We start from the raw sequence: 144,179 nt of genomic DNA, 5'->3' as shown, positions 1-144,179 counted from the left end.
CTAGAGTTCGCTGTTCTCCCAGGAGGAGAGGAAGGCCAGAAACCAACAAGAAAGGACGTTCTCCCATCCTTCATTCGTGCCAGCTCTGCAAACTCTCTCTATCACCATGAAAAGGCAGAATTTGAGGCAGACAAAGATCACAGAGACAACACCTGAGAAGGAGACAGACCTAACCAGTCTTCCTGAAAAACAATTCAAAATAAAAATCATAAACATGCTGATGGAGATGCAGAGAAATATACAAGAGCTAAGGGATGACGTCTGGAGGGAGATTACAGAAGTGAAACAATATTTGGAAGCATTTATAAGCAGAATGGATAAGATGCAAGAGGCCATTGAGGAACACATAGAAGCTGACACAGAGAGAGATAAAAGGATCTCCAGGAATGAAACAATATTAAGAGAACTGTGTGACCAATCCAAAAGGAACAATATCTGCATTATAGAGGTACCAGAAGAAGAAGAGAGAGAGAAAGGGATAGAAAGTGTCTTTGAAGAAATAATTGCTGAAAACTTCCCCAAATTGGGAGAGGAAATAATCGAACAGACCATGGAAACACACAGAACTTCCAACAGAAAGGAACCAAGGAGAACAACACCAAGACACATAATAATTAAAATGACAACAATCAAGGACAAGGACAGAGTTTTAAAGGCAGTGAGAGAGAAGAAAAATGTCACCTACAAAGAAAAACCCATCAGTCTATCATCAGACTTCTCAACAGAAACGTAACAGGCCAGAAGAGAATGGCAGGATATAGTTAATGCAATGAAACAGAAGGGTCTTGAAACAAGAATACTGTATCCAGCACGATTATCATTTAAATATGAAGAAGGGATTAAACAATTCCCAGAAAAGCAAAAGTTGAGGGAATTTGCCTCCCAAAAACCACCTCTGCAGGGTATTTTAGAGGGACTATTCTAGATGGGAGGACTCCTAAGACTAAACAGATGTCACCAGAGAAAATAAAATCACAGCAAAGAAAGCAGACGAACCAAATACTAACTAAAGGCAAAAAATAAAATCAACTACCCACTAAAAGCATTTACAGGAAACATGAAAGAGCACAGAATAAAACAACCAACATATAAAGAATGGAGGAGGAGGAATAAGAAGGGAGAGAAGAAAAGAATCTCCAGACAGTGTACATAACAGCTCAATAAGTGAGCAAAGGTAGGCAGTAAGACACTACAGAAGCTAACCTTGAACCTTTGGTAACCACGAATCAAAGCCTGCAATGGCAATAAGTACATATCTTTCAATAGTCACCCTAAATGTAAATGGACTGAATGCACCAATCAAAAGATACAGAGTAACAGAATGGAAAAAAAAGCAAGGCCCATCTATATGCTGCTTACAAGAAACTCACCTCAAACCCAAAGACATTCAAAGACTAAAAGTCAAGGGATGGAAACACATATTTCAGGCAAACAACAGAGAGAAGAAAGAAGAAAGCAGGGGTTGCAGTACTAGTATCAGACAAAATAGACTTCAAAACAAAGAAAGTAACAAGAGATAAAGAAGGACATCACATAATGATAAAGGGCTCAGTCCAACAAGAGGATATAACCATTATAAATATATATGCACCCAACACCGGAGCACCGTCATATGTGAAACAAATACTAACAGAACTAAAGGGGGAAATAGAACGCAGTGCATTCATTTTAGGAGACTTTAACACACCATTCACTCCAAAGGACAGATCCACCAGACAGAAAATAAGAACACAGAGGCACTGAACAACACACTAGAACAGATGGACCTGATAGACATCTAGAGAACTCTACACCCAAAAGCAATAGGATACACATTCTTCTCAAGTGCACATGGAACATTGTCCAAAATAGACCACATACTAGGTCACAAAAAGAGCCTCAGTAAATTCTAAAAGATTGAAATTCTACCAACGAACTTTTCAGACCACATAGGTATAAAACCAGAAATAAATTCTACAAAGAAAACAAATAGGATCAAAAACATATGGATGCTTAACAATATTCTCCTAAATGATCAATGGATCAATGAACAAATTAAAATAGAGATCAAGGAATATATGGAAACAAATGACTACAACAACACAAAGCCCCAACTTCTGTGGGTCACAGCGAAAGCAGTCTTAAGAGGAAAGTATATACTAATCCAGGCACACTTAAAGAAGGAAGAACAATCCCAAATGAATAGTCTAACATCACAATTATCGAAACTGGAAAAAGAAAAACAAATGAGGCCTAAAGTCAGCAGAAGAAGGGACATAGTAAAGATCAGAGAAGAAATAAATAAAATAGAGAAGAATAGTGCAATAGAAAAAAAATCAATGAAACCGAGAGCTGGTTCTTTGAGAAAATAAACAAAATAGATAAGCCTGTAGCCAAACTTATTAAGAGAAAAAGAGAATCAACACACATTAACAAAATCAGAAATGCGAATGGAAAAATCACAACAGACTCCACAGAAATACAAAGAATTATTAAAGACTACTATGAAAACCTATATGCTAACAAGCTTGAAAACCTAGAAGAAATGGACACCTTCCTAGAAAAATACAACCTTCCAAGACTGACCAAGGAAGAAACACAAAGTTAAACAAACCAATTACGAGCAAAGAAATTGAAACAGTAATCAAAAACTACCCAAGAACAAAACCCCCGGGCCAGATGGATTTACCTCAGAATTTTATCAGACATACAGAAAACACCAAATACCCATTCCCATCAAAGTTTTCCAAAAAATAGAAGAGGAGGGAATACCCCCAAACTCATTCTATGAAGCCAACATCAACCTAATATCAAAACCAGGCAAAGACCCTACCAAAAAGAAAATTACAGACCAATATCCCTGATGAATGTAGATACAAAACTGAATTCAGAATGTATTAGCAAACTGAATTCAAAAATATATCAAAAGGATCATACACCATGACCAAGTGGGATTCATCCCAGGGATGCAAGGATGGTACAACATTCAAAAATCCATCAACATCATTCACCACATCAACAAAAAGAAAGACAAAAACCACATGATCATCTCCATAGATGCTGAAAAAGCATTTGACAAAATTCAACATCCATTCATGATAAAAACTCTCAGCAAAATGGGTATAGAGGGCAAGTACCTCAACATAATAAAGGCCATGTATGATAAACCCACAGCTAACATCATACTGAATAGCGAGAAGCAGAAAGCTTTTCCTCTGAGATTGGGAACAAGGCAGGGATGCCCACTCTCCCCACTGTTATTTAACATAGTACTGGAGGTCCTAGCCATGGTAATTAGACAAAACAAAGAAATAGAAGGAATCCAGATTGGTAAAGAAGAAGTTAACTGTCACTATTTGCAGATGACATGATATTGTACATAAAAAAGCCCTAAAGACTCCACTCCAAAACTACTAGAACTGATATTGGAATACAGCATAGTTGCAGGATACAAAATTAACACACAGAAATCTGTGGCTTTCCTATACACTAACAATGAACCAATAGAAAGAGAAATCAGGAAAACAATTCCATTCACAGTTGCATCAGAAAGAATGAAATACTTAGGAATAAACCTAACCAAAGAGGAGAAAGAGCAATACACTGAAAACTATAAGACACTCTTATGAGAAATTAAAGGGGACACTAAGAAATGGAAACTCATTCCATGCTCTTGGCTAGGAAGAATTAATATAGTCAAAATGGCCATCCTGCCCAAAGCAATATACAGATTTGATGCAATCCCTATCAAATTACTAGCAACATTCTTCAACGAACTGGAACAAATAGTTCAAAAATTCATATGGAAACACCAAAGACGACAAATAGCCAAAGCAATCCTGAGAAGGAAGAATAAAGTAGAGAGGATCTTGCTCCCCAACTTCAAGCTCTACTACAAAGCCATAGTAATCAAGACAATTTGGTACTGGCACAAGAACAGAGCCATAGACCAGCGGAACAGAATAGAGACTCCCGACATTAACCCAAACAAACATGGAAAATTAATATTTGATAAAGAGCCATGGACATACAATGGAGAAATGACCGTTTCTTCAACAGACAGTGCTGGCAAAAGTGGACAGCCACATGTAAGATAATGAAACTGGACCAATGTCTAACCCCATACACAAAAGTAAATTCGAAATGGATCAAAGACCTGAATGTAAGTCATGAAGCCATAAAACTCTTAGAAAAAAAACATAGGCAAATGTTTCTTGGACATAAATGTTAGTGACTTCTTCATGAACATATCTCCCCAGGCAAGCAAAATAAAAGCAAAAATGAACAAGTGGGACTACATCAAGCTGAAAAGCTTCTGTACAATGAAGGACACCATCAATAGAACAAAAATATACCCTACAGTATGGGAGAATATATTCGTAAATGACAGATCTGATAAAGGCTTGACATCCAAAATATAGAAAGAACTCACGCACCTCAACAAACAGAAAGCAAAAAATCCAATTAAAAAATGGGAAGAGGAACTGAACAGACAGTTCTCCAAAGAAGAATTTCAGATGGCCAACAGACACATGAAAAGATGCTCCACATCACTAGCTATCAGAGAAATGCAAATTAAAACCACAATGAGATATCACCTCACACCAGTAAGGATGGCTACCATCCAAAAGATAAACAACAACAAATATTGGCGAGGTTGTGGAGAAAGGGGAACCCTCCTACACTGCTGGTGGGAATGTAAATTAGTTCAGCCATTGTGGAAAGCAGTATGGGGGTTCCTCAAAATGCTCAAAATAGACTTACCATTTGACCCAGGAATTCCACTTCTAGGAATTTACCTGAAGAATGCAGCACTCCAGTTTGAAAAAGACAGATGCACCTCTATGTTTATCACAGCACTATTTACAATAGCCAAGTAATGGAAGCAACCTAAGTGTCCACCATCAGTAGATGAATGGATAAAGAAGACATGGTACATATACACAATGGAATATTATTCAGCCATAAGAAGAAAACAAATCCTACAATTTGCAACAACATGGATGGAGCTGGAGGGTATTATCCTCAGTGAAATATGCCAAGCGGAGAAAGACAAATACCTAATGATTTCAACTCATCTGTGGAGTATAAGAACAAAGGAAAAACTGAAGGAACAAAACAGCAGCAGAATCACAGCATCCAAGAAGGGACTAACAGCTACCAAAGGGAAAGAGACTGGGGAGTATGGGAGGGTAGGGAGGGATAAGGGTGGGGAAGAAGAAAGTGGGTATTATGATTAGCATGTATAATGTGGGGGTCGGGGAAAGGGGAGGGCTGTGCAACACAGAAAAGACAAGTAGTGATTCTACAACATTTTGCTATGCTGATGGACAGTGACTGTAATGGGGTTTGTGGGGGGGACTTGGTGTAGGGGAGAGCCTAGTAAACATAATGTTCTTCATGTAATTGCAGATTAATGATAACAAGAAAAAAAGGAGGGATTACTCCCTGATAAGATAAAATTAACTGCAAATCAATGATTAATGCATGCTTTAAATATCCTTAATTTTAATCTTTTAAAGGGTATCAGATGATCAGCTTTGGAAGTACATTTTTCTGATAATATTTCTTTCTCTTAAATAAAAAAAAAGCAGTTCCTGTGGTGGTCTCCAATAGGTTCTTCACAATGGTATAAAGTCATATCAAAGTGTTAGCAAAGGGTTTGTTTGCGTTTATACAAGGGATCAAAGCCTAATTTGGCTACCCAGAAAACGAATTAAGATATGATAGGAAAAAGAACTTCCAACATCAACATCCTCTGGAAGAGTCATTCCAGAAGATGATCATCAAAAAACTTCAACAAAGATCCTGGTGCTGTTGCAGTTGTAGCTGCATTCATCCCGCCGGTTCCTGGACTTGCCATTGGAATGAAGAAGGAGATATCTAAGCTGGCCTGTGCATACAGTAAAACAACAAATTTGACTGGATCTATACTGTCGGAACTCAACCAAGAATTAGGAGAAGTGCAAGTTGCAACACTCCAAAATCTTACGACTACAGACTATCCACTGTTAAAAGAACATATGGGATGTGAAGAGTTCCCAGGAATGTGTTGTTTTAATTTGTCTGATTTTTCTCAAACTATTCAAATTCAGTTAGACAATATCCATCATATTATTGGTAAGTTTTCACAAATGCGTAGGGTACCTAACTGGTTTTCTTGGTTTCACTGGATATGGCTGGTAATTGTAGGTCTGCTTGTTTTAGGTATCTGTATTCCTATTCTGTTAATGTATGTATGCAATTTAATTAGTAGTTTGTTAAAACCTATACATGCTTAAGTTACTCTACAAGAGGTTATGTCAAAGAAATAATCAATCTTCCAATGTTTTCTTCCATCTGCTGCTTCTATAGCTTTTCTTCTTCCTTCCTAATTACAGTCCTTTAGTAGAATTCGTGCCTCATATCAAAAATTACCAAGTATCATAATTTTTCCAAGTTGCAAAGATACCTCAAGACAAATGCTGGGCATTGAAGCCACAGGGCATAAATCTGCAAAGAAGTCAAAAGCTAACCTTTTCAAAGAATATTACTTCTCTCTCACTTACCAACTTTACATTTCCCTGTATGGCCCCAGAAGACGGCTGGTTAGCTAGAGATGGGTACGATTCCTCAAGGGAGGAACAACCTAAGACAGGCACAGTCGCAGGGGGGCCATCAGGTGAGAAATTGGGGATCAACAGAGGTGAGTCTTAGAACATCACCCCCCCTGTTTTGAGAGAAATCTTCTGCATCCGTGGATGTTTTGTTGCCCTTGTCTAGCTTGGATTAATACTTAGTCTATAGGCAGAGACCTGATCATCTACGTTTGCCCTCTTACAGCACTAAATTGTGTTTTCGACCTTTATCTTGCATCTACCTACCACTTCAGCATTTTATTAAAAAAAAAATAAGGGAGAAATTTGGGATTCACATATAAATCAAGTATAAAAATCAAATGAGCAATCATATATGACCTGATTGTTTATAGTTCATGATGCATGATCAAAACCGAAAGTTTCTGTGATGACTGTCCTTGCACTCACTCTTCACAATGTAAGAACTTATTCACTATGTAAGAACTTCACCATGTAGGAATTTGTTCGTTATGCTTCAGAAGATTGGAGACTGTTGATAATTAGGCTTGGTGTTGATTAATGATTGTGCATTGAGTCCCCTATACAGAATTTTATTGTTGTTAACAACCGTTTGATCAATAAATATGAGAGATGCCCTCTCAAAAAAAAATATGGCATATATTATTCTTCAGAATGATACTAAAATATTGTTTATAAAATAAGGAAACAAGAGAGTGGCTTTTTCACACTTACATATCAGTAACAAAGAAAAAAGGAAAATAGACTTTATATTATTGACAACAGAACTAGTCCTTTTAAAAATGTCAGTCTGAACGTGGTTGTGACAATCTCCAAAGTAGAACATGAGGAATAGCAGATTATAATTTTCTGGCTGCAAGGTGAATTATAATTGACATTTGAGACTATAATTTTTAAATCTATTCAAATATTAGTCTCTTTTTTAGAAGATGTTTAGATCTTGTTATGTGGGGAGCGAATGTACACCTGTTGTCTAGATGCACATACCTTTAATTATGCCACCAAGAATGCAATGCTAGACTGTGTTACTTTGTGTTTATTTAGCAAAAAAACATGGGATAAATCGGTACTAAGTCATGTGATAGCTTTAGTGAAGGAGTTGGAGCCAGGAGATATGGAATAGAAAATTAATATGAGAAAAACAATGATCAATAGGGTGAAATTGCATAGTAAAAAATAAATTGGTCATGGATAATAATCCTTTAGAATAAGTATTTCTTTACGAAACCAAGGCATGTGAAAGTTTTAAAAGTGGATTTTTATCATGATAAAATATTATTTTTAAGGAAAAAACATTGTATAATTTCAAAAGTAGGCTAAAATACTGTATCCATATTTGCTAAATATTCTATACGTGGAGCACAGGATTCTTAAATCATAAATATATGTAAGAGTATCATTGGTTTTTAAAGCATATGCTTAATTTATTTGATTTCTAAACAACTATCTATGGTAGTTATAAGCAGCTCAATGAGGCAGAAATATAAGTATAAAAAAAAGGTTCCCACCTCCAACTTCCTTCTCATTTATCAGATAACAGTCTTATAAGTAAATTATATGCATGCATGAACAGATAGAAATACGCATATACTATCCTACATTCAAACATATAGACTTTTGTTTGCTTTTATGTAAATAATATCATGCCATTTACATTAATCTGCAAGTCATTATGGTTAATACCATGTATTACACTTCTAATAATGTAAATATAACATTTTTTTTTATATTTTTATTTTTTATTTATTTTATTTTGATTATTTTTTGTTAAGGTATCATTAATCTACAATGAAGGTATAACATATTTTCAATGAATACACACATATATTTTAATAGGTTTTAAAAATATGGAGAACTTTTTAAAGTAATTAGATAAGGTAACCAGCTTATGCTATCTTCACCCAATCATATAAACCATTAATTTTTACCAATGTTTATCTTCCAGTATTTTTATTATGTTCTTATAACCACATATATAATATGTCATACTTTGCAAATTAATCTACATTTTAAGTAAAATGAATTGTTCAAAAGGCACATTTTGGGGTCAGGAGCATAGTGAATAAAATGAAATGAAATTTTATTTATGTATATACTTTTTCATAGTTAATGATATTTGATAATTCCTCTATGTCAAGATGTAGATATATTACTAGTAGAACTGAATGTAAGAAAATAATATGCATTCCATTTCAAAACAATATAGATTTGATACAAAATGATTATCATGAAAAGTGGTAAATAATAGTGCTATGATATAAAAAGGTTTAGACCCTACAGTGTTTTTTGGCAGTAAAATTAAGAAAGTGCTCATCTAATAATTATTGAAGCCAAAACTGCTCTAAGGATTCTTTAATGGACCATCCAAGGTTTGTATCAGTTTTATCCTGCCAACATTTTCTTCCTGGAATTTATTATTATTTTTGCTGTGCTGCAGATAAAGTAATTGCATTGTAGGAGGAGGGGCTAGAAGCCCCATCTGACATGTCCTCATACCTCTCAATGTGACTTCTGTTGGGCTTTGTGTTTCCATGCCAGCTTTGTATCTTCCAAAGTGAGGTAAACTGGAAGTAAGAATATATTGTATTCCATGTCTTTAAATCAATTTCCTAGATCCAGATGACACTGAGTCAGTTTCATATACCCTATACTATTTTACACTACCTAATATGATCCCAGACTCTATAATTGTGTGTGTGTGTGTGTGTATGTGTATACACACACACGTACCACACCGTGAAGACAACATGCAACCAAAAATAACCTGAAGGATATTGGAGAACTTAAACATGAATTTGGGTGAAGAGTACACCTGTCATAAAGGACAAGTAAGAGGCTCTGAAGTGGTATCATGTTTTGGATGGATTAGAATGATAAGGGAGGGGCAGGAGGTATGATTTTATGTTATTATAGGAACTTTCACTTTTATTTTAAATGAGATGGGAAGCCATTGGAAAATTTTAAGCAGAGGACTGGAATGATATATTTTTTTGTTTAACAGGATCATTCTGCATACTATGTAAGAATAAAAGAGAAATAAGGTGATAGAAGAAGGAAAAGCTGATTGGACACAATTGGGAAAAATTAGGGTTAAGAGATGGACATGGGCAGTTTGGTCTGGCAATAATGACAATGGTAAGAGGTAGAAATGGTAAGACATGCCCAAACAGAGATCAGAGAATTTGTTACAAATTGAGTGTGTTGATAGAAAGAGAGTAATCAAAATTCACCATAGCCCCATTTTTACAAATGAACTTCAACAGTCTACAAGGGTGCCATTTGATGGAAATGTAAAATGGTGCAGCAGCTATGAAAAACATGTAGATTCCTCAAAAAATTAAAAACAGAACTCCCAAATGATTCAGCACTCTCACTTGTATACATATATCCAAAAGAATTGAAGTCAGGCAGTAGTACAGCATGGAGAATATTGTCAATGATTCTGTGACATCTTTCTATATTGATGGATAGTAATCACATTAGAGGGGGTGAGGATTTAATAATATGGGTAACTGTTGAACCATGTGTTGTACATTTGAAACCAATATAAGATTGTTTATCAACTACTGATACTTCAATAAAAAAACCTGAAGAAACCAACTGAGGTCAGAATCCTAACTGAAATAAACACTCCTATGTTCATTGCAGCATTATTCACAATTGCCAAGATACATAAACAACTCAAATATCCATCAAAAAATGAATGGATGAAGAAACTGTGGCATGCATACAATGGAATATTATTTAATCTAATAAAAAAGAAAATCCTATCATTTGCAATAACATGGAAGAACCTGGAGGACATTATGCTAAATGAAATAAGCTAGTCATAGAGGGACAAATACTACATTATTTCACTTAAATGAGGTATCTAAAGTAGTCAAACTCATAGAAGCAGAGGATACAACAGTAGTTGCCAAGGATTTGGGTGGGTAGGGGTGGACTGCAGTCCTGTGATTCCCATAGTCTAAAGTTTTAGTTATGCTAGATGCATAAGTTCTAGACATCTGCTGTACAACATGGTAACTATAGTTAAAAAAACAGTACTGTGCATTTCAAAATTTGTTCTTACCAAAACACAAAGAAAATAAAACAACAAAGGAACAAAAGGAAACTCTGTGAGCTGTTGGACTGGTCTATTACCTTAAGCGTGGTGATGGTATCATGAGTGTCTACATATGACCAAAGTTACCAATTTGAAACCATTAAATATATAAAGTTCTTTGTATATAATTTATACCTCAATAAATCTGTTTAAAAAACAGAGAACCAATGAAGCAGGACTTGATCCCAATTTTCTAGGAAAAATAAAAAGTGCCTTACTGTATTAATTGCCAACTGACTGCTCATTTGCATGAGGAGTTCCTAAAGTATTTCCAAGGGTAATTTTACATTATTTGATATTTGTCTTTTCTGCTAGCTTTGGTATCCAGGTTTGAATAAGGTGCAATTCTACAGTGTGCTTAGATGGTGTAGACTACAGAAAGCTGCACAGCAGTGAAAGAAAACAGTGTTCAACTAGGCTAAAAGCCTTTCTGCATAAGCAAAATGACACTTGAAAGCAAGCACGAGTGAGGTCTTTCATGGAATCACAAATCATTTCTCTCTGACTAATGGAAAGTATGCTGTTCGAAACATAGTTCCTAAAATGTTAGCAGGCTGTTGACAGCATAATTCAGCACTTGCTTGAGACAGAAGCTGCGCACATGAGCAAGGGGAAATGGAAAAGTGGGCATTATCTATATCACAGATCACCTATGTAGGTGACTCCTGTTTGTTGGAAAGGGCCAGAAGTTTTTATGCTATCTAATGGAAATTTATGTATTTGAAAAGCCATCAGAATAAACATTTGATATTCCTTCTAACATTTCATGCTTGCTGCTCACTAACCCTTCTCAGTGTTCACTTTGGTTCAGTGTTCAGGGTTTAGGGACTGACTTCATGTTGGTCTCTTAGATTCTGATCAGTATAAGGATATCTCTGTCTTCATGACAAATCCTTTACATTTTTTCTCTCACTATTGTGCCTTATCTTTCTTCTTTTTGAAGGCTTTAGCCCTTGTTTCCTGTGTCTGCTTCCCAAACAGACATGTATTCTTTAATTTAATGTGTTCAGAGAGCTGCTTTCTCTCTGTCGGAGAGGAAGCTATTCAGTTATAAGCATATGAGCTCTTCTAGTTTTATATCTAAAAGCTTTAGGTGGAATTTGTTAAATGTTTTATTTAAATCACTATTTCACATGGCTTAGTGAAGAAAGTTATATGTTGTATCATCGTCTACCTAGGGAACTGTTCCTTCTTTGACTCTCTTAACCTTATATTCAGATGTTTTCCAAACTTCTAATTTTTGTGTGTATTTTTTCTTTTATGAAATTTTCATCTTCTCTGAAGGCCTTCAAATCTAGATTAGGACTCTCATATATGCTAATATATCTACCTTGATTTTTAAGCAATTACCACAATATATTTTAATTACTTATGTATCTATATCGTCTATTTTCCAGTAAAATTGCTGAGAGCTGATGAGATCTCTATTTCAATTCTATACCTGCTACACCCAACCCAGTGCTCAGAGGACAGTAGCTGATACAACATTTCTGAATGATTTAATCAGTGGATATCAATTCTAATGCAGATGACACCTAAATATGGTACATTTACCACTAGGATCCCTCTCCTGTGCTCTGTTTTCATATTATGTTTAAGACAATCACACTTTTTTTTTCTTTTTACCCAAACCTACTCTTGTTTTCTATTGATAACAATCTTTAAAACACTCAGTTTCATAATTTGGAATTGAATGTTAGATTGTTTTCTCTCTCCCTTGCCCTCTTATCTCAGAGTAGATGATTCATTTCTGGAATTCATTCCCCCTGTAGTATGCATGTGATAATACATGGGATAAGATCTTATGCCTTTATTTTATAGCCTATGGCGATAGTCTGCATTCTGGCCATTTCACTGTGAGTATCTCTTTCACATGTGCATACCTTTCTCAGGTATCATTGTCACTCTGTAAACCATAGCCACACTCATGGCACTTATCAGGTTCAAAATTTCCCATATCTACTTTACAAGCTCTGTTTCAAGCCATTGTAGGCCATACATAATATGCTTCAGCTGGGTCTCTGGGTTTTTCTCTTTCCAAACCCAAAGCAGAAAGATTTCTGCATAATGGAAAGCGTTCCCATTTTGGTAATAAGAATATACTGTTTGGACTTTTGTTCTTCAACTAGGTATCTTTGTAATCTTTGGTAAATCCCTTACTAGTCTATAGCCTGGTTTCTTTCTATAAAAATAAGAGAACAGTGTTTTCATGCTAGTTTTTTGGGGGATAATTACATGATAACGTACATAAAGCACTTAGAAGAGTGCTTATAGCATACAGACCACTCACTTAGAAGTAACTATTAAACAATGCCCACCCATGATCTCACCAAGCTGAACTACCCCTTAGTTCGCATATTATACTACACTTTAGACACAGTGTACAGGGACACAGATAATTACTAAAACCATATTGATTTGTACAACTATCTAAAAATAAACACAAATGTTTACTTAATTCACCGTTGCTCCACATTAGAGTAAAGCCCCTCTAAAAAGTCGTCTACGCTCTCTCTACCTGTGTTTCCTGCTCATTTCTTCCCATTCCCACTTGGATGGCTCTAACCTGGCCTTTGCCTCCAGTACTCACCAACTACTCTTCTCTCAGTCATCAGTGATAAGAAATATTTCACATAAAATATTTCAAACATGGCCCAGTATGACTCTGTATTCAAGTCCTCTTGGCTTCCTAAGAAAATAAATAGTTTTCTCAATAAAGTAAAGGTAATGATGGGTACAGGAAGGTCTCCTGGCCTTGAAGTACGTGAAGTAAGTATTATGAGGGATATAAAAGAATGGCTTCCCTCAAAGGTGAGGGAACCTGTCTGGCCAAAGAACAACTCAGACAAGTACAGCTTAGCCAGTTAATGAGTTTCTTTAAGGGGTTATTTATGAAGTGGTGGACGACATTCAGGAGGTCCTCTACTCAGGTTGCCACCCTGCTTCTGCTAGCCTAGTTTTTATCAGCAAACAGGAAAAGGGCACACCCTTCAGTAACACACACCATTCTGTGTAGAAGAGAACACAGTTGTGGAATTCCTCATATTCCAGAGCTCCTCCCTGTTCCTGGAACTGCTGGCCAGGAGTGCAGCCCAGCAACTTGTTCTAAAATGGCAATTTTAAACAAAGTGGTTTCACTTCAGTCAGGTTTCAGAGGGTTACCTTGGCTACAGTATGTCAACCAGATTCTAAATTGTTCATACTCTGTATTATTGAGGAATTGCCATATTTTTGATGAAGATTGTCACAAACTTCTAAATTACTTAATAGCTTCAAAATTTTGTACGGTCTTACTTTCACAGCAGACATTAACAATGATAAAATTGGAATCTTTTTCATGTATCATATGTTAACAATGATAAAATTGGAATCTTTTTCATGTATCATATGATAGCAAAACATTTCTTTTTCACATTGATCTCCATCAGCAATTGAAATAGTAGTGTTTACCCAAATTGAAGAAAAATTGAGCAATTGTGTAGAGAACTTGTGATAGTTGATAGTTAGGAAGGATCCAGGCTTCACTTCTCAGTGTCTTCAAACTGGCAGAATTATTTCCAGTATTTGTACAAATAAGTAAATATATTCTTCTATCAATGAGAGTACAGAGTTCTCTGTAAGAAATAGTGTTCTCTGGCCAAATTGAAGTTCCATTATTTTTAATACAAGGAGATTATATCATTAATTTAACTTAAGGAAATATAGTGTCAAAAAATTGGTTTTCCCTAAACTCTTTTTTCTGAAACATTCTGTTTTATGTCTTGGTCTTAATTTACAATGGTGACAGAGTGATGACATGCACTGAAAGAAAATTTTGATGTTACTCATAGTTCCTCTAGAAATAGAGAGGCACGGCTTGCTGTGTAGAGTCATAGGAGGAACACCAGGTTTTGGTCATGAAGCAGAAAAAGGGATAGAGCAATAGGTTTAGGCCAGACCCTTTATTAGGGTTTATCCAGGAAAAGTAAGACAGAGCAGGGTAACTAATTGAGGACTGGCTTGTGAGTAACTTGGGCAGGCTCTGTGTCACAGAGGTGGTCCCTAACTGCCCAGTCCTGGTCCTAGCTGATTAAGGCAGAACAGTGCCTCATCGGTTGCCTGGCTGCCCGGGAGGGACAGTTGTTCACTAGACTGAGAGTTGTTTTTTGTTGTTGCTGTTAAGATGTCAAAACATCACAACACGCAGAAAATTACAAAAAAACCCCCACATGATTAATACACATGCTTATAACCATTCACAGCTGTTGTAACAAATGTTTTTACATGCCTGAACAGGAATGTTTTGGCAATGCAGGGCTGCGTGCTTACGGAGTAAGGATTCTTTTATCAGATTCTGGAAAACTGAGGTATATAAAAGCTATTAAAGGTCCTTCAGAAGAAATAGATTCCACCTCGGGTGAGAGTTTCTAGAATGGGACAGTGTCCTGAGTGGGTTCAGACTCGGAGTGTTGAGAGTATCCGCAGACACAGAGACCTGACTGTCGCCATTCTCTGTGGCTTCCAGTGTCCCAATGTACCCGTAATAAAGCGTTATCTGCTGTAATTCAGGGCATTACTTGGAAAATCCAGTAATTTTTCAGGTTAAATTTCTAGGTAGATTACTGAAAAAAATTAATGAATCAATTAGCCATTTCTGCCATGAAGGAATAGAAGAGAGTTACTTTGCTTTAGAATATTGCTAATAGAAGAAATGTCATCTTTTTGTAGGTAACCCTATCCTGACACTACTTTTGTGCAATTATTTTCCTTCACACATTATTTTTCTTAATTAATTGTCATACCAAGTAATTATACATTTCTGTGATCATCTATTCAACACACACCTTTATCACTGGATTATAGAGTTTCCAGGACCATAATCTCATTTTTATTCTCTGTTATGTAGCTCAGTGTTTAGCTCAGTGTTTAGTATGTCTATATGGTATATGTATGTATCTATCTATCTATGTATCTATCATCTATAACAGACTCATATTTCATTGTTAAACTTTAGTATGCTATCTCTGATGCTTGGAACACAGTTACAAATGTATAATTATAAGATAAATACTGAATTTATTTTTTCTTCTCATTTTTTATGTCCCACGGGGAAAAAAAATGTTCTTGGCTAATATCACTTCAGTGCATTATTTTTAGTGTTGGCTTTAATTCTGATGATTTAAGCCATGTCTTCTCAGCATCCAGACATGGTGTGCTCGACAAAAATAAGACTTTGGAAAAACTCCAGGTAATTTCATGTCATATATACCATATGCCAATAGATTATACCACACCATTGCACTGTGACAACCATCTCTGTTGTGGTAACAAAGTACAACTGTCATTTTCCACCTCATTCTCTTATTAAAGAATACCTAAGTATAAAATAATTAAATATAGGTTGGGAAATATATACCACACGTGGTTTTTTTTTTTTTTTGAGAGGGCATCTCTCATATTTATTGATCAAATGGTTGTTAACAACAATAAAATTCTGTATAGGGGACTTAATGCACAATCATTAATCAACCCCAAGCATAATTATCAACAGTCTCCAATCTTCTGAAGCATAACAAAGAAGTTCTTACATGGTGAACAAGTTCTTACATAGTGAATAAGTTCTTACATGGTGAACAGTGCAAGGGCAGTCATATCACAGAAACTTTTGGTTTGGATCACGCATCATGAACTATAAACAATCAAGTCAGATATGATTATTCGTTTGATTTTTATACTTGATTTATATGTGAATCCCACATTTCTCCCTTATTATTATTATTTTTTTAATAAAATGCTGAAGTGGTAGGTAGATGCACGATAAAGGTAGAAAACATAATTTAGTGCTGTAAGAGGGCAAACGTAGATGATCAGGTCTGTGCCTGTAGACTGAGTATTAATCCAAGCTAGACAAGAGCAACAAAACATCCACGGATGCAGAAGAATTCTCTCAAGACAGTGGGGGTGAGGTTCTAAGCCTCACTCTGTTGATCCCCAATTTCTCACCTGATGGCCCCCCTGCGACTGTGCCTGTCTTAGGTTGTTCCTCCCTTGAGGAATCTTACCCATCTCTGGCTAACCAGTCATCTTCCGGGGCCATACAGGGAAATGTAAAGTTGGTAAGTGAGAGAGAAGCAATATTCTTCAAAAAGGTTAGCTTTTTACTTCTTTGCAGATTTATGCCCTGTGGCTTCTATGCCCAGCATTTGTCTTGAGGTATCTTTACCACTTAGAAGAATTATGATACTCGGTAATTTTCGATATGAGGCATGAATTCTATTAAAGGGTTGTAATTAGGAAGGAAGAAGAAAAGCTATAGAAGTAGGAGACGGAAGAAAACATGGGAAGATTGATTATTTCTTTGACATATATTCTTGTAGAGTAACATAAGCATGTATAAGTTTTAACAAACTACTAATTAAATTGCGTACACAGATTAACAGAATAGGATTACAGATACGTAACAAAAGCAGACCTACAATTACCAGCCATATCCAGTGAAACCAAGAAAACCAGTTAGGTACCCTAGGCATTTGACCACACATGGTTTTTCTCTGCCCTTGCAATAATGATGGAAAGTTAAATTTCCATGGAAGAATATTTCTTGTTGATGTTTAATGTATTGTTGCTCCTGTTACAGTTGAAGTGCTATTAGATTAACAACATTTCTCACAATTATTCTAAAGCTCTCATGGACCAAATTTTGTCCACTATTGAAAAAACAGAAGAAAATTGAAAAAAAAAAGAGCCCATATCAGATTTATGTCTCAGCTAGTTATTTACATATTTTCTTACCCTTAAAGTATCTCAAAATTTATCTGTGGTTTAATGCTATCACAGAAATATAGGAATACTGTATAAAGTAACTCAACAATGCTGTATGAAGTACTTATAAGCAAAATCCCACCAGGTCATGAAACATGGAACTCAAACATTCAATACAGAGGAAGAATATGCAATCATTACGAATAATTTTCTCTTTTGTCTTAGTGAATACATCTGATTTATGTGCCATTGTACTGAAAGGTAATGCTCCTATTTCCTTCATTCTCTTTTGTTAAAATTCCTGATAAGATTAATTTGTGATTTACAGTTCTCTTCTTAACAATTGGCTTCTGATTAGTAGTTTGTGTTAGCATTAGTGAAATTCATCACTGTTTCTAGTTTTTACTGATATTGAAATAGGGATTTTTCAGAATTGCACTTACCTGTATCTACTTGAGTGGAACATTCTAGGTTATTTTTCCTGTTGCTACATTTAACTTCAGAACACTTGTGAGAGATTTATTTTAATAGAGTGAATACAAATAATATTGTATAGTCTTTTCCTGCTTCACTTTTTACAGAACCTAACTCAAGGTTTCTCAAATTAGTATACTTATGTTCTATTTTATAATCCTTATCTATAAAAGAAGGTGAGGATAATTTTCTCTGAATACAATTTTAAGAATGACAATAAAAATTTAGAATACCATCAAGTATAACAGTGCTGTCTTTATCATACTTGAGTACATATGATAGCTCAATAAAATTTTGATAATCTTGGAAAATATAAGAAATATGTTTGGTTTATTAAGAATTACAGAGGGGCAGAGTTTTCTATAAATTGTAGAAATCTTAGTGGATTTTTCATCTTTCCTGATCAGAATTTTATTCTACTATAACATACAATGGTTGTATATCATCATTCTAACACTAAGCCTTCTAATTCTTGTATCACTGATTAGTTTACTTCCTATTTTGTTGCCTTTTTAAAATCTTAATCATCTGAAATTTATTCATGGTCAACATTCTGAGATTTATGAAAATATAACCAACTTTTTTCCCTATTTCTCTAAGGGACATGCTTAAAGACACCACTTCATTTAAAAACTTCATGAACAATTACTGGAAAGAAAACATTATTTGCATTACTTTCAAATGGAATTTATTGATAGTTCCTGACTCTTGTAAAATTTTTGAGAGAATTTTATTTAAAGGACACCGCAATTTTAGCCTACATGAATTCAATTCCAAATGCAATATTCAGATCCCCAAATTTATCCCATCAGAGAGCTGCCTCTGAAAGCTCTGCAGTTTCAGGCTGTGAATGATAACAGCAAGAGGGAAAAGGACCCCAAATTAAATCTAGGGTCTGTGAAAAACAATGCAGAAAAGAGTCATTCTTAGTAGAGTTGAATATTGGGATAAGATACAGGCTAGAAAAGGACTTTATTCCATTACGAGGGCAAGCAGACTTTGTAAGCCTTTCACTGTGGCAGACAGAGGCAACTGATAAGGGTTTCATTCTTTCTATTCTGAATAGAAGACTTAAATGTAATTTTCTTTTTTCAATTCCACATTATGTAATAGGTCTGTAGTGGAGGATGAAGATGGGAGGATAGCTTTCCTTTCAGTTAGTAAGACATCAGACCACATAGAATCATGACTAGACATGATGGAGAGGACTTTACATCAACCCAGAGTTCCTTCACTGTCAGCCAGATGCCATAATCGATGGCACTGCTGATTTTCTCCCTTAGAAAAGAATGACATATTATTCTTGTAGGAAGAGGGTATAATGAGTACACCCAAATGGGTGGTGGCAGGAGTCACCAGAGTGATGACTCTTACCTATATCATGGAGCCCATTTCCCCCACCCCATCTCCTACCCAAGGAATCATGGTTCCTTGGCTAAAGACTGGATTTCATAATTTCCCCTACAGCTCATTTTAGCCTTGTGGCCTAGAAAATCAGTAAAAGTGATGTGAGCAAAATTCTGCATCATTTCCTGAATGGTGCTTATTCTAAATTTTCTTTCCTCTCATGATTAGAACATCCTTGAAATACACAAGTTAAGGATGGCAGAATCATCCCATCAGCTGGATGTTTGACTACAAGATAATAGATAAATAAATATCTGTCATTGCTAAACCACTCTTTTTAGAATGTATTTCTTCTAACACTACAGCCTCTAGATCATCAGTAATACAATTATAGTGCAATTACTTCTAATACACTATTACTTTCAAATATTTAATATTTAGGACTTGTAATAAACTTTTACAAGTAAAATTAGTTATTTTTTCTGTTTTCATAATTATCATTTTGTTAGTTTAATAATGCATGGTAGTTTAACCAATGATTATTTAATCATTTCATTAGTTTAATAATAAAGTAAAACATGAAGATATTTTACTCAGAAATAGAAAGCAAAGTTGGTCATTTCCTATAGCAACAGAATGAATGAATTATGCACTAAAGTTTACATTGCTTTTATTTTCTTCTGAAGAGGAGGCACTGTATTTTGAAACCAGATATATGTTCAATTGACAAATCTTATAAATGTTTATTACTAATGAACTCAACTTAAGCATCAGAATATACATACTTTCTGAAATAGTTTGAAGGCTTTGATACTTACCAGCAGTTTTACTTGAAATCCCAAAGAGAATTATTTTGCTCACTCAGTGAATCTGGATACATTAAAATTATATCATTTTAAAATAAGTAACCCAAATTATATGCAATTATTCAGAGAATTCCAGGTTTGCATATATGATTTTGCTTATATTGAGAATGTTCTTGGGTCCCATCCTTTAAGAGCAATTTACTTATTCCTAACCACAAAGAACACACTAAGGCAACTATCAGATCAAATAATGTCATGTTTAAGATATAGTCAATGACTTGATGAATCCATGTGTTACTGATACCTGACAGCCGCTATTTCTCTTTTTCACATATGTTACTAGGTTGGGGAAAATAAAGAACAAAAAATTACAAATGACCTCTATTATATTAAATAATGTTATTGCTTCCATTCCAGAGATATAATTTCAATCTGCATCCTTTGATTTTCAAAAAGAAGTTGGAAACTTGCTTGTTACATCTAAACTCTATTAGGAAATTATATTAAACCTAGTTATTATTTGTTTCAGGAAGTAAAATTTGTTCATCATATTGTGGAATAAGAAGAATGTTGAAAATAAATTGCTAATAATTCATATATAATTTTACTCAGTGTGAGGCCAGCCCAGAAAAAGTCTAGCCTACATCATATCACATTCAAGTAAAAAACAACATGGAAAAATAAAAAGCTATGGTTTGCCTCTAGAGCATCAACTATATCCATCCACAGTATATATAATAACTTTATAGGTAAAAATGAATTATCTAAATAATTTTTTTCTAAAGGTAAAGTGATTTGTTGCTTAAGATGTGTTACATATACTATTTCTCTTGAGAATTGTCCCCAAAAGAGACATTTCTATTAAAGCTTCATAATTGAATATTCATGCAGGTTAACTTAGGTTACAAGAATATTCAGTTAACTTCTATTTAGAAATTCCTACCCATATAATCTGTTTCAAACACAAATGAATACAACAATTAAAAACAGGAGGAGCCAAGATGGCAGTATGAGTAGGGCAGTGGAAATCTCCTCCCAAAAACATATATATTTTTGAAAATACAACAAATACAACTATTCCTAAAGGAGAGACCAGAAGATACAGTACAATAGCCAGGCTACATCTACATCTGCGAGAACTCAGCACCTCACGAAGGGGGTAAGATACAAGCCATGGCCTGGCAGGACCTGAGGACTGCCCCCAACGCAGCCCACCAGCAGAGAGAGAAGGGAGTGGAAGCCCAGGACTGCTAAATACCCAGCCCTAGTCATCTGCACTGGGAGTGCAGACACACATTGTGTGGTGTGCTGGATATTAGGGAAATGGAACAGTAAAACTGGCGAGCGGGTCCCTGCAGCTGGCACCCCAGGGACAAAAGAAAACCAAGTGCTTTTTGAAAGTCGTAAAGGGACAGGGGCCTCACAGCTGGAAAGAAGCATCCTGGCACACTCAGCCCAGCAGCTGGGAATCTCGGGGAAATTCAGGTGCTCCAGCCCCCTGGGAGTCAGCATAGCTCTGAAGCCCCTCATGGTGATAAACAGCCTCCCATCCATTCTCCCTCTGGTGCAGCCCCACCATAGCAGGGGGGCAGCCTGAGAATGCCATGCACACAGCAACCACCCAGAGCCTCCTTGGCAGCCACCTGGGCCAGACTCAAAGGCTCTGCCGGTGCACACAGAAAGAGGAAGCTGGGACAGGGCACCAAGTGTCACCATCCTCACAGGAGAGCACACTCAGTGTGCCTGTCACTCCACGCAGGCCTTTGGGCCGCCCTGACGGTTGCCATGCCCATGGCGGCTCAGGAAATAAAACAGGAAGCTGCTCTCAGGACCTGCAAGGTGACCAGCAAGCAGGAAGGGACTTTGTTCTCCCAGCTAAAACACGTGCCAACTGCCCAGGACAACCTCTATCACCAAGAAAAGGCAGAAGAATTTGATTCAGATCAAAATCACACAGACAACCCATGAGAGAGAACCTAGGGAGATAGATTTAACCAATCTTATTGAAAAAGAATTCAAAATAAAGGTCATAACCATGCTGATGGACTTGCAGAGAAAAATGCAATAGCTAAAGGATCAAGTTAGGAGGTAGAATACAGAAATAAAACAATCTCTGGAAGGACTTAAGAGCAGATTGCATGAGGTGCAAGAGGCCATTAATGGAATAAAAATCAGAGAACAGAAATACAGAGAAGCTGAGGCAGAGAGAGATAAAAGGATCTCCAGGAATGAAAGAATACTAAGAGAACTGTGTAACCAATCCAAACAGAACAATATTCACATTATAGGGGTACCAGAAGAAGAAGAGAGAGAAAAAGGGATAAAAAGTGTATTGGAAGAAATAACTGCTGAAAATTTCCCCAAACTGGGGGAGGAAATAGTCTCTCAGGCCATGGAAGTCCACAGAACTCTCAACACAAGGGACCCAAGGAAGACAACACCAAGACACATAATAATTAAAATTGCAAAGATTAAGGACAAGTACAGACTATTAAAGGCAGCCATAGAGAGGAAAAAGATCACCTACAAAGGAAAACCCACAGGCTATCATCAGACTTCTCAAAAGAAACCTTAGAGGCAAGAAGAGAATGGCATGATATATTTAATGCAGTGAAATAGAAGGGCCTTGAACCAAGAATACTGTATCCAGCACAATTACCATTTAAATATGAAGGAGAGATTAAACAATTCCCAGACAAGCAAAAGTTGAGGGAATTTGCCTCCCACAAAACACCTCTACAGGATATTTTAAAGGGACTGCTCTAGATGGAAGCACTCTTAAGGCAAAATAGATGTCACTAGCGAAAATAAAATCACAATAAAGAAAGCAGACCAACCAATACTAACTCAAGGCAAAAAACAAAATCAACTACTCACAAAAGCAGTCAAAGGAAACATAAAACAACACAGAATAAAACACCTAACATATAAAGAATGGAGGAGAAAGAAAAAGAAGGGAGAGAAATAAAGAATCATCACACTGTGTTTATAATAGCTAAATAAGTGAGTTAAGTTAGATGGTTAGATAGTAAAAAAGCTACCCTTGAACCTTTGGTAACCATGAATTTAAAGCGTGCAATGGCAATAAGTACATATCTTTCAATAATCACCCTAAATGTTAATAGTCTGAATGCACAAATCAAAAGACACAGAGTAATAGAATGGATAAAAAAGCAAGACCCATCTATATGCTGCTTACAAGAGACTCATCCAAAACCCAAAGACATACACAGACTAAAAGTCAACGGATGGAAAAAGATATTCCATGCAAACAATAGGGAGAAAAGAGCAGGTGTTGCAGTACTAGTATCAGACAAAATAGACTTCAAAACAAAGAGATAAAGAAGGACATTATATAATGATAAAGGGGTCAGTCCAACAAGAGGTATAATCATTAAAAATATATATGTACCCAATACAGGAGCACCAACATATGTGAAACAAATACTAACAGAATTAAAGGAGGAAATAGAATGCAATGCACTTATTTTTAGGAGAGTTCAACACAACACTCACTCCAAAGGACAGATCCACCTGACAGAAAATAAGTAAGGACACAGAGGCACTGAACAACACACTAGAACAGATGGACCTAATAGACATCTACAGAACTCTAAACCCAAAAGCAACAGGATACATATTGTTCCCAAGTGCACATGGAACACTTTCCAGAATAGACCACATACTAGATCACAAAAACAGCCTCAGTAAATTAAAAAAGATTGAAATTCTATCAAACAACCTCTCATATCACAAAGGTATAAAACTAGAAATAAATTATACAAACAAAGCAAAAAGGCCCACAAACACATGGAGGCTTAACAACATGACCCTAAATAATCAATGGATCAATGACCAAATTAAAATAGAGATCAAGCAGTATATGGAAACAAATGAAAACAACAGTACAAAGCCCCAACTTCTGTGGGATGCAGTGAAAGCAGTTTTAAGAGGAAGGTATATAGCAATTCAGGCCTACTTAAAGAAGGAAGAACAATCCCAAATGAATAGTCTAAAGTCACAATTATTGAAATTGGAAAAAGAAGAACAAATGAGGTGCAAAGTCAGCAGAAGGAAGGACATAATAAAGACCAGTGAAGAAATAAATAAAATTGAGGAGAATAAAACAATAGAAAAAAATCAATGAAACCTAGAGCTGGTTCTTTGAAAAAATAAACAAAATAGATGAGCCCCTAGCCAGACTTATTAAGAAAAAAAGAGAATCTACAAACATCAACAGAATCAGAAATGAGAAAAGAAAAATCATGACAGACCCCACAGAAATACAAAGAATCAGTAGAGAATACTATGAAAACCTATATGCTAACAAGCTGGAAAACCTAGAAGAAATGGACAACTTCCCAGAAAAATACAACCTTCCAAGACTGACCAAGGAAAAAACAGAAAATCTAAACAGACCTATTACCAGCAACGAAATTGAAGTGATAATCAAAAAACTATCCAAGAGCAAAATCCCCGGGCCAGATGGATTTACCTCAGAATTTTATCAGACATACAGAGAAGACATAATACCTACTCTCCTTAAAGTTTTTCAAAAAATAAAAGAGGAGGGAATACTTCCAGATGCATTCTATGAAGCCAGCATCACGCTAATACCAAAACCAAGCAAAGAACCCACCAAAAAAGAAAATTACAGACCAATATCCCTGATGAACGTAGATGCACAAATACTCAACAAAATATTAGCAAACCGAATTCAAAAATACATCAAAAGGATCATACACCATGACCAAGTGGGATTCATCCCAGGTTGCAAGGATGGTACAACATTTGAAAATTCATCAACATCATCCACCACATCAACAAAAAGAAGGACAAAAACCACATGATCATCTCCATAGATGCTGAAAAAGCATTCGACAAAATTCAACATCCATTCATGATAAAAACTATCAACAAAATGGGTATAGTGGGCAAGTACCTAAACATAATAAAGGCCATGTATGATAAACCCACAACCAACATCATACTGAACCACGAGATGCTGAAAGCTTTTCCTTTAAGATCGGAAACAATACAAGGATGTGCACTCTCCCCACTTTTATTCAACATAGTTCTGGAAGTCCTCACCACAGCAATCAGACAACACAAAGAAATAAAAGGCATCCAGATTGATAAGCAAGAAGTCAAACTGCCCCTGTGTGAAGATGACATGATATTGTGCATAAAAAACCATGAAGCGTCCACACCAAAACTACTAGAACTATCAGAATTCAGCAAAGTTGCAGGATACAAAATTAATACACAGAAATCTGTTGCTTTCCTATACACTAACAATGAACTAGCAGAAAGAGAAACCAGGAAAACAATTCCATTCACAAGTGCATCAAAAAGAATAAAATACCTAGGAATAAACCTAACCAAGGAAGTGAAAGACCTATACCCTAAAAACTACAAGACACTCTTAAGAAAAATTAAAGAGGTCACTAACAAATGGAAACTCATCCCATGCTCCTGGCTAGGAAGAATTAATATTGTCAAAATGGCTATCCTGCCTAAGGCAATCTACAGATTCAATGCAATCCCTATCAAAATACACACAGCATTCTTCATCGAACTGGAACAAATAGTTCTAAAATTCATATGGAAACACCAAAGACCCCGAATAGCCAAAGCAATCCTAAGAAGTAAGAATAAAGTAGAGGGGAACTTCACGCTCTACTACAAAGCCACAGTAATCAAGACAATTTGGTAGTGGCACAAGAACAATGCCACAGACGACTGGAACAGAATAGAGTCTCCAGACATTAGCCTAAATATATATGGTCAATTAATATATGATAAAGGAGCCATGGACATACAATGCGGAAATGACAGCCTCTTCAACAGCTGTTGTTGGCAAAACTTGACAGCTACATGTAAGAGAATGAAACTGGATCATTGTCTAGCCCCCCACACACAAGTAAATTCGAAATGGTTCAAAGACCTGAATGTAAGTCATAAAACCATAAAACTCTTAGAAAAAAACAGGCAAAAATCTCTAGGACATAAACATGAGTGACTTCTTAATGAACATATCTCCCTGGGTAAGGGAAACAAAAGCAAAAATGAACAAGTGGGACTATATCAAGCTGAAAAGCTTCTGTACAGCAAAGGACACCATCAATAGAACAAAAAGGTACCCTACAGTATGGGATAATATATTCTTAAATGACAAATCCGATAAAGGGTTGACATCCAAAATATATAAAGAGCTCACACACCTCAACAAACAAAAAGCAAATAATCCAATTTAAAAAAGGGGAAAGGGAGCTGAACAGACATTTCTCCAAAGAAGAAATTCAGATGGCCAACAGACATATGAAAAGATGCTCCACATCTCTTGTCATCAGAGAAATGCAAATTAAAACCACACTGAGATATCACCTCACACCAGTAAGGAACACCACCATCCAAAAGACAAACAACAACAAACGTTGGCGAGGTTGTGGAGAAAGGGGAACACTCCTACACTGCTGGTGGGAATATAAATTAGTTCAACTGTTGTGAAAAGCAGTATGGAGGTTCGTCAAAATGCTCAAAATAGAAATGCCATTTGACCCAGGAATTCCACTCCTAGGAATTTACCCTAAGAATGCATAAAGAAGATGTGGTACATATACTCAATGGAATATTCAGCCATAAGAAGAAAACAAATCCTACCATTTGCAACAACATGGATGGAGCTAGAGGGTATTATGCTCAGTGAAATAAGCCAGGCGGAGAAAGACGAGTACCAAATGATTTCACTCATATGTGGAGTATAAGAACAAAGAAAAAACTGAAGGAACAAAACAACAGCAGAAACACAGTACCCAAGAATGGACTAACAGTTACCAAAGGGAAAGAGACTGGGGAGGGTGGCTCGGAAGGGAGGGATAAGGGTGGGATAAAGAAAAGGAGCATAACTATTAGCATGTATAATGTGGAGGGTGCATGGGGCAGGCTGTTCAACACAGAGAAGACAAGTAGTGATTCTACAGCATCTTACTACACTGATGGACAGTGACTAATGGGGTATGCGGAGGGGACTTGGTGATGGGGGGAGTCAACATAATGTTCTTCATGTAATTGTAGATTAATGATACTAAAATAAAAATTAAAAAGGACAGGATAATGGCATTAAAAGCCCTACATCCAATAGCATATAATGGAACCCATTTAGTAATGCCACCTTTCTTTAGAGTTATAATGTGCTAATATTTATTGATTTAAGAACACAGAGCCTAGCTGCCATGAGCAAGATCATAAGAATTTTCTGAATTAAAAAAGACCATAAAATATTGTTTTCAAATTATAATCCTTTCAGTAAAGCTAAAAAGTGTGTGTATATTAAGTACTACATTATTTCTACAGTTTGAGATACATAAAGCCGTGCTCTAATACATATAACAGAAGTTAGTCATTACCAGAGTGCCTATCATGCCCTAGGTATCAAGACCAGTACTGGAGTTAAGGGAAAAATAAAAGCTGCTTCCTAGGAAGCTGATTCTTGAAAAACAACTCTGCCATTAATGTATGCTTGTGTAAAGCTCCTTCATTAGACAAAATTCTCACACTTAATTCTATTTGAGTTTAAAAACAAAAATCTCCCTAGGGGGCACAATAATCATCCTAATTTTCAAAGTCACAGAGACTCAGAAAAAGACAGTCTAAGTTTGTAACTATTTATAAGAAATGTGTAAAGATGCATATTAAGTTCATAGTATTTCTAAATTCTAAAGTCATTATTACTTCATCACACTGCTGTCATTTTAGAAAAGAGAAAATTGGGATCCATATTCATCAAAACACTTGCTAATGTCAAATACTGTAAAGCAAGCAAGAAACATAGGTTGTGTTCTTCAAACCACCAATTTAGGATCATGTCAGTCTTCACTTACTTACACTTCAAAAGTGACTGCTTTGCTTGATATTGTATCTTTTAACTAGGTCTGCCACAGAAATCGGTATGGACATTGTATGTTTTCATAACAACTTAAAATCATAATTAGATCAAAAATTAGATTATTACTTTTTTCCACCCCTTTTCTTCATTCAGTTATATTATTCATTTGTAATAGGTTCTATTTGTTTTCCAACTTGGTTTGCCATCTCTTCCTTCTGGATTAATTTTTATATTAATTTCTTGAATATAAAAAATAACTCCTCTATTTTCTCTATTCAAAATGCCCCATAAATCATCCCTCATTTTTGAAAGCTTTCCGTAATGGGGTTTCTATATATTTATTTCTCTCTTTTGTACAGAAAGCAGATACAATATGACTCAGCATATATTATGTTTTATTTTAGGTCTAATTTTTTTAAACTTTTTATTTTGAAAGAATTTTCAGATGAATTATAAATGTTGCAAAATCAATTCAAATAATTCTGGTGTACTTTTCTACTGCATTCCTCAAAAGTCCATTAACAAAACCACATATAAATATAAAAACTAGAAAATTAATATTGACATAATAGTATTATCAAATCTACAGAATGTATTCAAATTTTAACTCCTTCCCTACTAAGCTACTTGTCTCAAATCTGATTGTGATATTCTTTCAGATTCCTTTAGTCTGAAACAGTTTCTCAGTCTTTGTCTTTTGTGACTTGGACATATTTTTAAAAAGTATCAGTCAGTTATTTTGTTGAATTTAGATTTGTCTGATATTTCCTCATGATAAAATCCAGGCTATGTAAACTTGGCCAGAATGCTACAGTAGTGATTTTGTATTCTCACTGCATTAGATCGAGATACATGGTGTCAAGATGTACCATTGTTAGCTAGGTTAACTTTCTAACTTGGTTAGGGTATTAATTGCTTGGTTTCTCAACACTAAACTTCATATTTTACTTAATTTAATTAAAAAAATATTTTTCAGAGAGGCTTTCAGATTGTTTCTCATCATATTTTTCCACTATTTTTATCATCGTTTGATGAATTTTGCATGTAGTACCTATGACTATATTTGCCATAGTGATATTTTATTTCCATCATTCCTTTTGTATTTATAGGTGTAATACTGCTGTAATAAATAATTTTTCCTTTCTTCTTTTTTATTAATTTATGTATTGAATTGTTCATGTACATCAGTAGAGATTCATGTATTCTGCTCTTATGGTTTGTGTAACAATCATTATAAGATTTGTTTCTCAAATTGTCTCTTATTTGGTCATTGGGAACTTTTCTCAATTGGCTTTTTAAAATCTATTACATGTCTCCATTAATGTTTTGAGTACTTCCATACTTTCTAGCAACAGTCTCATTCTGTTTCTAGTTTCATTTTCAGCAACTGTGCCCTAGCCTGGGAATTATCCATTTCTCCAAGAAGCCTGGTTTTCTTACTTGGAGAACAGAATTCATAAACGAAGATCCAGATCTGAGTCATACTCATTGTTACTGGAGTGTCACTGATAATTGGTGTTCTCAGAGAACAGAGGTGAGATATTTTTATATTTTTACACTGATAGATATACAATACATACATATACATACACACATTTGCCTATCTGTCTACTTAAATATATTTATGTATTGGCTTAGTTCACACTGATACTTTCAATACCAGTCCAACACCACAGATTTAATGGTATCTTTTTTTTCCCCTATTTTTATTTCCTTCATCTGGCAGTGGGAAACCTGACTCTCATTACCCACAAAATATTTATTTGCTCAGTCATAGAATATGCATGAAAAATGTGGAATTTCTAACCTATACTCTTGTGCAAAGCAAACTACTGAAAAGCACAACACATTCGCTTGTAGTTCTTACTTTTAGTGTTATTGTACATAGACGAAATTCATTTTTGCAAAGTTATGTGGGTTTGCTGTTAACTCTTGCTTCTCTTTTTAAGATGCAATTATAATATTCATTTATATTACAATTAGATTCATTTGGGTATTTATTTATTTATTTATTTATTTTGCTGTTCTGTTTGGAACCCCTTCCCAGTCTTAATGAATTTAATTACTCATCCTTTGAGTCTGTTGAAAAATTAACTGTTTTATTTTTGTAAAGATGGGTCTTATCATTTTTTACAGAAATAGAAAAAATAGTCTTAAAATTCATATGAATTCACAGAAGATCCTGAATAGCAATTTTGAGCAAGATCAAAACTAGAAGCACCACACTTCCTGGTTTCAAAATATATTACAAAGTTATAATATTCAAAACAGTGTAGTCCTGACACAAAAACAGACATAGACCAATGGAACAAATTCAAGAGGTCAGAAATAAACCTACAAATATATGGTTAACTAATATGTGACAAGGTAGCCAAGTATACTTAATGGGAAAAAGATGGCCTCCAATAAATGTTGTTAGGAAAACTGGTTATCTGCATGTATGAGAATGAAATAGGAACCCCATCTTAAAACCACTCACAAAAATAACTCAAAATGTATTAAGGACTTAAATGTAAGACCTGAAACCATAAATCTGCTAGAAGATAACACAGAGAAAATACTCCTAGATATGAGTTTTTGGATTTGACACCAAAAGCAGAAACAACAAAAGCAAAAATAAACAGGTAGGACTACATGAAACTTATAGGATAGGAGAAAATATTTGCAAGCATATATCTGATAAGGGGTAAATATCCAAACTATATAAGGAACTCACACAACTCAATGGCAAATAAATAAGTAAGTAAGTGAACAAACAAATAAATAAATAAATAACCCATTTAAAAAATGGGCAAAGGACCTGAACAGACATAACTCCAAAGAAGACATACAAATGGTCAACAGGTATATGGATGTCAGTAAATATTAGGGAAATGCAAGTAAAACCCACAATGAGATAGCACCTCACACCTGTTAGGAAGGCTAGTATCAGAAAAAAACAAAATAAAACAAAAAAACCCATCAACATAAAAATGAGAAAGGTTAGCCATGATATGGATAAAAGTGATCCCTTCTACACTGTCAATGGGAATGTAAATTTGTGCAGCCACTATGGAAAACAATATGGAGGTTCCTCAAGAAATGAAAAATAGAACTACCATAAGATCCTGAAAGCCATATCCCAGGTATACATCCAAAGGGACTCAAATCAGGATTTTAAAGAGATGTCTGAATTCCCACATTCATAGCAGCATTATTCACAGTAGCCAAGACATAGACATAACCTAATGTCCATCAACAAATGAATACATAAAGAAAATTTAATATGTATATACAATCGAGTACTATTCAGCCTTAAAAAAGAAATTCTGCCATTTGTAACAATATGGATGGATCTAGAGGACAATATGGATGTGTCTAGCAAAATAAGCCAGACACACAAATATATATACAACATGATATCACTAATATGAGGACTCTAAAATAAACTCATAGAAACAGAGAGCAGCAGAATTGTGTTTGCCAGGGGCTGGGATAAGGGAAAGCAAGGATGTATTAGCCAAAGAGTACAAAGTTAATTTGCACAAGATGAACAAGTTCTAGAAATTTACTCTACAGAATGGAACTTATACTTAATAATATTGTACTGTATATTTAAAATTTTGCTGAGATGGTAAATCTTATGTTAAGTATTTTCATCACAGAAACAAATCAATTAGCCTTACATATGTTTTTTATCTTTATTTCTCTAGTTGTACTATGAACTTCTTAAAGACAGAATTCAGAGGTTTATTTCATGCAATTCACCAATTGCTTTGAAAACATATGGAATTAAAAAACCATATATATAATATTTTAGTTATTAAAGCCTGAAAAGAAATCTAAGAATCTGTACTATTTTCACAATAGTTCAATAAGCAAAAGGAGGAGTACAGAAAAATTAACCTGAGGCATCATTTGGCCTCACAACAAACTGCTTTAGGTTCAAATTTTAGTTCCAAAATATAATAGCTATGTAACCTGGACAAAATAAGTTGACATCTTTGAAATAAGTTTTTCTATCTTTTAAATACAGATAATGTTAGTTGTGAGAGTGGAATGTTATAACATGTATGTCTTAGTCAGTTTGGGCTGCTATATATATATTTTACCATAGTGATAGAAATTTATCATAGTAAGCTCTCTATCTCTCTCTCTGGTGAGGCATTTGTCCTTGGAGCAGTTGATTATAATTTGATCCATGCTTATGACATATTTTATATTGCAAAAACTGATTGCAAATGTACATAATGTTATTGCATTGTTATTTTGAAATGTAGTGAACTGACTTAAGTGAAGTAAAATCTTATAATTTCTTCCAAAGAAAATTGTTTTCAGACCATCTTGTTTTATATGCTTAGTCAGAGATATTTAACATTATAACCTAAGTTTGGAAGCATTATTGTTGTTTTTTTGGAAATTTAAAATGTGAGCCCATCCTTAGAGGTTAAGTAGAATTTCAAAATTTGGAGAATATGTATGGTAAGGATATTTTAAAATGCAAAAGGTTAAATTTGTGGAAGTTCTTTAGAAATATATAGATCATGACTCAGACAATATAAGTGTGCATTGAGCAATAGACACTTTGGTGAACTTTCAGAGAGCAAAATTACCTTAGAAATTCTATGTGACTGTTAGCCTGGTGCCTGGCTTACAGGCCTATATACAATCAACCTTTGAACAACATGGGTTTGAAAGGTCCACTTTACTTTTACGCTGATGTCTTCCATAAACATACCGCAAAATTTGGGGAGGATTTGTGACAATTTGGTAAAACTTTTTCTATCTCTAGATTACTTTATTGTTAAGAATACAAAATATAATACATGTAACATACATAATATGTGTCAATTGACTGCTGATGTTATCAGTAAGGCTTCTTGTCAATAGTAAGCTATTAGTGGTTTAGGTTTTTGGGGAATTAAAAGGTATCTGTGGATTTTCCACTGTGTTGGAGTCAGCACCCCTAACCCTTGTGTGCAAGGGTCAACTGTACCTAAATTTTTAGCATCATCTACTTTATCTCTCAGATGCAGAGTATTCCCTCATTTTCAACTTAACCTCTTTTAATGGCTTACAGAGAACCTTATCAATTGGTGCTGTAATAATTTTCCAGCCTCATTTCAACCACTTGTTATAACTATTTTGTGCTTTTTTGTTCGTTTCTTTCACACATTTAGCCTCTCTCTCATTTCTAAGATTTTATAAATATTGTACTTTCTATTGAAATACTTCTTACCTTATTTTTCATCTGCTTAAATATTATTCACCCTTCAAATTTTAGTTTTGAATTTCTATAGGAAACTTCCTTGATCCGCTAAACTGTTAGGTACTCCTGTTATGTGTTCCTATTAGTACCTTGAATTTATTAGTGCTCTTATGAGTGACATTTTACAACTCTGTATTGCCTGTAATATTCAAGACACCGAGCAGAACTAACACAAAAATCACACTTATTTGCTCTTATATTTATAACATTAGGCATAATGACTAATATTTTTAAGGGTATTTGTCAAAAGAGTAAATTCTACAATATGTACTTACTTCTCACTTTAAAGGTAAGAAAACTTCCAGAGTACTTAAGTTTTACATCAGGTTACAGAGCTAATACTACATAAAAGATTGACTAAACTTGACTCTAATAAGCTCCAGTTTTCAATCTCCAACACAAAATCTGATTTCAATTTATATTTTCCCTGCTTTGTGTTTAAAGTGTATTTGCTCAAGTTCTTGCACCCTTTTAATGTATCTGTGAGTGATGCAAAACAACATGATTAGGAAGGCCATTATCTGACATTTCTACTTTTGCTGAAAGCCAATGCACAATCTTACAATGACTTGGGAAGAAAAGTTAAAACATGATAATACTTTGTTGATATAAAAGCAAGCTATTTTTACTAGAACTTGCCCTATCCCACTGGGATATTACCCTATGCTTTTACTGAAGTTCTTTGATATTATTTTACATTTCAAATAATGGTTTTAAATTTAACTTCTCTACATTCATTGTTTTCATTAATAACTGAAATGGGGAATAAAGGATACTTTTAGTTTTTTGATATTATATCACTTAAAAATTCAAACGTACAAGTTTAGCCAAGGACAGTGGCAAAGATGTAGCTGCGTGTATCAACAATAAAAACTTTATCTGTCCTTAAACAAGTAACAGACTTAAATTTTTAATAACTTTCATGTGAAAAGAACTGTTTATATATATTTTCACATTAATGATATTTGCCTTTTTATGTGTATACAGAACTTTTTCCCCAAACTTTCTGAAAACTATATTAGTGAGTTATCCAGTAGACTTACAATATTTTATATACATCAAAATTGAGAAATTACTGCATATATCCACAGGACAGGATATCTGTTTTTTTTTATGCTCAAGCCATCCCTTTCCCTTTTTCTCTAAGTGGAACTCCTATATCTCATATGGAACACATGCCATAAAGTTCAAATGGGATAGAGCTTGACTCTTGGCCAGAGAATATGTTTAACTGCACACATGGCAATAATCTTTAGATCAGGATAGTGCATGTGGCATGGGCAGGTCCAGTCAAAGTCCCTTTGTATTTGATACATAGTAGACTGTGCCCAAAGAAGCTTGAGGTTGCTTGCAGATATCTTATTCATCTGTTGAGAAAAACTTTGTGAGAATAAAGTTAAGCAGTGATGAGAGAATGTGGTGGAAATTAGTAATTATTAGTTTCCTAACATTTGAAAATGCTTCCTCTCAAAGAGAATCCACTATGGAAGAAAAAGGATGTAGGTATTTTCTCTCCCCCACAAACAGAAGAAAGAACATAAAATGTGAAGCATGGCCAAATGAATGATCTCATTTAGGGCACTTAATACTTAAGGATGATGCAAAGATAGAGGGATAATGGTTATCTGGAATGGTGACTTGACATCCAGACACAGTAGTAAATATTCTACAGTGTTCAGATTCAATAACTACGTCTTTCTTGTGTAGACTATTTAGTATATTGTAGACAATTTTAAAATGTCTGGTCCCACATATTAAATGCCAATAACAGATCTTCAAACCATAAATGTTCCAACTCATTTCCAAAGGGCAGCACTGTCCCTGGTGAGAAACGCTGGCCTTAATCTTGGCTATGTTCTTGGATGATAAGATTTTGTTACCTTCTTTGAGTCTTGTTCTCTAGAATTCTTGCAAATTTTTTGAGCTATCTCTTAAAAAATTTTACTTTTTCTTGAGTTAGTAAGAGTTGGTTTCTGATGTTGGTGATCAAGAATCTTAAGTAACACAGACATGGAGCCCTAATGGCATTATTTGAATCCCAGTGATGGGACTTTGCACCTAGGTTGCATGAATCCATTGACTTCCCTTTTGGATTAAAGCAGATTGAGTTGGGTTTCTGTTACATCACCAATCAAAGATTCCTGATTTAAAATGTATGCCTAACGTAAATGAGTTTAGACACAAAGGGAAACGAATAGAAACTTGAAATATTAATTTATAAGAGGAACTTACCCTGTTCTGTCTGTATTTCTCATCTAAATACCACACAGACACTTCCATTTTAGAGATTTGTAGTCAATGTTTGCTCTTTTTAAAATTGTCTTTCTGCACAAATATGCATGACTCTCTTCCATGATTCACATGGGTCTCTTTAAATTATTAAATCATAAAATTATTACTTTATTAAAGCTTCTTTAATGATTATATTTTCACATCTTATTCTGTACATACTATTTATTTAACTGTTTATGTAATTATTGCTGCTTCCTTGAAGTAGAATGTAAAATCCATGAAAGGAAAAAAACAGTGTTATTTACAGTTGTATCTCCAGAATATAGAGCATGATTCCCCGAGTGCACAATGGCTACTAATATATGTTGCCAGTTGACTGAATAAAGCATGTGCATATAGTTTTTAATTTGTATATATATATATATATACACACACACGCAATTGTTATTTTGGAGAAAGTATTAGAATTCAGACATAAAGAATGTGGATAATTATAATCCTCACTTGAAAGAATAATATTGATCCCAGGTTGATCTCTGTTTTGTTTCATGTAATTAAATTACAAAAAATTCTCCTTTCTGTCATTGCTTTTTCTTCCACCTGAATACCCACTTGGTGTAACTTTGTAGATGTATCTCTTCTAGTAAAACATAAAATATTATTTCATATATGCACATTCTTTTAATTTATTGATTATATTTTACTTTAGATTTACCTTTATTATACTTGCTATCTTTGATTTTTAGATTTAATAAATATAAGATATGTGTGTGTGTGTATATATACACACACACACACATACATGTATATATATTTGTTATTGTTTCCAACTCTTGAGTAGTCAGTACTGCATATTACACATGGTTGGATGAATAATCATATATAGTGAAAGATATATATTATACATATGTTCTATTCAACCATGAACAATCATAGTCTTCCTTCTGTGTCATGGATTATATGAATATTAAAGTTCAGCATGGAGCAAGTATATTTATAATGACTCCACTATTTGAGCCACTTACCAGCAAAATATGAGGTTTGTTCTTGCCAACAGTTTATTTTAACTTTTAATTTTTGGTATTTTCATGGGTGTAAAGTGGAAACTGTTTGTTTTTCTATAGAACTCTTTACCTGAAAAATTGAGAATATTTTAATGAATTTACTAACTCTTTATTTTTATTCTCTGTCAAATGTGTGTATTTTTTATTATATTTCTACGTAGTTCTTATCTTTTCAAATTATAGGGCTGCCTCCTGTATTTCAGATATAAATTCATTGCTAGATTTAGGTGTTATAAATAATTTCTAGTCTTTTGTCATCAATTAACTGTGACTTCTATAAACATAAATACATAATCCTATGTACTCAACCCCATACAATTTGAAATAAGCCAGTCACAAAAAAGACAAATACTGCATGAATCCACTTACTGAGATACAGAGAGTACTCAAATTTAGGGAGCTAGAAAGAAGAAAGGTTGCCAGTGGATAGGGCAAGGGAAGAATGAGGACTTGTTGAAGAGAGATTTAGAGATTGGTTGCACAACAATGTGAGTATCTTTAACACTAATGAACTCTACATAAAAATACTCAAGATTGTAAATTTTATGTATATGTTACCACAGGGTTTTTAGGTTACACATTTCTCTATCCAATGATTGTCACAAATTTTAATGTGATATTTTCATGTTAGTTTAAATAATTTAATATAATTTCTTCCAATTGTCATTCAGTTATGAATATCTCATTCCATAACAGTGAGATGACAGTTTGATTTATTTTTTAATATTCATAGAAATGCTTTTTCTTTGAACATTTATTAGTGTTTTCTTTGTTCATACCCTTTGGCTTCAACTTGCATTCATTTTTGCATAACATAATTTCTTATAATGAACTTTACAAGAGTCAGTGGGATGAAGGACATCTGTAAAAAACATTCTACTGCTTCTTAAAGAAAAAAAAGAGAGAAATAAAGAAATCAATGGAGAGTATCCATATACAACAGTGTATAGCATATTGCCTAAGCTTTGAAATCTGTATGTAGCATGAGGACAAAACACATTGAACTACAATATTATTTATTCAGTGACAAAGGAAAATACATGAGAATCACCAAATATACTAATTTAGAACTGAGAAGTTAGAAAAGGATGATTTGTTTGAAAAGGAACAATGAAATTTCTTACCTTTAGAATTTTATTGTCAGATTAAAAACTGATTTGTTTTAGCCACTTTTATCCTTTTCTATTATTTGTAATCAAAATTATCTTTGATATATTAGTAGAAAGAATTAACCAAAATTTGATACATAATATGTATATAGATATAAAACTGATAGATCAGTTATAGATATTTTCCAAAAATATATGATTAAATGCATTTTAACTGTAATAATTTATAATTTAAGTATTTAACATCTTATAGTCATACCAGGTAATTACTTGAATGGGAGATTTTTTCTTCTTTCTTACTGAATTATCTTTAATATTCTTCACAAAAAACATACTTTATTATAATAGAAACAGATGATATTATTGCTTTAAATAGGAAATGTTAAAGAAAGGAGACCTCACTGTTTCTCAGAATCCATGGGAAGTCAGAGAACAACTTTGATTCACACACTTCTATAATTTATTCTGTTCTATCTTTAATGATTTCAGGATTTCTTTGCCAAGAGTTTCCTGACCATTTAATATTTTGTATTATTTCACAGAGAGGTTCTCTAGAATTAACTACATACTCATTTTATATGATCAATTAGAAAGCCACGGTATATTCAGTGATTTCAATAGTCCATGGGTGTATGGGAGATATAGAATGTAATATTATATCAGATATCTTCAAAGAATATCCACTGTCATTTAGAGAATCAAGGGTAGATACAACGTTTTTGTATAGTCTCAATATTACAGAAGAGTGGTGATCAGGGAGAACTGGTATACTCGACAACAATTACCATCTGCTAGTAAATGTTGTTGCTTAGAAAAATACCAAGGTAAAATTGCTATCATTCTGTATTATCCAAATTTTTTGGTAATCAACTGTATTTTTAATGATAAATTTAGTATAGAGGGTAAAGATTGATGATATATTTCTATTCTGCTTTTTCTATGAACATTTATTATTATACCAGTCTCTCTAATAAGGGAATCTAAGCTATACTCTTTTCTTTGAGAGTTAAGGAAGAGTCTGATGTTTCTCTTCTAAAAGGTATATTGTTAGATATATATTTAGGGAGTGACATCACTAAGCTGGCAGAGCAGGAGACCCCAGCTTCCGTCCTCACATGAAGTTCAACAATTAAACAGCTATCCATGAACAGAAACACCTCTGGAGAGCTCTGGAGTCCACTTAAGAAATTTCAGCAACCTAGTAGAATAAAAAACTTGAGAATAACCCAACAACAAAAAGGGAAGAATTGCTTCTTTTTACCTGTATCATCCTGTACGTAAAGCCTGCATTTGCTCAGAGTCAAGATGGAACACAGGTCTAGACATAAACAGTTCACCTTGCCAGGAATAGAAGAATGGGGTGAGTGACCAGCTTCCCCAGCATTTTGGGGCACTTCATGAAGGACTTGCTTTGGTTTCACTCCTCCCAGAGACCAACAAAACTGAGACAAACAGTGATGACTAGACATAAGGGAGAAAATCAGGGAGTAGCAGTAGAGTTACACATCAGGAACAAGATACACAGTTCCCTAGTGACCTGCTCTGCAAATTACAACACCAGCTTTCACCACTAAAGAAATCGGTAGCCAGCACAGCTGCCACAGAGCCCCTACGGATTGTACTGGTTTTGTCCCACAGTTATTTGCATTCATGCTAGACACCTCAATCCCTCTCTACTCCCTTTTTGACCCCCAAAGGAGCCCTAGAACTTCACCAGCAGCCCTCTCAGGTCTCTGTGGCTGCATGAGTGCAAAATGACAGGCTACCCCCCCCACAGATAGACCCCACTGCTGTGGGTGTGTTTGGGACCCCCTCCAACTGTGTACTTGCTAACTGCTGGCCTCACACCTGTCACTGTCCTCCAATGCTATGTGCAGACCTGTGGTAAGAAGAAGTAACCACAGTTAGTCAAGGCCACCAAAGCTGCTTTATGGACCTGGATTCTCCAACCAAGAGGTATAGTGGGGATGAATGATTTTTCTTTTAAAGATTCAACTATATGCTGACTACAAGAGATTAATTTCAGCTGCAAGGACCCACATAGACTCAAAGTGAATGAATGTATAAAGATATTCCATGCAAAATGAAGCCAAAGAAAACAGTAGATATATTTATATTAGCCAAAATAGACTGTAATTGAAAAATGGTAACAAGAGAAAGAGGTCAGTATATTATGAAAAGGTGTCAATTCATCAAGAAGATATACAATTGTAAATATGTATTCACTATTAATAAGAACATCTAAATATGTTAAGCAAACACTAACATATCTAAAGGGAATAATAGATAACAATAGTATGGGACTTCAGTGCCCCACTTTTGACAGTGGGTATATGATCCAAACACTAAATCAACAAGGAAACATAAAATTTGATCAATACATTAGGCCAAATAGACCTGAAAAATATGTATAGAATGCTCCATCCAACAGAATCAGAGAGCACATTCTTTTCATGGACCATTCTCCAGGATAACTTTATTAATATATTACAATATAGAATTTAGCACACTTTTCCTTTGAAATTTTACTTGGGCTAGATTTTAGTTATGTGACAATTTTATATGGAGCTCTTAAAGCCTTTGCCATCAAATGTAAGGCAAAGAAATTGCCAATATCTTAAAGTTATTGACTGTCAATATTTTAATTTTCAGTCTTGTTTAAAACAATTTTAACAATTTTTGTCTGGAAGAAATGACACTGTATATGCATTAAACATAATTCACTATCTTAATAAAAGTAAAAATGCAATATAGGTGTTTTAGAGGGGAGTATCCCTTTTGAAAAGAAAATTTAAAAATTCTTTCTCAGAGTCTAACTGGTTTTTATATAAAAACAATTGTATGTTTGTTACTATCAGTGACTTACATTTTTAAAGAACAAAAATAAATAAAATCAACACATTACATATTCAAAATCATACTTCTCTTTTTTGTGGTAATTTTTATCACTTTCTATATATAACTCCATATGTCATCAATATTACTTTTCATGTAAAAGGAAAAGATGTACATTGTGTGTGTGTGCACATAGAAGAGATAGCTTTATGAATATGGTAAATTATATTTTTAAATATGGTACATTATGGTGCATATAGTTTTAATGAATATGCCCTTGAAATACTTGAGGGACATAAACTCTGATGTGAAGAAATTAGTACACCATTGGAGGAGAGAAACTTGTGATATTTTACTTCATAAACCTATGGAATGTGTTGTATTAATGTTGGAAGGAGTAAGAGAAGCTATGTTTATGATGATAAGAGTGCTAGATAAAGAATCAGAAGTTTGACTTTTCCAATTTTCCTCCTGTTACTGATTTCTAATTGTATACCGTTATAGCATGAAAAGATACATAACATGATTTCCATTTTTTTATATTTGTTAAAACTTGTTTAGTGGCCTAAATGATCTAGCCTGGAGAATGTCCCATGTACACTTGAGAAAAATGTATATCCTGCTTCTATTGGATGGAATCTTTTGTATATGTCTCTTAGGTCCTTTTGGTCTATAGTATTTTTCAAGTCTGCTGTTTTCTTACTGATTTTCTGTCACTATCTATCTATTAAAGGGTTAGTACATAAAATATATGTCTCCTACAACCCAGTAATAAAAACAGATGAACAAATAAACAAATAAAATAAAAAATAGGCAAACGTCCTGAACAGATATTTCTCTAAAGAATACACACAAGTGGCCACCAGGCATGTGAAAGGGTGTTTAACATCACTAATCATCACAAAATTGCATATCAAAACCACAATGAGATACCACCTCACACTTTTTAGAATGTCTGTTATCAAAAAAAAAAAAAAAAACTGTTGGAGAGGATGTAGAGAAACTGGAACTCTCATATACTGCGAGGTGTAGAATAGTGCAGGCATTATCAATAACATTATGTAGGTTCTTCAAAAAAATTAAAATAGAACTATTATATGATCTAGCAATCCCACTTCTGGATATTTATTCAAGAACTGAAATCAGGATTTCAAAGAGATACTGCATTTCCATGTGCATTGCTGTATTATTCTCAATATCCAAGATATGGAAAAAAACAGAGGAATGGACAAAGAAAATATGATAAGTATAAACAATAGAATATTATTAATTCTAAAAAAGAAAATAGCACCACTTGTGACAAAATGGATAAATGTAGAGGAGATTATTCTAGGTGAAATTAGCCAGCCACATAAGGACAGACAGTACATGATTCCAATTAAATGAGGTATTTAAAACAGTCAACTTCTTATCAGCTTAGAATAGAATGGTAGTTGACAGGGATTAGGGGAAAGGAAAAATGGGAATTGTTGCTCAGTGAGTATAAAGTTTCAATTATGCAAGATGAATAAATTCTATAAATACGTTGTACAATAGTGCACATGGTTAACAATATGGTATTATGCACTTTAAAATATATCAGAAGGATCATCCCCATGCTGAGTGCTCTTATCACAAAAACATAACACACAAAATAATAAAATACAATGACATTTTTGGATGTGATGGGTATGTTTTGTAGCTTAATAATGGTGATGGTATTATCATGGGGGGTATGTATATGTCCAAATTCATTTAAATGTATACATTAAATTTATGATTTTTATATTTATTTATGCCTCAGTTAGGCTTAATAAAGAATAAGAACGAATTCAATTCATATCACCACCATTGATTAGGATGCTAAATTTTCTGAGTACTTGGATTATGTTACTCATTTTGTAATTTTACTAAATAGGTGGCACTCACATTTCATAATGAATGTATAAAATATTATGCAATACAGGTACCAATATGTAATATATACATGATTTAGATCAAGGTAACTATTGTGAATCGTCTTAATTTGTAAAATGAGATTAAGGCCTATTTCACAAGGTTCACACAGTATATGGTAGCACAGTGGTCTCAGTAAATTTAACTTTAATTCAACAGACCAAGTTGAACACTTAATATGTCTCAGAAACAAGTCCCTGGTTTCAAAGAGTTCCAAAAGCAATACATAAAGTTGATTTTTGTAAGACTTGGTAAGAGGAACAAGTTATAGGGGACTGTACAGAAGCACAAAGTTGATTATCTAAAACATATATGACAATGTAATTTATTACCCCAGTGTGATACTTCTAAGAATTAAAAAAGGTCTCTATTAATAATTGTGCTGGGACAATGGACTAATCAGAAATATTTCTCAACTACTACCTATTCAATGTTACTATTTGTTATATATTTGAGTACAGTTATCCATGTGTTAGTCATGAAGAAAGTTGTTATGTATCTTTCATAAGAAAAAGTTCCCTCTCATAATTCTTCTAACATTTTATGTAACTCAGATTCTCTCCTCTAAGATGTGGCAAAATAACTGAAGTTAACCATGAATCTAGTCTGAGATAAAAATATGTAATTTAAATAAATGAAGATGTTAATTAAATAGTTCAGATATATAGACATTGTCAAATATATCCTAAATATAATTTACTAGGATGAATATATTTCATAAAAGTAATTTCAAGGATATTTTGGAATGTGAATGACTCATACTAGTTCAATTAGATTCAAAGTTAAAATATTTTAAGTTCATCTAGTCCCACTTTTCCCAGACATGTATATCATTTACTAGACATTATAATTTCTTAAGTGAACAAAAGCAACATATGTAAGTTGTTAAAATGTCACAACGAAAGTCTTTGCTTATTTTTAATCTTTTACTGTGGAAAAAGTTGCCAATCTTTCTCTTTCTGGAATTATTTTCTACATTTATTTTTCATAGACACACAGATTGGAAGCCTTTCTTTAAAAATCAAAAATTATTATCTAGAATATATGTAGCACTTCTGGGCTCACTGTTTTCCCATTTCTAATTATCCTTTTAAATTTGTTCCCTCTCATTTTATTAGATCTTTCAATTTTCTTACTTACCAAATATAACTAAGTAATTACAACCCAAAGTAGAGTTTTGTAACAATATAATTTAACAAAATTAGAAACATGGGAAAGTTAAACACTAAAAACAGGTAAAGAAAATTACATTAGCATGATTATAAGAATTCCTGTGGTGACAAACCATTCACTAAGAAAAATAACAGAAAAAAATTAATTGTTAGGAATAAAAACAATAAAACCTTCAGATGTTTATTTAGAAACAAATCAAAAATTTTTTGGACATTTTATATGTTGGCTATTACAATTTTAATTAGACAAAAGTGGATAATTAACTAACCCTATAGTCAGGTTTCTGAAGAATAAAATATGTCCTCCAAGAAAAAGAAGGCAATTTCAATACTTGTCTGCATGATGCGTTTTTGTTTTTGCAAGCATGTTGGATGCATATTACTTCTTTAATTCTCCAGATTAACAAATTGTACTTAAAAGGGGAAAACTATTGTTTATGAAGAGGAGGCTATAATGTTAAACACATATTATGGTTTAATACACTAAAGAAAAATCAATTACAGCATTTTAACATGTATGGAATAATAAAGAGGTTATCTAAATCACAGTTTAAAGTTATGGAAATTCAGGCAAATAAAGGAAAATGAAAGTACTTCTTATGGATAGGAATACAGTGGCTCCATAATTTGTATTTTTAGCTACTAATACTATGCCTGGTGCAATAAAAAGGTATAATCAAAGTCTTAATCCCCATGTTAAGTAGGCCTGTAGTGGCTTTACTTGATTTCCTTCTATTATACTTTTAATTTAATTAGTGAAGTAATGCAAGTTCCTTGAAATAGTTTGTCACTGGTCAGGTTTCCAATAAAACTAATTTTAAGGTAGATGCTTGTGTTCAGGTGTTTAAATGCAACATACTCTAGATAATAACACATTTAAGGGAGTAAGGATAGCAGACTGGGGCCAAACCTCAAGCTAATCCCACAGGGAGTTCTGAAGCTGGAATGGCCCTTTACATACATCTCAAACTGAGAAAAGGGAGCTGGGCCTTTGTAGCCCAGATTCCACCCAGGGAAGGGATAGAAACTTCAGCAAAGAGAGACTCAGAGCCCAAAAGTACCCATTCCATAGTTGGTAATCAGAATTAATGTTGAATGGGGTTATTGCTAACTTCTCCCTTTGGATCCATGCCCAGGTAAAACAACAGTCATGTTGATCTTTGACTTGAAATACATATGGCATCATGGAGTGTAATGTCTCTTCGGTCAAGGGTTTATTCCTCAAGATGGCTAAAAAGGTACACTACCAAAGGGTGACAGCTTACCTGGTCAGGCCAGAGCTTTGGGGAGGTGTGTTGTATGACAGAGCCACTGGATCCCACAGTCATGTACTCACCACTGCACTTTCTTTGCTATACATTTAATTCCTTGGTCCAGTGTAGCATTATGCAGCATACTATGTTAACTGTTCAAACCATTCATGAGCTCTTGTGACACTCTTCAGGCCATGTAAACTGGCAAGGCAAATCTATACCTGAAACCAATCAAGATTCTGAGGTTGGAAAAGATTCAATGTAGTCAACTCACTAACAAATGGTTATTTTTTTCTACCTGGGATGGTGCCATACTTGGAGTTCAGCATTCTTCTTGTTGCTGGCAGAATAAGCACTTGTCAGAGGCAATATATAGATCAGATTTGAGGAGTGAAAACCTATGTTATGAGCATAGGCTACATCTGTAACACCATGGGTATTCTGTTCACAAATCCACTTTGCCAGAACTAGTGATTTGGACAGAAGAGGCTGGATGGCATTAATTGGCCAAATAACTCTGATTGTTTAATGTCCTTCAGTGGAAAATGCTGCCTGTTATGTGTTAACATGGAATGAGAAGATCTTCATATTTCAATAGGTCCATGAATATGCTTCTTTCGTAACTCTCCTGTTCTCAATGTTCAAGTCTTTTCATTTCAAGTGACTTGAACACCAGTTAAGCTATTCACCAATTCCCATTAATCTGCATATATTATCATCTCAGATGCCTTCTGTTTCTCCACAAAGTATATTACAGGTTGTACTCTCTGAAATTTTTCCTAATAGGAGTGTTTTTCTCTTAGGAGTGTCTTTCAAGGCCATCTCTGAACAGAGCTTTAATGTAGCAGTGGTTCATTTTTCAGCTTGCACCCTTATGCTAAAATGCTCAAATTTGGCATTTTTCTCTTCCATCAGTTGGTTAAAAGAAACTTGATATGGTGACCACAGATGTGGGCTTGGAGAGAGCTGCAATCTGATTGATGAATTAGGAACCTAGGTCATGCTCACGCAACTCACTATGCTTTCTGGCCCTGCTTGTGCTTGATTCCAGGTATACCACTTCATTCTTGGAAGACATTGCTACTGGACTCACTAAACCTTTTAAGTTTTGGGGTCTAATTGAACCCACCTTGTGATAGGCAATTTGGTTTGATGTATCATTATTAGATAATACCTTGATTTTCACGATTTTATACTAGCTTTTATTAGCATGGTATGAACTGTTTATTTAATTATGTGTAATTTTCTGTTGAAAAGGGCATGGCTTTGTGCCAGCACATATTGGGGATTGCTAGAAACTATAGATTGACTCTTTTCCCACCTAAGATAAATCTAGCAGTATAGTTTATAATTAAGCATACATAGAGATGTAAGCAAGTTGCAGAATGTTGGAGTGTGTGGCCGATTTGACAGGGAGTCTTCCAGGCCTGATGAAGTTGACCAAATATCCTTTCTTTTTTGATGGTTATTACATGTTCTGTGTTCTCTGAAACATGGATATAAAAGATCCTTGATTTTAATGAAATTTAATTCCCTTCTGAAATGTATGCATCTTACTAAAGTCCTTGCTATGTCTTGCTCTTCCAGTCTGTTTAACTTTATGTTAGTAATATGTTGGATTTATGTTCCAAGAAATGTTTAAAATGCCAAGGTCATTTCATACTAAGATAAAGAGTGAGACAGCTAACATAGCCTTACAAATTTATAGTGTCACTTCTTCTAAGTGAATGTGAACCTCTCCTCTTCCTCTTTCCATATTGGGATGAGAAGGACACATTTGCCAGATTCTTGGGCACACCCAATGTACTGGAGTCTATGTTAATCTGTTCCTGCCATAAAACAGTGGCACAGAAGAAAAAGTAGAGCAAGTACTTGATTAATACTATGTTAATCCACTGTTCTGTGGTAGGATCTGTTTTCATTATATCTCACAAGAAGCCTGCTGTCATTCTTATCTTTGTTCTTCTGTACGTAACATGTCTTTCCTCTGGCTTCTTTTAAGAGTTTTTCTTTATTCCTGGTTTCAGAAATTTCTTTATGGTGTACCTTAATGTGATTTTATTTGTAATTATCCTGCTTGGATAGACTTGATATTCTCCTACATTTGTTTTAATTTACTTATCTCTCAACTTCTATTATCTGAGTAATATCTCTCCTGGAAATCTTCATGTCTCTTAACTTTACCTTTATTATCTCTGTCATTTCTGGGTTTGATTTTATTAAGTTTTTCTTGTTACAGGTACACATATTTATATGTATAGTAAGTTTGATTGCATGTTGGATATTATAAATATCATATTTTTAATAAGTTAAGTTCTTTTCCTTCATTTAGTGTGTGATGTTCTATTTTCCACTTTTCTTTTTTTTGGTTGACAGTTAACTTATTGCGAGTTGATTGCTTTTTTAAATTGAAGTATAATTGACGTACAACATGCCATTAGTTTCAGGTGTACATTATAGTGACTTGATATTTTTATACATTAGAAAGTGATCTCCATAAGTTTAGTTACCATCTTCCTTAAAAAGTTACTACAATATTATTGACTATGATTATTTCCCTATGTTTACACTATACCCCCATGACTTTCTTGTTTTGTAAATGGAGGTTTGTACCTTTTAATCCCCTTCAGCTATTTTGTTCCACTCAACCTCTCCCTGCAATAACCAATAGCTTGCTACTGTATTTATGAGTTTGTTTCTGTTTTGTTTTGTTTTATATAAGTGAAATCATACTGTATTTGTCTTACTCTGTCTGACTTATTTCACTTAGCATAATACCCTCTAGGTACATCCATGTTGTCACAAAAGGCAAGAATTCAGCCATTTTTGTGGCTGAGTGATATTCCATGTGCATATATTCCACATCTTTATCCATGCATCTATCTATGGACACAGGTTGCTTCTATATTTGGCTATGACACGTAATGCTGCAGTGAACAAAGAGGTGCATGTATGTCATCAAATTGGCATTTTCTTCTATACATATAGCTGGATCATATGTTATTTCTATTTTTAATTTTTTGAGAAACCTCCATAATGTTTTCCTTAGTGGCTGAATCATTTTCGTAAAACACTTGAGTACATTTCTTGAGTATCCTATTGATTTGGTCTAGTTTAGCTTTGCTATTAAGACATTATAACTTATGAGTTTTCACTGAAAAACTGTGTATTCCACCTGATCTCTCCATTTTTAGGTCCTTAAACTTCTGTGATTTCTGATAATTGTTATCTTACTGCTCTCCAGTGGTTGTTCCTTCCTTGTGGTTTTCTCTTCATGTATGTGCACCCTAGTAGTCAGAAGTAATATTAAAGAGACATCTCTAGAGATATTGGGAAGGTTCTCCTCAGTGTGACTCTATTTTATTCAATACTATGGCTTGTAAATTCCAGCAACATAATTTTTAGAATCTAATTTTAAGTTTGTACAACTCAGTAAGGCTGTTGTACACTCTGGCTTCCTCCTTGCACCATGGTTGGAAATAACAGTAAGCAGATATCCAAGATGATTGTAAGGCTTATCTTGTCTGCCTGCCATAACTTAGAAATCCTAGTCCTATGCTGTATGTTTTCCAGTCTCTAAAACAGTAAATTCATATATGTTACTTAGGTTTTAGTTATTCACAGCAGTAAGGTGAGTCTAAGTAATGGTCTAGATAATAGAAATTACTTTAAAATGGTCAGAAAAAGAATTTCTCTAATTTTAATAGTCTGCTCACCCCTTCTGATATCATATACTTGGAAAAAGTCAAGATTGATATCTGGATGTATATTATTCCACACATTTTATACAGACATCATTTTAAGATTGAGCTCATACTATACATATCTATATCCAAAAAGCATTATGTTACTTATTATTTAAATTTAAAAACAGGAATCTCAATAATTTCTTCTGGATTCAGGTTGTATAGATGAAAAATGACAGAGCCACTGGATCCCACAGTCATTTTGTGTTCCCTTTCATTCTGTCTAGGATCTCTTCAAGATTTTTCTTCATCTCTGAATTTTAGAAATTTCATCAGCATGTGTTATCTTTCAATGTCACCAATTACGATTTGAGTAAACCTTTTCAAACTGAAAAACTTATCTTTTTGGTTTAGCAAGTTTTGTTTTTTCATTCCTGTTCTTATTATTTCCCCTCCATCTGTTAACATTTATGTTGTAACTTCTATTATTGAAATATTGGCTCTCCTGGAACTCATCTTCATGTCTTTTAACTTTACAAATATTTGCTTTACAGATTGTTCTAATTTTGTTCAGTGATATGTCATACTTTTCGTCATTTGGTATTCCAAAATATTTAGTTTCCTTTTTTCTATGGAGAGATTTCTTTTAATTCAAATTTCTTGGATAATTTCCTAATTTATTTTGTGTACCTTAATGTTTTTCTGGAATCCTTTTAGTTTCATAAACTTTTCTCCTGTTAATTCTATTAACTCTTCCTTTATAGCAACCTACTTTTGCATTCAGACTGATCTTCCACCTTCTTTTTATTGTATCAATCATAATGTTCCAGCTATTGGGTATGGAATCTCTTGACATCTGTTTTAGCCTTCAGATTACACAGATAATGAAAGATAATGTGTGAGTATTTTCTTCAGTGGCCTGATGTTGACTTGGTGGACAAACAGGACTAATATCACTTAAAGTAGCCTATTAGTTTAGACCTGTTTCTTTTCAAGTATAGTTTATAATATGTTGCCTTCAATTAAAATACATCTTATTCCAGTGCTAAAGCAATTAGTATGAAATCTTAGCTTTTCTGTAGCCACATATAGCTAGGGATCTACCAATATCACTCATTCTAAACCACTCAGAAAATATATGGTTGGTTGGACTTTACTCCAGGCTCTTTCAAAGTCTTAGTTGTTTTACCAATGCCAAAATTATTAAAGACCTACACTTGTATATTTTTCCTGCTCCACTGAGAACTCAATTCTTAGCTTAACAATGATCTTCTTTAGACTTCAAAATTTTATGATAGTTGATTTAGTTGCTTAACTGTTTTACCAAAGAGTTAAGAGGGGAAAAGAGGACAGATATATTTAAGTCACTATATTTCTAATTACTACTTTTAGCTATTTAATGTTTTGGTATTAATAAAATAAAATGAATTTGAAGGTATAAGAAGTGTCATACTATTACAGATTAATAAAAACATATGTAAAGTTTCAGATATCTCAGATATAGCAATTATATCTTTAAATTTATATATTTAAATTTTTATATATATATTTAAATATATATATATATATAAATATATATAAATATATATAAATATGTATATTTAAATTTAACATGACTTGATTTCTCTAAATGAATTTGAATTGATTTATGCAACTGATTAATGATTTGTACAGTTGGAAAGAATATACTTGCAAAAAGTATGTCTTTTTGTAAAAAGTATGACATAACAATCAAGGTGCCAAATAGCAATAGAGCACATCATGTTTACATGGGAGCACTGTAGATGGTTAGTGCTGAGGTGTTAGCCTTTACACAAGTAAGAGTGAAGTGTAAGAAAATATCAGAAGGTTAAAAAAAATCTAAATACTTGGTGGAAGAATTCCTATAAAGGGATTCCCTGTACTATTTCCTGTAAAGGGAGGAAATTCTTTTTTTGTGTATGCTTTAGATGCAACTTTAGATCTAGAAACAGAGATATGCATTTTTGCATATGAAATTAATAGATATCCTGGGAATTATGTTAGCATTGGGCACTAAATGCTGGATGATGAAAGACTGTAAAGAAAGTTCCTAATAACAAAGCTCAGGGATTGGGCGTGGCCAAGGATCCAAGGACTCAAATCTAGAGATCACTAATATTTCAAACTAAAGTTAGTTTTGGCATTGCAATTCAAAATTCTTTTAAATAAACCTCTTTCCATATAAACACCCTCTATTTTCCTAAACTTCAAACAAAAACATCCTTCCTACACAGCTCTGAATAATTATAGCCGAGTTTGTAATAATTTCAGGGTATTGTCCTATCTGGAATCTCCAAATATGAAAAAAATGGAGGATGCTTGTTTTCTCTTGTAATGACCTTTAAACAGAAATCATTCAGAGCAATCAGAAACTGGGAAATAGAGACTGTAATTAACATGTGGCATGTAGTATATGGATTTAAGGTACCATTTCATTTTAAATTAAATGGAAGATTTACAAGTAGAAAATGTACTAACAATTACAAGGTAAACTGAACACTGGTGAAGAGCTTGAAATGCAGAAATAACTACTGGTGGAAGAAAAGAATTACTGAAGGTAACATGAATGGATTGGAAGATGATAAGCACTTAGAGATACCATAAGGTGAAAACGAAGTACATAAAGAGGTGCTGAAATATTAGACACAATAAGAAGAATTCTTAGGCACACTTGCACACATCTTTAAAGCTTGAATTATACCATTAGTTTTAGAGATCACCATAGCATGGAAACTTCAGGGAATGCTAGAAATGTACATAACATTATATTAGTAGATAAAGCTCAGTAGTATTTAACAAGTACTCTACAATCAACTTTAGTTTGAAATCATTTGAGCATGGTGCTTAAACTTTACACCTCATTGATACATACTGTTGTTGCTCAGGCACCCTCAAATACCGAAGCAAAAAAATATTTTTGCATGTGAAGGTGATGGGGATTTTTCACAGGAATAAAAATAAAATAGATTTCTTGGTGTTTTTACTTTAGGAGAAAATGTTAGAGCAGAAGTGCCCACGGAGAGGGACAAGTTTATTTAACCTGGAAGGATAAATAGCTCAAGCAGCATAGGCCAGAATCCTGGTAATTTGTCTACTAAGTCACCCACCTGCCACATGTGGAAAATCTGCTTTTTAGAATTTGACATAGCCAAGGGAGTTTTATTCGAAGTCAGAACAAATCTATGTATAGCAAACAATTTGTCAAATTCATTTCAGAGGTATGAGCTCTGAACATATGGAACAGTGTCAGACATAATAGAAAATTGAGACTGGCATGTTTCTACAGAAAATGTTTTTCTATTAGAAGGTCCTGGTTATCTATTTGCATCCCTTGAAATAATCTTGGATATCTGTAGCAAGAATTGAATATAATAGTTAATTTCTAGTACATGGGTATCTTAAAAGTGTTGACTTTGTGTAGAGCAGTATTCCTTACATTAAAGAAGCACAATGTCATTAAATAAACTGGTTGCTACCATGCCACTTTCACAAAGCAGTTCAGTCTCACATTCAGGATTAGGGAGTTTACATTTTAAAATGTAATTATCTTTGCTCAGTGACCCACATCAATCTGTATGTAATGTATCTGATTTAGTTTTTGCCATTTACTATTGGCCATTAATAAAGCCAATAAGTCATTATTTCACATCATTTTTTATAAACAAGAAAAAAGCAAATAATTTATATTTCAATGCAAATTAAAGACTCAAAAGTAGATACTAATTTTTTTCCTAACCTGAAATTTTTATGATATAAAATAACATTAGTTTAACCTGAATAACTTTAGTTTAAGAATTTTCATTTTAAAATGTAATTATCTTTGTTTAGTATATTTATATTGTCTGTGGTGATCATGATCAATGGTTTTCATATAAAGATAGAAGGATGGTATATCAAGATACAAATTCTGAGTCAGGTAATCTCCATTTCTACATTCAAGCACTAATCTCAACACATATTATAAATGTTGAATTTTATTATTAAACATGTCAACTTCAATTTCCATTCCTATGGAATAATATTATTAACTATAATTAAAATTTTGAGTATGTATTTTGTAGTAGATATAGGGCTCAGATAAATGCATACATTAACAATATGAAGAAAATAGTTTTAATATATTCATTTAATAAAATGAGGAATGAGGCTTAGATGTGTTAGTAATTTACCCAGTATCACAGAGCTCAAGGTAGGGCCAGGATATGCAGCCAGGAATTCTATATTCAGAGTTTACAATCTTGACAAATGGAATTTTCCTACTTGTGGTAGATTGGTTACACTTATGAGCTCCAGGTTTTTAATCCCCTATATATTTATGCTCTTTGGTAAGTGAGGCTTAATTTTCTGCACCTCAGCTGGGCCATGTGATTTGCTTTGGCCAGCGAAGGAGTGGAGAGGGTAGGAAACATGACACAAATAGAGTTTTGAAGAGTAGATATATATAGTGTTGTGCTTCTAACATTTAAGAGAAGGTCATGCCCAGGCTAACCTGCCCCTCCAAAGAGAAAGATGAAAAATACAGGACACTGAGCTCCACTGTCCCAGTTGTCTCAAGCAACTAGATGAGTTAAGCCTGAATCAGATCTGCTGAATTTCGCCCTCCAATATGCATGTACCTTATGATTATACAAGTCTGATGTATTATTGCTGTGTTATTACATTGAGTTTTGGAATAGTTTTATTAAGCAATTTCTACATGATACATTTCCTTTCTAATTATAAAATAAGAATAAAAATACCTATATCCTAGTTTTATGGCAGGTCCTAAAGTCTGAAAATATTTGTAATGTGGAAAAAGGTACTTACAAATGTTTGTTATTTTTACTTACCCTGTCCTATGTATTTTCTAAAACACAGTTTCTATGGTGTTTCCAGAGGGCCTGATAAACTGTCATTTGGACCCTTCTCCCCCACTTCATGTAGAAATAATTCAGCAGACATTCTCTCGAGTTATCTCTAAAAATCTAAGGGTAGATACATGACAATTTTTCTCAAACCTTCACCCAAAATAAACACACAATCAATTACTGCCTTTTTGCCACCTTTTAATCTTTTTCCATAAATCTTTCCCTCTCCATTTCCATTTACACTGGCACATTGCAAACTCTCATCATCTCTTGCCAGGATTCACTTAACAGCTCCCAGACCTATACAATAGACTACCAGGAAGTTGGTACCTCTATGTTCATCCTTAACTCTCCCACCAGAGTGATCTTTATGGTTCATACAAATGAACATCTGACACAGATATTTTCAGTGTCTATGAACTTTCTCTAAAATAAATTCTCAGTTCCTATGCATCATATACAAAAGCCTGTGTCTCTCTTTTGTTACAATTCCTAATAATTCTCCATATCACATATCAGCCCTACTATGCTCCTACGACAAAAACAAAACAAAATAACAAAATACTGGAGCAAGAGTTTCTTAATTAGGATATACGTCAGCAACTGCTAAGTTTTTACTGACTTTGCAAGTACCAGTTTATTTCCTGGAGTTATTTTCCCTTTCTTAACCTCCAGAAAAACTACAATTCTTCTTTTTACTGCTCTACTCAAGTGATTAATTCTCAAAACTTCTTCCCTGACTACCCTACTTTAGTGCTTTCATCATAGCTCCATTCAGCAATTATTCTTTTTTATTGCAATTATTTTTATCATCTCGAGAATAAAGATGACCATATACTTCATTTCTTTTTATCTCAGTATATAGTATTTGATCCTAACTGATGTTTCAGTAACTATTAAACACATTAAATACTTAAATATTGATTTGATTCTTAGACAATATTTTCATGATCTTTTATCAACATTTTTCTTTGTTGAATAAAAAAGATATACCCTCATTGCTATGGATTTGATAAATTGAAAATGATGTGAATCATACTATTAGTTTCATTAATATTGGCTTAGGTTAACATCTCTAAAATAAATAAAGCAGAATGATACCCTCAAAGGAGTATCATTCAAAGTCTCTTGAAGCAGTATTGATTGATACTGAAGAAGGACTATACGAAAAGCTTGAAGGAGAAAGACCAAAGTATGTTCTAATTAGGGCCTCCATCTTGCGTGCCATTACTGGTGTGAAGTCATGTTCCAGTGCCAGCAGTGTTTGCAGAGAAGTTTTACTATCTTTGAGATCATATTTGTTTAAACTCTATTTTTAACGATTCTTGAAAGTCCGAGTTAAAGATCTTTTTCTCCCACCAATCAATTTTTATTTGTTCATATCAGAAGTCCAGAGTATATTTTAAATTGCTATTAATATATTATGCCTAATTTGACCATGCAAATAGTTCAGTTCAGGTTCATACCGAAATGTGACTAGCCAGTATCCTCAAATTATCAACAGAGACTCTTTCTTCCGTTAAAGAACAATGATAATCATAGGAAGTCTCCTTCACCTTTACCTACGCTGGGCAGGATCTAATATCTAGTATAGAATTTCTTTGGGGATAGGCCTCACTGTTTCTGATGTTTAAGCTGACTGTAAGTGAAAATATATGGTGAATCATTGGAACAGGGTTTCTCACATTTAGAATGTAAGGTTGTAGATAAAAGCAAAGGGAGGAGGCTAGAGTGATCCACAAGATAATGGATTAGAGTTTGAGATATCAGTATGAATTCTTGCTTAGCTTAATAACGATAAAATAGTTACATATAGGAAAATGTATAGGTATGTATCTGTATTATTAGTATACACACATATTTTTTTGCTCTGTTAGCTAAGGCAGCCTAGAAATAAGGACTCCCTAGAGGCAAAAAGGTTACCTAGTGTTCAGATCTTTCTTGGTTACAAGTACTTTGTTTTCTCCAAAAGCAACCAGAACACTTTGCAGAAATAGGCCCATCTTAGGACAAGGGCAGGAAATATGTAAGATGAGCCTGGGGCATTTTGGAATGACAGAAAGCACATACTCAAATGGAAGCACAAATATGGGCATGTATCCAAGTGACAAAGGAGCTAAGTGAAGGAGCTCTCAATGGTCAAGGCTGGTAGAAAAAACAAAAAAACTGAACAAAAAAAATTAAATGAAAGTGAATTACAAGTAAAGCCTAACATAGATCACCTTTTCCAAAATTACATATGAAAGCTGAGAGATAGTATGACTTTTTGAAAATTCAAGAACCTAGGCCTCTTGCATACTTATATTCCATAGTAAATTCATTTATTTTTATAACACTCATTTCCTCAAATATATTTGGTCACAAAGCATTTCTTTACATAGTCTTTTAAGTCCCCTATCGATAATGGTCCTCAAAACAAGAAACACTTTGGAAAATACTATTATAGAGGATAAACTGATTAGTGTGATATATATTAAGTTTACCAAAAAGCTCATTTATCAGGAAAATAAATGTTAAATTCATGAAAAGGGTCCAATGACCACAGGCAAAGGTTTAGAATAACTAGAATAAGGGGAAAAAATCATACCGAGCATATAGCCAAAGAGTCAAAACCAACGAATCAAAAAAAAAGCATTATGCAGAAAAACAAACAAACAAAACAAAGTACCTTTCAGGGAACCAAAGTCATAGTATATCCAGAATTTTTCTGCTTACTACTAGGTGCTGGAGGACAAGAGAACAATTCATGTTTACCATTTTAGGAAAGTGTATTTTGACCCAAATCATTTAAAACCAGCAATCTAGGTTGCTGTGTGCTGCCATGTGTGTTTCATTACTAATGCCAAGCAAATGTTCAAATTCTCATTTTCCAGGTATCAGAAGGCATGCATCATTTCTTCCCACATCTTTCTGGTCAGATACATCTTTTCTCTAACTTATGTTTTCATGTTTTTAAGATGATATAATATTCAAGCTTTTGAAAAAATAATTGAAGAAAATATTTTCAGTAAAGCTCTATTAAGTGTATATCTGTAGAAGTACAATTGACATCAGGAAATACAATTATTTTCATTGGCATATACCCAACATCACAAACTTTAGCAACAAGTAAGACTCTAGTACATATTTTTATGTGTTGTTTTTTTTTTTAAAAAATGTTTACCATAATAAATTGAGTCAGTGTTGGGAGAAAAGAACCATGATAGATGAAATACCATAAGCAGTCTCTTGAAATGCTTTTTATCCTGTTTATATCCTCAACAGGTTTACCTGTAGTAGTTAAAAGAACAAGAATTGCTTAGTGAGATAAATAATTATAGTATCAACCAAAGTATCTCAGGTTTAGTCCCATCGACCTTTTTTGTTCATTAATACATCGACTATGGATCTACATTTTGTCAGACACTGTATGAAGTATTTAATAAGAAGGATATGAGACTGTCCCTTTCTTCAAAGAAGCTCTCAGAGGTAATAAATGTAATTAATAATAATTTAAATGAAATAAGTAATGTAGTATGTTACAGAAATATTCACATTTTTATGAGGTCAGAGGAAATCAATATAGTTAAATCTCACCACAAAATATATTCAGATAAAACAATGACTTTTGACTCCTGTCCTTGCAGAAAGCTCACTCAGATATATTGTCTGAAGGCATTATGGCAGTCTTATGGTCGATTTATATTTTATCAAATCAGGAAGCTCTATCAGTAGATGTTACACTTTGGCCTACATCTTACATAATGAATGGGGTTTAAACAAGTGGGAGCAAGTGGAATGACACTTAAATAGGAGTAAATAAGGAGAGGCAGGAAAGATAGTGTGTTTTCATTGAAGGACATGTAGTTTTCTCTGAGCAAAATGTAGTTTGGATTAGAAGAACAGGACACAAGGCTGAATATATTGTGAAAGGCATTGTTTGTTGTAAGGGGTTTGCTTGTCACCATGAAGCTACTGAAGTGTTTTTAATGAAAGAAAGAAAAAGAGAGAGAGAAAGAGGAGACAGGGAGAGAGGAAGGAAGGAAGGAAAGGAGGGAGGAAAGAAGGGAAGGAAAAAGAAAAGATGTATGTATGATTAAGGAAAGAGGACACAATGGCAGTATATAAAATGGAAAGATTGCAAGTACGGAGATATCTTCTACTACTATTTTAGTAGTATAGGTAAGATAATGAAGGATTAAAATATAAATGGAAATGAGTAGGAAAGCAGAGCACTGATAAACACTTTGGAAATATAATGAAATATGAAAACGATCGCAACTGCATTAAATGGTGTTTAGTGTACAGGTAAATATGCCTTAAAATATGGTAGATAATGCATGAAATAAATAACTTTACGGTACATGATAATAAAATAAGATTTGAGGGAAATTAATATGAGTTGGAATACATATACTAAATAGTTAATTATATGGTTTGGAGTTGTCAGTCTGCCTATTTGAATATCCAGCACAAAATGGGTTAGCTGAAGCAAAGTCATAGGAGTATCAGATACTCTAGGAAAGGAATTCTTATGGAAAGTAAAAAAAATTTTAGGAAATAAATGGATTTTTAAAATTCATTTTATTATCATTAATCTACAATTACATGAAGAACATTATGGTTACTAAACTCCCCCCTTCACCAAGTCCCCCCTCCCATAAACCCCATTACAGTCACTGTCCATCTGTGTAGTAAGATGCTATAGACTCACTACTTGTCTTCTCTGTGTTGCACATCCCGCCCTGTGCCCCCTCCCACATTATACATGCTAATCAAAAGGCCCCCTTTCTTTTTCCCTGCCTTTATCCCTCCCTTCCCACCCATCCTCCCCAGTCCCTTTTCCTTTGGTAACTGTTAGTCCACTCTTGGGTTCTGTGATTCTGCTGCTGTTTTGTTCCTACAGTTTTTCTTTGTTCTTATACTCCACACATGAGTGAAATCATTTGGTACTTGTCTTTCTCTGCCTGGCTTATTTCACTGAGCATAATACCCTCTAGCTCCATCCATGGTGTTGCAAATGGTAGGATCTGTTTTTTTCTTATGGCTGAGTAATATTCCATTGTGTATATGTACCATTCATCTACTGATGGAAATTTAGGTTGCTTCCATTTCTTGGCTATTGTAAATAGTGCAGCGATAAACATAGGGGTGCATCTGTGTTTTTCAAACTGGAGTGCTGCATTCTTGGGTAAATTCCTAGAAGTGGAATTCCTGGGTCAAATGGTATTTCTATTTTGAGCTTTTTGAGGAACCTCCAAACTGCTTTCCACAATGGTTGAACTAATTTACATTCCCACCAGCAGTGTAGGAGGGTTCCCCTTTCTCCACAACCTCACCAACATTTTTTGTTGTTTGTCTTTTGGATGGTGGCGATCCTTACTGGAATGAGGTGATATCTTATTGTGGTTTTAATTTGCCTTTCTCTGATGACAAGCGATGTGGAACATCTTTTCATGTGTTTGTTAGCCATCTGAATTTCTTCTTTGGATAACTGTCTGTTCAGCTCCTCTGCCCATTTTTTAATTGGTCCATTTGCTTTTTGTTTGTTGAGGTGCATGAGCTCTTTATATATTTTGGATGACAACCCTTTATCGGATCTGTCATTTATGAATATATTCTCCCATACTGTAGGGTACCTTTTAGTTCTATTGATGGTGTCCTTTGCTGTACAGAAGCTTTTCAGCTTGATATAGTCCCACTTGTTCATTTTTGCTTTTGTTTCCCTTGCACGGGGAGATATGCTCATGAAGAAGTCACTCATGTTTATGTCCAAGAAATTTTTGTCTATGTTTTTTTCTAAAAGTTTTATGGTTTCATGACTTATATTCAGGTCTTTGATTCATTTCAAATTTACTTTCATATATGGGGTTGGACAGTGATCCAGTTTCATTCTCTTACATGTAGCTGTCCAGTTTTCCCAGCACAATCTGTTGAAGAGACCGTCATTTCCCCATTGTATGTCCATGGCTCCTTTATCGTATATTAATTGGCCATATATGTTTGGGTTTATATCTGGGGTCTCTATTCTGTTCCACTGGTCTGTGGCTCTGTTCTTGTGTCAGTAATAAAATGTCTTGATTACTGTGGATTTGTAGTAGAGCTTGAAGTTGGGGAGTGAGATCCCCCCAACTTTATTCTTCTTTCTCAGGATTGCTTTGGCTATTTGTGGTCTTTGGTGTTTCCATTTGAATTTTTGAACTATTTGATCCTGTTTGTTGAAGAATATTGTTGGTAACTTGATAGGGATTGCATCAAATCTGTATATTGCTTTGGGCAGGATGGCTATTTTGACGATATTAATTCTTCATAGCCAAGAGCATGGGATGAGTTTCCATTTGTTAGTGTCCTCTTTAATTTCTCTTAAGACTGTCTATAGTTTTCAGGGTATAGGCCTTTCACTTCCTTGGTAAGGTTTATTCCTAAGTATTTTATTCTTTTTGATGCAATTGTGAATGGAATTGTTTTCCTGATTTCTCTTTCCATCAGTTCATTGTTAGTGTATAGGAAAGCCATAGATTTCTGTGTGTTAATTTTGTATCCTGCTGTATTCTGATATCAGTTCTAGTAGTTTTGGAGTAGAGCCTTTAGAAATTTTTATGTACAATATCATGTCATCTGCAAATAGTGACACTTTGACTTATTTTTTTTTTCACCTGGAAAAGAGGAGCTTTTATTTATTTATATTTTTTTACCAAACTGAATTCCTTGTATTTATTTGTTTTGTCTAAATGCCGTGGCTAAGACCTCCAGTACTATGTTGAATAACAGTGGGGAGAGTGGGCATCCCTGTCTTGTTCCCAATCTCAGAAGAAAAGCTTTCAGCTTCTCACTGTTCACTATGATGTTGGCTGTGGGTTTCTCATATATGGCCTTTATTATGTTGAGGTACCTGCACTCTATACACATTTTGTTGAGAGTTTTTATCATGAATGGACGTTGAATTTTGTCAAATGTTTTTTCAGCATCTATGGAGATGATCATGTGGTTTTTGTCCTTCTTTTTGTTTATGTGGTGGATGATGTTGATGGATTTTCGGATGTTGTACCATCCTTACATCCCGGGGATGAATCCCACTTGGTCATGGTGTATGATCCTTTTGATGTATTTTTAAATTCAGTTTGATAATATTTTGTTGAGTAGTTTTGCATCAACGTTCATCAGGGATATTGGTCTGTAATTTTCTTTTATGGTGGGGTCTTTGCCTGGTTTTGGTATTAGGGTGATGTTGGCTTCATAGGATGGAGTATTCCCTTCTCTTCTATTTTTTGGAAAACTTTAAGGAGAATGGGAATCATATCTTCTCTGTATGTCTGATAAAATTCCGAGGTAAATCCATCTGGCCCGGGGGTTTTATTCTTTGGTAGTTTTTTGATTACCGCTTCAATTTATTTGCTGGTAACTGGTTTGTTTAAATTTTGTGTTTCTTCCTTGGTCAGTCTTGGAAGGTTGTATTTTTCTAGGAAGTTGTCCATTTCTTCTAGGTTTTCCAGCTTCTTAGCATATAGGTTTTCATAGTAGTCTCTAGTAATTCTTTTATATTTCTGTTGGGTCCGTCGTGATGCTTCCTTTCTCATTTCTGATTCTGTTGATGTGTGTTGATTCTGTTTATTTCTTAATAAGTCTGGCTAGAGGCTTATCTCTTTTGTTTATTTTCTCAGAGAACCAGCTCTTGGTTTCATTGATTTTTTTCTATTGTTTAATTCTCAATTTTATTTATTTATTTCTTCTCTGATCTTTAGTATGTCCCTCCTTCTGCTGACTTTAGGCCTCATTTGATCTTCTTTCTCCAATTTTGATAATTGTGACGTTAGACTATTCATTTGGGTTTCTTCTTCCTTCTTTAAATGTGCCTGGATTGCTATTCACTTTCCTCTTAAGACTGCTTTCGCTGCACCCCACAGAAGTTGGGGCTTTATGTTGTTGTCATTTATTTCCATATATTGCTAGATCTCCATTTTAATTTGGTCATTTATCCATTGACTATTTAGAAGCGTGTCATTAAGCCTCCATGTGTTTGTGAGACTTCTTGCTTTCTTTGTACAATTTATTTCTAGTTTTATACCTTTGTGGTCTGAAAAGTTGGTTAGTAGAATTCCAATGGTTTTGAATTTACTGAGGCTCTTTTTGTGGCCTAGTATGTGGTCTATTCTGGAGAATGTTCCATGTGTACTTGAGAAGAAGGTGTATCCTGTTGCTTTTGGGTGTAGAGTTCTATAGATGTCTATTAGGTCCTTCAATTCTAGTGTGTTGTTCAGTGCCTCTGTGTCCTTACTTATTTTCTGTCTGGTGGATCTGTCCTTTGGAGTGAATGGTGTGTTGAAGTCACCGAAAATGAATGCATTGCATTCTATTTCCTCCTTTCGTTCTGTTAGTATTTATTACACATATGTTGGTTCTCCTGTGTTGGGTGCATATACATTTATAATGGTTATATCCTCTTGTTGGACTGAGCCCTTTATCATTATGTAATATCCTTCTTTATCTCTTGTTACTTTCCTTGTTTTGAAGTCTATTTTGTCTGATACTAGTACTGCAACACCTGCTTTTTTCTCCTTATTGTTTGCATGAAATATCTTTTTCCATCCCTTGGCTTTTAGTCTGTGCATGCCTTTGGGTTTAAGATGAGTCTCTTGTAAGCAGCATATAGATGGGTCTTGTTTTTTCATCCATTCAGTGACTCTATGTCTTTTGATTGGTGCATCCAGTCCATTTACATTTAGGGTAATTGTCAATAGGTATGTACTTATTGCCATTGCAGGCTTTAGATTCGTGTTTATCAAAGGTTCCAGTTTACTTTCCTTACTATCTAAGAGTCTAACTTAACTCACTTAGTATGCTGCTACAAACACAATCTAAAGGTTCTTTTCTATTTCTCCTCCTTTTTCTTCCTACTTCATTCTTTATATATTAGGTATCAAATTCTGTACTTTTTGTCTGTCCCTTGATTGACTTTGAGGATAGCTAATTTAATTTTGCATTTGCCTGATAATTAGCTGTTCTACTTTCTTTACTGTGGTTATTACCTCTGGTGACAGCTATTCAACCTTAGGAAGACTTCCATCTATAGCAGTCCCTCGAAAATAGACTGTAGGGATGGTTTGTGGGAGGTAAATTCTCTCAGCTTTTGCTTATCTGGAAATTGTTTAATCCCTCCTTCATATTTAAATGATAATCTCACCAGATAAAGTAATCTTGGTTCCAGGCCCTTCTGCTTCACGGCATTAAATACATCATGCCACTCCCTTCTGGCCTATAAGGTTTCTGCTGAGAAGTCCAATGTTAGCCTGATGGGCTTTCCTTTGTATGTGATCTTATTTCTCTCTCTGGCTGCTTTTAGTAGTCTGTCCTTATCCTTGATCTTTGCCAATTTATTTACTATGTGTCTTGGTGTTGTCTTCCTTGGGTCCCTTGTGTTGGGAGATCTGTGGATCTCTATGGCCGGAGAGACTATGTCCTTCCCCAAATTGGGGAAGTTTTCAGCAACTACTTCCTCAAAGACACTTTCTATCCCTTTCTCTCTCTCTTCTTCTTCTGGTATCCCTATAATGTGAATATCGTTCCGCTTGGATTGGTCACACAGTTCTCTCAATATTCTTTCATTGTTAGAGATCCTTTTTTCTCTCTGTGCCTCAGCTTCTTTGTATTCATCTTCTCTAGTTTCTATTTCATTTATTGTCTCCTCCACCCTATCCAACCTGCTTTTAATACCTTCCATTTTTCTCTTCAACGATTGGATGTCCGACCTGAATTCATTCCTGAGTTCTTGGATGTCTTTCCATACCTCCATTACAATGTTGATGATTTTTATTTTGAATTCCCTTTCAGGAAGAGTCATGTGGTCCATATCATTTACATCTTTCTTGGGAGTTGTATTAGTAATTTTACTCTGGACAAGGTTCCTTTGGCTTTTCATGTTTGTATATGGCGCCCTCTAATGTCCAGAAGCTCTATTCTGGAGCTGCTGAGCCTCTGAAGCAATGTAGGGAGTTGCAGGGGAGTGGTACTGGTGCCTGGGGGGAGGAAAGAGCTGTTCCCCACCTCCTGGCTTCTGTGCCTCTCTCCACTGCCTGAGCCAGTGGGCCAGTCACACAGGTATAAGTTTTTGTCCCAGAGCAGCCAGATATGGATCCCTGCTTTCCACAAGCAGCCAGAATCCCAGTCTCCCCTGGAGCTCTGCCTGTATTAACTTTCCAACCCAGTATTCATGCGAGTCTCATGAAAACACCATGAAATGTAGGTTTTTGCTCCCGAGCAGATCTCTGGAGCTAGGTATTCAGCAGTCCCAAGCCTTCCACTCCCTCCCTGCTCAGTTCGTCTTCCTCCCACTGGTCAGCTGGGGTAGGGGAGGGGCTCCGGTCCAACAGAGCCATAGCTCTGGTACCTTACCCCGTTCACTGAGGTCTGCTCTTTTCTCCATGTGTTTGCAGTCTAATGCTGTCCTCTTTCTTGTTCCTCTCTCAGGATTAGTTGCACCAATTAAATTTTCTAATTGTATCCAGTTTTAGGAGGAAGCCTCTGTCTCTACTCTGATGCCACCATCTTTAATCCCCGCCTCACATTTTTTTAGCTCCCATTTTGGTCCAACCATTGATGTTACAACTGGCTTCAGTTGGGTGTAGCCGTATAGAATTTTACTTCAACTGCAACAGATATTTAGCTTTCTGTCATGAATATATTTTGCCACTGATACTGCATGGATATGACTTTAACTTGTGGAGTTAAAATATACTGCATGTATATGACTACACGGAGTTATCTTTATCAAATTTGAAAATGCAAGGGTATTAAAACCCTGTGAGAAACCAATGGATATTGTTATTGTTTTCCTAAAATAAATTATTTTAATGGAATCCCTTGCCTTACATTCATGAAGTATAGAAAATCTCTTAATGACAGCACTTGATATATCATATGTTAAACTGAGAATTTTTGGAAAAGTATGTTTTAGCGATGGGTCAAAACAAATGATGTATATTAAATCATAAAGTAGAAATACAAGAAGTTGGAATTCTCAGGAAATAACTTTTTATAAGAACAACAAAATAAACTGTCAAAATAATAAAATTTTGCTGATTACATTAAATACACAACTGCTAGAGATTTAAAGAGAAAAATTCTAGCTATATACAGAAGAGGTGTAAGATACAGGCTTTCCTCACACGGTGTCTGGGTAGGTGGTAAACTCTGCCAAGTAATAATTCAAAGCCAAAAGCAACAAAAACAAGTAGATTAAGAACCCTATGGTGATTCTGTGATATGACTGTCCTTGCACTGTTCACCGTGTAAGAACTTATTGACTATGTAAAAACTTGTTCACCATGTAAGAACTTGTTCGTTATGCTTCAGAAGATTGGAGACTGTTGAGAATTAGGCTTGGGGTTGATTAATGATTGCGCATTGAGTCCCCTATACAGAATTTTATTGTTAACAACCATTTGATCAATAAATATGAGAGATGCCCTCTCAAAGAAAAAAAAAAGGAACCCTATGGTGAAAAGCAAAAAACAAGTAAGCAATGTGAAATCAGGAGCTTTTAGTATAAAACTCTATGTACTATAGATTATAAATTATTTATAATTCACATGTTCAGTTTCTACAAATAAGCTAAATGATATATATTTCTAGTCTCATTTACTCTCAAGAAATGGAAAAAATAGATGATTATTATCATATATACACACACATATATGTATATACATATTTATATATATATTATTTTTCATGGCAGAATTTTATGTTCAAAACATTGTTCCTGCTGGAAATACATTATATTTTATTCTTTCATGAAGGTTTCCTCACTCCTTCAGCATTTTATATATATACATACACACGTATGTATATATATGTATATATATGTGCATATATACACACACATACCACTCACATTTGAATAAATAAAATAAATTCATATCATTTAATATATACACATAGTTTATATAGACATATTTACATATGCATATGTATATAAATATGTATAGATATTAGATATACATATCATCATTAAATGCTTGTATCTTTTTAAATAATTTATTAAAACACTTCTTATCTTTACAAGACAAAGAGTACCCAGATGTGTGTGTTGGCATTTTAAAATAAAATGCAGAACATGTAAGCCCAAATTTGCCACATATTTTAACATGCATGATACTATGTGACAATTCACATATAAAATAGTGTGTATCACATATCGAGCAATCCCACCTAACTATGCTAAAATTACTGTGAAGGGATTTGTCACACTTTTCAATAACCATTGTAATCTCAGATTTCCTCTTCTCAAAATAATATTTGAAGAAAGGCATATATATATATACCCCCTTTGAATCTCTGATTTGACTCTGCTCCCTCCCAGTAATAACTTGTTGATTTTTGCTTTCTTCTTCATGTACATTCTTCCTTTCATTCTGGGACTATTATTCATGTGTTTCTTCTTTTACACTGACTTCTGTTAAGGTCCTTCTTAGGGTCTAGTGGGAAGTCATTTCTGTGCTAACATCAGGACAGCGGGTACAATGTTTTAATTTGCTAGTAGACAGTCTAACAGACATATGATAGTTGGGACAAAAGTACCTAAATGATGTATACAAAATTAGATGTAAAGGATCAATTTGAAAATAAATAACTCAAGGAATAATATACAGTTAAAATATAAAAAATTCATATTTCAGTGATGTTCTGCTCATTTGGATAACATTAACTCTTTAAAACAGAATTTCACTATGCTAAAATTTCTCTCAGAGAAAACTGAAAAAATATAGGAGTACTCTCATATTCCTACAAACAGATCATCACACTCACCTAGTCTATATCCTTCTATTTACCCTAAGGATCGCACTCTTAAGACCAACAAAAGTACCTCAATTAGTGCACACAGGACTATCCCCTACTCTCATTCTTACTCCATAACTCACACCAATTTGAATTCCAATCCAATAATCCACCAAAGCTGTTGTCCTTCAACTTGCTAATAACCTTCTTACTTCTAACCAGTGTGGCTAATTCCACACTTATTTGTCTTCTCAGCAGCTTTTGCAAATTGTTACAAAAAAGTACATTTTTTTATATTAGATGTAAAAAACCACAGTACTTTAGATTCCTCCAAATTCTGTGGTAGGTCTCCTTGCATCTCCAAAAGCCTTCTTTTGTATGCATTTGAATAGGTTTTTTCTTTTACTTTCAAATAATGGTATCATTATATTTAGAATTATATTTTCTGTAAGGAGGATTTAGATAGAAATTTTTTACACACTGCACAACATTGTTCTTTAATTGTATTATTAGTTCATTTTCACTGAATGTAAAATCTGATATACTGATTTAAATATTTCATCTTACTATTGTTTTCCTTTGATTTTAAATTATCCTGTGCCTTAGTATTCTTTTTAAAAGCTTGGTTATTTTTCATTTCTAATTAATTATTTTTATTGATCTTTGTTTTATGATTTGTATATCTTAATTTGTTATTCTTTAAATGATTACTATAATGTTCAACATGCAGCACTGTTTTAAGAGTCTAATATATAGTTTTACAACTTTACAGATAATACAAGAACTATAGAACACTTAAATCCATATAACTTGTCAAATATCATATGCTACCTGTACTTTTACTCTTCATGTTTTATAAAACCCTTTAGGTATCATTTTTCAGTCCAATTATCATGTTATACCTGCAAATTTACTGTATGCATTTCTGAGTTTCTATCCAGATCAGTCTCTGTGTAATATAATCTATCAGATTTTGTTTGTCACACAGTATATATATAGTACTTAATTCCTGAAGGGAATTTCTACTAAACATAGCATTCTTATTTTAACACATTTAAACTACCATTCTGTTTTTTTCTGGCATCTACTTTTTCTGAAGAGAAAAATGCTATCAGTATAACTTCTGCTCATGTGAAAATAACACATGTATTTTTGTCCTCTGGGTGAATTTAAATTTTCTATTTGATTTGCTTCTCAGATATTTTGATTATGATATACCTTGCAGGTATTATTTTATATATATATATCTAACTTGGGTCTTTCAATGCTTCTTAGAACTACTAGTTGATACCCTTTTTATGTTTGGGAAAATATTTAACTATTATTTATTCCAACATTTTTTTCTGCCATTTGGTTATTATTTTCCTCAAACTATAATTATATATGTGTATGCTTGACCTGTTCATATTGTTATGAAGAGAATTGTGTCCCCCCAAAATTTGTATGTTGAAGCCTTAACCCCTAAGGTAACTATATTTGGAAAAGAGGTCTTTAAAGATATAATTATAGCTAAATGAGGTTATAAGGGTAGGGCCCTATCCAACATGATTGGTGTCCTTAAAAGAAGAGGAAGAGACCCTGGGGAAAGGCAGTGTGAGAACACAATGAGAAGGTGGTCATCTTCAGTCCAAGAAGAGGGGCATCAGGAGAATCTTGATGTTTGACTTTCAGGCTCCAGAACTGTGAGAAACATATTTATTAAGTCATTGTGGGGAAAATGGAACTTTCAGACCAGAATTCTCACCTGACCTCAATAGAGCACATTGTGTATATAATAAGAGTCTGTTTACTCACTTATGGGATGTTTACAGATGACAGAGCCAAACAAAAGACACAAGAGAAAAAATTAAGAATTACTGAATGGATGATTTTTACGGTAGATTTACCACAGCTAAAGAAAAACTTGAGAAATAAAAGAATAAAATGGAGCACAAAAGGACAAGATGTAATATACATGGAAATAGATGCAATGTGTATTAGTGGGGGAGGGTCTGCTGCAATAAAACCACAGATTGGATGGCTGTAGCTCCAGGAGGAGGCAGTTCCCCCCATCCAGGGCAAGTTCTCTATGAATTCAGTGAGACCAAGTTAAGGCAAGGGCAAAAAGTAAGGAGTAAAAGGGGATTTATTCTCAAAGCAGTCACAGAAAGCTCAGTACACATGGCTGACTTGAATGCACTCCCCAGCCCAGCTACAGGTTCTGCTCCCCAGCATGAGCTTAATCCTCTAGGAGCACTGGAGCTCAAAAGCTGTCTCCCCACTCTCCCCAGCCATGCTCTAAGCTCCCTGCTACCACACTCCAGGAGGAACTCTGTGGGTGGGCCTCTGGTGACTGGAGGATGCCTAGCCAATAATGTACCAGGAACACAGGGAGAGGAGAGAATGGGTGTTTCCCTCTCTACCCTCCCCTGAGCTTCAGGAGGACAGTGGCTTTTAAAGGTCGCTTCCTCATTTGCTGACATATTCCTTTCCTCAAAACCTTGTCATTCTGTTTTGTGATTTGACTTCAGTGACAAGGACTGGTTTTCAGTAATGGTCACATTGTGGACATGTTGTCCCCCCCCAATGTCAGAGACTACAGTCACACACTTGGAAATTACACTCTCCAGCCAATAACAGGTTGCTCAGAAAATGGGGCTTTTAAAGACAAGATGAATGTGGAGTAAAAAAATGGGAGCTATTGAGAAAGCAAGCATCAATATTCACACAATAAATGTCAAAAACTACTTTCCAGCCCAAGTCTCTCACAACAGAAGTATTATTTTTTGGCCTGCTGGATCTGTCCATTTCTGAGGGAGGATTGCTGATGCTTCCAACTACAATAGTGAATTCATCTATTTTTCCTTGCAATTTTATCAGTTTTTGACTCATGTAACTTTTTGTTAGGGACTTTATGACATTAACAATTGTTATATATTCCTGGAGATTTGATCCTTTTACTGTTATGTAATGTAGCTTTTTTATCTCTGATAACATCCCTTATTTTGAAGTCTGCTGTCTCTGAAATTAACATAGCTACTCCTTTCTTTTCTGATTAGTGGTATATTTTTTCTATCCATTTACTTTTAATCAGTATGTGGCTAAAGTGACATGGAATTGGGTATTTCACTTTCCCAGATCATTCAGGTTCTGATAATTCCCTAGTAGGTTATGCCCTGGTTAGCTAGTTTCTGCTGAGGGCAGACCTTTTTACATATAAAATGTTCTGAGGTACTTCAAAAATAGTTCCTCCCCCCATTCCCTACCCACGACTGGAAGGAAGCCTGAGGGGCTTGCTCTTTAACATTTATTGTGGGAACTTGGTAAGAGCCTGGAGGAGCTCTCACAGTATCTGTCCCCTCCCACAATCCTACTGATCCCCCTAGAGTCTTAACTCTCAAAGTTTTCCACACTGAGCTTCGACTAATTTTTCAATTACTGTTCTGGTTTTCCTACCCAGGCACGACTCCAATGGCAATTTCTGCAGACGAAGTGTATGTGTAGGTAAACTGTGACTTCCTGCATCCCACTATTTCTCCAGTCTTGGAGGCAGCAGTTTGCTCTATGTCTTCCATCTCCTATGAATCTGAGAAGAGTTGTTGACGTTAGTCTGTTCAGCTTTTTATTTGTTAGATGGAGTGGTGACTTACAATTCCTTGTATGTGGACCTGGAAGCCAGAAAGTCCTGTTTTTTCTATTTTAGATTTTTCTGAAAAATCACATCTTGTCCATTAGAACATGTTCAACATAGTTACAGTAGTACTGATTTTTCTCATTTTTTGGTTATGAGGAGATTCTATGAACTATTTCAGTTTTAGTTGTTTCTTTGTTTTCTCCTATCTTAAAAAGCCTGGTTATTTTTAGTTGAGGTCTGAATATTATACAAAGGAAGTATGGAGAGTGTTTCACAACTTGGATAATAGCTTCAAATGGAATGTATTTATATTTTCCGAATACAAAGGGCAGTAACAGTGCCAGACCATCTTAAATTATTATGAGGATTGAGATAACTGAAACAGTTTTAGTTCCTTTAGAGGTAGGATATCACTTCATTTTACTCCATGGCTGTAGCCTTTAGGATCCTATTAAAAAGAGGTATGGGGAAGCAAAGGCTCAACATACTTGGTAAATTTTAAAGTCCTAGTTTTATTTGCCTCACCTCAGAAGTCAAAAGATCTTCCAAGATTAATAGCCATAACTTTTACTTTTACAACTGACAGATGTTTCTAAATTTTCCTAAATCGTGTTCTCAATTCACTGCAAGTAAATATTTATTTTTATGATACATCTTATACTTGTTTTTTTTCAGAGATCTCTTAGATTAATGGTACTTAAGTAAGATTATTTTTTATATTGAATCAAAATTCCTCATTGCTATCTGGCAGCTATTTAGTCTAAGTGATATAGGCTTTCATTCTTGGACATATGTCAATTTTATAATGGATTCAAAGTGGAAAGAAATGTTTCAAATAACATTTTTAAACATTAGAGACAGGTAAAACTGAAAGAAAAAAACAGAATATTCAGAATAATTACAGGAACCCAAGACAAGAAGACCAGCAGCTCAAAGTGAGAGTATATATTCTTTCCTTAAAATCTCATTGCACTGCATTGTCTCAATAACAAAATAAAATAAAAAATAAAAAGTATGTATACTTAGAACTTCCACAATCTAAACTACAGATATAGACATGCTATGTAACTCATACTATAAGCTCTATGTGTACCTTCATTAATGGACTTTATTTATTAAGGTATCATTAATATACAATCTTATGCTGAGGTTACACATGAGCAACATTGTGGTTACTAGATTCCCCCTATTACCAAGTCCCCACCACATACCCTAATAGAGTCACTGTCAATCAGCATAGTAAGATGCTATAGAGTCACTACTAGTCTTCTCTGTGCTATATATTTCCTTCCCCATGCACCCCCTATATTATATGTGCTCATCATAATGCCCATTAATCCCCTTATCTCTCTGTTCCCACCTACCCTCCTCTGTCCCTTTCCTTTTGGTAACTGTTAGTTCATTCTTGGGTTCTACGTCTGCTGCTGTTTTGTTCCTTCAGTTTTTGCTTTGTTCTTATGCTCCACAGATGAGTGAAATCATTTGGTACTTGTCTTTCTCCACCTGGCTTATTTCACTGAGCATAGTGCCATCTAGCTTCATCCATGTTGTTCCAAATGGTAGGATTTGCTTCTTTCTTATGGCTGAATAGCATTCCATTGTGTATATGTACCACATCTTCTTATCCATTCATCTACTGATGGAAACATAGATTGCTTCCATTTCTTGGCTATTGTAAATAGTGCTGCAATTAACATAGGGGTGCATGACTTTTGAATCTGTGATCCTATTTTCTTAGGGTAATTCCTAGGAGTTGAATTCCTGGTTCAAATGGTATTTCTATTTTTAGTTTTATGAGGAACCTCCATACTGCTTTCCACTGTGGTAGAACTAATTTACATTCTCACCAGTAGTGTAGAAGGGTTCCCCTTTCTCCACAAACTGGCCAGCATTTATTGTTGTTTGTCTTTTGGATGTTGGCTATCCTAACTGGTGTGATGTGAAATCTCATTGCGGTTTTAATTTGCATGTCTCTGATCATTAGTGATGTGGAGCATCATTTCATGTGCCTAATGTCCATCTGAATTTCTTCTTTGCAGAAGTGTCTGTTCAGAAATGAAAAGATTTCTGTTCAGAAATCCTCTGCCCATTTTTATTGGATTATTTGCATTTTGGTTGTTGAGGCACATGAGCTCTTTATATATTTTGGACATCAACCCTTTACCGGATATGTCATTTATGAATATATTCTCCCATACTGTAGGATGCCTTTTTGTTGTACTAATGGTCGACAGAAGTTTTTAGTTTGATATAGTCATACTTGCTCATTTCTGCTTTTTATTTCCCTTGCCTAAGGAGATATGTTCATGAAAAAGTTGCTCATGTTTATATTCAAGAGAATTTTGCCTGTTTTCTTCTAAGAGTTTTAATGTTCCATGAATTACATTCAGGTCTTTGATCCATTTCAAGTTTTCTTTTATGTATGGAGTTAGATGGTAATCCAATTTCATTCCCTTACATGTAGCTGTCCAGGTTTGCCAACACCACCTATTGAAGTAGCTGTCATTTCTCCATTGTATGTCCATGGTTCCTTTATCATCTATTAATTGGTCATAAATGTGTGGGATTATACCTGGGCTCTCTACTCTGTTCCATTGATCTATGGCTCTGTTCTTGTGCCAGTACTAAATTGTCTTGATTACTGTGGCTTTGTAGTAGAACTTGAAGTTGGGGAGCATAATCCCCCCCACGTTTTTCTGCCTTCTCAGGATTGCTTTGGCTATTCAGGGTCTTTTGTAGTTCCATATGAATTTTAGAACTATTTGTTCCAGTTCATAGAAGAATACTGTCAGTATTTTGATGGGGATTACACTGAATATGTAGACTGCTTTAGGCAGGATGGCCATTTTGACAATATTAATTCCTCCTACCCATGAGCATGGGATGAATTTCCATTTATTGGTGTCTTCTTTAAGTTCTCTCAAGTGTCTTGTAGTTTTCAGGGTATAGGTCTTTCATTTTGGTTAGGTTTATTCCTAGGTATTTTATTCTTTTTGATGCAATTGTGAATGGAGTTGTTTTCCTGATTTCTCTTTCTGCTAATTCATTGTTATTGTATAGGAATGCAACAGATTTCTGTGTATTAATTTTGTATCCTGCAACTTTGCTTGATTCAGATATTAGTTCTAGTAGTTTTGTAGTGGACTCTTTTAGGGTTTTTTATGTACAAGGTCATTTCATCATAAAACAATGACAGTTTAATTCTTCCTTGCCAATCTGGATGCCTTTTATTTCTTTGTGTTTGATTGCTGTGGTTAGGACCTCCTGTACTATGTTGAAAAGAAGTGGGGAGAGGGGGCATCCTTATCTTCTTCTCAATCTTAGAGGAAAAGCTTTCAGTTTTTCACTGTTAAGTATGATGTTGGCTGTGGGTTTGTCATATATGGCCTTTATTATATTCTGTCTATACCCATTTTGTTGAGTTTTTATCATGAATGGGTGCTGAATTTTGTCAAATGCTTTTTCAGCATCTATGGACATGTCATTTTTATCCTTTTTATTGATGTAGTGGATGATGTTGATGGATTTTCTAATGTTGTACCATACTTGCATCCTTGGGATGAATCCCCCTTGATCATGATGTATGATGGTCTTGATGTGTTGTTGAATTCAGTTTGCTAATATTTTGTTGAGTATTTTTGCATTTATGTTCATCAGGGATATTAGTGTGTAGTTTTCTTTTTTAGTGGTTTCTTTGCCTGATTTTGGTATTCGAGTGATTCTGGCTTCACATAATGAGTTTGTAAGTATTCCCTCTTCTTCTAATTTTTTGTAAAACTTTAAGGAGAATGGGTATTATGCCTTCTCTAAATGTTTGAAAAATTCAGTGTTGGAGCCATCTAGTCTGGGAGTTTTGTTCATGGGTAGTTTTTTTATTACCAATTCAATTTCATTGCTGTTAATTGGTCTGTTCAGATTTTCTGTTTCTTTCTGGGTCTGTCTCAGAAGGTTGTATTTTTCTAGAAAGTTTTCCATTTATTCTAGGTTATCCAGTTTGTTAGCATATAATTTTTCAGTGTATTGCCTCATAATTCTTTGTATTTCTGTGGTGTCCTCCGTAGTGATTTTTCCTTTCTCATTGCTGATTCTTTTTATGTGTGTAGACTCTTTTTATCTTTGTAAGTCTGGCTAGGGTTTATCTATTTTGTTTATTTTCTCAAAGAACCAGCTCATGGTTTTATTGATTCTTTCTATTGTTTTATTCTTCTCAATTTTATTCATTTCTTCTCAGATGTTTTTAATGTCCCTGTCCCTCCTCCTACTGACTGGGCCTCATTTGTTCTTCTTTTTCTAGTTTCAATAATTGTGAATTTAGACTGTTGATTTGGAATTGTTCTTCCTTCTTTAAATAGGCCTGAATTTCTATATACTTTTCTCTTAGAACTGCCTTCACTGCATTCCATAGAATTTGGGGCATTTAGCTGTTGCTTTCATGTCTCCAGATATTGCTTGATCTCTGTTTTAATTTGGTCATTGATATATTGATTATTTAGGAGCATGTTGATCAGCATCCATGTGTTTGTGAGCCTTTTTGTTTTCTTTGTCCAATTTATTTCTAGTTTCATAATTTTGTGACCTGAGAAATTGGTTGGTACAATTTCAATTTTTTGAATTTGTTGAGGTTCTTTTTGTGGCCTAGTATGACATCATTTCTGGAAAATGTTCCATGTGTATTTGAGAGAATGTGTATCCTGTTGCTTTTGGGTGGAGTGTTCTACAGATTTCTGTTAGGTCCATCTGTTCTAATGTGTTGTTCAGGGCCTCTGTCTCCTTACTTATTTTCTTTCTGGTTCTTCTTCCCTTTGGAGTGGATGCGTAGTGAAGTCTCCTAAAATGAATGCATTCTATTTCTCCTTTTAATTCTGTTAGTATGTGTTATACATATTTGAGTGCTCCTACATTGGGTGCATAGTTATTTATAACTGCTGTATCTTCTTGTTGAACTGACCCCTTTATCATTATATAATGACCTTCTTTGTATCTTTTTACTTTCTTTATTTTGAAGTCTAATTTAACTAATACAAGTATTGCAACCTCTGCTTTTTTCTCCATATTGTTTGCAAAAATATCTTTTTCTATCCCTGCACTTTTAGTCTATGTATGTCTTTGGGTTTTATGTGAGTCCCTTGTAGGCAGCATGTAGATAGGTCTTGCTTTTTTATCCACTCTGTAACTCTATGTCTTTTGATTGGTGCATTCAGTCCATTTATATTTAGGATGATTATCAATAGAAACATACTTATTTCCATTGCAGGCTTTGGACTTGTGGTGACCAAAGGTTCGAGGACAGCTTCTTTACTATCTAGCATTCTACCTTAACTCACTTATTATGCTACTATAAACACAATCTGAAGATTCTTCCTTCCCCCCTTCTTTTTCTTCCTCTTACTCTCTTTATGTTAGGTGTTATATTCTGTACTTTTGCGTAACCTTTGACTGACTTTGTGGATAGCTGATTTTATTTTGCATTTAGATAGTATTTGGTTGGTTCACTTTTTTGCTGTGGTTGGTTTTGTTTTCTCTGGTGACATCTATTTAGCCTTAGGAGCACTTCTATCTAGAGTAGTCCCTTTAAAATACACTGTAGAGATGGTTTGTGGGAGGTAAATTCCCTCAACTCTTGCTTATCTTGGAATTGTTTAATCCCTGCTTCATATTTAAATGATAATCTTGCTTGGAAGAGTATTCATGGTTTAAGCCCTTTCTGTTTCATTGCATTGAATCTATCATGCCACTCCCTTCTGGCCTGTAAGGTTTCTGTTGAGAAGTCTGATGATAGCCTGATGGGCTTTCCTTTGTAGGTGATCTTTTTTTCTCTGTCTGTCTGCTTTTAATACTCTGTCCTTTTCCTTGATCTTTGCCATTTTAATTATATGTCTTGGTGTTGTCTTCCTTGAGTCCCTTGTGTTGGGAAATCTGTGCACTTCCATGGCCTGAGAAACTATTTCCTTCCCCAGATTGGGTAAGTGTTCAGCAATGATTTCTTCAAAGACACTTTCTATCCCTTTTTCTCTCTTCTTCTTCTGGTACCCCTATAATGTGAATATTGTTCCATTTGGATTGGTCACACAGTTCTCTTAATATTCTTTCTTTCCTAGAGATCCTTTTTTCTCTCTCTGCCTCAGCTTCTTTGTATTTCTGTTATCTAATTTATATCCCATTTACCATCTCCTCTACCTCATCTATTCTGCTTTCAAATCTCTCCACTATTTGTTTCATTTCAGTCACTGTATTTTTTTATGGTGTCTATCTCCCTCCTGAATTCGTCTGTAAGATCTTGAATATTTTTCTGTAGCTCCATTAGCATTCTCATGACTTTTATTTTGAATTCTTTTTCAGGAAGATTGGTGATTTCAGTCTCACCAAGCCGTTTTTCTGGTTTTTGAGGTTCTTCTGCCTTTTCATAGTCCTGGAGCAATGGGAGTGGTCACTGGCGAGTGGCGCTGGTGTCTTCTGAGAGGACAAAGTCCCTTCATGCTTCCTGGCCTCAGTGCCTGTCTCCACTGTCTGGGCTAGTTAGCTACATGCAGGAAGCAACCTCTGGATTAATCCCCTAAACTTCCATGGGCGATGTCATCTTGGGATGGTCTAGGGAGATGCGTGGATCACAGTCAAGCTGTGCAGGTGTCTGCTACGAGGTCAAGCCCTTTCGTGCTTCCCGGTCACTGTGCCTGCCTCCATTAACAGGGTGGTTTAGCCAGTGCAGGTAGTGGCCTCTGGGTTAATCCCCTAAACTGCCATGGGTGGGGATGCCCTTCGGCTGGCCTAAGTGATGGGAGGGGTCACAGGCAAGCAGCATGAGTGTATGCCAGGAAGGCAAAGCCCTTTTGTGCTTCCCAGTCACTGTGACTGTCTCCACTGTCAGGGTCTGTTAGCTGCACACAGAGAGCAGCCTCTGTGTTAAGCTGTGTAGTTGCTGTAGGTGGAGCTGCCTTCCGGTTGGTCTGCAGCAATGGTGGGGACAGCAGGGTTGCACGTTGGAGCACGGGAAGAAGCAGCCAGCTGCTTATCAGGGTGAGGGACCTCGGGGCTGCATTGCCAGCCAGGGGAATGGAGCTCCTGAAGCTCCTGAAAGTTCCCATCCTGCTGGTCTGAGTGTGCCACAACTATTTAGTCCACCTGTTCCTTATCCTAAACCCTTGCCCCTTTGGTATCCCTCCCACTGTTGAGAAGTCTTTCGAAGTTCCTGCTTTTCTTTTATCCCAGGGCAGGTGGTTGTGGGCATCTGTTTGCAGTCTTAGTCTCTGACTTTGGTTTTTCAGCCCCTCTAGTCTCCAGAGCACCATGCAATGTGGGTCTGTGCTCCCAGAGTAGATTTCTAGGGCTGGGTATTTAGCAGCCCTGTGTTTCCACCCCCTTCCCACTCTGATTCTCTTCCTCCTGCTGGTGAGCTGGGGTGGGGTGAGTCAGGTCCCACCGGGTCACAGCTTTTTTACTTTACCCTTGTCTGTGAGATGTTCACTTCTTCCAGATCTAGACTGGTTGGGGCACTCTTACTTCTGGTCACTCTTTTAGGAATAGTTGCATTTGCTGTATTTTCAAAATACATGTGGTTTTGGGAGATTTTCACCTCACTTCTCATGCCATCTTTCTTCCTCTCTATTAATGGACCTTTTAAGACCAAGTAGCATAGACACATATTGACACTATAAAACATTTTAGAATTCAGTAAATTACTGAGGATAAATAATTCCTCCTGATAAAGTTATTGAGCATTTTTACTTTTTGATTCATATTTATGTCCCAGCAAATCATAATTGCCATTATTTTGACAAAACTATCCATTGCAAATGACATGGCTTTTTTTCTACCTTCATTTATTCTGATCAATGACAATTTTTAATGCTTAACTCATGCACTGTCCACCAGTAAATCTTTACTTTTACATCTGTAAATCTTTATAGTTACATCTGTAACCATGATTGCAACTACCAACTGTAGTTAAGTGTCATCTTTCTGGCCTATCAGTGTTAGATACTGTCATGAAAGTAACAAAGTTTACTTATAATAGTTTGCTTCTATCCATCTCCTCTATTTGGAGAAGGAAACATGTATTAGCTCTAAAATAGTTTCCTACTGAATGAACAATGTATGAATTGATGAAAAAATCCTGAATTAACAATATTATAGAATCTAAGAGAAATCATTTTCAAAACTTAAGATGTTTTAGGGAAGAATACTTTAAATGCTCCTAAAGATTTGGTGCAGTTGATAAATCAGATTGTCCTTTGGGATCAGGGACATCAGTGATATGTTACAGGAACAACTGGATTACCTTACTGGAGGAGTAAATGCAAAGTGAGTAACTGAGGGATGTATGAATTGACTACATCTTTGAGAAGCCTAGCTGTAAAATTATGTCCACTTGTTAGAATAGGCATATAGTTAGACATAAGCAAGAATTGCGGGGAGAGAACTATTGGGAAAAGCACAGAAGAGCTTCTAGCTAAAGGTCACCTGCGTCCCTCAGCAGAAAGCTTTGAGGTCAGCACACTTTAATCCTGTGATTGACACATCCTGGATTGCTACCATAATGCAGCCAGATATGTGCAGATTACAGGAAAATGGTAAAATTTGACTGTTATATGACCTTCCACAGGGGGCATTCAACCAGGTTGGGCAAAATAACCTAAGTAAGTATGCACAGAACCTCAAAATCAAAGCGTGCACACAGGCCCCACCCAGGTATAGGTGAGGAACAGTACATGTGGTACCTAGCTCATAGTCCCATTCTAAGGTATAACTTGGCTGGAGTCAGAGGAGGAAGAACCCAAAACCCAGGAGGTCATATCCACATAGAAACCTAATACTTATAACCAAATGGGGAAGTTGAATCTTCTTGATTTGCTCATTTGGACCCCTCCAAGTGTACTTTCATTTCTGTCTAATAAACTATTCACTGTTTTCACTTGCAACCTGGTCTCTTGACTGAATTCCTTCCTTCAAAAAGTCAAGAATTGGGGCAAACACAATGCACATCTAGAAACACAAGCAAACAAGACAGAGGCACAAGATTAGATTACATTCAAAAATCTTTATCAAGATTAAAAAAATATGATAGATGAAGACACTGAAGGAAAATATTGCTCACTTTATCATCATGTCTAGGATTAACACAAATAGAAGAAGCATAACTAATTTTGACAATTTTTTCCATGATTATAATTAAGATTAAGGCCATTTTGTCCCACTTAATAGAGGAGATGAGGAAATCAGATAAATTTCTAATAACAGAGCAAGAAAAATTAGGTCAATAAAACAAATTCAATCTATTACAATTGTGAATTACATCAGGAAAAAAAAAAAGGTTTTCCCTAGAATCTGCAAGTTCATTGTGAGTTTTATATGAGTGGCTCTTTATTAGTTAGGCAATATTAATTTGTTCAGGCAGCTACTATTGGACCTGAGAAATTCACCTGAGGAAAATAATATAGCACATCTAGAAAATGATTGATTTATTTAGGTATAGTCAATGTAATTTTATAGGTGCTCTCTACGTGGCTTAATTTTCACTCTCTATTGCCTTATCATTGTATTTCAGAGCTGTATAATTTTAGGCCACAAATTAGTCTGCTATCTTTCCAGAATTTCCTATGCAGTAGTAGACAGGAGTGATAACAATTTGTGCTTGAAAAAACACTTGAAAAATAATAGTTTGTTCAGCCTACTTTATTTAAACATATTTCAAGAAAAATTTTTTGGTACTATGTCAGTATAGTAAGTATGGTTATTTGATTAAAGGATGTACTTTTCTATTGGCCGTTCTATTTTCTTTAGAATGTGAATCGCTCTTTTGTACTATTTTGGCTGTAATAAGAACTACATCATTTTTTCCTCTAGACAAGTGCACATTTATATCTTAGTATTAATATTAATCTGCCTTGCATAATATTCAACTGTTTAAATTCTTATATACCTTTATAAACCCTTCAATAACTAGCACAGTCTGGAACATATTTGGACATTAAAACTGTATATTCAAATGAAGTGAAAGGTCAAAGGAGAGTAAAAATCCAGCAAATTATAATTACTGTCTATATAGTACAGAACTATTATTTGTTTTAGATTTTCTTCATAGAGAATTATATTTTAGCATTAGTTTTTAAGTGTATTTAAGTTATTTTCCCAGAAAATCCTTTATATTTCTGCCCTGAACCTGTAGATTTATTTTAGTATGTTTTGCTTGCATATGATGCTTCATAACCAGTAAGTGCTGCTTCTCACACACATATATTTATTTCAAAGCAGCCCTCTGTTGATTCAAAACAATGGCCTATTTTCTGTCTTCAGCCACACCTTCATAATTCACATAAAATGCTGTTCTTCTGACTGGGCTGCTAATCCAACTGGTCTTGTTTAAACTGATTGTTAATGCATAAGTTCAGCTATCAATTTTGACTGGTCTATGGACTGAGAAATATTTAACTGGAAATATTTTTCCATCTTCATTAAATATATGTTTGATGACATTTTAGTTAAAGTCTAAGGTTAAATATCAATAAAATAAATAAAACCCTGGAAATTGATGCTCAGGTCAGTTTCACAGGTTGACTATACTCTGAATATATTTGTAACACATGATGCCATGAAGGCAATGTATTCTGAGGATGATGGAAAATTCCTGTTCAGACTCCTCCCAGACTCCTCCCTATATACCTTTTCTTTTGACTGGCTTTAATGTGTACCTTTTCCCTATAATAAACATAACTCTCAGTATAACAGTTTTCAGTGAGTTCTTTGAGTCTTTCTAGTCAATTAATAACTATGAGGGTGCTTTGGGGAAAAACTTGAAATTGAAGCTGATTTCAGAACTTTTTCTTTCTTTTGTAACACTTTCATTTATTTCTATTCATACTCTCATTTTTCCAAAATTCATTTTATATGTCATCATACTGTAAAATAGTAAGAGTACTTATTTCATTATTTTAATAAAATTTCACTAAAATTCATATTCATAAGCCATCAAATAATTTAAATGTATTAGTCATTAATTATAGCATATGTTCTTTTTATATTTCTCAGTTGAAATGTCAGAATCTTGGGCAGACTTGGCAGGTTAGAGGACTATGTTCTTAACTGGACATTTTGGCTAACACCAGATCCCTTCTGAAAAACATCTGCCTACATTCTAGGTCCGTAAGCCCAGAGATGCCCTCCACCTCTCCCCTGGACAAAATGTTTCTATTTCAGGATAATAAATAATCTTTCTCTCAAAAGGGCAGGCCACACAAACTTGATAGCATCTCCATGAAGTTGGGTCTCCTAGTGTTGGCATTTTTCTTTTGTGGTATAAACCACTCCACATGAGTTAATATATGGCCCTCTTCATAATGCCCTGTTTAATTTGGGTGTTAAAAATGAACATAATATAGTGATTTGATTACTCCTTTATTCCGTGAAAAATAAATTGCTGTTTTGACCCAGGATTCTTGTACTCATCTGTTAGTATAAGTATGTGAAATTGTGGCAGGCTAAACTGGTAGTTTGCAAGTAAAACTAACTACAAGTCAAATTGTTAGCATGCTTGTAAAACTGAACAATATTTTTTAAAAAATCTAATAGCCCTTTTTAAAAAAAGGATTAATAACAAAAATGAAGTTTGAAAGAAAAACCATGTTTAAGGGATTCTACATGCAAAGTATATGAAGGTATTTATTATAATTCCTTGCTTTGATTCAAGCTTCTACAAATTGGCAGCAGCTTAATTTTCTACCTTTATTCAACATAAATCATATACTCTAATAAGAACAAACTATTCAATGTCCCCTAAATAGACTTTAAGTAATAAGGGGTTTATTTTGCTTGAGGTCAGTCAGCCTTCTTGGAAAGCCCAAATTCCCTTGCTCTCCTTTAATTTAAATATCACCTATCCTTAAAAGCTCTACTTAAAAATAAATTGTTTTATTATGTACTGTCCTATCAGAAATATTGTGATAAAGTATAAGTGCCTTGAGTCAAAGCTTATTGATATCAATTCTGCTTCCATTACTAAGTATCCAGACCACCATTTATTCATCTCTGAAAATTACATTTAACAGTTTTTTTAAAAGTGGAAAGGGAAATCAAATCAGCTGACCTATGCAAAGTATCCAGCACAGTCCACTGCTAATGGTAATAATCATGTAAGTGTTAACTCTGACAAAGCATGTGTGTGTCCTAGAACTATTCAAAGTAGTTTGCATGTATTAGTTCACTTAAATGCCAATTTTTAAAAAAAGCACCCTCATTTTAATTTTCCACAGCTGGATATCACAGCTGCTCCTAAATTTCCACATTCTCTGAAATGTAGATGCCTATATAAATGCACACTGCTAAGATCTCATTTTATAGACATTACCTCAATACAGATATACAAACTCCTTCAAGGTAAAGGCTCTAATTTATAATTTTTTATATGTCATTGGACTTCTTGCAGTGATGTACTGTACCAAAGCTCAATTTATATTAGGTTACTTTTATTAGTTGTCCTTAAGCAAAACAAAATGAATGACAATCAAGATCATATTAATAGCCTAGCCCTAGACTAACAGCCTAATTATGACCACTGAGGCAGTTTTGTTATTGCACAATGAATGCTCTGGAGTTTAAGAAGTTATCTTATATTACACCCTGTGAATCGTAACTCCCCACTAATAAAGGCATTTGTTTGCATTGGACAGGAAAATCTTGGTGCCTGCCACACTTCCAGTCTCTCATAATGGAATCTTCTTTGCCCTTTGTAGAAGTTGTCTGTGATTTCTATTCTATGTGACCTTTATTCTGTATCCAGTTGAATTGTGCAGGAATAAATATCATTCTAAGAAATACAGTCTATACCACAGCAATGTGTTTTGGGGTAGATTGGCACACAAAAAATATTAATAGACATCTCCCTCATTTATGCCATATTTATTTCACAAAATACAGTTGCTTTATTTTTCTTTTCCTTTGCGACAATCCAAATCTAAGCTACTTTTATCTTATTTATTTAATAATTAAGGTAATATTTGCGTATGCACTATGTGCCAGAAATTATCTAATCTGTGAGAGTAAGTAAACCAAGTAAAATTTCTGACGAGGACTAGCATTCATTCTCTTAGGAGAAATAATATAAAAGTAAGCAAATTATTAAACTTGATAAAGCATGCCTCGTGGAAAGTTCTACACAGGGAAGAAACAGAGTGATGTAAAAGACTAACTGGGTGTGGCAGGGAGCTACATTTGTTCAGAGACTTAAAGGGTGAAAATGAGTCATCCCAGAGAAGATCCAGGGATAATTATTTGTATACAAAGGTAAACAAATGAAGACCTTACAGGTGAGAAATTGCTTGAAGATGTCAAGGAACAGAAGGGAGTCAAGAGTAGCTTAATAAGAATAGAATATGAAGGAGAATGTTGTGATATTCATTGGAAGGGTCTAAGAGCATTTAGATAAAGTAGGAATTGTTCATTTAAATACTATATGGGTAACTAAATACATAAAGTTTCCAGAATACAATAGAAGCAGAGATTCTTCTTATAAAGTGAAGGATTTGAGATCTGCCTAAATAACCTAAATTAGGCATTTAAATTCACTGAACAAAAAAATATTGAGCTGGCTGAAAGATTCAAACAGCCCTGCCTCCAAAAAAATAAATAAAACCAAAACCAAAATCCAGAACCAGAAATATCTTCATGCCAAATTCAGCCATTGGACACTAGATTTTGCAATCCCATATGCAAACCCTTAATTATTGTAAATAATTTGGATTTATTCTAAATTCCTTAATTTCCTTATTCCTAGGAATATTGTGTGTGTGTGTGTGTGTGTGTGTGTGTGTGTGTGTGTGTGTGTGTGTGTGTGTGTATGTGTGTAGGCGGGGTGATATATGCTCCAAAGATCTTTTTACTTATCTGTTACTTTCATTAAAAAATTGACATTTTCTCAATGAGATCCTGCAAAGAAAATTGTAAACATGATTCAAGCCTGACCTCCAATCAGATTTCTACTTGTGCTAGTGAATTATTCTGGGGAGAAACCTATTTGCTAATTATTTCACTACTCTGCAATCAGTAGAATATATTTATTAATATAATTCATTTCAAGAATTGTTCATTTGGTATTTTCTCTTTTCCAAATCCTGAAATGAAAATGCTTATCCAATAGTGAATAAGAATCAAATGTCCTTAACTCCCATGAAATTTTAAAGTCTATAAAAGATTAACAGGTGATAACCAAATAATTACACATGTATTTAATTATTTCCAAATATAATGGAGCTTGAAATTCTGATGTGTTATAAAAAAGTGACAAGTGAACATTTCACTATCCTGATTAAATTCTGCAATTGCATTCTCAGTGCTCTCAGGTTATACCATCTCAAGTCCTTAAGAAGTTTATACTTAGACTTACAATGAACCCTTTCTACTTTGTAGGCATCATTTTTACCACATGCACAAAGATACTCAGACCCAAGCAGAGAGTTTTGTGGCTGAAATCTATTGACCCTTCAAGTTCCTGCTTAAATGTTACCTTCTCTTATTGTCTTTTCCTAGCTCCCCAGAGTAAGACAGATACTCCAGTTTATGTTGATTTGCAACTCTGCACTTCTTCATAGCACTTACAAGAATAGTAAATAATTGAACATTTAATTATGTTTTAAGGACTATATGAAATCATACTACAGGCTTTATGATTAAATGAAGTATAATTTCAGCATCTTATATAGTCCCATTGATAGAGTTTTAAATGAATAAGATAATATATAATAACTCTGTCTCAGAGGAATGCTGATGAATCCCTGAACCCACGTTTTCTCTACAACTAATGTGTCAGGACTAGAAACTAAAGTAAAATGTTAAAATACACAGAACCCACGAAAAAATAAGTACCAAAATTGTTTAGAGGTTGAGAGAAGACAGAGAGTTTGAGCAAGCATAAACATAAAATATATGCAGAGGAGAAATGGTCTGTTTCTTGATTTCATAAGTGTTTATTTTGTGAGGTTTCATAGAACTGCAAATTTATACTACATGTATCTAGATCAAAATATTTCCCTCATTTGCTTTTCAAAGGTGCCTTATGTCTCATATATGCTTGGTTTAATATATTATAGATTTGCATGTCATGAAAGTTCTAAAGATTGATGGTAATACAAAAATATAATAATTTAACTGTTTTCTTGTGTTTCATTTGATTTTAACATTTTTCAGATGGGAATAAAAAAAAAAAGATCTTAAGCAAGTTACAGATGAAATAGAATGAAAGTCTTAAAGAGTAAAGCATGGAAAGCCAGCTTTTCTTCATAAATAATTCATAGACAGGGGCTTATTGCACACTTTCTGGGACTTGCATGAACTTGTTATGTCCAACAGAGAAAGCTATTTCTTCAGTACAGTAAAAATAGTAAGGTTAGACTAGAGGACATAAAGGAACTTCCCAAAATAATTCCCTTACTTTCAGAAAGTAGTTTATCCAATAGGAATTTCCTATTTTAGGTAAAACTATTTTTCCAATTAACAATCTCCCCTTGGTAAAGTTAAAACATTCAAGAAACAAAGCAAAGAACAAATTTTTGTTGAAACAAAAAATAAAACATTTCCAAAAGTAATCAATCTAATTACATTGTCTATCATTTAAACAATTCTAGGCTTACAGAGACTAGAGCTAGAACCTAGAAGCAGGGCACAATTCATGTTGAATTGTTACCCTGGAATTAGACGCATGTGACTAGCTCTAATTCTAAGAGTTAGTTAGAATTCATTACATGGCTTGCTAGTAAAAATATGTAACTCAAGAATGGCATTGTAAACAAACCTATTTCCACACAGAAGTTGACTATACTTTTTTCCAAAATTTCAGCAAATAATTACATAAAATTATGTGGGTGGACATGAAGATGTGTTATACATTTACCCTTTCAGTGAATGACTGGCTCTCCAGCTGTAACAAGTAAAGGCATGTCCTTACCACAACCTATGACTGAGCAAAGTGAGAGTATTAAGGTCTGACCATTTCAGGCTGACAATACAGAACAATTTCATGGACAATATTGACTACAGGGCTTCCATGGGATTGGTTAAGGATTCCTATGACAAGAATTACTGTCCAAATTATTTTATGACCAATCCTGCTTCTTCCCTCTTTTCACAGGTATTGATTTCTAATAACAGTCTTCTATCCCAACTATGTCTCAGTGTCTGACTCCAGAAAATCCAATGAACTGCCTAGGATGACTTCCAAAAGATAAAACAAACTCATATTCTGGTGTTCACTACTGTCAACCAGGGAATTTGTCTTACAATATACAATGTATACATAAATACTGCATAACTACTACATTATAAAATATTAAATCATGGAAATCATATTTCTGTATGCCAGCAATAAAAATTAAAAAATTAAAATTAAGATAACAATTCTATTTACAATAGTAACAAAAAGAATAACACTGGAATAAATTTAACAAGTGAACTAGAAGTGTTCTATGCTAAAAATTATGCAACATTGCTGAAAACAAAGAAAGAATATCTAAGTAAATGAAATGACATGCCCTCTTCCTTTGAAGACTAAATATTATTACTATGGATGTTCTGCACAAATTGCTGACTAACTTCAAGGCAATCACTATCAAAATGTGAGCAGTCTTTTTTTTTAGAAAAATTTACAAGCTCTTGCTAAAGTTTACATAAAAATGCAAAGGACCCAGAATAGCTAAAATAATCCTTAAAAAGAACAAATTTAGGAGATTTATACTGATTTTAAAATGTATTAGAATGCTATAGTAATCAGTAAAGTGTTACTGACATAAGGATACAGACATAAATAAAAGGAACAGAACTGAGAATTCATAAAGAAATCTTTACATTTGTAGATGAATTGTATTTTGACCAAGATGCTCTGGCAATCCAATGGGAAAAAGATAGTATTTGCAAGAAGTGGCCCTTGGAAAATTGGATATCCACGTAAAAAAAGTTGAATTAAGACCTTTACCTGACATTATACCAAGCAATCATCATCACCATCATTGGCAACAAAACAAATAAATAGATAAATAAAATGTAGTATATCCATACAATGGAATACTGTGAAACAATAAAAAGGAACAAATTAACTACTGATACTTAATGATACATAGTTGAACCTCAAAAACATGATGCTAAGTGAAAAAATCTAGATTCCATATGTATGAATTATCTATAAAAAGGTAAATGCATGGCAACAGAAAATAGATTATTAATTCCTGATGTGTGACTAAAGACAAAGCATTACAAATGAGAAGGAAGAATCTCAGGGTAATGGAAACCTAAAATTGGATTAAAGTGACGGTTGTACAATTTTGTCAATTTACAAAAATCATGATATTTATACTTAAAACATATTAATTTTATGGTACAGAAATTATAACTAAATAAAGATGTGTATAGTGTTTTATACACTAATATCTCAACTGTGGCATATATATACATGCATAAGCAAATATATATATATATACATATATGTGTATATATATGTATATATATATATGCTGTTACACATGCACATACACACAAAGAAGTGGTGGTTTATGAAACAACTTGGGTCCAGTTAATATTTTAATTATAAACATGGAATCACAATTTTTTGTAAGCTAACTTTATTTTCATATAATCAAGTGATATTAAAGACAAATTTCATTTACTCTAATCTATTCATTTTACATCTCATTCATATTTCTTGACCCTTCCACATAAAAGTATCCACAAACCTTGCATTTTAAGAGTAGAAACCTAAAGAATTTAGGAAGGAAAAGGAAAAAAATGTGGATCATATTCACCCATGCATGAGAGATAGCTGCCCCCATTTTATGGTTCAAAAATAATTGGATCTTTATGTCAGGAGGTGAAGGCTGGGTAAAGAATGCAATGTCACCCTCTCTAAGCAAAGCAAGATTTTGTTTTGTGAGATTTTAGAGTCGACATCTCACAAATAGCTTTTCTTTGCACTAAGTCAAAGCAGGTTATCCTCTTTCAATAACTGAAGGCCCCAACTCAGTTGTTAATATGATGACAATTAGTTTCAGTTCTCAAAGATATTGAGTTTCATGTCTAACTACAACTGCTTACCATCTTTGTGTTTTCTTAGAAACTGCTAGGGCAAAGGGAGGATTCAAATTCAAAAGTGAATTAGCCTAACAAAATTTTTATTTTATGTTTTTATTTTATGTTTTCATTAAGTCATCCAGGCTTCAAATAGTAGTATTTCCTGAAAGACATTCATGTTACTATAAGTTAGAAGGAAATAAAAGAAATAAATAATAACCTTTCCCAGCAAACTGGCTCCTTCTCCTATTCTCTGTATTTCAGTTGGCCAAAATGTCCAAAATGGAAATCTGATTTAAGCTTTATTATTATGTCCTATGGATTCAAACTTTTTATGAGTTTTATTTAATTGAAGTATCATTGATATACAATCTTATGTTGGTTTCAAATATACAACACAGTGGTTCAGCAGTTAGCCATATTATTAAATCCTCACCCTCACTACTGCAGTTACTATCTGTCAACACAGGAAAAAGTTACAAAATCTTTGGCTATATTCTCCATTCTGTACTACTATCCCCGTGACCAACTTATATTATGATAAAGAATTTTTGTGCCCCTTTATTCCCCTTCCCCACCCTACTCACATACCCCATCCCCACCTCCATGGTAACCACCAGTCACTTTTCAGTGCCTATGAGTCTACTGCTGTTTAAGTCTGTTCATTTGTCCTGCCAACATGGCTCTGTCACATAAAATATATATGGTCTTCTGTTTATCATTAAATCCTCTTCAAATTATCTTACATATCTTATATTCAAGCCTCCCCTCCCCCTTTTAATAATCACCAACCCCTTCCACTGTATTTTCTTAGGTCACTGTTATATTAGTTGTGCACTACACTTCCCTCCTCATCTTGATTCACCTGTATTTGCTTTTTGCTTTTCACCTTCCACACACACTCTTTATTTACAACATTTGTTTTTTCACCCCATTTGTCTGTGCCTGTGGAATGGTCCACTGGTTTATCTGGAAAATTCTAATCCCCCACAGCCCCATAAAAATGACATTTTATTTTTGATGAAAGTGTCCAGTTGCATAAAAGAATTATTATTCCTTTCCGAAATACTCTTTCTTATATTGTTATCATAAACCTATTATCATTTTACAGTTAAACTTTAGGTCTTTTTTGTTGTTTCTTAAGTTCATTACAAGCAACACAGTCTTTCTGATACTAATAAATGAATATTAATTAAGTTATTGAATGTAACTTATTTACATAACTAGAAAATTAATCATTTTTATCCAATTTTAAATGTTACCTGAATATAAAATATAATTAGTTCATTATTTTTCAACCACAAATTATTATTTTGACATCATTCTATTTATTTTTTTACCATCACAGAACAATTACAAACATAATAGATTTCCCAGATACTTGTCTTACTGATTAATTTTTTGAAGTTTATTGTATTATTTATTTACTTTTTTGAGGAACATCAGAGACTTCTTTTTTGAAAGTTTTTTTTTTGTCATTAACTAATAAGAAATAGTTTCAATATGTGGGCCAGAAATATAAATAAATACATCAGTTATCCATGGCACAAACTAAAAATATTGTTTCTACTAAAATGCCTGCTAATTAGCATTAGAAACACGCTGTACTTTATCAATGTCATTAAATCAGTCCCAGTTAACCTGACAGGAGCCACTCTGTGCAGATCACAACGCTAAATTCAATGGGGTTAGATGTATTGTTTGGACAAACAAATATGAAAGAGAAGATAAATTTCAAAACAAAAGCTTAAGCCTCTCTTTAGCTTTGCTAGATTTGGGGACTGAAAACTATTAACTAACCAGTGACAAAATATAGAGATACATTCCTTGGATCAAATAAAGAGTCAGTGCTTCAGCCTGGTATATTTCACACCTGATAGGCAGCCAAGAAATATCAGTTTGAAGGAATGAATGATGATTAAAACATCTTTTGTGCTTAAAGTAGTTACTAGATACCAGAGTAATCTCAAAACCATCTTTAAGAGATGTCAGGATTTCTGGGAATATATCTGCAAGATTACAATGCAAGAGGTAAAATTACCATGCTGCTGACAAATCAGAAGAAGTTTCTTTATCTCTATTCATCTTAAGGTTATTTTTAATTTTACTAAGCTTCAGCTTTTATAAACTTTATGAACAGCATTATACATTGCCTTGGGACATTCTAACTAAACCCCCATTCCAACACTTTAAATACCTAAATTCTGTGGGAATACACTTGTTACTTTTTTGGAGTCCTTAATTATTTACTGTATCATGAAGATAAAATCATCTCTCCTGCTCACATCACAAAATTACTACAAAAATCAAACAACATATTGGATTTGCAAACCCACAGTAGGCTGAATTTTATTATTTTGAATATTATTAAAACACCTATAGTAAAAGTCACATGTATATGTGTGTAATACATTTGCAAAACAGAACAAATCACATTGAGATAATATATGTACTTGTATTAACTAACGTTTTAAAATGCATACACTATATATTTTAACATAAAATTAAGTCAAAATAATTTTGAAAATAGAAAAGCTGTATATTTTTATTAGAAATGGATAATACAATTTAGAATATTTGCTTTAAACAGGTACAGTATTGTATATGGATTGTGGAGTTTTAAAATTTGTTCTTTTTAGACATCTTTTCTCGGAATTTAATTAATATTAAATTAGTGAGACAGAATCTTGTAAAATCTCATAAAAATAATATGTCATAATTTTTTCCACATTGTATTGGTTAGAATCAAGTCACAGTTTATGCCCACACTCATGGATAGGGGATTATACAAAGACATGAACACCAGAATGCAGGAAGGATCATATAGCGATTATTCTAGGATCTGTCCATCACTGTGATACGATTTGACTGTTTTCTTACTTCACTTAGTTACTTTATCATTTTGAATTGCTGATTAAATAAGTTAGCATATTTTAGTTAAAGTCAAAATCCCTATCAGAAGCTCCATCAGCCATTTGAAATGTGGAAATTTCTAGAAAAATGCAAATATTCTTTATGCCATGCAGATAGGATATGTTTCTAAATAAAAACAAATCCAATGCCATTCTGAAAATTTTTTAAGGCAGAATTTTTAAAGACAGCTTTTTAATAAGATATATGCATTATTCCATTTAATGTTCATATAGAAAGTAAATGACTTTTTTGTTTTTTAGAGTATCCATGTATCTTGATTCCCAATTCCTGAAAAAAAGAAAAACTTAAAAAATTTTTTCTTAATTTTGTACTATAAAAAAGATCTTATTTTAGGTTCAGAGTAAAAGGTAATTGAGCTGTTTAAATAGTTTTCTTTGCCATTTATTTCTAGATTGGATATTAAATGCCATCTACTTTGTACAAGTTAAAAAAGAAAGAATAACTGGTGTTTACTTTAGATTAGTCTTAACGTAGTTTCCATTAAGGAATTTAAAATAAAATTATGATGTTTGAAACAAGCCTCAAACTTTTGATAAGTTTCAAGAATATCTTTATATACACATATTGTTGAGCCACATGAAATTGCAAATTTTTTCAATACAAAAACAATAATTTCTTATGACCTAACCTAATAATATTATGTTCATACATATGTGTGTGTATGTATACATATGTGTCTGTATATATATGTATACATGTATGTATGTGTATATATGTTTTATATTAAGTCAAGTATATGATGCTTTCACAAATTATATAAAATAGAAGGATAAATAGATGCACCTTCCTTATCACTTTGTGAAAATATGCTGTGTGTATATGTGTGTACTTTCCTTATGTTGTTTTCTTATGAAAAGATGTATCCAGAAAAAGACACTTCTAAAGTTCTGTGTTTTAATAACATAGTTACTCAACTCTCTTTTAATTCAAATTTATAATGGTAATTACAAGTCTTTTCAGGCTCTGGATATCTTAATTAGTGGCAATCACAGATGTGACATATTTATAGTAGCAAAAATAAAAAATTAATTGACTGACAAATGTCACCCTAGTCAAAACACCAACTCCAATCATGCCAAACTAGGAGCAAGAGAAATGGCAGACAGGATTAAGAAACCAAACCTGGCTTCATGAAAGCTGCTATCATGTCCTTAAAGTACTCATATATGAAATACAAGTAAACAAATGCAACTGAATAAAAAAAGAATTTCTTATAAGATTTCCTGGTCACCTTACTTCGAAGCCCCTCAAGATGCAGAAGACAGGATGAAAGAGGGGCCATTATATAGCTTCCCACTTTTTCTAGGGTTTTTGAGAATTACCCAGTCCTTAAAGGTCTGAAATATATCTTTGGAAGCCAAGCATTATTCTGGAATATTAGAAAGAACGTTGCTCAAGTCAAAATCATGCCACAGACTGATATAAAGTCCATGGGTTTTGACTATCTAATCATGCACAATTTTTGAGAGACAGAATGAAAGGTATGCAAAATATCTGGCAGATTATAGGCACCTGAAAAAAACTTTTGGTAGTATAAAGATTGCATTTTGTTCTTAAATTTCCAGGAAAGCTTATCAAAAATTATTATTTATAGTTCCTTTTGTTCCTATTTGGTACAAACATTTTGAGAATCATATTTTCAAAATAGCAGTCAATTGGCTTGCTGCTATAGGATTCTATAAGAACATTTATTGTTTGGGGTTTTGTTTTGTTTTAGTGAGCAATTCACACCCTTGCTTCCAATGATTCTATAATAATATATAAAATAAAGATGGAACTTGGAAATCATTGTTATTTAAATACTCCCTAGGTTATTCTGATGTGCCTCCATATTTTTTTTGGACCTACTGCTTCTAGCACCTCTCTCATTATATTTCACATGCATACTGTTAAGCCATGTGCTTCTTTTCACATTCACCATAATGAATTCTAGCTGCCTCATTCACTGATCATGTTAGCAAGTAGACATATCCTTTCTCTCCATGAATAGTCATCTTTCACTGCTTTCTTTTTATCCACTGGCAAAATCTACAAACATACTACTTCAGACACAAAGTCAATAAACATGCATTGTACAACTTTTGTAATTGTATGCTCTGGCGAATGACATGGAAAATGGGCAGAATCCTGTATTAAAAAGAAGAATATGTGAATCTATGTGAAAATAATCCAAGGATAAGTGTAAATGAAGTATGCATGTGGAAAGAGGAAAATGGAAAAAAATGGGTAACAAATTCTACTGTATTAGCCTGGAAATATTTAGTATATTCAACAGACATGATTCCTGATATTAGGAAAAGCCAATGTAAAAAATAAGCATGCTTATAATTGAAGATACTTTATAATCTTTTTTAAAGAGATTAGTCATCATCACTACCTAGAAATCACTAGTGTTTCTAGAGTCTCATGGTAGTCCAGAAAGAATATGTGTGATAATCGAAACACTATTCCATTTTTCTTTGCTATGTTTCTCTGAAAATTGAGCTATTGCATTGATTTATAATTGGATGCCACTAATTTGGCAATCTCCAAGCACCAGAGACTGTTTAAAAACAGATCAAAGTTAATATGTCATGGCTATTTTTGATAAACTCTTACATATTACCTTTAATCCATTCCCTCCTCCCTTCTTTTTAAATAAATGTTTTGTTGATCTCTTTCTTTAGATGGGTATCTGAATCTTGAAATCAGACAAATACCTAGACATTCAAACCTTGTTTCTAATTTTAACCCTACAGACTTTATAATGTTATATCTATACCATCTTTGTCTTCACTTTAATGCATATGCATTAGGTAATGATCTGTGCTAGCATACTGCCTTCTGTTCAAAGTCTTCAGTGCTATTACAATATTCAGTACAACATCCAGTAGGCATTTTATCTTTGACCTGCCTTTTTATAATCTGGATAAAGTTCCTCCCTGTGAAAAGTTAAATTAAATGTAAACCATTAATAAAAGAAACATAAGAATGATTCAGAAATATACAAAAACACTTTATTTAATGACTAAACCTATGAAAATATAGGATAAAGTTAAAATAGACAAGATATAGTACTTGTCCTAAAGAAAATTAAAGTTTAGTAAGAGCATGAACTATTCACAGATAACTAGAATTCCAGATAGAATTCATTTTGAAGAATAGGTACAAAAATGGCAATAAAAAAACACTGGAGGATTCAAAAAAAGATGGCAGCATGAGAAGTGAGGCAGAAATCTCCTCCCAAAAACCACATCTGATACAAAAATACAGCAAATACAACTATTCCTTAAAGAGTGACCAGAAATAAAATCGCACCAGCCAGTTTACATCTGGGAGAAGAGGACATGTCACTGAAAAGGTTCAAGTAATAACGCCATGACCTGGTGGGACCAAGCACTCCCCTGACTCCAGTTAACCTGCAGGAGGAAGAGAAACAGAGCAGGGAAGAAGCAGAAGCCCGGAACTGCTAAATACCCAGCCCTAGACATTTACTCCAGGAGCACAAACCCACATTGAATAGTGCTCTGGAGATTAGAGGGTGTGAAAAGCAAAATCAGAGACTGAGGTTCCAGCCACTTGTGGAGAACAGGTAGCCAAAACTGGCCACTCTGGGAGAAAAAAAAGGTGGACACTTTGAAAGACTTCAGAACAGTGAGAGGGCTGCTTAATGGGGCAAGGATTACACAGAACTTGCTGCACAGGAAAAGGAATAGGTGGAAAAAATCGTCCCAGCACACTCTGCCCAGCAGGGTGAAAACTTCAGGGAGCTTCAGGAGCTTCCATTCCCTGGGCTGGAAATGCAGCCCTGAGGTGCCCGCACTATGATATGCAGCCTGCCACTCCTTCCTGCCAGCTGGCACCGGCTAGCAAACCTGCTGACACCCCCAATGTGCCAGACCAGCTGGAGGTGACTCTGCCTACAGCAGCAATGCAGGCATAATGCAGAGGCTGCTCCCTCTGCACGAGGCTAGCTGGCCCTGACAGTGGAGACAGGCACTGCTGTTGGCAAGCAGGAAAGAGCTCTGTCCTCCCAGCAGGCACCAGCACAGCTCACCTGGACACCCTCCATCACTCCAGGCCATCCAGAGGGCAACTCCGCTACAGCAACCACACAGGCTTTATGCAGAGGCTGCTCTCTGCTCAGCTCACTGGCCCTGGCAATGGAGGAAGGCAATGCGGCCAGGAAGCAGGAAAGAACTATTTTGTCTGGGCAGGCACCAGCACCACTTGACTGCGACCCCTGCTGTTGCTACAGGTGCTAGGCAGCTCCAGAAAGTAGTTTCTGGGCACTAGAGGGTGCTGCCTACACAAAGCTATTATTCCACACTATTCCACAGAATGATGAAAAGCAGAAAAGCCTTGTTCACTCCAAAATCCCTCTATCTCAATAAAGAGGGCTCAATGAAACTGAAATCACCAATCTTCCTGGGAAAGATTTCAAAATAAAAATTATAAACATGCTAATGGAGATACAGAAAAATATTCAAGATCACAGGGACAAATTCAAGAAAAATATTGAAACAGTAAAAAATACAGGATCTGAAATGTAACATGCAATGGAGGGATTTAAAAGGAGACTACAAGAGGTAGAGGAGATGATTAAGTGGAATTGAAATTAGAGAACAGGAATACAAAGAAGCTGAGGCACAGAGAGAAAAAAGCTCTCTAAGAATTAAAGAATATTGAGAGAAATGTGTGACCATCCAAACAGAACAATATTTGTATATTAGGGGTACCAGAAGAACAGGAGAGAGAAAAAGGAATGGAAAGTGTCTTTGAAGAAATCATTGCTGAAAAATTCCCCAATCTAGGGAAGGAAGCAGTCTCTCAGGCCATGGAAGTGCACAGATCTCCCAAGACAAGGGACCCAAGGGAAACAGCACCAAAACATATAATAATTAAAATGGCAAAGATCAAGGATAAGGACAGAGTATTAAAAGAAGACAGAGAGAGAATAAAGATCACCTACAAAAGAAAACCCATCAGGCTATCATCAGAATTCTCAGCAGAAACCTTACAGGCCAAAAGGGAGTGGCATGATATATTTAATGCAATGAAACAGAAGGACCTCGAACCAAGAACACCCTCCCCAGTAAGATTATCATTTAAATATGAAGCAGGGATTAAACAATTTCCAGATAAGCAAGAGTTGAGGGAATTAACCTCCTACAAACCATCTCTAGTGTATTTTGGAGGGACTACTCTACACGGAAGTGCTCCTAAGGCTAAATAGCTTTCACCAGAGAAAATAAAACCACAGTAAAGGAAGTAGAACAATTAATTAGTAACCAAATGCAAAATTAAATCAGCTACCCACAAAATCAATCAAGGGACACACAAAAGTACAGAATATGACACTTAAAATATAAAGAGTGGAGGTGGAAGGAAAAGAAGGGAGAAAAAAAAGAATCTTCAGATTGTTTATAACAGCATAATAAGTGTGTTGAGTTAGACTGTTAGACAGTAAAGAAGACACTTTCCTTGATCCTTTGTTAACCATGAATCCAAAGCGTGCAATGACAATAAATATGTATCTATCGATTATCACCCTAAACGTAAATGGACTGAATGGAACAATCAAAAGACATACAGTTACAGAATGGACAAAAAAGAAAGAACTGTCTATAAGGTGCCTACAAGAGACTCACTTCAAAACCAAAGACATACACAGAGTAAAAGTGAAGGGATAGAAAAAGATATTTCATGCAAACAATAGGGAGAAAATAGCAGGAGTTGCAATACTTGTATGAGATAAAATAGATTTCAAAACAAATAAAGTAACAAGATAAAGAAGGACATTATACAATGACAAAGGTATCAGTCTACCAAGAGGATATAAACATTATAAATATCTATGGAGCCAACATAGGAGCACCCAAATATGTGCAATAAATACTAACAGAATTAAAGGGGGAAATAGAATGCAATGCATTCATTTTAGGAGTCTTCAACACGAGTCACGCCAAAGTACTGATCAACAATACAGAAAATAAGTAAGGAGACAGAGGCACTAAACAACACATTAGAAAAGATGGATCTAACAGATACGTACAGAAAATTGCACCCAAAAGCAACAGGATACACATTTTTCTCAAGTGCACATGGAACATTTTCCAGAATAGATCACATACTTGGTCAGAAAAGGAGCCTCAGTAAATTCAAAAAGACTGAAATTGTACAAACCAACTTCTCAGATCACAAAGTTATGAAACTAGAAAATGAAGAACAAACGAGGCCTAAAGTCAGCAGAAGGATGGACATAATAAATATCAGAGAAGAAATAAATAAAATCGAGAAGAATAAAATAGAAAGAATTAATGAAACAAAGAGCTGGTTGAGAAAATAAAATAGATAAACCCCTAGCTAGACTTATCAAGAGAAAAAGAGTCTACACACATAAACATAATCAGAAATGAGAAAGGAAAAATCACTATGGTTACAACTGAAATACAAAGAATTACTGGAGAAGACTATGAAAAATCATATGCTATCAAATTGGATAATCTAGAAAAAAATGGACAACTTTGTAGAAAAATACAACCTTATAAGACTGACCCAGGAAGAAACAGAAAATCTGAACAGACCAATTACCAGCAATGAAATTGAATCAGTAATCAAAAAACTACCCAAGAACAAAATGCCTGGACCAGATGGCTTCATTGCTGAATTTTATTAGACACTTAGTGAAGACCTAATACCCATCCTCCTTAAAGTTTTCCAAAAAGTAGAAGAGTGAATATTTCCAAACTCATTCTATGAAGTCAGCATCACTCTAATGCCAAAACTAGGCCAAGACATCAAAATAAAAGAAAATTAAAGACCAATATCCCTGATGAACATAGATGCAAAAATACTCAACAAAATATTAGCAAACTCAGCTTTTATGTTATATCCTTCAGAGAACTGCTGTCTTGTTGAGGTCACATTGTTTTATGTCAGAATCATCTAACAAAAATTAAAACTAGTCTTCCCTCTAGAATTAAAGCAAACAAAAATCTGAAAAAACACTGTCAGGGTGCTAGAACTTTAGGTGACAGTATTTTCCCCAATTTTTGAAGGGGCTTAGTGCAACCACATGGTGAGGGGGAAAAAAAGAACCAATATTATTCTTTCACAATGTAGGTTCTAGCAGGTGGTACAAAGATTAATGCAATAGGAACTTTAAAAAAAGTACATTTAAAAAATTAAGTTTGTTTCCAAGTCTGAGATTCCCCTAATTTGAGTTTATGAAACAACCATAAACAAAATAATTAAACCTGCTTATTCTGAGCTACACTGACCTAGACAAAACATATTTGCTGCAAAAGAGAAATATTCCAAAATGTTAAATTAAAAGTTGATAATATCTTATACATTTAAAGTACCCTAGGCTCTATTTATAGAATTTTATCTGAATTTTTTCACTGCATTCTCTAAAAAATCACTATGAGATTAATTTTATTACTATCCCTATTTCACTGATAAGAAAACTGACACACAGAATGGTTCAGTGGATGCTTAAGTCATGTACCCACTATAAAATTTAGAGTCCAGTCCATTCAGCTCCAGAGAGCTCACCCTAGAAACTGATAGTTTATTCAGCAATTGTTCACCAACTGTTAGGAAGAAAAACATTCATTCTTTCTTTCAATCTATAAATACTTCTTGAGTATCTACCATTTGCAAGATAAAAATCTAGGTGCTGTGTGATAGGGCATTGTAAAAACAGACGAAAGGCTTATATTCTACTTGGGGTATGTATGTAGGAGATATTATTTCTACAAAATTTTATTTTTTGTCATCAAGGCATGGCAAATTAACTAGCATCAAGAAGAGCAAAAGTTGGTTCATAGGATTTTCTAGTCATTTGGGATATTTCATTGAATTAAGTAGAAAGAACAAAAGAGTAAATAATTTTCATTCTGAAGTCAAACAAATGGAAGTAAAATTCTGATATTAATTTACTGGTTTTCACAATAGATGAGCAAGCCAAATGATTAGGTTTAGGAATAGAGGCATACTTGAGGTTAAATGCTTGAAAAGTCTGTAAATAAATAAACATTTTTAGAATTTTTGGTGCTTCCAGAAGCAAAGAAGAGAAATACTCAGAGTGGGATTCAAAACCTACCAGATTTCTGGAATAGAGTCTAAAAATGATGACCAAAACAAACATTATATAAGCCATGTACAATGAAGTGGTAAGTAAATATAATATTGTGTATGGTAGAATTGATGTAGGTAAATAGTTTAGAGAAAGGCCTTGGGATTGTTGGAGAAAGTTGCAATTTTATATGGAGTGGTATATTAAGATATAACATTGATTGTTCTAAAAAAAATCAATTATATAGCCTAGATGATATGAATGTTTTATTTTTTCACATAGAGTCCAAATTAGCTTTCCTTAGCAGTAGCAATGTTCCTGTGAATGGTGATTTATGAACCTTGGCTTTTTATACCTTGAGGCCTTGATAATTTAAACACCTGCATCAACCGTGGAAGGAGAAAGGGTCTGGGAAATATTTCACAGGAAGTTTTCTATAGCAAAGAGACTGGAGTTTCTAGTCTATTTGTTTACCCAGGAATGTGAGGAAAACTGGTTATTATTTGGAAGCATCCATAAATATATTTTTAAAATATGAATTAGCTAGTCATCAACTACTCAAGTATCTGAATTTAGGTTCTTACACAGAAATTATTTGAAGTAGTTGGGAAATTGAGATTTTCAAATGTTTTGAGCAATAACATTCAAAGAAAAGAAAATGGACAGTGCCAAGCATGTAAACTAATTGGCATATTTGAAGAAGTATAAGGAGTATAACAGAAGTCCAGGGAAATAACAAGAGTCAGATTCTGCTGAACTTGAAGTCATTTTTAGGGTCTTTGCTTTTCTCTTGAGTGAAATAGAGAACCAGTGGATGGATTTAAATAAAGGAGTGACTGATTTAATTATAACAGAATTACTTTTGCCGCTTATTGAGTATATATTGAAGATGTCAAGGCTAAAAAAAAGGTAGGCTAATTGAATCTGTTGCAATAATACATGAAAGCAATGATGATTTGCTTGGCCCAGAATGTGCAAAAGTCTGAGCTTTGAGAGATGGTCAGGTTCTGAATATGTTTTGGGGATAGAGTGGAAGTATTAGGTAGCAGATTAGATGTGGCACATGAAGTGAAAAATTAAATAAGTATGATTTAAACTATTTTGACTTAATCAACTATAGTAAAAGAGCTGCAATTAGTGAGAAATAGGAAATTGCAGTAGAAATCCAGTTTTGGAAATATTAATTTCAAAATATTTGAAACCCAATTAATATTGAAATAGGTAGTTGGGTATGAACCTAATGATCAGGGTAGACATTTTGGGGGTCCACATCAGGATTTGTTAGCCATGAAAGAGCCTGAAATTACCAAGAAAGCATAATATTTTGATATGTTGTATAATGGAAAAAAGTCACTTGTGGAATGCTAGATATGAGCAAACAGATGTTTACAAAAATGATGTTGACTCAATAACACAAGAACAGTGCAATTTTCTTTCATTACTATTAGAAATTACATAGATTCTTATCTTGTTAATTTTAATTAAAAAATACTCAGATGATATAACAATGTCCATATTCCTTAATGTACTCCACATTAAAAAATATATATATCTGACTAAAAACAATCATTGTAAATAGGACTTAACACTGACATTCTCATTATTGTTGCAAATTTTATCATTTTACTGCAGCCCCATCTCTAAGATATTAATAATAGTTAATGAAACAACTAGAATGATGAATTGTGATACAGGTTATTCCCTTTGATAAATTTTAAGTCCCACCACATGATATGACAGAAATCAATTCATTATTTTGCAATGCAATACTTCTTAACATGTTTTACTATTTTGCCAAATGAATAACATTTAAAATCAATGTTCATTTCAGGTATTTTTTTTATCATTATAGTGGATAAGTTTTATTATATGGGAATATGTCATTCTATTGGAATTATAATTCTTTAGAAAAGGCTTTAATTTTAAATATATATTAAATATTATTGGCATATTATACACTTTTAGATTATAGTTTCATTCATACAGTTGTAGTATTTTAAATAAACCAAAAATAGTCAATTTTGGTTTATTTAAAATACTCATGTTTAAGAAAAAAAGTGACTATAGTGTTCATACTATGGTGTCCACTCTTCAAAATCAGGATGGACTACCACTCAAAATTTGGTTTGGATGTTGAGACTGCTGATTTCAAACATACAAAAAGATGTGACATGTTTCATTAGTGATATAATGAGGCTTTCTGAGGAGAATATTGCATAATTTCCAAGCTTCTCAGAAACAAATTGCTTAAAGGAGAGAGTAGGGAAAGGAAACTGGCTTTGGATTTTTAAGGAATTTAGGGATAAGACCTCACTAAAGGTTGCCATGCACTAATGATAAGCATTTCTTTAGGAAATGTTAATTGTAGATGGTTTCTTTAGTATGATTGTTCTAAAATTTTCTTTATTAAAAGCAAAACATATTGATAAATAATAAAACACCATTCTGTATCTCTAGCTCTATAAATCTATGTACCTAGATCTAAATTGAGATATGGCTGTAGATACAGAAAATACCCCTCTTATTAACTTATCTTTATAAATTCTTATTTTTCAGTTCTTTTTTGGGGGCATTTTATATTTTCTGATCTGAATTCTGTGTAGCTACACACACACTCACTCTCTCTCTCTCTCTCTCTCTCTCTCTCTCTCTCTCTTAATATTAATGAAATTCAATGGTGATTTACTTTAAAGGTTAAATGTTACTGCTCACTGAGTTCTGAAGTCTCCGGAACCTGCATGATAGATTGTGTTACTAAAAATCAAAGAAATATCGAAACATTATGGGTAGGAGTTTAATGTCTACTTTCATGTATCAGAGATGTTTGAGATCAACCATCTCCAAAGCATATGGATTTAACTAGAGAATGGTACTGCACGTTGTATCTACATTTGGTATCTTTAGTTGGAATTTTCAAACTGAGGAAAGCTTGACAAAGAACATGTCTACAAAAACCTATTTGCTTCCTGGTAATTGGGTACACTCCCCTTGTATTATTATAGTTGTGTGGTGGAATAAAAGCCTTTTCTCTACATCTCAGCCTTTCTTTGATGATTTGTTGTCAAGAAAGTGACAGTAATGCCATCAATTTATTGTTATGAGTAAAGCATTGGGCATTTAAATGTGGTTTGATATGGGCATCTTTTTGTAAGAGAATGCTTTAGTACATTTTGATATAGAATTATAAATACTATATCCATAAAACTGATGATGTGACAATGACATGGTAGGTACAATATTGTTAACTATAAATTAAGAAAAGTAATATTTCATTACTTAATCAGTTAAATTAGCAATCACATCTTTTTTGACATTTTATACTTGAAGCTGATCATCAGGATGTAATGCTAAAAAGAGCTATGAATTAATCTAACACATAGGAGTAGCAAGGATTTCACATATTTTACATTGTTTCTAAAACATATGAATTATTTGGAACATTGTTTTCTCAGTGTAAAAAGGACCCCAGTTACATCTAATAATTAAGATGTTTACTTCATTTTCTATAATTTTGGTTTACTAAGAATTATGTATTTACAGTAGTATTACCAATACTTTCTTTTCTCTAATGATGAGGTGTTTAGATCTTGTCAGAATTTCAGAGGTATAGTATACATATATATCAATTTCCCTTTGGCAATTAAGCCCAGATGAATTCACTTATTTGCTCACAGTACAAAGCTCCTAATAAGAGTATTTGACTCTAAAAGGGTAGTTTTCCTTTCTATGCTGCTTAGAAAATAGAAACAGAGTAGAGTGGACACTTACTTACTTAGTGTGATTCAAAAGTTTTTGACAGTGTCCATTTACCAAAAAGATCATCTCTCTTTTAGTCTGAGAAGTATAATTTCAGGAAAAAAAAAATCTCAAGAAAACAACAAAACTAAAGATTAATTCATTATTAAATACTGTCAGTGCATGAATCTAAGAGCATTAATTGGTGAAATAGATAATTAGGACAAATCAATGTGCTTGAAATTTAATAGAACTTCAAACATATTTTAAATAAGTTACCATATAGAAGAAATATTCTATCACTTCCGTAAATATTCTTTTCTCACAGCAGGACATCATTCAGAAAGTCATGTTTTTACAGTATTCTACATTTTGCACTTACCTAGTTGCTGCTTCACTTATTTAAAAATAATAAAATGATTTATCATCTTTATAGAGCTCTCTAGTTTCCTGGACTGCAAATTTTTCAAATCACAATAACTATATCAAATGTGCAGAGGTTAATACAATCCCAGAATAAATGCAAATATACATGCACACATGAAATGAATTATATCAACATATGCTGAATGGAAGACTTACTAATACCTGCAAAGTTGCAAAAAAATTCAAAACCTCCTTTTAAAATATTGTTATTTAAATTCCAGTTTCCTGTTTGAACATGTAAGTTATTTTGAAAAAATATTAACATATTGGCATTACCTATGAGACCAGTAAAAAAAAAAAATCCATTATCACCATGAGGAAAGTGAAGTTCACGAAAAAAAAAAAACTACTTGTTCATTAGGGGTGGAAGAAGTAGAATTGGTCTTTCTGACTATAATGCCCATGAAATTTCTGGTAGAGGGCTGTTGAGTTGTAGGTCTACAGTTAATTCAGAATGGCTAGAAGAAAGAGTTTCAAATTGGAGAAGTAAACACTGGCAAGGCCATGCAAGGTGTTCAAGCACAAATATTTTAAAACGCTGCATCATTTACAACTCATGTCATAAATGGCACAGCAAATATAGCTGACAAGTGTATTGGAGGCACAGAAGGCAATGGATGGCTTTAACAGTGGAATGTACAGTAATCCTCCATTATCCATGGGGAAATATATTCCAAGATCCCCAGTGGATGCCTGAAAATGCAGAGTACTGAATCCTATACAAACTATGTTGTTTTCCTATCCATACATAACTTTATTAAAGTTTGATTTAACAATGACTAAAACAATATAGAAATTACAACAATGTATTGTAATAAAAGCTATGTGAACCTGCCCACCCTTTCCCTCTCTCAAAATATCTTAATGTACTGTATTCACAGTTCTTCTTGGGATGATGTGAGATGATAAAATGCCTAAGTGATGAGATGATGTGAGAAGAATGATGCTGGCATTGTGATGTAGTGTTGGGATGCTATAGTACTTTTTAAGATACATCAGAAGGAGGATCATCTGCTTCCAGAACATGGTTGACTGTGGGTAACTGAAACCAAGGAAAGTGAAACCATGGAAAAGGGGGGATTAGTCTATTTAGAAATTAAGTTTGAAAGATAAACAAGGCAAGACGAAAGGCAAATATTCAAGTTGCGAGGATTTTATCCTAATTAAAACAAAACCTGATAATAACCATTCAGAAGTTAGAGTAATTTCACTGATGCAGTAAATATTTATCTTTATGGTCTTATTTTACATTATGTAGCAGTTTTCAATAGTATTTTCCAGTTTCCATATCTTTCTTCTCTACCTTACTAAAGCCCAAATTCCTCTTATGGCTGTGCTGCATTCACATGCTCTGAGCATGTCCTCTAACTCCAAGACCCTACACTTCACTAAAGGGCCAAACAGACTATAACCTTGCTCAGTTTACCTTTGTTATGCAAGTGAACACTGGGTAGATCACTGTACTCAGAAATATTACAAGATAAATTGGAAGCCTTTGCAATATCATGTGACATCTAGAAGGCTCACAAAAGATTGTGTGTATTAAATTGTAGCTAGTGTACCATACCATGGCATCAACATATAGATGATAACTGAAGCAGATACCACTCAAAGGAGCTAGAATGCATGGCCCAGAAAACAAGTGTGGATGCAAGAGTGTCCCTCAATTGCCATTAGTTTTAGTGACCCACTGCGGGAGAGTGGGGGTGCTTTGTGCTTCCAACCTCCCAACTCTACACTTTATAGTGATAGATGATCCTATCCTAAAGTGGGGGAGCCACCCTTACCAGAAGACAGCAAGGTCCAAATGAACTACCACTATAGCTGCCACTTGGGCATGCCTGGTTTCCAGAGACCAGCAAGTGAGAAGCAAAACAACTATTTTGGCATGGATATTTTATCCAGAGTAACAGAAGGTAGGAATTTTTAACGCAATGGAACAGAGAAAAATATTGTGAATTCCTACTTGAATAGCACTTGGTGAGAATTGTGAATGTCAATGAACATGTGCAGCAATCTCCTTTCACATGAGATTTTAATCACCAGAGTGTCAGACTCCATAGTAACAAGCATTTGGATCATAGTGACATGTTAACAAAACCAGAGAAATAAAAATGAGAGTGAGGAAAAGTTAGAATGAATAGTGGAGGAAAAGAAGAGTACCAGTTGTAGGCCTGAGACCAACTGCAGAGGTGGGGGCTATAGTTTATCTAACTAAATGTCTTCTTACCTTCACATGGAAACCATGAAAAAACTGCTCCACATATACAGATGGAGAAGTAGATCTATTGTATGCAAAAGATGAACTATGATTGTCATAGATATTATGTCCCTCAGATCTCCATGTAAGAGGGAAACTGCTGTGAGTAATGTAGTTAGCTGACAGACAGCCTTCTGCTCCTGCACCATTGAAATCTGCTATTAATCCTCATACCAAGGTCACATTATTTCCAGGAATCTCCCAGTGACTGAATGAGGGTACTAGAACTGGTTAATTCCTGCATATCACAGGACTCCTCTGATGGACAGTATTTGCTTTGGAGTTTTCATGGTCTTATTAAAATTCTTTCAGAGCTGCACTTAAGGTTATGTCTTTTTCTACCCAAACCTTCTTCCTTACACCTCCCCTTTTACACTGGTGTGAGAGCTTTCCTCACTTATTCCTGCTCCTTTTCCCCTTAAACCTGAACAGGTATTTCCCCTAACAAATCTCTCATATTTCATAGTCTGTCTCAGCATCTGCTTCTTGAAAGACTCAAACTGCCATACAGAGGTACTAGGGTTCTTGATAACAACCCTAAAACTTGAAGAATTGGCTCAGAAACTTGGGGAATTCTGGAAAATTCATTTAGAGTAGGAGAGAAATCACATAGATAAAAAGAGACAAGGGTTCTCTTTGTAATATTTGCTGAGTATAGCTATTAGGATTCAGCTAATCCAACTCCTCCATAAATTTGAAGTGATAAAATGTTAATGTACCAACAGCTTCTTTATTCAAGAAAAACAAATAAAATATTCAACATATTGAATGACTTTTTCTGAATATTTTTCTTAAGGCTTTTTTTTTTTTTTTTTGGTCTACAATAATGGGAAATAAAGTTACATTTAATAGAGATACAGAATGGTGTTCTGGATATATATTAGACTATACATGCATAGTTTTCCAGTGTAATCTATCAATGTGAATTAACTCCAGTATTATTTGGTCATTTTTAGGATTATTTTAGACTTTTAGCTTACAGTCTATAAATAATGTATCTTATAATCCATGTTTCAGTTCCTACTATGAGAAAAAACATTGAAAGAATGCTTTCTTCTTTTAACATATCCTAACTGGCCAAAAAAAAGCACAAATGGCATCATATCTTTAGTAGGATGGGTAATTGCACTCTCCCATAGTCACTCTCTCATATTCATATGAACATGCTAAAAACTTATCAGTAGAATAAGCACATTTGAACAATATGACAATAGTCTTAAGGGGAAATGCCTATCAAAATCAAAATGAGAGGCCACTTCACACCCACTAGGATGTCTATAATCAAAAACGTCAGACAAAATGCTTTGGAGAAAATCTGGAAACCTCATGCATTGCTGATGGAATTGTAAAATGGTGCAGCTCTTTAGGAAAATAATTTGGTGGTTTCTCAAAAATATTAAATACAATCTACTCCTAGGAATACGCTCAAGAGAAAGGAAAATGTATGTTCACACAAAAACTTTTACACAAATATTCATAGCAGTGTTTTTCATAATAGTTAAAAATGGAACAACCTAAATATCCATCGATGATATATGGATAAGTAAAATGTATATACTCATAGATAGGATATTATCTGGCCACAAAAAGAACAGAGTACTAATACATACTAAAACACAGATGAACTTTGAAGACATTATGCTAAATGAAAGAAGTTAGCCACATATTATATGGATGAATTTATGTAAAATATTCAGTATAGGAAAATCTATATATAGAGAGAATTTAGATTAATTGCCACCTGAAACTGAGAGTATTTTGGGAAGTGGGGAGATGGGTGGTGGTGATAAAAGAGACAGCTAGTGAGTATGGAGTTTCTTTTTGGGGTGATAAAAATGTTCTAGAATTAGAATTGTTATGGTTGCACAATTCTGTGAAGGTATTTTTTTTTAATTGAAGTATACACTTTAAATGGATAAACTATGTTTTATGAATTATACATCAACAAAACTGTTTAAAATTTCCTATTAGGAAGATAGAATTTTAATTCACACCTTTATATCTACATACAAAATATATTCCCTGTTTTCTCTTTGAAAGGTTTTCAACAGAAAATTGTTTGCTAAATAATTTAGTATATTTTCTACTTTCACTTTACAGTTTATAGTTTGAAAACTAAATTTGTCTCACTTGGAGTACTTTCATTAAATATTGTTTTATTTTTTTACTTTTAGATTTCAAAAGCTGGAGGATAGTTATATTTATTATGAGGAACATAATAAATTTTTCTTATTAAAAATAAATGCTGCTTACTCTCCCTTATAAAAGAGATACTTATTTTTCTATCACACTGATGTGCTTCTATTGCTCAACCACTTAAAATTTATCATGATCACAGTCTCACAGTCATTATTTTGTATTTATAGAGTCCATTACAGTCTATCAGTGATTTTCAATTATTAAAATCAATGAATGTTAGTGATAATCCTAAATTTTGTGTGTATTCTGGGACACAACTATTCTCCAGGAAATCTTGTTTAGGGAAAACTTCTATGATCAGGGTCACTGATATCCTCTTTTTAACTAAAGCTATGCCTATATGAGATACCCTAATAAATTTTAGTACAGCTTGAAAACTGAACAAGGAAAGGATATGTTGAATTCTCCAACTATAGTTATATATTTGTGCATTTCTCCTCCTAGCTCATTGGTTCATGTATTTTGAGTCTTTGTTTGGCAAATGCACAATTAGGATCCTTTTGACCTCATGGTGGACTGATCATTTTATCAGTGTACACTGTCCCTTTTCTCTAGTAAATTTATTTGTTCAGAGGTCTATTTCTTTGGATAGTAATATGCCCACTCTTGCATTTGTTTGCTTAATAATTGTATGGTATGTTTTTCCCCATCCCTTCGCTTTGAATCTATGTTTGTTATTGAATTTGAAGTGAATCTCTTGTATAAAGCATACAGTTTGGTCATATTTTTCTCCATTCTTCTAATGTCTATTTGATTGGGTATTTGAACCATTTATATTTAAGACAATTATTTGAATGTTATCTCTTAAATCTATCCTTTTGTTATTTATTTTCTCTGCTTTTCTTTTCTCTTTTCTTGCCTTCCTAAGTTACTTCACACTTTTTGTACTTTTTGAATATATTTCTTTGTATATTGCTGTTATTGGTTGCTCTGGGTACTGCAATACAGATATTTGATTTATTATAGTTTACTGGTATCAACATTTTTAGTAAACTGCCTTCATTGTTTCCACTTTTAAATATCATTGTCATGACTATCATCTAGCATTATAATTTTTTTATAATCATTAAATATGATTTATAACACCCATGAGGAACAGGCTACTAACTTCATAAGCATGTATTTCTGCTCTTTCTGTTGTTCATTTTTTCCTTCCTGATGCTCTGAAATTCTTTAATCATTTACTTTGTTTTAGTAACTTCAGCCAATCTTTAAGGGGAAGTGTGCTAGTAATAAATCCATTTAATTTTCCTTTATCCAATATTTTTATTTTTATTGCTAAATAATAGTTCTGATGGTTGTAGAATTCACTATTGCCAGTTCTATTCTTTCAATACTTGAAAATTTGTAATGCTTTCTTCTGGGCTCTATAGTTTCAGATGAGAAAACTGCTCTCAGTAGAATCAGTATTCCTTTATAAGTAACACATCACCTCTCTCACTGCATTAAGGGTTTTTTTTTTGTCCTTTATTTTTAAAAATATAAATAGCATATCTTCTGGAATTCTTTGGGTGTTTACTGTTCACAATATGCTCAGCTTTTTGAATCTGTAGGTTTGTGTCTTTTACCAAATTTGTGAAAATTTCCACCATTCCTTCTGTGATTATCCTCTCAGCTCAATTCTCTTTCTCCTATCTCTCTGGTTCATCGATGACATAAATGTTGGATGTTTTGTTATTTTCCCACAGGTCCCTGAGTCTTGGTTTTATTTTTATTTCAGTCTTTGTGTCTTTGTTATTGAGATTGGATGAATTCTATCAATCTGTCTTCAATTTCACTGATTTTATCCTCTGTCATCTGTAGTCTACTATTGAGCTTATCTAGCAAACTGTTTCTTCTGTCATTTAATTTTTAGTTCTGCAACTTTTATTCAGTTATTTTTATAACTTTTAAATGTATTGATACTTTATTTTTTGTTTCAAGAAAATTGATTGTTGTATTTTTATAAAAACTGCTTTAAAAATTATTGTCATATTTATTAAACATCTAAATCATTTCAGTGTTTATGTATGTTAATTGTCCTTTCTCAATCAAGCTGTAATTATCTTGGTTCTTGGTATGATGAATGTTTTTTCATTATTCCCTGGACATCTGTCTACGATGTTAGGGGATTCTTGGCCTTATTTAAGTATTTTGTCATAGTAGGCAGGTATCCTGTTTTGGTTTAGCATGCCTGTTTCAGTTTACTTCTGTTCACTATATTTTCAATAACAATTTAAAATTCAGGAATTTTGTGTGTTAATTTTGGTCTGCTTGATTTATATCATGCTGCTGGGACTTTTACTGGAGCAGTCCCTACTGGTGGTACATTAGGAAATAGAAAGGGTCAATTGGGGCCAAGCACCTAGCATCTTTCAGTGGAGGAGGGGAGTCTCAGAATTACAGGGTCAGATCTTCAGGGATAGATAATGGCCAGATCTGCTCTGGATCTGCTGGACAGAGACTGCTTGATATGATGGGTACATTTCATGGCCATCTCCCACACTAGTATTTCCCTGGAGTCCATCTCTTTCAGAAATAAGGTTAATTGACAGAATCCCAGTTAATAACATTATTATGTTCATAACATATTGATGTAATTATCCATGGACACTCCATTTTTGTTTACATTTTTAATTAGAGTCTTTGATTTCAGAAGTTCCAACAGTGCTACCTCAATTAATTTGTTTAAAATTTAAAATAGTTAACTGGTCTCAAGAAGAAAGTCTTTGAAATCTATTAAAATCCCTATAGCCTTGCAGTTACACAGTTATTAGAGATTAAGTTCTTATTTTTTTATATGAACCTGGCTTGTGATTGGACACATTGACAGCATAAATTTCATATGGAAAAAAAAGGTAGAGAAGGTAGAAATGATAGCATTGTAGGACCACATGTGCATTCATTCTCTAAGAATGATAGATAATGTAACCTGGAGAGGAAGAACCCTTAGCTCTGCAGTCAGAAGACATGGGCTCAAATATTGGTTCTCCCATCTTCTAATTGTATAGACCTTACATAATCTCCTAGATATCCTTATTGCTGAACAGTGAACAATAATACACACCTCTAGGTAAGTATCTTAAACAATTAAATGAAGGGCACTTCATTCATCAATTATCTTTCAGTACCACTATGCAAAAAATCTTAAACCCCTATGCCCTATTTGTTCAGATTGTAACTTGTCCCATGGTCAAATCGGATGAGACTACATCACAGAATGAGGAGAATAATGAACTGATAGGTTGCTATTCTTTTTTTACTCCTACAAATACAAAGCGATCAAATTTCCAAGATTCTTCAACTATTTGTGACTGAGGAATTACAGCAAGGTAGTGACTACAATAGTAGAAACAACTGAAGAAATCCCAGTTCCTCTAAAGAGCTCATTTAAACAGCACCAGTTTCAGAGGGAAATAATATTGCTGAGAGTAGTAATAGTATCATAGATGAATATGAATAAAAGCAAGTACTGAAGTATTCCCATTAAATGTAATTGCTCATCCTAATAATGCATCTTATAAAACTGTCTTTTATAGGTAAGATTCATAGCTTCACAAGCCTACTTCTGCCTAAATATTGTTTAATTATAGTGACTTTATATTTTTGAACAATTATCCTAAAACAAGACTGTAATTTTTAGCAAGGTAGCTTTCATTGAGTAGAAAGAAATTAAATTGAATTAATGCTTGAAAATTTTTTCTACTAGTTTCATGCCCTTTTGCTAGGGGTCCTTGGGTTTAGACAAACCATGTGTTAAATCAGGATTCAAGAACATATACTCTCCTCTAAACCCTGCAAAGGGTTTGTTTCTAAGATTAAAACTTGTGTAAATTTTTATTTCCAATCATGTATCCTCAGAGGAGACATAATTCGTGGAAGAAAAATTCACTCTGCTATTACAGAGATGTAAGGCAGAAACTTTCCCTCCACATTTTTCTTCTGATTCTTAGTTTGGCAGGCCACTAGATAAATCACTAAATGAGCTGAAAAGACACATTTCCTGTTAAAGGGCATCATTCATGCATATAATTATTCATTTATTCAGTAAAAACTTATGAACAGCTACTCTGTACCAGAGACCTTTCTATGTGCTTGGGATTCATCAGCAAGTAAATCATCAAATAAAATTCCTCTCTTCATAGTACTTACCCCCTAGTGTAAGGGACAGATATTAAAGAGTAAATATATCTGTAAAATGAATTATATTTTAATAAATTATATATGATAGAGGTATTAAGAACCAGAAAAAAACTGAAATGTTGGAGACTTGTTAAGATTGAGTATTAAATATGTCTTAGTAAGAAGGTGACATTTAAACAATGATTTGGAAGAGGTGAGGTTGTAAGCTAAGTGATGTCTAGGGAAAGAATATTCTAGGCAAAGAGAAATAATTAAGCAAAATGCCTAATATGCTTGTTATCTGTATTTCAGGATTCTTCAAGAGTCTGGTGAAATTAAAATGTTGTGAGCAAAATAGTATATTAATTAAAATGTCATAGGGTTAATGGAAGGGACTGTGATGGTTAATTTTATGTGTCAACCATACTGGATCACAGAGTTCCCAGATATTTGGTTAAACGTGATTTCTGGGTATGTTGTAAGGATGTTTCCAGATGAAATTAAGCTTTTGAATTGGTGGAGTCAGTAAAATAATTTGCACTTCCTAATTACATGGGCATCATTCAGTCATTTGAGGACCAGAACAGAAAAGTCAAAGGAAGGAAGAATTCTGCCCTTTCTGCCTTATTGCTTGAGCTGGGAGATCAATCTTCCCCTGCCCTTAGATCTTTTGGTTCTAGGCCTTCAACCTGGACTGGAATTAACATCATCAGCTCACCTTTAGATTCTGTCTGAATTATACCACCAGCTTTCCTGAGTCTCCAGCAGGCATCTCGGGACTTCTTGGACTCCATACTGTGTGAACTAATTCCTTATAATAAGCATCTTCCTGTATATATATCCTATTGGTTCTGTTTCTCTAGAGAATACTAGTACAGATGCATATTATTGTTGAAGACAATTATTGGGACTTCTACATTTGCTTTTATTCCAAGTGAAATGGAAGATGCTGTGGGATTTTTGAGTAGAGAATGGCATGATATAAATTAAATTTACAAATAATCTTCCTGTTAGGAGATTACTGAGGTAAACTACAGTAATCCAAGAGAGAGAGAGTCATATGTGACAGCTGGATGTTAGCAGCAGAGGAGACATTTTGGTTATATATTCAAAAGGTAGAACCATTATCATTTCCTGATAAGTTGCATGTTAAATGCATGAGAAAAAGATGAGTCATCTGTATATGCATATAACATACAAGTATCTTAGTTTGAGTAACTAGAGGGATGGAATTAATTCTTTACAGAGCTGAGGAAGGAAATGAAATGAAATAATATAGCAGTTCACCCAGATATATGTAACTGTGTTATTTTTTTTATATATGCAAGCTGCATGTGTACTTTTAGGGAAGAAAAATATTAACAGCTGATAATTACTTCCTTATCACTGTTTTATAAATCTACTTTGCCTTTTGGCTATATATGTTTTCAAGGGTTAAGGGAGAAAAAAGGTAAAAATTAATTTGATTGAACTTCCCACAGATTGGAGGAAGTAAAATTTCAGATCACTTCCCTACTCCTCTACACAGATCATCTTATATTTCCTATGGAGTATTGGCAACAGACATAAACTTTAAGTCTATTTTTTTAAGTGAGCAATACTTGTTAAAGGGGACACTCTGGAGATCATAATTACACAGGTGGCTGGAAGTAATGGTTAATCACTAGATATTATTTGATATTACATTTGCTTGGATAATACTCTCCAAATAATGCTACAGGTATTGTATATGATGATAAATTATAGAAAATGTAAGGGAATCTATATGGAACTTGGGGAGCAACAAAATTAAGTTTTATGTATAGTATAAGACTATGATAAATGTAAAGTATTAGAATAGTTACTAAAATTAAATTTGTATAAATGTCCAAATAAAACCTTTTCATATATATAAAATAAAAATATTTGCTGACAATATATTTCTTATCACTTATTAAGGTTGAATTGGATTCACATAATTGTTTTCTAGACTTTTTGTTACTAGTTCCTGAATACTAGAAAATCACCACTGATGAGAATATTTTTGTTTTATAATAGGTTTTAAAGGTTTAAAGACATTTTGTACAGCCATTATAATATGTGTGATAGAATTTATATTTAAAGATTCTTACAGTTTGTTCTTTTCTTTCATTAGCAAATGTGATATTGGTGTTTCTTATAATAATTATAAGAGCTATGATATGAAACATTTGAAAACAATGACAGAACTCTAATTTTTAGAATACATATGCATTTGTTAAAATCTCTTGCTCTAGTTTAGATTCCACTAAAAGCACAGAATTTGCAAATGAAGAGAAACAGTCAGTATAAGTGCTGCCAGTATCTTAACTGCTGCTTGCAATTCACCTGCCAGATGTCTAGCTTGGCCCTACTGATTCCATAGCCCCACTGCTTCCAAATCCTACATCTTGTGCAGTGTACTATATTTATTGGGCATTTGGAGTAAGAACCCCTAGAGCAGTGCAAAAAGTCCTTTATCTACAATGAGCAGTGGCACAGTCTCCAGCTGGTTGCTAAGACAGATGTTCAAGTGACTACATTTTGCATTTAAAAGCCAAGTAGGGGAGCATGAGATGTTGTTCATCATTCTTGCTACCTGGTCACCAGAGAGAATTGCAGGAAATGCTCTTTTTTATCCAGGCAGCCCAATGAGTAGCTGCACAAAAATTCTGGTACAGGCTGAAAGCAAGCTATCTAGGAGCTTCAACAACCCCAGGCTCTGTTTAGCTACCACAAAAAAGTAAAATAAAATGAAAAGGATTCAAAGTCTCATCACACCTGTAAATGTTTTGTTAATCAGAAGTGTGACCCAGCACAGAAGGAGATTTAAGTTAGAGATTAAAGGCTTGTGCAATTCTGAAATTATTCTCTATCTCTTGTTCTCATTACATATACAATCTTACTGTGGTAAAGCAATCAGATGTAGTACATGCCAGACAAAGGTAACATGTGAAAATCTGGCATTTAAAACAAATACTGAAGTATGGGTTGGGGAAAAACCATACACACATGGTATAATTTAATAAATGTATATTTATATTAAAAAATAAAAAGAGTATAGTTAATATAAAAAAGTGATCATCACATTGCTTTATCTTGAAATTACTTTTAATATGTACATTTTGATAAAATCTAATGTTTATACTGCTATGAAATCATCACTGCCAATTAATCAAGACAAAGAAAAGGAGTACTGGCAAGGATGTGGAACAACAGGAACTCTTACGCAGAGCAGTGAGAAATTCAAAATGGCACAATCACTGGAAAATCTGGTGACTCTTAAAATATTATGCATACACTATACCGCATGACCCTGCCATTCTACTCTTAGGTATTTATCCAAGATATGGAAGCATACGTCCATTAAAACAAAACGAAAAACTATTTGTATGTGATCCACATAGAAAAGTTATATGTACTAGCCTGAAACTGGAAACAAATCAAATGTAAATCAATAGGTAAATGGATAAATAGTGGTATAGTCATAAAATGGAAAGCAAGCCACTCTGAAATAGAAAGGAGTACACTAGTGATAAGATACAACCCATGGACATATCATATCACAGAATAAAAATGCTGAGTGAAAGAAGCCAAATAAAAAAGAATATGTACTGCATGATTAAATTTGAATAAATTATAGAACACACAAACTAATCTTTAATGATTGAAGTCAGAACAGTGTCTGGAATAAGAAGTCAAAGGAGGTGATATTTAAAGAATACAAATAAATTTTAAGGTAATTTTTATGTTCATTAGCTTAATTATGGCATTATTTTTCTTGATGTACACATATATCACAAGTCATTAAGAAGTAATCTTTAAATATGTAAGTTTCTTATGTTAACATGTGTGGATAAAGTGAAGGTTCATGTGGCCAGGATTCTCACCTGGCCCTGGTTGGCTAGCTCACTGCACACGTGTGGGCAATGTGCTGTTTTGACTCTAAAAGAGCCCTGCCCAGTGCTCTGGGCGACACAGTGGCAGGGCTGCAATGCTGCAGGAGAGCAGAGCATAGGCTGTAGTGGTGGCAGCACCGAGGACAGAGGCCCAGAGAATGGCTGTGAAGGCAGAGGCTGGCTTGCTGCATGCAGACTCACTCTGAGTGAATGGGATTTTACTGATTGACCTGCCACAAGTTGGTTAAAACCCTTTCACCCGAAGAATGTTCTACTTTCATTTCTTTGGTCACACTGAATCCATAGTGAACTTGCCCAGCACTAAATCCATTGGCAAGATGACATGACTTAATAAAGATATGAAAATATGGTTTGGAAGAAAAACAACTTTTGATAATGCTAAAGAAGATAAGTGGTGATGTGACCCTACTGCAGCAACAAGTATAAAAACTGGTAAAAAAAAAATGTTAGACATTGAAAAGTGTCCACAATTCAACAGAATTTGGAGAAGAGTTAAATTTTGAGAAAAAAAAATACAAATGAATAGACTATTTATTGAGAATTTTTCAGTTATTGGCTTGAGGGCACCATTCAGCCTCCAATGACAGTGATAGGAAAAACCATAGCCTTCCCTACTAAACATCACAGATCAGATCAGAATTCAGGATATGGAAAATAGTATGAAAGATTATGCAGAAATCCTGGCTGTGAGAGAATCTCAGAAACAGTGAAAATTAAATTAGAGTACAATCTTCCCAAAATAGTTGACTGAAAGCTAAACTATGCATGCATGAAGAGTATCCTGGTCTCATTGGTAAAAAACAGACTTAGACCAAAGAGAGTTCTACTCCAAGTTAAGAGCTTTGTGGAGCTAATTCACTAGAATCCTTAACTGACTGCACTCTCAAAGGATCACAGATCAAGTGGCAGAAATGTTATACTGAATGGCCTTCAACTGTGTACAGATTCTGAAGGAAGGAGAACATCTGAAAATAAGGGAACAATCTCAGAAGCAAGGAAACTATGGAAATGGTAAGTCTCATTTCTGCCTAGGTCTTTAGCCCAGCACCAACTATTTCAAGCACAAAGAAACATACAAGGGACAGACTGAAAAAATGCAACAGTAGAAAGATATAATATTAAAACAGAGATATCAGCAGGAAGAAACAGATTGCAGTATGAAGCTGTGGATAAAATGAGAGTTCCTGTGGCCAGGATTCCCACCTGGCCCTGGTTGACTGGCTCACTGCACACCTGTGGGCAATACATGGCTGTTGACTCTATAAAAAGAGCTCCACCCAATGCTCTGGGTGTGACATGGTGACAGGGTTGCAAAGCTGCAGGAGAGCAGAGCAGAGGCTGGAGTGGTGGCAGCGACGAGGACAGAGGACCAGAGGGCAGCTGTGCTGGATGACTGTGCAGAAAGGCCCATAGGACAACTGTGCAGACAGAAGGGGCCAGAGGCAGAGACCGGCTTGCTGCCTGCAGACTCGCTCTGAGTGAACGGGATTCTAGTGACTGACCTGCCACCTGGAAACTAAGTTGGGTATAACCCTTTCACCCCAAGAATGTTTTGCTGTCAATTTCTTTGGTCACACTGAATCCATAGCAAACTTGCCCAGGGCTGAAACCCATTGGCAAGACAGAAGCCATACAGAAATAAAAGATAATCATTCACAGGACGTGACAGAACAGAGTCCCTACAACAGACTGTCTACAGTGTCAAGTTTTCCACCAAATATTGCTAGACACTCAATGACACAAGAAAGTATGATTCAAACTAAGAAAAGGTCTTGACAATAGAAATTGACTCAGTGGGTTATATGTTGGATTAAACAAATGATTGCTTCAAAGCAGCTAACTTAAATTTGTTCAAGTATTAAATTGAAATATAGGATAATATACTATCAATAAAGAAAAGGTAGAGAATCCCAACAGAAATTTAAGCACTATTTTTTAAAAAGGAACTCCTGGAGCTGAAAATTTTACCAACTGAAATAAAAATTTGGTAAGATTTAGCAGTATACTGGAAATAGAGAAATAATCAGTAGAAAATATGTAGAATTTATATTATTTATTCTTAGATGTTTGTAAGATTTCACCAGTTAGGCCATCTGGGCCTAACAGTTTGCGTGTGTATATGTTTGTGGGTGTGCATCTGTGTGCACATGTATTTATGTGAAGATATTTTTAATTAAAAATTTCAGTATCTTAATATGTATAAAACTATTCAGTTGCCTATCTGATCTTGAATAAATTTTGGTAGTTTGTGTCTTTCAGGGAATTTATTCGTCCATCTAAAAGACCAATTTTACTGGTTTGAAGTCATATATAATATTGTCTCATAATCTTCTTGATATCTGTAGAATCTATACTGATGTTCCATCTGTAATTCAAATATTGGTGTTTTGAACATAAGAAAAAAATTTATAAATTTGTAGTTGGTCTGTTTAGAAAGGAAAGACAGAAAAAGTAGGGGGAAGAATTTGTTTTCAATTTCATTGATTTTGGCTCTTTATTATTTTCTTCTTTCTGCTTGCTTTGGGTTTAAATTTACTATTTTTTTGTATGAGGGATATTAGAATTTTAATTTGAGAGAATTTTTCACTAACGTTTTTATGCTAAACATATGCCTCTAAACAATGATATAGCTAATTCCACAAATTTTGATAAATGTTTTAATTTTTATTCAATTAAGTTATCTAAATCAAATTTAGTATTTCATTTTAAAGGTACCATAGAGTAACTTTCTAGAATAAGGTATTTTATATTTTGATAGTGTGACAATGCTAAAGGCCACTGAGTATTATACACTAAATCTGTGCACTTATTGTGCATAAATGTTCTGTTCATTACAAAAAGTATAAATATATAGAAATATAGGGAAAACTGAAAGGTATGAGGAGTTTTACTCTATAAGATAAAGTGTGGGAGAAGAATAGTGTAGTACCTGAACCCTAAAAAGACCAACATTTAAGGGATAAAAAAAAGGAGTAATAACCCATAAAACAGACTTCATTGAATTATTATGCACAAAGGAATAGGAATCAGGAGTATGTGGAATTATGGAATTCAGGGAGTAGAGGTGCAGGAATAAGTGTGTGACATTTTGTAATTTGGCAGTGATGTAAAATAAGAAGTTGATACTTCTTGATTACATAGCCACATGAAAGTCATGGCTGCTGTTAATGAGAATTATTTCAGAGAGGGACCATAATTAGAAGTGAGCCAGTAGAGAGTGCAATTTATGGTACAATTTTTAAGAAGCATGGGTTAGACTCAGGAAATGAGAGACTGGATAATGTCGAAAGGTGATGTGGGGTCACAAAAGGTTTGCAGGGGCATAGTTAGAAATGACAATATTTGAAGATGTGCATGGGTTAAGAATATAACAAATGAGAAAAAAAGAATATAAATACATAGAATATAGAGAAGGCAGTGACTAAGGAGCAATGACTAGGAAAAGGTGATGTAGAAGTGTTATACAGGATATAAGTGAATGACTTCAACATCAACAGATATTCCATCCTGTAAAATTAAAAGACATTTGGATAAAAAAGGAGACTCAATAATCTCAGTGAAACAGAAGGTAGGATTAGAGAAGTGTTGATAATTTGTAGTATAGAGGTGAATGGCACAAAGAACTACCTGTGGACAAGTAATATGATTTAAATGCAGTGCTGAAGTCCTGAAACAAAGTATCTTTTCCATGAAGCAATTTTGTTTTCTCAAAAAAGATGATTATATTAATAGTAATCATTTATAACCTGCCTACTGTGTTTCATATGCTGTTTGAAGCTCTATATATAAAGGATTAGAAAGTTGAATCCCCTAAGATAGATAGCATTAGTATACTAATGCTATACACAAGGAAACTAAATTGTGGCACAAAAAAGTAAAATAATGTTTGTCTGAAGTCTCACTGCTGTTAAGTGACAAGGTTAGAATTTGATCCTAAGCATTTTCATTTCAGAATCTCCACACAAACACTGAATTTTATTGTGGCTCTGTGAACCCAAGCACATTTTTTTCTTTAAAAGGTTTATTAAACTAGAAATGAAGTATGCTTTTTAAGATTCAACATAAGGTACTGAGAAGTTCAGACTGTTTCTAATATATGATGATAGTGTTTTGACTTCATATCTAAGGCTATATTTTTGCACATATAGTTGATTTGCTGAGCAACGGCTATGAAGAAATATAAGCTTCTTTAAAATTATTTTATCTTAACAAGAGTGTGGTCTAGGAATGACCTTAGTATACTAATATCATATTCTCTTATGGACTTGGTATGATAATTTTTAATAAAAATAATAAAAGGATACAAACACTTTGAAAAAATGCCATTTAATTGCTCAATGGAGAGATATTACCTAAAATGAAAAAATATTATATGCCTTGTAAGTATTAATTTTGATCAAGCTAATTTGACATTTTGGTAAGCAATGAATGGGTTTTCTTTGATCTCTGTCTCTCTAAATATATGAAATAAAAACATATGTTATTTTCATTCTGTATGTTTTACATCTATTTCTTATTTTCAATTGATGGTGTTTTTTTTTTTTTTTATGTTTCATACCAACAACAATAACAACCCTGGAGGGAGGAATTTGTGAAGCTCTGCAGGACCTGTTGGACAAATCTGCCCTATAATAGCTTGCTTCCCACAGAGATTGACCTTGAGAAACACAAAATGATAAAAAAGTATTCTAAAGTTGTCTCAAAAGTGAACATCTAAGCAAGATAAGCTCATTTCTACCCATCAAGCCAATTTTCTTACAAAAAATAAAGTACTTTAACAAATAGCATGATAAATTGCCAAAGTAAAAACTTGCTATTTTACCTAAAGAACAGTAATAGACCACCACAGTGAGCTTCCTTGCTCAACATAAGGGCAGTGCAGAGGATGTGTCGGTTTTAACTATTTTTACTCTCTTATTTCCTTCTCTATGTCCAAATGTGCATCACTATATCTTGTATTGCATAATATACTGAACATCACAACCAAGACTGTAGCCCACTTCCTCATTGTAGCATTTTTTTCATATGTAAAACTTCTTCAGTGATCAATCTATACCGTTGTCATTCTAGTGTGCCTTTTTTGTTCTCCCTCATCAAATGGAAAGAAATTAATTGATTATAAAATGCATAATCTCTGAATCACTTTCTTCCTCTGTATATCTTGGAGTCTTAGGAATTCCAGGTTATTCAGGAGAAACAGGACTAAGAGGATTGTTAGGACTTATTGATACATGTCCAATCTCAGCAAGATCTGTCTTTCTTGTGAAGCAGAATAAATCCTTCTTAGCTCCCTCCTACCTAAGTGAAGTGCTCTCAAAAGACCTGCTTAAACACTTGTTCTGCACCTGATGAATGTTAGTGTCAAAGAGATCAGAGTCAGATATTTTACCTACTTTCCAAAAATGATCTAGAAGATGGCTTTAATTGTTAGAAAAAGGACAGAGAAAACTACAACAGAGAAGAGCTGTATTTTGAACTATGAATGAGCAGAATTAAATGTTTTCAGGGAAGAATATGTGGGCCCCACTGAATGGAGCTAGCCTGGGATTCTTAAGAGTCCCTCCTCAAGTTATCTAACTGGAGGGAGATGAGGACCCCAATAAATGGAGACTAAGCAAAAGTCAAATCAGCCAGTGTAAGAGGGCATCAGCTGTTCTAGGAAAATGCAGATGTAGGACTCAAGAAATCTTTCAGTGACATACAAAACTACCCCATAAAGAGAAAGAGCCCAAACTGAATATCCTCCACATTAAAGGTAATCAAATTTAGATTTTAATTGGGTTAAACTTAAACCAAATAAGATCTTTCTTATCTCTTATCTCTCCTCCATTTTCCTTGGTTCTGGTAAAGCTCAAAGCAATATATGGAGAAAAAATTGGGCGATATAATATAGGATATAAAATAAGGTAAGCAGGTATGTTTTTAATTCCTATACAATAGTAATAGTAATGTAACTCCTTTTAGGTTCCCAGACCTGATTACTGTGTGTGTGTGTGTCTGTGTAGGTCTTCCCATGCTTAACACCAAGCAATTCTCAAACACCACAAGTTTCGAAGAACTCAACTCAATTCTGATGCTGTCTACCCAGAGACAGCACCAGATTCCCCAAGTTAAGGGCTCTTTCCTACAAAGCTGCCCTGCACATCCCACTCCAGATGCCAGTTGAAAGCCCTAGGCTGTTCCATGCTTCTGACCAACCGGCCACAGTTTGGAGGTTCTAATGACCTCCCACTTAGGTTTAATTAATTTGCTAGAGAGGTTCATAGAACTCAGGAAATACTTATATTTTCCACTTTAATAAAGGATACCAGAAAGGATACAAGGTAATAAGCAGATAAAGGGATACATAGCGTGAGGTCCCAAATAAAGGAGCTTCTATCTTTGTGAAGCTTGGGGCCTGACTTGGTGGCACATGGACATGTCCTGGTTCCTGAAGAGTAGAAGCTCTCTCCAATAGATAAGCAGGATGAAAGAGAGAGACATGCTCTTCTCATGGGGTTTTGAGAGGGATTCATTGCGTGGTGAAGATAGACCAAATCACTGGCCACTGGCTGATTCAACCTCCAGCCCCTGTCCTTGGGTGGGGTCCAAAAGTTTCTCATTAACATGACAATACACCCATTTCATCTCTAAGGCACTGAAGTGTTTTCAGAAACTAAAGTAAGACCAAATATACTTGGGAAATACATATTTGGTCATCTAAATGACCAAATATGTATTTCTTATGACTCATTATATCACAGCAGGTTCCCCTAAACCCCGTCACTGAAGTTGAAACTTAAAACTCAAACATAAAGTTGCCCTAAACTATTAGAATAGAGAATCTTTAATGGAAACACCTAGATTCTCATATATTTGGTATTTTACTGGAGTATAATAATTTTGTATAACCTGAAATGAAAAATAAAGGGAGAAGAGTACCTACTCAAGATTTCACACAAGAGACAGGAAATAATTTGTTAACAGGACAAATCTAAAGGAGTAAGAGAATAATAATACTGTTTTTCTGCCTTTACCTATCAACAAGATATTTCAGTGAGCTGTTTACAATTATATTAAAAAGTAATCAGTGTTAAATTATTTCAATTATCCAATCAGAAACTAAAAATTCAAACTTGCTCCAAACTTTTATAAGACAATTAACTCTTGGTCTATTTTTCTGAACATAACCTGGTCATATATTCTACTCCTCATAAGGTGACTTTTCCTCCTTTTAGTCTTTTAGGTTATGGTCTGTAGTACCATTGTATTATTTTGGCATGTATTTTGTATATTATTATGATTAGTGGGCCTCTGATTTCAGTAAACACATTATAAAATAGAAAGCTTATAAAGACTGTCATACCATAAAGCACAGTGTAAAACTGCTAAATTCCTTCCTTTTACCTCTTTCTCTTGTTTATATTTATGTTATCTCTAGGAAATAAGCAAGCTTATTTTTATGGTGTTCTACTCTCTCCTACAAATTTTCCTGCCCTCTTTTTCCAAAATAAAGATTATATAATGGAACAGACATATTAACTCTTCAAAGAGTAGATCACTACTTGAAAAACAGTAAGCTGTCAGTAAATATGAAATATTACTACTAGTACTATTATTACTAATACTATTGTTATATGCCAAGTCTTAGATTCTTATTTTATCTGAACCCCAGGAATTATACCTTTAAAACCTTTTTAGTAGTAGCAAGTCCAGCAAGATAAATATAATTAGGACTTATTGAAAACAGAAGCAAAAATGAATTCATAATAACCACACATTTGTATTGTTCTGGAATTCTGGTATACATTATTCTACTAATTCTCTTCATAGCAATTGGAACCTGCCTTGGAATGGTGCTGAAAAGTTTGTCTTAGTTTCTACATATAATGACCTACAAAGTTAAGCCTAGGAATATCTTGAAGTGCTGGTTTGGGCAGTAAGAGATAGAGTCAGAATCTAGTGAGTGAGTAGGATTAGATAATGATGGAAGGTATGAAGCAGACAGAGTCTAGGTCTTGTGGTCTTAAAAGACCATAAAAAGGAATGTCACTGTACAGATGTATTTTTAACATCATAAAGTTTAAATATAAACTTATCCTACTATTTTAATAGTGGACAGCCTTGTTTCTTTACATTGGGATTAGAGTTGGAGTATGAAAAAAAAAAGTAAAAGACTCCAATAAGCATTTAATTTGATTTTGCTTTGTCCAATAACAGTGAATTCTAAGACACAAAGAGATCTGTATCACAAAGATCTTACCAATGAACAGTAATATTCATACCTCCTAAAGATTATCAAGTAGATTATCATTTCACCCTGAAATACAGGACAGTGTAATTAAGGAACCCTTTGTAAAGGCAGACAGGCATCTGCTTCTGACCATGTAAGTAAAGTTCAGAATTTTCATTTCCTTGTGACTGGAATTCACAAGCAAGGTATTAGAGAGGAGGGAATTACATAGTCAGGGATACCAGCAATCTGTGTGGTTCATTCACTATAGTGTAAACCTGTGAGTTAGATATGGAAACCGGAATTCAGTAGGACTAAGAGACATTGGCATTCAGGTCTTCCTCAATAGAGAAAATCTGCTGTAAACTTTGGTTATTTGGTTGGGAACAAGAAAAGCCATAAAAAAGGAAAGAAGACCATGACCTAAAAGATGCACCAGATATTAAGGATAAAGTTCAAAAGACATTCTCTAAGAATAACATTAAATTTGGCAGGATAAAATGTATTCACTAGTAATGTATCTCCCTGGCAAAACAAAATTCAGAAAGAAGAAACACAACTTTCACTTCTCCAAGCTATGATCTGCAGTGACTTGCACAAATAAATAAGCAGAAAAACTGACCTATGAAAAGAAAAAAACTGTCATCAAATCAGACATCAAGACAAGTCAGACATTAAAAGTTGATAGGACAGACTTTAAACAGCTATTTTGAATAGAAAGAAGATTGATAGAATGGATTTAAAGGAAAAAGTAGACATCATTTATAAATAGAAAGGACATCTTAGGCTCTATATAAAATGTTACAAACTATAAAACAATACTAAATGAAAATTCTGTAATTCAAAAGAATAATGCTTAAAAGTAAAATGGTTGTATAGGTTTAACAGCAGATTGAACAAATAACACAGTGCTAAACTTGAAGACAGAAGAAAGGTATTCACTATGGAACACAGAAACAGACATACACAACAGTACGTTTGTATGTGTGTGCTTACTTTGGTTAGAACACATTTTAGAGTTAAATGATTAATAATTTAACTTGTTATAACCAGTTTCCCCTAAAGTCAACTTAAGGACTATAGTGAAACAAGCCCACAAACTAACTTCTATATGCACAGAGAATAATACTTTTAAGCCAAAATTTTGAGAAGGGGGGAAGGTATTTTGACCATTTGCCCTCATTGTTTGTTTTGATTAAGGTAGAAATTTCAACAGATAATTTACTGAATACTAGTAGTATTCAGTAGCCCACTGGGGCTCATAAGTAACTATGTTCTTCTGGAATGCTGAAGCAAAATTTAAATGAAATCCTTACCTGTGTGACATTTTTAATTACTTGGATTTCATCTGCAATATGACTGATAGAATTTGAGACTGTTAAGTCTCATCTTTCACACTATCATCAGGGACAGCTTTCTGGGGAAGAGGGATTCTTTTTTTTTTTCTACAGTCTGGGCCTTTAGTCTAAACAAAGCATTTTCACTTAGCATCACAGGTTTTCTTTTCCTCTTAGCAAATACTTTGTCAACAGAAATGTGTAGCTTACTTTATGCTTTTTTTCAGCAATGTAGTTAAAAATGAACATATATTTTATATTTCTTATCTATTTTACACCTACCAAAATATGTAAAGACACTTCTTTAGATAATTTTAATATCTGTAATCATACAGATTTCTCTCACAATAAATATTTCCACAGTTTTGAGAAATAGTTTACAAGGTTAAAAGGGATAACTAGAATTTATCTATCATGGAAGTATAACTTGTCTTTTCTCATTTCCAAGAGTCTTTTGAGTATTTTTATAATCTTTTGATGATAATTAGTCTTCTAAGTCCTTATTTACTAAGGGAAAACTAGAAAATTTACTCTCTTAATTATCATTTCTGCTTAGATAATAATGACTAACATAAGTTTCACCTATCTGATATATATATATATATATATATATATATATATATATATATATATATATATATAAGCTGATATATATATATATAAGCTGTCAAAATAAAAATAAGAAGGAATTTGATTTGAGAAGTTTATCATCTATGGCCTAGCCTGCTGTAGCCATTGGGACCATTCATCAAATCAAGGACTGTAGAAACAAAGTTTCTGGCATCTAGGCACAGGGTCATCAGTGCCCATACTGTATTTTTTTATTGAATTGTTAAACTGATGCAGAGTAGTGGAAGATGTGAGAATTTAGCAAGCATTTCTGTATAAGGTGCTTGATCCTGTTGCATTGTACCTAAGCCTGGCTTTTGGCCTCTTACAGATTTCAAACTCTAGTATTGCTTAGATTTCTCCTTAAATAATCTCCTTGCAATGTCTCCTTACACTATCCTTTGTCCTCTGAACAATTTTGCAATTATGCAATCTACTTATAACTAGTGGAATTGAAACACATGAAAAAATAAACCTTGGAATGGTTATTTTGTATGACTTAGTCTGAAAACAATGGTAAGCAGCTAATATTATAGAATGAGATTCTGAAAAATAATGAAAAGACTTCTTATGACTCTCAGTTCAGTGAATCAATTATTTCAGGGCATGTGTCCTGAAATAATAATGGGATTCTCTTTTACTTCTCTCAGTTTTGTTACTATGTGACCTCAATATGATAGTATATTTGTGCTGCAATGTCTGCAGTCCAACAGAAAGAAAGGAAAGGAGAAAGGGGTGTGGCTATATCAGGAAAATTAAAATCCATCCCAGAAAAAGCATAACAGAACTCCTACTAGCTAAGATACTGATACTTGGCCATCTTTTGCTGGAAGATGAAAAAAAAAGATTTAGCTACAAGTTGGATTAGGTTGCTGGACGAACTATATTTCTACAATTTAAACCTCTAAAAATTCATCTTTATCTAGTTGAAGAACAAAGCATGGATTCATTCAACACATTCCTACACATCACATAATCTGTTTATTCTTCACTGGCCTCCATTAGTTTCTCTTTCATTAATAACCTTTTTTTTCTAGATATTATTAATGTAAAATTACATGAGCAAAATTATGGCCACCAGACTCGCCCCATTATCAAGTCCCCACCACACACCCCACAACATCCACTGTCCATCAGCACAGCAAGATGCTATAGAATCACGACTTGTCTTCTTGGTGCTACACTGCCTTCCCCGTATCCCCCTCGCCCCATTACATTATGTGTGCCAATCGCAATACGCCTCCGTCCCCCACATCCCTCCCTTCCCACCAGTTCTCTACAGTCCCTTTTCCTTTGGCAACTGATAGTCCATTCCTGAGTTCCGCGAGTGCACTGCTGTTATGCTCCTTCAGTTTTCTCACTGTTCCTATACTCTACAGATGAGTGAAACAACCCGATACCCATCCCTCTCTGCCTGGCTTACCGCACTGAGCGTAACACCCTCTAGCTCCATCCATGCCATTGCAAAAGGTAGGATCCGACCTCCTCCCATGGCTGAACAACATTCCACTGTGTACATGCACCACATCTTCTTCATTCATTCATCCACCAATGGACACACCTAGGTTGCTTCCACTTTTTGGCTATTATAAATAGTGCTGCAACAAACATAGGGGCACATACGTCTCTTCCAAATTGGGCTCCCGCATTCTCAGGGTAAATTCCCAGGAGTGGAATTCCTGGGTCAAATGGTATTTCCATTTTGGGTTTTGAGGAACCTCCATATTGCTTTTGACAATGTTTGAACTAATTTACATTCACACCAGCAGTGTAGGAACGTACGCCTTTCTCAACATCCTTGCCAACATTTGTTGTTCTTTGTCTTTTGGATGGTGGCCATCCTAACTGATATAAGGTGATATCTCATTGTGGTTTTAATTTGCATTTCTCTGATGATTAGCAATGTAGAGCATTTTTTCATGTGCCTGTTGGCCATCTGAATTTCTTCTTTGGAGAAGTGTCTGCTCAGATCCTCTGACCATTTTTTAATTTGCTTATTTGCTTTTTGTTTGTTGAGATGCATGAGGTCTTTATATAACTTGGATGTCAACCCTTTATAGGACATGACATTTATGAAGATATTCTCCCATATTGTAGGATGTATTTTTGTTCTGCTGATGTCCTTTGCTGTACAGAAGTTTTTAGTTTGATACAGTCCCACTTGTTCATTTTTGCTTTGGTTTCCTTTGCCCAGGGAGATATATACATGAAGAAGTTGCACATATTTAGTCCAAGAGATTTTTGCCTATTTTTTTTCTAAGAGTTTTATGGTTTTATGACTTACATTCAGGTCTTTGATCCATTTTGAGTTTACTTTTGTGTATGGGGTTAGACAATAATCCAGTTTCATTCTCTTACATGTGGCTGTCCAATTTTGCCAATACCAGCTGTTGAAGAGGCAGTCATTTCCCCATTGTATGTCCATGGCTCCTTTATCGAATATTAATTGACCATATATGCTTGAGTTTATATTGGGACTCTCTACTCTGTTCCACTTGTCTATGGGTCTGTTCTTGTGCCAGTAACAAATTGACTTGATTACTGTAGCTTTGTAGTAGAGCTTGAAGTCAGGGAGCATAATTCCCCCAGCTTTATTCTTCCTTCTCAGGATTGCTTTGGCTATTCAGGGTCTTTTGTGGTTCCATATGAATTTTAGAACTATTTTCTCTAGTTCATGGAAGAATGCTGTTGTTATTTTGATAGGGATTGCATTGAATCTGCAGATTGCTTAAGGCACGAAGGTCATTTTGACAATATTAATTCTTCCTATCCAGGAGCATGGGATATGTTTCCATTTATTGGTTTATTCTTTAATTTCTTTCATGAGTGTCTTGTAGTTTTCAGAGTATAAGTCTTTCACTTCCTTGGTTAGGTTTATTTCTAGGTATTTTATTATTTTTGATGCAATTGTGAATGGAATTGTTTTCCTGATTTCTCTTTCTGCTAGTTCATCGTTAGTGTATAGGTGTGCAACAGAATTCTGTGTATTCCTTTTGTATCCCACAACTTTACTGAATTCAGATGTTAGATTTAGTAGTTTGGGAGTGGATTCTTAGGGTTTTTTATGTACAATATCATGTCATCTGCAAACAGTGAGAGCTTGACTTCTTCCTTACCAATCTTGATGCCTTTTATTTCTTTGTGCTGTTTGATTACAGTGGCTAGGACCTCTAGAATTATGTTGAATACAAGTGGGGAGAGTGGGCATCCTTGTCTTGTTCCTGATCTTAAAGAAAAAGCTTTCAACTTCTAGCTGTTAAATATAATGTTGGCTGTGGGTTTGTCATATATGGCCTTTATTATGTTGAGGTACTTGCCCTCTTTACGCATTTTGTTGAGAGTATTTATCATGAATGGATGGTGAATTTTATCAAATGCTTTTTCACCATCTATGGAGATGATCATGTGGTTTTCGTCCTTCTTTTCGTTGATGTAGTGGATGATGTTGATGGATTTTCAAATGTTGTACCATCCTAGCATTCCTCAGATGAATCCCACTTGGTCATGTTTGATGATCTTTTTGATGTATTTTTGAATTCGGTTTGATCATATTTTGTTGAGTATTTTGCATCTATGTTCACCAGGGATATTGGTTTGTAATTTTCTTTTTTTTGTGGTATCTTGGCCTGGTTTTGGTATTAGAATGATATCAGCCTCTCATACAAAGAGTTTGGGAGTATTCCCTCCTCTTCTACTTTTTGGAAAACTTTAAGGAGAATGGGTAACAGGTCTTCACTAAATGCTTGATAAAATTCAGCAGTGAAACCATATGGTCCAGGAATTTGTTCTTAGGTAGGTTTTTGATTTCCAATTCAATTTCTTTGCTGGTAATTGGTCTATTCAGATTTTCTGTTTCTTTCTGGATCAACCTTGGAAGGTTGCATTTTTCTAGAAAGTTGTCCATTTCTTCTAGGTTATCTAGTTTGTTGGCATATAATTTTTCATACTATTTTCTCATAATTCTTTGTACTACTGCAGTTTTGGTATTGATTTTTCCTTTCTCATTTCTGATTCTGTTTATATGTGTGCACTCTTTTATTCTTGGTAAGTCTGGCTAGGTGTTTATCTATTTTGTTTATTTTCTCAAAGAACCAGCTCCTGCTTTCATTGATTCTTTCTATTGTTTTATTCTTCTCAATTTTATTTATTTCTGCTCTAATATTTAGTATGTCCCTCCTTCTACTGACTTTGGGCCTCATTTGTTCTTCCTTTTCTAGTTTTATTAATTGTGAGTTTGGACTGTTCATTTGGGATTGTTCTTATTTCCTGAGGTAGGCCTGTATTGCAATATATTTCCCTCTTAGCCTGCCTTCTGCCTCCCAAAGATTTTGCAGTGTTGAATTATTGTTGTTATTTGTCTCCATGTATTGCTTGATCTCTGTTTTTACTTGGTCATTGATCCATTGATTATTTAGGAGCATGTTATTAAGCCTCCATGTGTTTGTGGGCTTTTTTCATTTTCTTTGACTAATTTATTTCTAGTTTCATACCTTTGTGATCTGAGAGGCTGGTTGGTACAATTTCAATCTTTTTGAATTTACTGAGATTCTTTTTGTGGCATAGTATATTATCTATTCTTGAAAATGTTCCATGTGCACTTGAGAAGAATGTGTATCATGTTGCTTTTGGATGGAGTGTTCTGTAGATGTCTGTTACGTCCATCTGTTCTAGTATGTTGTTCAGTGCCTCTGTCTCTATTTTCTCTGGTTGATCTGTCCTTTGGAGTGAGTGCTGTGTTGAAGTCTCCAAAAATGAATGCATTGCATTCTATTTCCCCCTTTAATTCTGTTAGTATTTGTTTCACATATGTAGGTGATCCTGTGTTGGGTGCATAGATATTTATAATAGTTATATCCTCTTGTTGGACTGAACCCTTTATCATTATGTAGTGTCTTTCTTTGTCTCTTGCTTTCTTTGTTTTGATGTCTATTTTGTCTGGTACAAGTAGTGCAACTCCTGCTTTTATCTCCCTAATTGTTGCATGAAATATCTTTTCCCATTCCTTTACTTTCCGTCTGTGTATGTCTTTGGGTTTGAAGTGAGTCTCTTGTAGGCAGCATATAGATGGGTCTGTTTTGTTTATCCATTCAGTGATTCTATGTCTTTTAATTGGTGCATTCAGACCATTTACATTTAGGGCTTTTATTGATAGGTATGTACTTATTGTCATTGCAGGCTTTAAATTTGTGGTTACCAAAGGATCAAGGGTAATTCCCTTACTATCTAGCAGTCTAATTTAACTCACTTCGTATGCTATTACAAACACAACCTACTAACGTTTCTTTTCTTTTCCCCTCCTTTTTCTTCCTTCTCCATTCTTTGTATGTTATGAATCATATTCTGTACTCTTTGTCTATCCCTTGGCTGACATCTTTTTAGCCTTAGGAATACTTCCACCTATAGGAGTCCCTCCAAAATGCACTGTAGAGGTGGTTTGTGGGATGTAAATTCTCTCAGCTTTTTCTTATCTGAAAACTGTTTAGTTCCTTCTTCAAATTTAAATGATAACCTTGTTGGGTAGAGTATTCTTGGTTCAAGGCCCTTCTGCTTGACTGCATTAACTATATCAAGCCTCTCCCTTCTGGCCTGTTTCTGTTGAGAAATCTGATGATAGCCTGATGGGTTTTCCTTTGTATGTGATCTTTTCTCTCTCTCTAGCTGCTTTTAAAAGTCTGTTTTTATCCTTGATCTTTGTCATTTTAATTATTATATGTCTTGGTGTTGCTTTCTTGAGTCCCTTGTGTTGGGAGGTCTGTGCACCTCCATTGCCTGAGAGACTATCACCTTCCCCAGACTGGGGAAGTTTTCAGCAATTACCTCTTCAATGACACTTTCTATTCCTTTTTCTCTCTTCTTCTTCTTGTTCCCATATTATGCAAATATTGTTCTGTTTGAATTGGTCACACAGTTCTCTCAATATTCTTTCATTCTTAGAGATTCTCTTTTTTCTTTGTGCTCAGCTTCTTTGTATTCCTCTTCTCTAATTTCCAGTCCATTTACCGTCTCTTCTATTATATCTAATATGCTTTTAAATCCCTTCATTGTATGTTTCCTTTCAGATATGGAATTTCTTAATGATTGACTCTCCATCTTACATTTGTTCCTGAGTTCTTGAATATTTTTCTGTACCTCCATAAGCATGTTTATGTTTTTATTTTGAACTGTCTTTCAGGAAGATTGGTGAGTTCAGTTTCATTTGGCCCTTTTTCTGGGGTTTGTGAGATTTTGGTCTGAACCATGTTCTTTTGACATTTCATATTTCTATGTAGTGCCCTCTATGCCCAGAAGCTCTAGTCTCTGGAGCTGCTCAGCTCCAAGAGTGTGATTGGGGGTCATAGGGGAGTGGAGTTGGAGCCTGGAGAAAGGAAATATGTGTCTCCTGATTCCCATCTGCCATGCCTGTCTCCCATATCAGAGCCAGTGGGCCAAACACATAGGTGTAAATCTCTGTACTTTGCGTCTCTAGCTGTTGTAGGTGGGGGGCTTTCCCTATGACTGGCCTGACGCCAGTGCAGTGACTGCTGGTTTGTAAGCCAGTGCCATCAGGCCAGGAGGAAGGCTCAGCAGGCTGCGTTTCACAGTGGGGAACCTTTGAGCTATGTAGCCAGCTGGGGGAATGGAGCCCCCTGAAGCTCCTCAAAATTCTCAATCTTCTGGGCAGAGTGCACACAGACAACCTTGTCTCCCTATCCCTTCTCCCACACAGGGAGCTCCATGCAAACCCTGCACCTTCAGCAGCCCTCTTGCTGCTAGGAACCCTCTCAGACCACCTGCCTTTCCCTTGTCCCAGAGTGGCTGGGTGTGGATCCCGTCCTCCACACACAGCCAGAATCTGTCTCTCTAGAACTCTGCCTGTTCCAGTTCTCCATCCTCCAGAGCAAAACACAATGTAGGTTTCTGCTCACAAAGCACATCTCCAGGGCTACGTGTTCAGCAGTCCCAGGCTTTCACCCCCTCTCCGCTCTGTTTCTCTTCCTCCTGCCTGTGAGCTGGGATGGGGGAAAGGCTTGGGTCCCTCCTGATCAGGTACCTTACCCTGTTTCATGCGGTCTGCTCTGTTCTTGAGGTCTGTATGCAGGCTGGTGCAGCCTTCTTTCCTGTTGCTGTTTTAGGGTTAGTTGTATTAACTATATTTTTGCACTATCTGTGGTTTTGGGAGGAGTTCTCTGCCTCACCTCTCACGCTTCCATCTTGAATCTCCAGTAGCCATTATAACTTTTTAATGTCAAATTTTAGAATATATTTGAATACCTTTATATCCTCTTAAGTAATATGCCTTGACAATGCAACTATTATAAAGACTAAATTTATTCTGAAGTCTAATATATGTTAATAAGAAAATTTCTTTGTTTTTCCTTATTTTTGCATTTCTAATATGTAAATTCAATGTATAAGGTATTGTTTACATAAGAATTTTGATATGAAATATAAGTGGCATTTTTTATTTCAAATATTTTACTGCGTCACAAGTATCTATACTTCACTGAAATACATTGTGTGGACTGATAGGAGTAAGAACCTTAGATTGCTGCTTACTTTATGGCTTCTAAAAATACATCAGTATCCATTTCTTAAAAGTCTGATTTTCTCCTATTGTAATTCACTGTCAAATAAAAATGAAGATTTGATGAAGCATACTATTCTTTTATTTCTCCCAGGTCAAATATCAGTGTTCCACTATTCATAACCTTGACGCCACCTTCTTCCAAAGATTATTTGTTTAATTTTAGTTTTACTACACCAGTAATATATTTACTGAAAATATGAAACTGACTTTCATATTTAGAATGTGTTTCCTATAATTAGTGGTTGAAAGCATCTGTCATATTACATCAGTTTTTCCTCTCTGATCCCCTAGAGGGATGTTCTGAATCATTAGTTTAAAATCAGTTTTTGTTTTTAATTATATATCAACCATATGACTCAGTCAGAGATAAATAGGATTTTGTTCTTGATCTCCCAAATAAACAGACTTACAGAAATATTGTTTAGAAGAATACATGCTAGGCAAATGGAATAAATTCTAAAAGAAAACATCATTTGGAGCTCTTCATATATTAATTACTTTAAGAAAACCGGGAAAACTTTGAGCTGTGTAATAACAAAATCAAAATATTATAGATCAAATAATTGATACATATAAAGACTTTAATAAGTATAACACATAAATTGATTTTAATTACTCATCACTAAGTGTCTTATTTACTAATGTACTCTATTATCCAATCATTCTATTAACAGAATTGTGAACCTGTGAGAGTATGCTGGTGTTCAGTGTATGTGTATGTGTGTGTGTGTGTGTGTGTGTGTGTGTGTGTAGTGGGGTGTATAGGTGTGTGTAAATGTGCACATGAGTAGCACCTGTAATTCATTTCATATATTAGAAAATTACAAATGTAATCTAAACTAATATAAAATGTATTGCACAAGTGAAGATGCACATCTACCAGTAGAAGTCCCCCAAGATAAACTTTTATTTGGCTCAGTTTAAACATGAACACAAAAACCTGGTAAATTTTGTGCTGAATGAAAAGTATAACATAATAATTTATGTGGAAGATTTGTTTCCAAATAATCAAAAATATATTTTAAGAGCATTTATCTTTAAAATACTTTTGAGTGAACCTATCAACATATTTACTTAATATGGGATGAAATTATATTATTGGTATATATGATGAAGAAAAGTATTAGGCAAGTATGAAAATTATAATACTCAATTCTATTCAGATTCAATAACTAAAATTGTATTAAGCATATACATACAAATGTATTAAGTATACTATATATTCATATTAAGATATATTTATATAATTAATTAAGCATTATATATAAAGAGAGGAAAAGAGCAAAAATAACAGCAATTGATCTTATGTAAAGACAGTAAGAAAATCCAAGAAACAAACCTAAAAAAATTTCTGATGGAAAAATTAAAAATCATAATAGAAACTTATAAACTAGAAAACAGAATTTTTCAAATATCTTATTCTGTATAAAGATTACCCTGAAAAGATCTAATTTTCTAAAGCTAAATAGAAAATATAAGCATTTAAACATACATTGTAGGGAATAAAATATGTGATTCCAAAAAGATGAACCAGCATTTACTCAACCCCATGATAATTATCAAAACTCAAAATCTCTATTTTTCTCAGAAAATAAAATGGACAAACCAGCTAAATATGAGGCATAAAACAAAAAAAGCAAGGCCCATGGAGAAAATTATTTTTTTTTCCACAAACTCTTTTAATGGACTTGGGGTATTTTATGTTTATGTTAAAATACCAAAACATGTTTACATACAAAATATAGTTAAATGTAAGACCAAATTTATTTTATACCATGGCAGCATAATTACTAAAACATTCTCCCTTCTCTAATTCTCAAGAACATAAAAAATGTTATATAAAACATTTACATTTTATGTTTTAAATAACAACCAGGTAAAGTTTTTTCAAATCTTTATAAATTTGTGCTATGTTCTGGGAGAACTCCTTTGCTCCACCTTCTAACTCCTTTGCTCCACCTTCTAATTCAGTAGCTCATCTTTCCTTTGTATCCATTCTATCCAACATCTGTCATATTAAATGTTTCTATTTCTGTACCATTTAAGACACTTTGAGCTTTGAGAAATAGAAATTGGGTCAATTATTCCTTCAGGTTCCCATTTTTCTGTCATGTTGTTTTGCTTTTCTGCCGGTTTGTCTTTGTTTTGTTATACTCATCTTTTGCTGTTTGCATGATTTAAAGCCTGTTTTTCCCTATGGTTTAGAAATAACAACTAGTAGAATTGAAGATAAATGCTTTCATTTCAAGTACAGAAGGAATGAGAGGGGAAAACAAATCCAGAAGACAAAATAGAAGTGAAAAAAAAGTGACCCAAATATCCCTGGAATATGAACTATAACACCTGTGACTAAATCAGATTGCAAAAATGAAGCCACCTTAGTAAAAAAATAGAATGAAATAATTAGCATAGAAGAATGAAAGGTTCATCCTAGAAAAGGGTGTTGGGGTTATTTTCCCCTTGGTTACATGGGAAAATGAGGAATGATATTACATATTTATATCTGTATACACATTTATATACATATACATTTATATATATTATATATATGTATCTGTACACACATTTCTATATATAAAATTTTACATATATCATATATCTGTATAAACATATATACATAAAAATATATATAATATTTACATATATATGTATACACTTAAAAAAAATTTTTATGAAGGGTTTATTGATATACACTCTTACAAAAGTTTCACAAGAAAAAACAATGTGGTTACTACATTTACCTATATTACCAAGTCCCACCCATACCCCAATGTAAGCACTGTCCATCAGTGTAGTAAGATGCCAAAGATTCACTATTTGCCTCCTCTGTGCTACACTGTTTTCCCCGTGATCCCTCACATCAGGTGTACTAAACATAATACCCCTCAATCCCCTTCTCCCTCCCTCCCCATCCACCCTCCCACACCCCTCCCCTTTGGTAACCACTAGTTCATTCTTGGACTCTGAGTCTGCTGCCATTTTGTTCCTTCAGTTTTGCTTCATTGTTACACTCCACAAATGAAGTAAATCATTTGACATTTGTCTTTCTCTTCCTGGCTTATTTCACTGAGCATAATGTCCTACAGCTCCATCCATGTGCAACTGGTAGGATTTGTTTCTTTCTTATGGCTGAATAGTATTCCATTCTGTATATCTAACACTTATTCTTTATCCATTCAGCTACTGGTGGGCACTTACGTTGCTTCCATATCTTGGCTACTGTAAAAAGTGCTGCAATAAACATAGGGGCTCATATGTCTTTTTGAATCTGAGAAGCTGTATTCTTTGGGTAAATTTCAAGGAGTGAGATTCCGGGGTCAAATGGTATTTCTATTTTTAGTTTTTTGAGAGACCTCCATATTGCCTTCCACAATGGTTGAACTAGCTTACATTCCCACCAGCAGTGTAGGAATGTTCCCCTTTCTCTGCATATCACCAGTATTTGTTGTTCTTAGTCTTTTCGATGCTGGCCATCCTTACTGGTATGAGGTGATATCTCATTGTGGTTTTAATTTGCACTTCCCTGATGATTAGTGATGTGGAGCATCTTTTCATGTGTCTGTTGGCCATCTGAATTTCTTCTTTGGAGAACTGTTTCTTCATATCATCTGCCCATTTGTTAATCGGGTTATTTGCTTTTTGGGTGTTGAGGCATGTAAATTGTTATATATTTTGGATATTAACCCCTTGTCGGATATGTCTTTTACAAGTATATTCTCCCACACTGTAGGATGCCTTTTTGTTCTGCTGATGGTGTCCTTTGCCGTACAGAAACTTTTTAGTTTGATGTAGTCCCATGAGTTCATTTTGTACATACTTTTATATATAGAAATTTTATATATATATACACACACACACATACACATGCACACACACGAACACAAATACATTTCTCTGCTAGTTGATAAAACAGTAAGAATAGGTGATGGTAAGACAAACAGCACTCAAATTCCTAGTCAGCATTTCAAAAAATAGATTCTTCTTGTTTCCAGAATAAGATATCACCTTAATTTCTCTGGTTATATGAATTACACTCATTTAATGTCTTTACTTAGAAGAAATCATACTCACATTAATATCTTTAATGTCTCATTCATTAGTATGTTTTTGTTATCACTGTTGATTTTTCCTATGTTCCTCATTTATGTTTTCATTGAAAGTCTATTGATTACTTTCATATTGACTTCTGAATCTATAATCACCCAGCATGTGCCCATCGCTATAAATGTTTTTAAGAAGCAAAAGCCTAAGATTTATGCACACTGGGTTGTCAGATTACAGAACCTACATAACATATGAACAAGAAATAGTTTATGAAATTGCTTTCATAATAGTACCTCAGAAGAATAACAAGTTCTACTTCTCAGAACAAAAGCAAGAAAAATACTTCTAAGTGAAGAAGACATATGGCTAAACTTTAGGAAATAGCCTCTTAAAGGTCCAGTAATGGAAAGAAGAATTTAAAAAGAAAAAAAAAGAAAAATAGTTATAGGGTCAAAACAGTTCACAATTATAAGAGGAAGGAGATTTCAATGTAGAGGGAAGAATCAGTAATGCCAAATGCTGCAGAGATTGACAAAATCTATAAAGGATCATCTTGACCTTTTTAAAACACTCATTCAAAGCAGTATTTTATTCAGTGATGGTCACAGATTGTTTGCCAAGAAAGTAATTACCAAGAAGTAAAAACAGTTGTTTATCATCTACATATATGAAAAAATCTGGCAATAAAGTCTGGATGGTAGACTGATGTGGTGATAGAATTATATAAATACTGTATTTAGAGCAAGACATAAAGTCTACTGAAATGAAAGGAGAAGAAACAAAGAATGGAGGAGACAAATGTCTAGAATACACAAATTAAAGCAGTAGGGTTGAAGATGTAAAGCCTCACAGAAAGCTTTGGACAGATATTCCCCATGGAGAATGTATATAATACATAGAATCACTCTATCTTTTATTATACATACCAGGAGACTTTTCAAAATGAAAGTGGGATTATTGACTATTACAATAAGGCATAACTGCACACTGTCAGCCAACCCATACCATATGGTCCTGTACTAATACATTACAACAGTTTCCACTATAGACCAGATTTAATCCATCAGTGAGCAGTTAACTGGAAACTAAACTTTTCTGTTTTTCCTTAGTACTGCTTTCTCAGGTCTCCTTTAGAATTCTGTTGGCTTAGGGTCTAGCAATTATGGAATGTGAGAAGAAATGATATGACCACTTCCAGAATTGGCCCATAAAAATCTCCTTCATAATTTCCTCCGTGTTCTTTTCCATTTAGTTTCTTGGGTTTCTTAGAAAGCCTAATATTAATAAAGAGAATCTATTAGACTGAATTAACATGGGTTATGAATAAATGATGAGAGGTAAAACTCATTTTGAATCTGTACGTTAATTAGAAAGAATCTTTAGTTGTGAAAAGCAAAAGGGTACAGAGAAATGATACAGGGACCAAGAGCAGGGAACATAATTTAGCCTGAATGATTATATTTTACTCATCCTGCTGAAGAAGACTGAGATTAGTTTTTACTCAAATCACAATTTTTATTATTTGTTCTAAAGGTGCAAATAATTATTATTTTTAATTGATTGCATCTTAAGCATTAAACTACTGATATTAAAAACCTGTAATTCTGTCCCCTCCTATTGATGCCATTTTGGCTGTAATATGGTAGAAAAACTTACACATAAATCTTGCATCAATACTTCTGTCAGTCAGGAGGTGAACAAAATTAGATCTAAAGCACTGCAAACTCATGTTGCTGGGATTAGATTTGAAGCTGTAATACTGATGGTGAGTATATATATATATATATATATATATATATATATATATATATATATATATATATGAACCAAACACCAATATTTCTTTTTTAATTTTTTATTAAGGCATTATTGATATACACCCATATGAAGGTTTCACATGAAAAAACAATGTGGTTACTACATTTACCCATATTATCAAGTCCCACCCATACTCTAATGCAGTCACTGTCCATCAGTGTACTAAGTACCACAGATTCACTGTTCGTCTTCTCTGTGCTACACTGCTTTCCCCATGACCCCACACACAATGTGTACTAAAACCAATACCCCTCAATCCCCATCTCCCTCCCACCCGGCCCACCCTCCTACAGCACTCCCCTTTGGAAATCACTAGTCCCTTCTTGGAGTCTGTTAGTCTGCTGATATTTTGTTCCTTCAGTTTTGCTTCATTGTTATACTCCACAAATGAAGGAAATCATTTGGCACTTGTATTGCTTTGCCTGGCTTATTTCACTGGGCATAATATCCTCCAGCTCTATCCGTGTTGTTGCAAATGGTAGGATTTGTTTCTTTCTTATAGCTGAATAGTATTCCATTATGTATATGTACTATTTCTTCTTTATCCATTCATCTACAGATGGACACTTAGGTTGCTTCCATATCTTGGCTATTGTAAATAGTGCTGCAATAAACATAGGGGTGCATATGTCTTTTTGAGTCTGAGAAGTTGTATTCTTTGCGTAAATTCCAAGGAGTGAGATTTCCAGGTCAAATGGTATTTCTCTTTTTAGTTTTTTGAGGAACCTCCATATTGCCTTCCATCATGGTTGAACTAGCCTACATTCCCACCAGCAGTGTAGGAGGGTTCTCTTCTCTGCATCCTAACTAGCATTTGTTGTTCTTAGTCATTTCGATGCTGGCCATCCCTACCGGTATAAGGTGATATCTTACTGTGGTGTTAATTTGCATTTCCCTGATGATTAGTGATGTGGAGCATCTTTTCATGTGTCTGTTGGCCATCTGAATTTCTTCTATGGAGAATTGTCTCTTCATATCCTCTGCCCATTTTTTAATCGGGTTATTTGCTTTTTTGGATGTTGAGGCATGTAAGTTCTTTATATATTTTGGGTGTGAACCCCTTGTAGGATATGTCATTTACAAATATATTCTCCCATACTGTAGGATGCCTTTTAGTTCTGCTGATGGTGTCCTTTGTGGGGTATTTCATTTTATTTGCATATTTTATTTCTAGTTTCATACCTTTGTGGTCTGAGAAACTGGTTAGTACAATTTCAGTATTTTTTTAATTTACTGAGGCTCTTTTTGTGGCCTAGTATATGATCTATTCTCGAAAATGTTCCATGTGCACTTGAGAAGAATGGGTGTGGAGTTCTGTAGATGTCTGTTAGGTCCATCTGTTCTAATGTGTTGTTCAATTCCTCAGTCTCCTTACTTATTTTCTGTCTGGTTGATCTGTCCTTCAGAGTGAGTAGAGTGTTGAAGTCTCCCAGAATGAATGCATTGCATTCTATTTCCCCTTTTAATTCTGTTAGTATTTGTTTCACGTATGTAGTGCTCCTGTGTTGAGTGCATAGATATTTTAATGGTTATATCTTCTTGTTGGATTGGCCCGTTTATCATTATGTAAAGTCCTCCTTTGTCTCGTGTGACTTTCTTTGTTTTGAAGTCTGTTTTGTCTGATACAAGTAGTGCAACTCCTGTTTTTTCTCCCTATTGCTAGCATGAAATATATTTTTCCATCCCTTCACTTTTAGTCTGTGTATGTCTTTGGGCTTAAAGTGAGTCTCTTGTAGGCAGCGTATGGATGGGTCTTTTTGTTATCCATTCAGTGACTCTCTGGCTTTTGAATGGTGCATTCAGTCCATTTACATTTAGGGTGTTTATCGATAGGTATATACTTATTGCTATTGCAGACTTTAGATTCGTGGTTACCAAAGGTTCAAGATTAACTTCCTTACTGTCTAAGAGTCTAACTTAACTCACTTAAAATGCTATTAAAATCACAATCTAAAGGTTCTTTTTTCCTCCTCCTTTTTCTTCCTCCTCCATTCTTTATATATTAGGTATCATATTCTGTATTCTTTGTCTATCCCTTGATTGACTTTGGGGACAGTTAATTCAATTTTGCATTTGCTTAGTAATTAGCTGTTCTACTTTCTTTACTGTGGTTTTATTTCCTCTGTTGACAGCTATTAAACCTTAGGAACACTTCCATCTATAGCAGCCCCTCCAAAATAGACTGTAGGGATGGTTTGTGAGAGGTAAATTCTCTCAGCTTTTGCTTATCTGGAAATTGTTTAATCCCTCCTTCAAATTTAAATGATAATCTTGCCGGATAAAGGAATCTTGGTTCCAGGCCCTTCTGCTTCATAGCATTAAATACATCATGCCACTCCCCCTCACCTCTAAGGTTTGTGTTGAGAAGCCTGATGATAATTTGTTGGGCTTTTTTTAGTATATGATATTATTTCTCTCTCTGGCTGCTTTTAATAGTCTTTCCTTATTCTTGATCTTTGCCATTTTAATTACTATATGTCTTGGTGTTTTCTTCTTTGGGTCAATTGTGTTGGGAGATATATGCAACTCCATGGCCTGAGAGACTATCTCCTTCCCCAGACTGGGGAGGTTTTCAGCAATTACCTCCTCAAAGACACTTTCTATCCCTTTTTCGCTCTATGAATTATTCTGGTACTCCTATTATGCAAATATTGTTCTCTTTCAATTGGTCACACAGTACTCTCAATATTCTTTCATTCTTAGAGATCCTTTTTTCTCTCTGTGCATCAGCTTCTTTGTATTCCTCCTAATTTCTATTTCATTTATCGTCTCCTCCACCATAGCTAATCTGCTTTTAATACCCTCCATTGTGCTCTTCAAAGATTGTACCTCCAACCAGAGTTCATTTCTGAGTTCTTTTTTTTGTAGATAATTATTTTTTATTGAAGGGTAGTTGACACACAGTATTATATTACATTAGTTTCAGGTGTACAACACAGTGATTCAACATTTATATACATGATAATTCTAGGTACCAGCTATCACCATACCAAGTTGTTACAATATTTTGACTATATTCCTTATGCTATACACTACATCCCAGTTATTTATTAATTTTACAATTGGAAGTGTGTACTTTTTTTTTTTGTGAGGGCATCACTCATATTTATTGATCAAATGGTTGTTAACAACAATAAAATTCTGTATAGGGGAGTCAATGCTCAATACACAATCATTAATCCAGCCCAAGCCTAATTTTCGTCAGTCTCCAATCTTCTGAAGCATAACGAACAACTTCTTACATGGAGAACAAATTCTTACATAGTGAATAAGTTACATGGTGAACAGTACAAGGGCAGTCATCACAGAAAATTTTGGTTTGGCTCATGCATTATAAACTATAAACAGTCAGTTCAAATATGAATACTCATTTGACATTTATACTTGATTTATCTGTGGATACCACATTTCTCTTTATTATTATTATTATTTTTAATAAAATGCTGAAGTGGTAGGTAGATACAAGATAAAGGTAGAAAACATAGTTTAGTGTTGTAAGAGAGCAAATGCAGATGATCAGGTGTGTGCCTGTAGACTATGTGTTAATCCAAGCTAGACATGGCCAATAAAACATCCACTTATGCAGAAGATTTCTCTCAGAACAGGGGGGGTGAGGTTCTAAGCTTCCCCTCTGTTGATCCCCAATTTCTCTCCTGATGGTCCCCCTGCGACTGTGCCTCTCTTAGGTTGTTCTTCCCTTGAGGAATCTTACCTTCCCTTGAGGAATCTCTGGCTAAACAGTCATCTTCCGGGGCCATACAGGGAAATGTTAAGTTGGTAAGTGAGAGAGAAGCCTTATTGTTTGAAAAGGTTAGCTTTTTACTTCTTTGCAGATTTATGCCCTGTGGCTTCTATGCCCAGCATTTGTCTTGAGGTATCTTTACCACTTGGAAGAATTATGATACTTGGTAAATTTGATATGAGGCACAAATTCTATTTAAGGGTTGTAATTAGGAAGGAAGAAGAAAAGCTATAGAAGTAGCAGGCGGAAGAAGACATGGGAAGATTGATTATTTCTTTGACATATCTTCTTGTAGAGTAACTTCAGCATGAATTAGGTTTTAAACTACTAATTAAATTGTGCACACACATTAACATAATAGGAGTATAGTTACATAACCAAAGCATACCTGTAAATACCAGCCATCTCCAGTGAAACCAAGAAAACCAGTTAGGTACCTTAGGCACTAGTGAAAACTTATCTATGATATGGTGGATATTGTCCAATGAACTTGAACAGTCTGAGAGAATTCATACAAATTAAAACAATCCATTCCTGGGGACTGTTCATATCTCATATGTTCTTTTAACAGTAAATAGTCTGTAGTTGTAAGATTTTGGAGCGCTACAATTTGCACTTCTCCTAATTCTTGGTTGAGTTCCAACAGTATAGACCCAGTCAAATTTGTTGTTTTACTGTATGTACAGGCCAGCTTAGATATATCCTTCTTCATTCCCATGACAAGTCCAGGAACTGGTGGGATGAGTGCATCTACAGATGTAGCATTGCGTGGATCTTTGTTGGGCTTTTTTGATGATCATCTTCTGGCATAAGTCTTCCAGAGAGTGCTGATGTTGGACATTTTTTTCATATCGTATCTTAGTTCATTTTCAGGGTATCCCTATTAGGCTTTGATCCTCTGTATACACACAAACAGACCCTTTGCCTACCCTTTTATATGCCCTTTATACACTTGTGTAGAACTCATTGGAGGTCAGCACACAGGAACTGCCTTTTTTTTTTGATATCATTAATCTACACTTATATGACGAATACTATGTTTACTAGGCTCTCCCCTCTACAAGGTCCACCCTATAAACCCCTTTACAGTCACTGTCCATCAGCATAGTAAAATGTTGTAGAATTACTACTTGCCTTCTCTATGTTGTACAGCCCTCCCCTTTCTCCCACACCCGCAATGCAAGCTAATCTTAATACCCCCCTTCTTCTTCCCCCCCTTATCCCACCCTACTCACCCATCCTCCCCAGTCCCTTTCCCTTTAGTACCTGTTAGTCCATTCTTGGGTTCTGTGATTCTGCTGCTGTTTTGTTCCTTCAGTTTTTCCTTTGTTCTTATATTCCACAGATGAGTGAAATCATTTGGTATTTCTCATTCTCCACTTGGCTTGTTTCACTGAGCATAATACCCTCCAGCTCCATCCATGTTGTTGCAAATGGTAGGATTTACCCTTTTCTTATGGCTGAGTAGTATTCCAT

This window comes from Manis pentadactyla, chromosome 3 (genome assembly GCF_030020395.1).
Source record: "Manis pentadactyla isolate mManPen7 chromosome 3, mManPen7.hap1, whole genome shotgun sequence".
NCBI classification, from domain to species: domain Eukaryota; kingdom Metazoa; phylum Chordata; class Mammalia; order Pholidota; family Manidae; genus Manis; species Manis pentadactyla.
This window is presented reverse-complemented; position numbering follows the sequence as displayed.